We start from the raw sequence: 144,179 nt of genomic DNA, 5'->3' as shown, positions 1-144,179 counted from the left end.
CCCACTGTTACAGTGTTGAGACAAAGACTATTTGACTAGCATCTACTGACAGTGCTAATTGTATAGTGTGGCTTGGATGAATGAGTAAGGTCACCGTTGCCAATGCATTTTTTGAGTCTATTGCATCATTGTTTGTGCCCATGGTACCTTGTGTCTGTCAGTAGTAGTATTCCCTGATAGAACTGTATTGAGAGGGGGCCTAGGTCTGTGGTACTTTTGGCAAGTATCATTAATAAAAGCCCATTATGTCCATATGTCTTAACTCATGGTAATTTTGGATGGAGCATATTATGAATTGCTTGCAAACTGTTGTTGAGGGGTTTGATAACAGTGTATTTTTTCAGTTTCTCCCACACTTCCTTCACTAGTTTTAGAGTGCCAATCATCTCTAAGTAACGGTCTTCAATCAGCATTAGAATGATGCACAAGGCCCTCACATTTTTCTTCTTTTTCTCCACATCCAACTGACTGTAACATGTTCCAAATCTGGGTTCTGTGTTATCCCATGCCCCACAGTCTTGTATCAGTGAACAAACATGAAATTAACACACAGAATAGTTATTGTGGCACAGGTGATCAATTTTTACTGATGATTCCATCATACTGAATTGTTTCCTTTGTCATCAGCTGAGGTAGAACATCAGATACATCATCTTTGTCAGTTTTTGTAACTAATGCTATTTTTTCATCAAACTTTCATGCTCACCACACCCATGCACTGACCCCATAACCTGTTATAATTTTTATGTGTGCATGGACATTGGTGGGCGATTGAATTAAAACATGCACATCGTCATTCTTGATATATGTATTGCAGAAAATACATGGATAGAATACACAGAATGGCACCACCATCCCACTAAATTCTTTCCACAGAGATGTTTTTTGCACCCTACTCGAACTGCACCAAAGAAGCACACACAGAGAAGAGAAGCGTACACTAGAAGCCTTTGGCTTCCAAGTGCTTTGGGAATGGCACTGAATTCAAATGATTGTCACCACACTAAGTAAACATAATTGCAACAAAAATTTTCTAGGACATTACGTGTTATACACTGAATTAAATTCGCTGCATTTCAGCCAGAGGTTTTATAACTAAGTGAGTAACATTTTCTATTTTTTGTACTTTCTCCAAAATAATTTTAATTATATTAACACAATGTTTTTATATTAGTTTACTCAGTGTATATATGGTGCAATGCTCTGAAAATTTGAATGCTTTTCTCTAAGTAGTCCCTGAGATTTAGAGAAAAATGCAACTGAAAATGTGAATTTTCAGTATCAGCTTCTAAAGTTTGAAATGACTAGCTGTTTTCTATTTTTACCCACTCAGAAGCACACTACACTATGTATAATTTTCTTGATTATTTTATTCTCTCTACTGGATTCCCTAGTTATCATTTCTGCTGGATATTGCCCTTTATCAATTCAGACCTTGTCCATCTGTTGAAATTCTCCGATATATCGGTACATTACTCAAGGAATAATTCCCATATACTGTAACACTTTCATTCTACTAGTCTTTCCATCATTAAAAGCAATAATAGTATAACAGCCCCCCATCTCCAGTCAGTTTTAGTGTCTCCCTCCCCCCCCCACCCCCGCCACCCCCCACCCCATCCCCACCCCACCCTCACCCCCAAAAAAAAGGTATGCCAGTCTATATGAGATTGTTGACTCAGTTGCATTCTCAGTCTGCCCAAGTAGACATTTCAACACATCAAGATGTGATGGGTCTCTATAAATGATTTTTATGACTTCTATGACTACTACCGGAATGGAAAGTTTCTGAAAGGTCACTTGGCAGCCAAAAAGCATTTCAGCAAGTGTTTGGCCTTGGATATCATTCACAGATCAGACAATCCCTGGTTGTCACTGCTTCGTTTGGTGAGTAAAAAAGACAGTACTTACTGGACATGTGGTGTTTCTAGGATGTCAGTGCTAGGACTTTCCCAGATTGTTATGTCTTTCCTAACATCCAAGAAATTCACAAGTGCATTACGTGGTAGAAATAAAAACAAATAAAATAGTTTCTGGATCATTCTATGCTTTATAGACCTAGAAAAGGCATATGACCGGGTTCCTAGGAGGAAGTTATTGTCTGTTCTATGAGATTATGGAATAGGAGGCAAACTTTTGCAAGCAATTAAAGGTCTTTACATGGATAGTCAGGCAGCAGTTAGAGTTGACGGTAAATTGAGTTCATGGTTCAGAGTAGTTTCAGGGGTAAGACAAGGCTGCAACCTGTCTCCACTGTTGTTCATATTATTTATGGATCATATGTTGAAAACAATAGACTGGCTGGGTGAGATTAAGATATGTGAACACAAAATAAGCAGTCTTGCATATGCGGATGACTTAGTTGTGACGGCAGATTTGTTTGAAAGTTTGCAAAGTAATATTTCAGAGCTAGATCAGAAATGTAAGGACTATGGTATGAAGATTAGCATCTCCAAAACGAAAGTAATGTCAGTGGGAAAGAGATATAAACGGACTGAGTGCCAAATAGGAGGAACAAAGTTAGAACAGGTGGACGGTTTCAAGTACTTAGGATGCATATTCTCACAGGATGGCAACATAATGAAAGAAATGGAAGCGAGGTGTAGCAAAGCTAATGCAGTGAGCGCTCAGCTATGATATACTCTCTTCTGCAAGAAGGAAGTCAGTACCAAGACTAAGTTATCTGTGCACTGTTCAATCTTTCGACCAACTTTGTTGTATGGGAGCGAAAGCTGGGTGGATTCAGGTTACCTTAGCAACAAGGTTGAGGTTACGGATATGAAAGTAGCTAGGATGATTGCAGGTACTAGTAGATGGGAACAATGGCAGGAGGGTGTCCACGATGAGGAAATCAAAGAAAAACTGGGAATGAACTCTATAGATGTAGCAGTCAGGGCGAACAGGCTTAGATGGTGGGGTCATGTTACACGTGTGGGAGAAGCAAGGTTACCCAAGAGACTCATGGGTTCAGCAGTAGAGGGTAGGAGGAGTCAGGGCAGACCAAGGAGAAGGTACCTGGATTCAGTTAGGAATAATTTTGAAGCAATAGGCTTAACATCAGAAGAGGCACCAATATTAGCACTGAATAGGGGATCATGGAGGAATTTTATAAGGGGGACTATGCTCCAGACTGAACGCTGAAAGGCATAATCAGTCTTAAATGATGATGATGATGATGATGATGATGGATCATTCACTTGTTTATTTTACCACTATGCATTTTTATAGTTAACGTCATCATTATCGTGTGGAAAATTGTTTATTTATACAGCTGATGGTGGTGAAGAGTACAAACATCTTTTCACAGTCATAGACCAGGGATAGTGTAGGTTATATTGCATCTTTTGTGAATCATAAAAATTGTTTGTTTACAAAGGCACTTTAGAGGTTCAAAACATGAATTTCTGACAGTGAATTCTTTTTACAGGGACAGTATGTTTGTAAAAGGTCTGCATACTGTTTCCCGATGTATGTCCTCTCCATTGCAAATTTCATTTACACTGTCACTTCAAAGATATTGTAAATGTTACAGATATGTTCATTTACACTGGATACAGAAATAAAAGATTAAATGGTTTCTATGTAAATATGATTTTTAAGTAGATATGAGCAGGCTGCATAAGAATATTGACACGTGCACAACTCAGTTATTATATTAGCTAGCTATACATACATTAATTTTTTTAAAAAAATGCAGCATTGGATACTAAAATATTGATTAAATGGTTATGTACATAAACATAATTTTCCTTCCATTTTTTAAAAAACGTGTGCATGGGCTGCACTTTCTGGCAGTTTCCAGCGACTATAGGAAGCCGTGTGGTGCTGGTGTGCAAGACTCACACGTCCCCTTCATCATTGGACTTACTTTGAGGTACTTTACTGATCTTCTTTTTAGGATAGCTGGCTGTGTCGATCTCCCGACGCAAACAAGTTAAGAGTTATTTAAAGGTAGACCCGGGTGAAGCGATCAACCACTAACTGCCGATAGAACTACATTGCGTGACAAAATTAAGCATTTGAAAGAAGGAGAAAGAGAGCATATGGAAGAATTATTGTGGGAATTTAAGAATTTGTTTTTTTCCACAAGGGCCATTACCAGCAACTCCATTAGTTCAACATAGAATACCAACAGGGAATGTAGCACCTGTTTACCATAAGGCATACAGAATACCGAGGTACTTGCTGCTGATTGTGGAGGATTTCATTGATCAGCAGCTTGCGGACGGTATTATAGAGCATAGTAATAGTTGCTGGGAAGTGGGCACTGTTGTTATGCCTAAAAAAATCTACGGATGGAACTAAGATATACAGGTTCCGTTGTGACTACCGATACCTCAATAATAAGACAGTAACGGACGCATACCCCATTCCAAACATATCGGAGACTTTGGATCACTTAGGACAGTTCCAGTACTTTTCTACGATGGGTTTGACAAGTTGTTATCATCAGTTACTGGTGGCTCCAGAGGATCGTCCAAAAACTGCTTTCTCTACACCTGGAGGCCATTACCAGTACATAAGAATGCCATTCGGTTTGAAAAACGCTCTGGCAACGTTTCAGAGGTTGCTAGTCAGTGTCTTGAGGGGTTTGAAACTACAGCAGTGTCTTGTCTATTTGGATGAAATTATAGTGTTTTCAAGTAGTATGGAGAAACATAGACAGCGGTTAAGGGAAGTCTTTATGAGGTTAAGAGTAGCTCGTTTGACGTCGAGCCTGCAGAAGTGTCATTTTGCATTAGAGGCAGTAAAATATTTGCGTCATATTATCAGTAAGGACAGAGTGCAAACAGATCCGAGGTTTGTATAGGCTGTAAGGGATTTTCGGAAACCGAAAACAGTTAGGGAAGTGCAATCATTAATCGGAATTTGCAATTTATATCGAAAGTTCGTGAAGGGTTTTGCAGAATTAGCACAGTCGTTGACGTGATTGTTACGGAAGGGTGAGAAATTTGAGTGGACAGAAGTGTCAAAAACGGCAAACTGAAAGAAGTGTTAACATCAAGTCTGGTTCTTGTGTTTCCAGATTTTGAAAAGAAGTTTATGCTAGCATGCGATGCATCGAATCAAGCATTAGGGAGTGTTCTTAGTCAGGAAACTGATGGGAAAGAACATCCTGTAGCCTATGTGTCGAGGCAGTGTAATGCAGCAGAGAGGAATTACTCAACAACAGAGCGGGAGATGGTTGGCGTAATCTATGGAATCACATATTTTAAATGTTATTTACATGGGAGAAGAAGCGGTAGTGACAGATCATGCCGCGTTGAAGTGGTTGTTGGGGTTGAAGGATCCGTCACTAGACTCGCTCGATGGGCTGTGAGGCTTAGTAAATTCGACTACGAGGTGGTGCACAAGCCTGGGAAGAAGCACTGTAATGCGGATGCACTGAGTAGGAAGGTGGCAAAAATAGAAGTCATAGATTATGACCTAGCAGTGTGGCAAAAATTACAGGACTCTGACAACGATTGTAAATTGTTTCAGACACAGCTACAATACAATTCAATATGTATGTCGGTGCAGGGAAACGAAGTTAGGGTCAAGGGTAGTAGTGCCAGCGAAGTTGAGAGATAAGGTTTTAAAGGAAGCACATGATCATATGTTGTCTGGTCATGGAGGGTGTAGAGCGACGAATAGGAGAGTGGCGGAGAGGTATTGGCGGAGAGGTAGGAAAGGAGATGTGGATCAGTATGTCAAGAATTGTATACCCTATGTACAGAGAGCACATCTGAGTCGGGAACAGATACAGCTACAACGAATATCGGAAGGGACATGTCCATTTTCTTTGCTGGGGATTGATGTCTTAGGACCTTTTAGACAAGCACCATCGGGGAACAGATTCGTCCTGGCAATAATAGATCATTTTTCAAAGTATGTGGAGATGATGGCTATGCCAAATCAACAGGCAGCAATGGTCTCGCAAGCGTTGGTAAACAATTGGATTGTGAAGTTTAGTGTACCGGAGACAATAATTAGGCCTACTGACCAAGGAACCAACTTCATGTCGGATTCATTGAAGGAACTGTGTAAATTGTTGAACGTATAAAAGTTGAGGAGAAGTGCATTGAATCTACAGGCGAACGGAAGGACAGAGCGGGTACACAGAATAATCAAAAGATGCTGAGTTTTTATGTGGATTCTCATCATCATCAGTGGGACGAGTATTTGAGGCATATTGTATGCGCATACAATGCAGAAGTCCATACAAATATCGGCTTGTCTCCACATGAGGTAGCGTACAGACGAGAAATGCCGTCACTGTTTGATTTAGTGAAGCTACAGAAAGGAAGGACTGGTGAATCTGTACGTCAATTCGCAAGGACAATTCGGGGTGTTTGGAAACAGGTACAAAAGGCGAATACAAAGGCTCTGGAAAGGGAGGAAGACGCAGTAAAATGGAAAGGAAGTTTACCGCAGTATAGAGTTGGGCAAACGGTAATTTTGTCCAGCCCCTATATGCAAAAATGGAAAAGGAAGAAGTTCGTCACGGGGTATCAAGGGCCATACCAAGTTGTTGAAACTACATCCCCCGTTAATGTTAGGTTTCAGCTGCCAACTAGAGCAACAATAGTACACATTGGGCAGTTACGGGCATTTAAGGGTTGCCCGGTTGTGATTCCATGTGTGTCACAGGAAGGAAAGAGGAAGAAAGAGAGAGTGAAAAGAGGTGCTAAGTGCAGAGAAAACTAGGAAGATAGAGTACAGTATGAAGTACCGTATGCTTTGCAAACCAGAAAGTAGTAGAGTATGTGTACTTTTTTTGTTTTGTTTTCTTGTTATGTATCATTGGGTTTGCATAGATTAATCAGGCGGACAGCAGTCCTTTTGAAGAGTGAGGAAGAGTGATGGTGATCCCTGTCCTCGGGTTACTGAAAAGGGAAATGCAGCCTCTGACGTATGTGGAGTGTTGTTGGAGGGGAAGTAAATGCGTCGGAGTAAATTTTTGCGTACGATGTCAGAGTTGTACGATTTCCTGTTTAAATTTTTGGTTATCGACAGTGCTGGGTCAGGAAAGTCGTGTTTATTGCACCAGTTCGTATAATGTAAATTAAGGATGAAAGTAGTGACACAATCGGTGTTGAGTTTCGATCAAAAGTAGTAAATGTTGGAGGAAAATCTTTGAAGCTACAAATATGGGACACGTGCACGGTGCAGCCAAGAATAGACTGTCCAAGGTACATCGTAGAGCCTATATTGAGCTTGCAACAGGTCGGGATGCATTGGATCTTCTCCATCTATGAGAATTTGGTAGTAGTAGCAAGTTGTTTTGAGCGGGGAGTATTTGCAGAAGCGAAACGTATAGAGCTCAAGGGAAGCGGAATTTTAATCAGTGGAACTAAGTGTAACATAATAGGACCAACCTTCCATGTGCCTGCGTTAATTTCAGGAGTCACGCAATTGAATGTTATGCAGCCACAGCTGTACCGGCCAGAAGCCGCTTTAGAGTTTTTGCCAAGGCAGAATCTGACCTGTTAAATCAAACTCTGGAGCCAGGTCTGTTGAGATCCGTAGGCGCATATCAGCCGAACAGCTTGTTCAACATGTCGCTCAGTAGAGGGAAAGGCAAAGGCAAGTAACGATCATTATGAGTACCTCTGTGCCAAACGTCATCGCAGCCTTAACTTTGGTATGTGTTGTTTTCTTTCTGATCAAGCAGAGAGCTAATTCCAAGAGGGCACCAAGGGTAGTCCAAGTCCCAGTGGATACCGAGGGCGTGAGACGAGTAGGTAAGGAGTTGATCGAGCAATGGTCGTCCAGTAAGGAATTTTTACGTTTTGTTTCATGTCATGGTTTTAAGAGGCACTAGACCACATTTAAGTTTTCTAATAGTAAGGAAATATGCCATAGGTGCCGACGCAAACAAGTTAAGAGTTATTTAAAGGTGGATCCGGGTCAATCAGGTATTTGCAAATGGGGGAATAATGTAGCGACACCACTGTTTAGGATAGGGAAATTTAGTTTTGTGCAATGTTCTGAGCACAAGTTACAGCCAGGCGTGGGCTTGTTGACAGTAAGTTACGATGACCAGCTGTTCCGTAGAACAATGGAGGCCACAGGTCCGTCAAACCACTTAAAAGCGTAAATGCAGCGGTTTGTATGTCGCAAGTTACAGGCAGAAGGGGCCCACTGGCGCAACCCGGGTCTTGTGTGTACATGACTCGGAGCAACGTTTTAGCAAAACAGAGGGGAACAGCTGAGTGTAAATAGATGCTGTTTCCTAACGAGAGTCATTCAAGTGTGGCAGCTCTCCTGGACGGCGGGGCGTGTCACACCACCAGCTGCACGCAGTAGTAAATGGGGCGCCAGCATTCCAGTCCACAGTGGGTCGCTGGTTTGACCCTCTGAGGCCAACGTGGGGTCCGTAGCCAGCCAGCCAGTCAGTGGTGGGCCACTCCACGGCTCACCACCTGGCTTCCAACACACGCCAGAGGCATCCTGAAGGCGAGGCTGCAGATTCGGATGCCAGATTGCAGGCACTTGTGAGCGCCATGATCTCAGCTATGTCAGCGAGGAAGGAAGCAGCGAGCCACTTGGTGGATCCCAGCAGAGCAGCGCTGAGTCAACGGGGAGGAAGACCAATGAGCCAGCTGCAGGCACAGCCCTGACGATGTGGTCCTACAAGACCGACACACAGGAGCGCGTTGTACTGTGTCGCTGTGGCAGCGGTCTCAGCATTGTGGGACTCTGTGATGTGGACTGATGTGAATGGGCACTGTAGTGGAAACAAATAAATCATTTGGAAAGCTTGAACAAGTCTTATTAAGGCACCTTGTTGCACCAGCCTCTGCAATATAATGCTGTTTGGAGGAATTTCCTCTACTCTCAAAATGATTCCACACACTCAAGATACTTAAATCAATCCCACTGTATTTTCATTTCCACAAACAGAATACCAAATAACAGTTTTCACATAAATAAACAATATTTCATAAGCACAATGACTCGTGGATCGTCAGAACTATTAAGACTTTTCCAATAAATTCAGTTCCAAAAATTTCTCAAAGTTGCGCAAGCCCACCATCAGAATCTCAAGAGAGTAAGTAAGTAAGTAAGTGCCTTTTTCTTTTCTTGTAACATAATTCAACTGTCCACAATAATGACTGACGTAGCACTGTCACGGAGTAAGGCGCACTTGTTCCTTGTGCTGGGCACGTAGCTTTTGTGGCAAGTGTGGCAACCACTTGATCGCATCGGTCAACCATCCACATTGTAGCATTCTCTTGATACATGTCCACCCTGTGCCTACAGAAAACCAGTGCAAGGTAGACATTCTCCCATCTCTCACTCTCATACGTCAAATATCAGGTGGTCGAGACGGTGGAAAGCCGAGGGTCTCTAGAACTGGTGTCGAAATCCTTGAGGCACTACTACTTGAATACAGATACATGCATACTTCAATTATTACACTAATATCTTATATACAAAAAGATTACGACATATCATGCATATGTATTGTATGTTGAATGTACTGAGTGATAAATGTGGGTGGTTACATTAATTGCTGTGCACTGTAACTGTAAATTATTAGAATCCTTTAAGTACTTTGCCAATGGTTTTGAAAAAAAGTTGGTAGAGCCTTTTTCCAATTGCTGCTGAGTAGAAGTTCCTCAAATGTGTGTGTTTTAATTCAACTGACCACCTACACTCATGTGCCAATACTTGCTGCACACATAAAAATTATAACATGTTATGGGCCTGGTTCATGGGTGTGGTGAGCATGAAAGTTTGATGAAAAAATAACACGAGCTACAAAAACTGACAGAGATGATGTATCTGATGTTCGACATTTGCTGATGATGAAGGAAACAATGCAATATGATAGAATCACCTGGAAAGATTGACTGCTTGCTCAGCAATAACTATTTAGCGTGTTCATTTCATGTTTGTCACTGATACAACACTGTGGGACATGGGATGCCATAGAACCCAGATTTGGAACATGTTATGTTCAGTTGAATAAGAAGAATAATGAAAGGGCCTTGCTCATCATTCTGATGCTGACTGAAGACCGCTACCTAGAGGCGATTGGCACCCTAAAACTAGTGAAGGAAGTGTGGGAGAAACTGAAAAAAATATACTTGACACTACATCCAAGATCAGGGACTTAGTAAATATGAAGAAAGAAGACAATATGACTATGGATGACTATGCAGTGGAGCTACTGGTTGCCAAAAGATTAGTGAAGCAAGGGGGCTCTATCTTTTATGACAAAACTGTTGCAGGCTTTAAACTTCTAGGACTGCCTCTGGAGAAGTATGAAGACCTGATTACAAGTTTAGAAAGAGACCAAGACAGATTGACCACAGACCTTGTCATCATCAGACTGGAATTAGAAGAGAAATTCCTGGAACCAGATTCAAAGTCCACTAAGAGCTGAGAAAAAGCCAACAGATATGTAGCACAAGGTGTTAGTCATAAACAACACAAGTTTGGCTGGAGTCACTTCAAATATCATAAACAATACCGAGAAGGTGAGAAGAATGCACCCAGAAGTAACAGACTATGTTTCTCCTGTGGTGAAGCAGATCACAGTGCAGATGAGTGTCCACATTTCCATGGAAAACAGTGGATGCACCAAGCAAGCAGAATGTTCTCAAGAAATCAGCATACAGTGCAAGTGGGTGCAAGCTCAACAGTGCTAAGAAGTACCTAAACAGTGAAGACTCAAGTGCAAGTTCAAAGGAGGATGATGAAATAGTGGCCATGACAGTGACCAAAAGTGGAGGAGGTGCTGATGGAAAGGTGTGGGTTCTGGGTTCAGGTGCATCACATCACATGAGTAGTCACCAAGAGATACTGCAGGACTTTTGGAGAAGTGAAACTAGATGATTGGAAAGTTACTAAAGTGACTGGTAAGGGAAGTGCTACCATGTAAGATGAAAAGTCTTGCAAAGGTAAATTATTCCAATTAATAGAAATGCTTCTGGTGAAAGAACTGAATGGGAACTTGTTGTCTGTTAAGCAAGTTGACAAGATAGGAATGGATGTTAATTTCAAAAATTGTGATGTTCATGTGCCTGTTGGTGAGAAGGAAGTGTTGAGAGGGAGATCATCAGGTAGTGATGTCTATTTAGTGCACTGTGAATATTACAAAGTGAATAACAAGATAGTGATGCTCCAAAACAACAAAACACATTAACCAATGGAAAATGAAGCAACAGCCAGATGGACAGAAGTTTTGTGGCACCAGAGACTTGGACACAGACAAGCTTTACTCCAAGTATGTGGAGCCACTAAGTACGAAGAAAAATGTGAAGTGTGCGTGGAAGGAAAAATGAAAAGACAGCCTTGCAAATGAAGCAAAACTACTACTGAAAATGTTCTTGGACTGGCACATAGTGATGTGGGCTATATTAGACAGACCTCCTTAGGTGGAGCAGATTACTATGATACTTACCTGGATGATCACTCAAGATATTCAGCAGTAAAAGCACTAAAGCAGAAAAGTGATGCGTTTGACTCTTTTGTGGTGTTTAAGGGATGTGTAGAGTGTGAGACAGGTAGTAAATTGCAGAGTTTCCAATCGTACAATTGGAATGAGTACATCAACAGCAAATTTGAACAGTTGTTCAAGAAAGAGAGCATATTACGCCAGAAAAGAACAGTTTACTGTTCCCTATCCAATAGAAAAGCTGAGCATCTGGAGCAAACATTTATATCCATTGTGAGGTGTCTACTATTCCAGGGTGGTCTGCCAAACACTTTTTGGGAAGAAGTTCTAACGTTGGCCTGCTACATCTGAAATAGATGCCCAACAAGATTCCTTGGTGGAAAAATCCCTTATGAAGTCAGGAAGCAGAAAGAACTTACTAAAGAAGATTTGAAGATGCTCAAAGTGTTTGGCTGCAGAGCCTGGACAAGCACATTGACATCTGACAAACTTGGGGAATAAGCAGAAGAATATGTTTATCTTGGAGTAGAAGTAGGATCAAGAGGATATTATACGTGGAGCTTTAGACAAAGAAAAATACTTTTGAGAAGAGATGTCATCTTTGATGAGAGAGTTTTCCCTCTGAAGGTTACAGTAGACAAATAACTGTATCTTCAAGTGGAAGTAATCATGAAGCAGATGGTAACAGCTGATCCACACAGCAATGAGGTGACAGGAGACAACACCAAAATGGTGCATTTGTGGTTTCATGACCTATCGACAGATGTTGACAACACATCATTGAGGAGTGCAGAACCAGCAGCAAATGATGCGACTGAGTCAACAGCTATTCGAGGAGATGGGAGCCAATCCGAGGTTGGAGAAGAAGATGGATACAATATTGAAGGCAGTGTAGTGACCAGCAGTGGAGATAATAATGTGTGTGAGAAGTGTGATACCATGTTGGGAAGTGAAATTTCTAGTACAAATAGTGAAGTAGAGTTATGACAGTTTTCACTTCTGGCAAAACCAAAAAAGTGTGGTTCATGTCTCTTTATATGTTTTTTTGCCACCATGTGTCAAGTGAATTCATCTGATCCAACATCACTAAAAGAGGCTTTAGCTTCAGTTCACAGGGACAAGTGGTGTACAGCCATGGAGTCAGAGATGAGTAGCCTGAAACAGTACAATACATGACAACTTGTCGACAGATCAAAAGCTGAACATGTTATAGAAAGTAAGAGGTTATTTACAACTAAGGGAAACAGAGAAGTTGAGATTACTAAATTTAAAGCAAGGTTAGTAGCTCTGGGTTATAGCCAGATATGTGGAGTAGACCATTTGGAAAGCTACAGCACAGTAATGAGACAAAGTAACTTGATGATTATGGTAGCAACTGTTGTACTTAGGGGATGTAAAATCAAACTCAATGATATAGAAACTGCTTATCTCAATATCCCCATATGTGGCACTGTTTTCATGGAGCAACACAAATTGTTTAATGGGGGGAATAAATTGTGTTTATTGAATAAGAGTTTGTATGGGCTTCACCAAGCAGGTAGGGACTTTAATGATTTTTTTCTGCTTTGTGATGAAAAAGTTAGGTTTCAAACAATGTTAAAAGGATCCTTGTGTATTCTTCTCTAATCATTTGATCATTGGGGCTCATGTTGATATTGTTGTAATAATTGAGGAAGAGAGGATTGAAAAATTCAGGGATTATTTGAAATGTCATGTTAGCATTCAAGAAATGGATGACATGCTGTTTATTTTAGGACTTGAGATTGAGCTGTCTCAAGGGCAAGTAAAATTAAACCAAACTAGTTACATTCAGCAGACACTGAGAGAGTTTGAAATTCATGATTGCAGGGGCATAACTACACCATGTAATGGCAACCATTTTGGTCATGAGAAGAATGACAAGTCATCTGACCGAAAACTGTACCTAAAGGTGGTGGGTTGTTTATTGTATATATCCAAATGTACTCAACATGACATTGCCTTTATTGCAGAAAGGTTGAGTCAGTTCAACTCTAAACCAAGTGTTTCTCATTAGACCAGAGTAAAAAGTGTGTTTCATTACCTGCAGCAGAGTAAAGATTTGAGCTTATGTTTCAATGCCAGTTGTTCTGACCCTAGTGCATTCAGTGATGTTGACTTGGCAAATGACCCAGCTGATAGTAAATCTGTAACAGGGTATACAATTTTGTTAGGTGGATCAACAATCAGCTGGAAGAGTTAAAGGGCAGTCCATCATAGCCACCTCTACAGTGGAAGCTGAATACATTGCAATGTTCAATACACGCAAGGAAGGGGACAGGTTAGTAGATTTTTTAAATAAGATCTGGTGTTCTCCATTTCTTAGAGTAATCCTGCAGGTCAATACTATCAATGTAGGTGCCATTGAGATTACGAAGAAAAAGGGTGTGTCAGAAAGAACCAAATGTTTCAGTGTGTGCTATCATAAATTCAGGCAGACTGTTTTGGATGGTTTTCTTAAGTTTATGGTATGTGTCAACAGATGGTAAATTATTCTTGTATGGTGCCCACTGAGGAGAAGCATTATAATTATGTTTAGTTAATGTGGTGACAATCATTCGAATCCAGCAGCATTCCCAGAGCACTTGGGAGCCAAGCATTTCTAGTGTGTGCTTCTCTTCTCTGTATGTCCTTCTTCGGTGCAGTTCAAGTAGGGCACGAAAAACATCACTATGAAAAGAATGTTGTGTGATGGTAGTGCCATTCTCTGTATTCTATATATATATTTTCTGTAATACATTTATCAAGAATGACAATGTATGTGTTTTAGTTCAACCACCCACCAACATAAGAATCACAATTTTCATGTCCATTACTACAATGGTTTTGAAATACAGGGAAGCCAATTAACAAAATTTAACATTGTTGGTATATGGCATTCCAACTGTGTGCTGTGAACCAATTTTAATTCTGTCCATAATGCTGATGGTTGTGTCTGCTATGTATGTATTTTGGTCCTGTATCAGCATATTTGTGCCACAAGCAAACATCTCAGTTCACCAGTGTCCCTGTAAGTCATAGATGTAAGACAAATACAGGAGTGAACCAAGGGCTGAAGTCATTAGTATGAAATTTTCCATATTTAATCATGGAAACTAGCTATATGAAAGTCACTGTGTCTGTAGTAGATTAAGAAAGTAAAGTGACACTAGATAGAAACTAGGTGTAATGTACTAATAACACCAAAATAATTACAATGTAGTGTGGCCCACTGCCAGATGCAAGTCATTTCCACTGCTTGTGTTTCAACATAGTTGCTTATGCATTCAAATAATTTCACAGTTGCTTGCATGAGGATGAGTACATCTCTGTCAGACATTTCAGTGTTGAGAAAAACTGTTAAGTTTGCTGGGAAAAAACATAGGAACCTCAGTGTCAGAAGTTATCAGTATTAACTGTTAGGTCACCAAAGTGATCTGCATTTCACACTGAAACAGGGATGGTGTATGTGGATAGTTGGGGGACAATAAGTCATGTTCTGTACACCTGCATATATCCACGCTGTCCTTTACAGGTTACTTTGATAGGATGTAGTTGACATCTTGTCTATTGTTAGCTGTGATAATTCTCCTAGTGAAAAAATAAAACTGTCTATGTATGTGTTGATGTCAAGCTCAGTATTGTATATGGTAAACCTCAGGAGGCATAACATTTACACAGTGTTGGATTTCACCTTCGCCCCTCATTTCAATCTACAGCTATACTCTACAGGTTGCTATAATGTGAGTGGGAGAAATGAAATATTCATTTATCAGAATGGATACAAAAAATATCAGAACCTGACTTTCATGTTTGCATTTAGTGTGTAATATTCCATGTAAACATTCCAAATATGTGTCATAGTGTGAGTGAACTTTAAACTCCGTAAGAAGTGATTAAAGTGATGGACCTGTATGTAGAAGGAGTAGAGTTCAAATCCTCTTTGAGCCATGCTGATTTAGGCTGTTGTTAATTTCCTTAAATGTCTTAAAGTGAATGCTAGAACTGTTCCTTTGAAATGGTGCTGACTGTTTGCAGATTCATCCTTGTCAGTTTCAACTTGTCTTCTGTCTTAATGACTTCATTGTCAATGTATTAAATCCTAATCCTCCTTGAAATCTTTAAATTTCCACAACCCTACTTTTTCCCATCATTTCCAAACAGGGTAGAGACCATTCTGCAGAATTTACACTCCTGTGGAAGGCTACAGTGGAATCAATAACTGAATTACATCCTCAAGACTTATTAGAAAGAAGTGTTTTTGTTACAGTGGAATATGTGTCATTAATTAGATATAGGTATGAACCTAGGAGTTACGTACATAAGAAAACTGAGTTTCTAAGTAATGAATATCTAGAGGACTCCACTGGCTAGCTTCTGCTTGTCAGCATGAAGGACTCTGACATGAGCCAAACTGCAAGGTACAGACAAGTGTCAGCATTAGATGTTTCCTCTTCAGTGAGCGATAGGGAACAGTGGTTAAGGCACTGACCTCACATACAAGAAGGGTATGGTTCAAGTGTGCATCTGACCATTGAGATTTTTCTCCATATCGAATGATGTTGCTGTCAGTGGGTTGTTGAACAATAACCTTCCTTTTCATCCCTTCTTAGTCCTGCAAAGAGAAATAAAATAATACAGCTGCTGTTCATGATTTTAACTCTGGAAGTTAATTTTATTTCTTGGCATTACCTTCAGAATCTTTCAGATTCAACTTCAGAAACAAGTGTTCCCATACAATAGTTAGTAGAGTAGGGAGGGGGCATAGACTTGAGGGTGCAAAGTATTTCAAAAATTTTGGAAGACAAATGGCAGCCTGTCAGTAGCCATAAAAAGTTCCAGTTCTGACCCTGTTAGAAATACCAACGTTCCATCTTGTTTTTGGAAAAAACCTGTCCACTCTACGGTTTTTCCTTCCCCTGAGAGCTAGGGGATGGGGATTGGGATGTGCAGTGGCTAGAGAAGAGCAAAACTGAGAACTCTGAAGAATTGAGCTCTCTTCTCAAGAACCAAAAGCAATCAAATACACCATCCTTGTGCAACTCACACCCTTCGGGCATGGATGTGTGTGATATCCTTAGGTTAGTTAGGTTTAAGTAGTTCTAAGTCTAGGGGACTGATGACCTCAGATGTTAAGTCCCACTGAGCTTAGAGCCATTTGAACCATTTGAACAACTCGTGATCAAGAACTTTTAATAAGCAAGAAATCTCACCAGTTGAAACTTTGTGCAGTCAGTGCGAAACTAAGCCTCTAAGAAAAGGAGGACATTGAGTATGCGCAGATAAAAACGATATTAACAAATTTTCAAGCATTTTCTGTTGTTTAAAATGAAGGGTTCCATGAGTTAGTTTACAGCCGGAACTCAAAATACAAACTGCGTTCGCGAAAACAGCCCTGAAGTATCGCTGCCACACTTTTATCAATAATCCAAGAACAACATATTATCAAAGCCGAATGAAACCAATTTTCTGACTGTAACGATAGTCCCATGGTCTTCTGACAGCTCTGAATTGTATGTGGCAATAACACCCCATTTCATACGCCAATATGTTGTGTGCTCGAATTACATTTCAACCAAAAAGCTTGTGTCTTCTCATTCTGGAGTAAACTCGTACGCAGGCTGTTGAACATAACATTCAGTGAGTGGAGTATTTAGAACAAAATCGTAACTGTCATTACTGACAATGCAGCAAATAATAAAAATGTTGTTAATGCTCGTGTGAGGGAACACCACCATCCTTGTGTAACTCACACCCTTAATTTAACTGTGAATGAGGCAATGGAAACAAGTGACACTTTTCCAACATACGGAAAAATTGCTGGACCATTGTGATTTATTTTAAGCAGAGTATTCTGGCTTCAGGAAAACTCAAGACAACTGAAGAGACGATGGGCCACCAAATTCTTAAAGTAAAGAGAGGCTGTCCAGAAAAATGGAACTCAGTAATTACTATGATAGTGAGACCCTTTTCGTTGTGAGGAACTGTTTAATGACAGCGACAGATTTCCTAGACGCAGAAGAGTAGAAAATACTAGAAGACAGTGTTTCTTACTGAAGTCATTTAAGTCAGTGACACCGTACACGTCAGGTGAAACTTAGATCACTATGTCATTAATCCCGCCACTGATTCGTGGCTTACAACCTGCGGTGAAAACCCTTACAGCCCAGCAGCGAATGCGTTCAGCAACTCCAAACCAAACTTCTAGAAGTTATTGATAGAAGATTGGGAGACCTTGAAATCAACAAAGTTGTAGCGAAAGCAATATTCTTATACCGAATGTTTAAAAAAGTGGATTTTGGCACCGAAGAAAGTGCTATTAATGCGCGGCGATGGGTCACAGGAAAACGTACAACGATAGTAACCTCGGAGAGAAGCCATCTTGGAAACACTAGGAGGGACTGAAGTTACAAAACCAGCACCAGAAGATGCGGAAAGACCAGCAGCGGATATATCGGCATTTTTTGAAAAAAATGTAGCTCAGATAGTCACATGTTACACATATAGCCGAAGGCCTTGTGTCAGTCAAATAATATTTGGACATACCTTATTTGGTATGAGAGGAAATCCCAAATCATAAACTGTTTTTTTTTTTTCAGAACTGTATGCCTTCCAGCAACTACTGTTCCCTCTGACAGTGATTTTTCTAATGCTATTAATGCTCGACAACTCACTAACATGAGACGAAATTGTTTGTCACAAAAAACTTGAACATGATATCAACATTTAATTCGTTGTTAAATCGTTTTTGTGACGTGGTGGACTACATTACTTATAGCTGGGAGCGTTTTGAGGAAATTATCTGCAGAAAACAGACCCAAAAGACTTGCCATCTGATAGCTGTATTAATATTTACGCATCCAAACAATACTGGGATTACGCAAACTAGTTTCTTATTGTTTTAAGAAGTATTGTCTAGAGAAAGACATGGAGAGGTACCACAGTTTGAAGGTGGATAGTAGCGACTATATCAATGCAGCTAATTTTTTCGTGGTAACTCAGGAAAGGCCATTCCGTGAACCTACAACATGCAGGGTGGCCCATTGATCGTGACCGGGCAAAATATCTCACGAATTTTTATTATATATTCGTGTAGTACGTAAAGAAATACTAATGTTTTAGTTGGACCACTTTTTTCGCTTTGTGATAGATGGCGCTGTAATAGTCAAAAACATATGGCTCGCAATTTTAGACGAACAGTTGGTAACAGGTAGATTTTTTAAATTAAAATACAGAACGTAGGTACGTTTGAACATTTTATTTCGGTTGTTCCAATGTGATACATGTACCTTTGCGAACTTATCATTTCTGAGAATGCATGCTGTTACAGCGTGATTACCTGTAAATACCACATTAATGCAATAAATGCTCAAAATGATGTCCGTCAACCTCAATGCATTTGGCAATACGTGTAACGACATTCCTCTCAAAAGCGAGTAGTTCGCCTTCCGTAATGTTCGCACATGCATTGACAATGTGCTGACGCATGGTTGTCAGGCGTTGTCGGTGGATCACGATAGCAATTATCCTGCAACTTTCCCCACAGAAAGAAATCCGGGGACGTCAGATCCGGTGAATGTGCGGGCCATGGTATGGTGCTTCGACGACCAATCCACTTGTCATGAAATATTTTATTCAATACCGCTTCAACCTCACGCGAGCTATGTGCCGGACATCCATCATGTTAGAAGTACATAGCTATTCTGTCACGCAGTGAAACATCTTGTAGTAACATCGGTAGAACATTAATTAGGAAATCAGTATACACTGCACCATTTAGATTGCCATTGGTAAAATTGGGGCCAATTATCCTTCCTCCCATAATGCCGCACCATACATTAACCCGCCAAGGTCGCTTGTCGCAGACATCGTGGATTTTCCGTTGCCCAATAGTGTCATATTATGCCGGTTTACGTTACCGCTGTCGGTGAATGACGCTTCGTAGCTAAGTAGAATGTGTGCAAAAAATCTGTCAAAGTCCAGTAATTTCTCTTGTGCCCAGTGGCAGAACTGTACATGGCGTTCAAAGTCGTCGCCATGCAATTCCTGGGGCATAGAAATATGGTACGGGTGCAATCGATGTTGATGTAGCGTTCTCAACACCGACGTTTCTGAGATTCCCGATTCTCGCGCAATTTGTCTGCTACTGATGTGCGGATTAGCCGCGACAGCAGCTAAAACACCTACTTGGGCATCATCATTTGTTGCAGGTCGTGGTTGACGTTTCACATGTGGCTGAACACTTCCTGTTTCCTTAAATAACGCAACTATCCGGCGAACGGTTCGGACACTTGGATGATGTCATCCAGGATACCGAGCAGCACACATAGCACATGCCCGTTGGGCATTTTGATCACAATAACCATACATCAACACGATATCGACCTTTTCTGCAATTGGTAAACGGTCCATTTTAACACGGGTAATGTATCACGAAGCCTATACCGTCCGCACTGGCGGAATGTTTCGTGATACTACGTACTTACACGTTTGTGATTATTACAGCGCCGCCATCTATCACAAAGCGAATAAAGCGGTCCAACTAAAACATTCGTATTTCTTTTGCGTGCTACACGAATATGTAATAAAAATGGGGGTTGCTATTTAAAAAAACGCAGTTGATATCCGTTTGACCTATGGCAGCGCCATCTAGCGGGTCAACCATAGCGCCATCTGGTTTCCCCCTTCAAGTTAGACGAGTTTCGTTCTATATAGTTTTTTCGTTTGATGGTTATTTCGTGAGATATTTGGCCCGGTCACTATCAATAACCACCCTGTATATTGTAATGGTATATGTCATAACAGTACATCATTTAGAAAATGTACAAAGTGTAAAAACTGAAGTATTAGACAAGGTCCCTCAAAAGATACAAAATAAATTTGAAACCATTCACAAATGAAACCACACTACTTCTAAGAGAGGGATTTTTAAGTGCTCTGTTTGTATTTTTCTTTTTAAATTTGTCCTATCGAGTTCTACCGACCAAACTTTGAGATAAATACAATATTAGACATGTTATTAATCTGCAAAGTGATTATAAACACTATTTGTTTTCAGTTAATGTAGGTCCCCCACCAGCACCCTTTCTACAGGGTAACCCCGTAATGTTAAAAACTTCCAGCGATAATGGAGAAGGGAAAAATCTATCAATCTACGGTAAGAGACACTGGTTCGGATGCAAATGAATCATAGGATATAAGCGAAATCGTTCTGATACCTCTGACAGTGGACTACTTTGCTTTCCACATTTAGAGAGGAGGTAGTAGGAACCAAAAGAAGAAAAAAAATATGTAGTACACATGGCTGTAAAATGCATACCTTCTGAGCTGGGAGCTTTTGTTCAGTAGAAGAGACAGTTTCACAGTAATAGAGATGAGCAAGTGCTCATACCTTTTAAGGTATGCACTTTAGAGCACATGTCTACTAGACAAATTTGCTGGATAGTTTTTTCTTGTTTTGGTCCATATTACATCCTCCCAAAATATGGAAAGCAGAGAGCTTTCAGAAAAGAGGACAAGAGCTCCAGTGTTAGAGGTATTAGAACGATTTTCGCTTATAATTTTCAACTCAGTTGTTTCCGGACCATGGTCCGTTACCTGAATTGATACATTTACCCTTCTCCATCACCCGTGAAATCTTTTAACATCATCAGGAAATCACCCTCTGTAAGTGAGTCAAGACGGTCGCATACACGCACAGTAATTTGTCCACACAGTAAGTACTGGTAACATGTGACTCAAATCGCGTGAAATTACTGCAGCGCTACAAGAGACACGTCCGAAATATACGTGCATGCTATCGTTCAGATCTCATCATAATTGCTATTATTCCCTACATATTACGTATTACTAACATAAAATTTTGTTTTCACATGTGTACAAAACAACTAGTCTGATGTAGATTGACACTATTATTCCGAGCCATACCGAGGATGCACCCGGCAATAGCACATATAAATGTCCATGTCCGTCCGTCCCCCCCAAGACTACAAATGCCTACCTGGCTAACGACTTTCGACTCCTGCAACTCCTGCACAGATGTTTCTCGTGGCTGTTACTCGTGTCTGCGGTGCGCACTTAGAAACCGTTGCCGGTTCCCGTATCGTTAGTTGTTAAACATCTTCATTATTTCATCGCAACTTGTTTGCACAACATTTTCTCCACTTTCATTTTCACAATCATTTTTGAGAGCTAATGAAACACTTCATTAGACAATTCTGTGTATTTGGTGTTGCAAATACAATGTATTTTCATGCATTTTTAATTCGACATTCTAATTTGTTTAAAAAATGAAGATATCAATGACTTTGCCTGAATTCCGGTAAGGCAGCAGCCACAAAATGGAAACAAATACAAATCTGACAACTGGAAACTATCGACTCATTCTGGTCAACAGAAAAGAATATATGACGGAGAACTGAGAAGTGAGAACTATGAAGCGAGAACTTAGAAACGAGAACTGAGAAGTGAGACCAGAAAAGCGGGAACTTAGAAGCGAGAGCTCAGAGACGAGAACCGAAAAGCAACACCCGAAAACAAAGAAGAATTCAGAAACGAGAACTGAGAGGCGAGACCCGAAAACTGAGAACATAGAAATGAAAACTTAGAAACGGGAACTGAAAATCGACACCCGAAAACAGAGAATTTAGAAATGAGGCCCCAAAACCTGGATCTTTTGCATGGTAACTGTCATAAAAACATTTTAAACACAAATTCTTGTTGCATTATGGACAAAATGACGCAGATGAAAATTTAAACGAAAGGAAAGATTGTAAAACAATATTCGAGTGAAAAGAGAAATGTAAATAATGATTTCAATAATAAATATAAATGACAGAACTGAAGAAATTAAATCAAAGTTAATACATAAAAATTATTTCCAATGGAAAATAAAGTGCTAAGAAAAATAAGGAGGGCAAATCAAGTTAACACGATGATTAACATGATGCCGCAATGGATTAGAAATAAAAAGAAATATTTAAACCAAATAACTGAATAATAATAATTATCGAAGTTATTTCGACAAAGATTTAAAAGTCCTTTCAGTAAATATTTGAAAATATAAATTTCAAAGAACCAAAAACCAATAACCTTCAGCATGACACAAGCATTGATTAATCCCCAACGCTATGTGGTCTTTACCACATTACTATTAAATTTGATACATCGATCAAAATTCTAGCAAAACGCTACATTACCTGTAATTGTGCCAGCGGTAGTAGTACAAACGTTTGCATCAACAACTGAAGGCTCAAGTGCCAAAATCATAAATTTAAGTATACTAGGTAACAGTTGGCCATAATTGCACTATTAAAGAGTTTTACGTGAAAGTTAAGCATAGTATGGATTTAGTTAACAAATTACAAACGTTGTATTGTAATAGTATGTAAAACTTAATGAAAGTGGAAATGCAATGGAAACCTGTAAGTGCCATAGTTCAGTGGTCAGCAAAAATATAGTAAGAGTTTATACTGCTTTTGTAAAACTATGTGTGGCCATCATTTCTCAGATTCTGCGTTATTTCAATCAAATATTTCTTCTCATCTTCACATTCAGGGCAGATAGCTGCATTTTCTTGATGTACTAAACTTGTACATCTTTTCTCAAAATATGGATACTTTCCCAGGCATCAGTTTCATTTAAGCGTCTTCTGGCCTTAACTACATAAGGCTCACGTTTGTCCAACCATAGCCTCTGTACTTTGGATATATTTACATTCGCTGTATTTATATTACAGTCTGCAGCTTTCTTGAAATCTAAGAAGTCAGATGCATCGATGTTGCTGATGATAAACAACTTTGTCTTAATTGCTATATCAAATCCATTACATCTTCTTGAACAATACATTTGGTAACTCAGGAATAAACATTTTGTCCAGTTATGGTGCATGTTAGCGATCAGTAAGAGACTTGCTTCCTGTGCTGGAGAGCTTTTGCAGGAATACATTTATTACTTTAACTTCCGTACTCATTTTTCTCCTGTTTCCTCATTGATGCCAAACTACCTTGTCTTTGTCGTTTGCTTACACTCAAAATGCTACAAACATCTGCTGCATCCACCCTTTTATCTAACAATAAGGATTAAGCGAGCGGAAGATAGAGTCTTTCAAATGCTAACAGCAATGGCTGTAAGAACCGCATACTGGTACCATTGCATTTGGTGCTTGCTGCATTTTCATTCGTGGCGGTTTGAGCCTTTTATACGTTGTTGAGCTTGACATGTAGATCCCATTTCACACGAAACCTCAGAATTCCTTACTTGGCACTTACAGCCTTTTTTATTTCAACTCTTCAATTTTCTTGCACTACGCAGCGAGAACTGAAAACTGAGAACAGATGTAGGTTCTCGAGAACGACGAAAACTTTTTGAAATCGGAAAGTTTGTAGTTCTCGGTTCTCAGTTTGGTCATCTGTGTCATAGCTCCCACTTGCCTCCGGGTATATGCATTCTTGTTCAGAAACAGTCGTTACATAAGAATTACCAAGCGAATGAGGAAAGTTTAGTGCCTTAAGTTCTGTCAATGCGGATATCATTACCGAGGGAGCAGTAGCTCGGATTGAAGAGTATCTGGAAGGAAATACGCCATAGCACTTTCGAGGAAGTCATCCTTTCATTCGAGTGAATCGTTTGGATAAAACGTGGAAAACTTAAATCTGGATGGCCACATGTGGATGTGAAATTATGCTCTTTTACAAGTACCAATATAATTGAAATGCCTTAACCACAGTTTAACTCCAATTAGTGCTAGTTAATTTGTCAGATTGAGATCAAGTGCAGTTAGACATCCTGAAGATAGAGTGAAACACAATTTACATTACAGTTGGTGTCGAAGTGTCTTGTAGGAGAAGTAAAAATAATATCTCACTTTTAATTTTTATTAATAAATGGTACACGAATACTGCCAAAATTAAGTACTTATGTAATTGATAAAAGAGCTATTGGTTGTCACATTTTATGCCAAATATTCAGTTATTCAACAAAGTTAATTTTAGCAAATGGATTTTCTCCTGCGCGCCATCAGATGTGTCTGTAGATGTTGAAGGCACTGTGTTCCAAAGCTCTGAGGCGTGACTGTTCCAAAGAGAGTAACGCCGGGTTGCGCGCAGAAAACGTGATGTCTGCCACCTACGGGTCGTGCACCGTCTTGTAGGTGACCTTTCCGTTGTCGTTCACGCCGACGGTGGCCGTCTTGAAGCTGGTCTTCTTGCCGTTGACGTCGCTGCTGCCGCTGGAGCTGGACGTGAACACGCCGAACGAGTTGCCGGCTGGCGGAGAGATGTCGCCGCCGAACCGGGACGACAGCCCCGTGTCAGGGAACAGGCTCGCCATCTGCAACACGACGCAACGTTGTGTAGATTGTTATTGACTGACGATTTCACAATTAGGATTCACATATACACTGGAAACGTGCGTAGGCCTACTGCCACCATCGCTTTCAGACGCCAGCGAGTGTTTCCACGACAATGTCGGGATTCTTACAAGCACGGTGTCCAACAACTTGTCAACAGAAGTGCTTCGTGCAGGTGTCCAAGCGCTACCGCTGGTTTCAGCTAAGGAGCGAGGCGTCGACAGTGAGGAAGCGGAAATATTTCAGTATGAAAGTGAAACGTTTCATAGTTGCCAATCCAGAGACAGGAACATACGCGTAGGGACTTTTGGTTCGTTTCCCCAAAATGTAGTGGCGGATTTCCATCCCTCCGTAAAACGTAATTAAAAAAGAAAAAGTTGCCAAACTGCATACATTTTAAACATTGAATAGGTCTCTCACCATTGTGTACGGAAAGTTGGCCTATATGGACCTATTTCAGAGGCGAAATGAAGTGCAGAAGGAAAGTATTTTAGTCACTGTCTGGAGAGAGTACGTGACGGGGGAAATACTGACGTGTTTGCTGCTTAGGGCTCCTCGTGCCGACTAGTTCCTTCCTTCTAAGGTACAAATTTCGCACGAAAGTAACACAGATTCGGGAATGCGCATTACGAAACAATAATTTTCGATTGCGGTACTTACTTGTAGTAAAGAATGTAAATTAAACTGACGTTATTGCAGTGCAACGCGATGATTAGAACAAAAGTGGCCACTGTTGAGGAGACGCCGAAGCTAGCAATAACCGTAAATCGAAGAAAAGCAACGTAGAGTGCTCCCCATGGGGCTGACATGCGACGACCAAAACCAGAAGCCCTTCACAAGGGCGCCCATACTACAGTTTATAGGGGGGGACAAGACCTGGGAGTATGGTATATCTTTTGGAAGAGGAAAGGTGACTTATAAGTGTCAATAAAATGTTTTCAGATCTTGTCATGTTAAAAATATTGTGTAATACTAATTTTTCTTGAAAGAAAAAAAACTGAATGTACTATATTTTTTCCTCTCTCCTGGGTGGGGGGGGGGGGGAATCGGCTCCCCCTTGCCCAGATAAAAGGTATGGGGGCCCTTGACCTATCAGTCAACTCTTAGCGCTGCTACTGTAATCTTTGCACCATTGTTACTTTCATAGTTACGTTCTTAACTTCCGCGGCGGCGACTGTATTTCTGTCTTTGTTGTGTGTTCATATGTTGAAAATAAAGAATAACAGCTCGCGTGGATCATTAAATACTTTTAACCTTAACATAAAAGATATTTAAAATTAAAAATAAAAACCAAAAATGAGTCTTTTCTTTTCAGTCACCTCCAATGAAGAAGAACTGGAAATTGTGGGTCATTTCCAGAAGAAAGACTCATTTTCGCTGCGTCTGTTGGCACCTTTAGTAAGAACCACAAAGTGACGTACTGCCTCATATGGCGTAGAGACTAACGGCAGGAAGTTTCCCAAATAACACTGTGAATATTTTGTTTGAAAACAGTGACCGTTCCGTGCACGAAATTGTTAATAAAGGGGAAATGTTACTACTCAATATGTGATTTTTTCCATCAGTCTAGAGATTTTTACGGTTGTAGCGACTTTCAGGATGAACGTAGGACTTTTCACATGTCGTATAGGGACATATTCGAAAGTGAAATGGCAACACTGAAACGTTTACTGACGTCGAATACCCTTATGAACGAATTGTGCACCGACGATTGCCAATCATTTTTAATGTACTAGCTCTTCAGAGCAGGGCATCAACACGTGTAGTAAGTGCAGTCCATTGGCAGGCGTTAATAACTGAAGGGATTATGCGAAAAGAACATAGCTCCAGTTTTCGGTACACTGAAAGAAATCATTTTAAGAATCATAGTTCTAAGTTACGTGAAAACTTTCTTTCTGAGTACGTTCTGTGGTGGTTATCAGGGCAACACATGAGTATGACAATATTTTCACTCAAATAATACTATATATTTTCCTGATATCTTTCCACATGTTTCATTGCTGGAGCTACCTTTTGTCGCAAGTCAGATTTTATTCCTACTTTTATTAAACAGATGGTATAGGAAAATACTATCTAGAATAATAATAACTGTGCCGTGAAGGGATGGGAACGCCTTTTTAGAATTTTTTTTTTTTTTTTTTTTTTCTTTTTGCGAACAGATTACAAACGGCTCAAATGGCTCTAAGCACTATGCGACTTAACTTCTGAGGTCATCAGTCGCCCAGAACTTAGAACTAATTAAACCTAACTAACCTAAGGACATTACACACAGCCATGCCCGAGGCAGGATTCGAACCTGCGACCGTAGCGGTCACGCGGTTCCAGACTGAAGCGCCTTTAACCGCACGGCCACACCGGCCGGCAACAGATTACAGAGTATTGAGAAATCCTTAGACTAACATTCTCTCTCCTCCTAAAGAAAGGCCTTGTGCTCACTTTTCACCCCCACCTGATTAAAAGTATCTACTAGACACACTGTTTCATGATCGGTAAGTTTACCGGTACATTTCTACCTACACACAACAATTCGGCGTAATTTATGTATTTACACTTACGGTTTCTTTTTCGTCTTGTCTTCAGTAATTCACCGTCTCCTTAGTTTTGTATCGTTGTACCAAGTTTTAAAACTTATGGATTCTTTCCGAATGGGAATGCGATGGCTGTTTCACCATCTTCAGTAGAAGTGATTTCTTCCCCGTCAGTTAGTTCGAATAAATCTCTTGATCCAACGCTAAATCGTCTTTTACCTTCCGAATCAGTCATTCTTTCAACAATACCCTATTATGTTTGTTTGAACCAAAAATACAAGATGCGACTGAGAAAGATTCCGCTCTTTGTGAGATTGCTGCGTAGCAACCTTGTAAATAAACCAGTTCAGTGTCCTGATGCGATAAGGAGGTAACTCATGACCCGCCAATTTCTTGAAACGAGCCAACGTTTCGGACAGTTCCCAACTCTTCAGTAAGAAGTGAACCACCGAGTGGAGCAAGACCTTTCTAGGACAGACCGAAAGAGCTTTCGTTCCATCACAAGACGGGTACTTCAAACACTCTAAGAATAGAGCTACCTCCTTTTTGCAGCAAACCCTTTAATTTCTACCCGTTGAATCACCGTAAGCCGCCTCGGAAAACGTGTATTAATAACTTGGACAGTAGAAAGGAAGCTAGTTTTGCAGCATAACTATCGGAAAATGTAATATGCCTTGGAAGGAAAGTGTCTGTTAGCGATATGAGATGATATGTTAAATACCAACTCGTGGTATGTACCTCCAAAAGCTAGGTTCGTAGTATTACTGACGCAGGAACTCTGTGGTTTGTTCTTGATACCAGCTGATGTAACAGCAGACGGGAAGTAATTAGTGACATTGATCGCATTAGCAGCACAAAAATGATAGAATCGCTTCCTGGGCTCTGTGGTAGGACATCTGGTATGAATAGCATGCGACACGAAAAGGACGCCAGGGATGACCTTAGAATTTTGTACAGCGCTTTATTCAGCCTCTGGCACTGTTTAAAGCGCAGTATGTAAAAGAAGACACAGTAGTCTCACCGCAAAACTTCCGCGATTCGAATGCTCTATATGTTTACAAACAAAAACTGCAGTTCAGTGCATTAGCCACATGCTGCCTTTCGGTTTTGACGATCTATTTGTAACTATACCTCGGACTTCTTGGGTCGAGTGTATAAAAATGAAATGATCGTATGGCATTCATTGGCTGGGATATCCCCTAATGGGTTCCGCCGCCGTATTGCAAGTCTTTTTAGTTGACGCTCTTTCGGCGACTTGCGTGTCGATGATGATGGATACACAACACCCACTGCCTTCCGGACCCCTTTTCGTGGTAGGCGGTAACATTACCGCTGCGCTACGGAGGTGGACAGATCGACTGTATAAACATCGATGACTGGAGATGAAATATGACAGTAGATCAAAAGTGAACTGTGTTCAGGATTCAGCTCTATTACACAACACGAAACTTGGATCCTCCGAAGCAAATTCAGATTTGATCTTAGGTAGCACTTGACATGCTTGGAAAACACGGCTAAAATCGGCCATTGTCGCAATTATTGCGCCTCGACCGCAGACATTTATCGTACATCATAGATACGCAGTATGTATTATCGAAGGTCTGATGCTGTAACCATGGGAGCAAGTAAACAGAAAAGGGGGCCTTCATCTAACTTTTTTCAATACGAGAAAGATTTGCTGCTGGAAATTGTGTTGGGCCAGTAGGAAGATATAATTTAGTGAAAAAAAAAACACAGATAAAGTCAGTGTGGCCAACACGGTAAAGGCATGGCGAGACTTTGCTGTTGACTTTTATTCTCTGCTAAGGCTGATACCTTACAGACAGTTCTGCTTTGAACAGATCATAAACCATTATTTGAAAGGTCCCTGTGGCGTAAAATCTTAAGGTTAACAGCAACTTGCACATTGCTGTCAGTGGTTGGTTTTCTTTGATTGGTTTTATCGGATGGTCTCTGAGCCTTAGTCCCAACTGCTCTACAGTACTTTTCTCCAAACGAAATCTCAGTTTAAATGAGGGGTTATTTAACTCCAAGAGTGGGTTCAACTTTTCTCGGAACGTGTGAGGAACTCGTTGGATCTCGTCATAGTTGCCCTCTGTCCACACATCTGAATGCTCAGATGTTAGTAAATTAAACGAGAGGAAACAATGTAATTCACATCGGGTAGGGTTATTGCGCACAGAATGTTGCCCAACAGTGGTACAGGACCCCTCAGAAAAGGAAGAGTATCGTATGATTTCAGTGGTACAAATGACATGGTAATGTTATTATAATTATTTTTACGATCAATAATGCAGTGCTAAGAAACGGAAAAAATTTCTAGAACTGACATGGGTTCGAACATGCGATCGTTTGCGTTGTAGTGCACAACACAACCTACGAGCCAGAGAAACGAATGAAACAGATCAACATACTTGCTTATGTTCTCTTTATCGACGCACGTAAATTCTCATAGCAGTTCAAGGATGTGTTCGGTGGTTAACACTTTAATACGAATTACATAGTTACTGCTACTCGAACCGAAAGGGAACATACATAAGTGGTGTTGAATTGTTACTGGCTGCCTTCAGAATTACCACACTTAACTATTCACTGCAAATAATTCGAATTTTCCTTCCTCACTCAGCTGCTAAGTGTCTATAAAATGTCTTTGAACTAATCACATGAATTACGATTCGTCTCCCGGCAGCGATTATGAAATTGATCATTAAGTACACTCGGTAGCCGGTAATTTCCTTAACCTAATCTTCCAGATAGAAAAAAAGTACGTTGAACATCAGCGGCGTGGAAATGCCGTGTAGTCACATATTTACTTGCCATTTTTGTGTTAATCACAACTTTTTTAATTATTATTTCAATTGGTATCTGCTAAAAACAAAAGCGATGAATCGTAGTGCCACTACACTATAAACTGACGATTAGAGCTGAACCTGACTTTGAACCGCGAATTTTCGCCGGTCAAATACGACCTGACTTCACGGCGATGTGATCTAGGATTAACGTTTATATAATGCGTAGTTGCAGGTTAAGTTTGATCTAAGGTCATTTTTTCTCTTAACCTAAGTTTAAATGCTTTATACAATCGGCCCTTTAATGTTCACCACGACGTGACTTGAAAGCTTCTTAACTTTTATTATAACAACACCCTAAACTCTTGGAAAGCTGTTTTTATCTGTAATGTATGAATTAATTTTTCGTTTTGTGAATAAAGATCGCCTTTTCTTGCGGCAATGTATTTTATTTCTTCTAGACGCGTTTCGCCTTTTACTTTAAAGCATCATCAGTGGAATCTAGAATAATACAGTTTTGTTTTACTACGCGAGATTTGTAGATTAAAACAGTTCAAGTCTAGTTTTTTACGTAAGACTAATAGCGCTCCACAGTAATTATGGCAAGCAATATGAAAATTGTGAAGAAAAAAGTTCAGAACATGAAAACGTGCTTATGTTTCGTAAGTGAAGTTATAGTGCGACGTTCAGCATGTGACCAGATGAGAGGAAACGCAGATGCCAACAAAAAACGCGAAAAACTTAAGTAATCACTTATTTACGTAAAAAACAAGATGTGAACTGTTTTGTTATCTATAAATATCGTACATTAAAACAAAACTATATCATTCTAGATTTCACTGAGTAAAAGACGAAACATGTCTGGAAGAAATAAAATACCTTGCAGCAAGTAAAGGTAGTTTTTACTTACAAGACGAATATTTCTGTGTTTACTGGGAATGATGGTCACATAAACAAACTTGTTGTTCAGTACTTTTCTTTGTTACTGTGAAACAATACCTCTCCGGTACAAAGTATTTTTCCTTGCCAACACTGCTTTGAGCAAGCTCTAAGGTTTCAGGTAACATAGTCTGGAAAAGTCTGACAGATGCCGTTTCATGGCTTCGCGTCCGTTCCTTGATACCTGTAATATCCACGTGTCTCTTTAAACCAGTGCTGTACTCCAAATGTTCAGTCTACTTCGATCATCTCTTATCATATACACTATTTGATCAAAAGTATCCGGACACCTACTACTGGACATTAATATGAGGTGCGTCCACTCTTCGCCTCTATCACGACTTGATCTCTGTTCGGGACACTTTCAGTGACGTCTCTGAATGTCTGTTGAGAAATGGCTGCCCATTGTTTCTCAACGGTCTAAAACAGAGTACGTAGTGAACTAGAACGCTGGGGTCGAAGCGAAGTCGACGATCGAAGTTCTAACACATCCCAAAGCTATTCCATCGAGTTCAGGTCGGGACTCTGGACAGAACAGTCCATTTCAGGAATGTTATTGTCCACAAACCATTACCTCACTTATGTTGCTTTATGACAGGATGCTTTGTCATACTGATACAATCAGTCATCGTCTCCGAACCGTTCCTTTACTGTAAGCAGTACACAGCGCTGTAACATGTTTTCATATTCTTCCATATTTAGCATTTTCTTAAGCCAAGAAGGAGACCACAACACAACCACGAAAAACACCCGCATACCCTAACACCACCTCCTCCGTACTTCACTGTCGGCACTACACATGATGGCAGGTAATGTTCCGCAGGCATTCTCTAAACCCAAACCCTTCCGTCGGATTGCCGCGGGGTATGCGATCAGTCCAAATCACTCACTTCCAGTCATCCACTGTCCAGTGAAGTCACTCTTTCAGCACTACAGAAATGTGTGGCTTATGAGGAGCTGTGCGGTCGTTGTACCACTTTCTTCATAACAGCGTACACACAGTCACTGTATTCGTTGGGCTGCTGTAGCACTTTGGAACTCGTAACTGATTTTCTTCAGCTGATTTCTTGCGATTTTTTCCATGCAACCTCCGCAAAACAACCTCAGTATATGAACACATCACAAACATTCGACTCGGCCAGCTTTAGAAGGGTTGAAATGTCCCTGATTTATGCGTTACCCAGATGACAGCCAGAGACAAGCCTCTTTCGAAGTCACTGAGCTGTCCTGACTGACCCATTCTGCCGTCACTCCTTGTCTACTGACAATGCATGCAGACGCAGCAGCTGGACCATCTTTCTAAGCTCGGCCTGGAGCAGGCTACAAACAGTGCGCTGTTCCTAAAGTACCTGAGAGGATTGGCCTGACGGACTGAGGGTCCTAACAGTTGATTTGGGTTTGTCCTGAGTCTCCTGCAAAGCGGATCACTCCTACAGCTGGTCCGGCCAACGTTCTTGTTGGCTGGTAGTGTGGTTAGTGGCCCGTGTCCATGATGAGCCCGTTGCGGGAGTCACCCTCTTTCTCGTAGAACTTGCGTGCTCAGCAGCAAGACGTCTGTGTCTTCATGCAGTTGTTGCGTGGGGTAAGTCATGGGTAGGCGCAGGGCGATTTTAAGCTCCCTGTTTTGGACCCTATGCAGTGTGTCAGCGTCATTGCCTCATAACATGTCACTTCCTCCAGTACTGGACATATCAGTGTGAGGCAAAGCTTGATGTCATTGTGGGGAGGCAGGGTCGACGCCGGGTTGAGCGGAGATTATAAGATGCGGAGGCGCCCTATAGCTCTCTTCCTAATCCAAAGAATCTGAGGGACCACGAACTGATCTAGCTTGATGCCGAGATAAACTGCAGTCTTGTTCCACGGGATGTGGCTTCCTGCGATGGTGAGTGGCGCAAGGTCTGGCAGTATCCTTCTCTTAGCGCAGGCTACCGCCTGTTTCTTGGTGGGGTTGAAGTTGAGGCATCACTTTGTGGACCAAGCCCCCAGTGCATCACAGCTGAGTTGCAGAGGGCGTCCTGTGGTGTGAGCGTTCACGGTACATGTGAACAGGGCAGTGTCGTCAGCACAGAGAGCTAACTCCACCCTGTCCACCTGCAGTGCATCAGACATATAAAGGGACCCCTGAGGCACCCCAGCTCGGACGGTCGCTCCACACATATAATGTGTGGCCAGATAGGTATGACTTCAGGAGGACCACATGCGATGTTGGGACCCTGTGTACAAAGAGCTTGTATACGGGGCCGCCATGCTACACAAAGGCCTGGGAGATATCACTCGTCTCCAGGGCCCTCATGTTGGGCTCCACCAGACGTAATAGCTGGCGAGTGGTGGCATGGCCACCCAAAACTGTTCACCCCGGAGGAGACGTTCCTGATCGACATGTTGAAGAAGGCACTTCATGTAGATCCTCTCGAACACTTTCGAGAGGGCCGGTATCAGAATAAAGGGTCGGTAACTTGATGGTAATCGTGGGTCCTTGTTGAGTTTCAGGGTGGCCACCACTTCCACCTGCTTCCACATGGAAGGGAAGATCTCGTGTTTGGAGGCAACCCGGTCAGGTTGAACGCCTTAGACACACTGTCCAGCGAGTGCAGCAAGGTGGAGCTTCCCTGCAGTTTTGGGTTGGCTTTATATGGGGCCGACGTACACCACTGGTGTTCATGGAAGGCGCCATAACGGCTGTACGATACGTGCGACCATATCGGCAGCACATCTTGTGAATGACTTCCTTCAGGACAACGACATCGCTCGACTTGAGTGGCCAGCATGTTCTCCAGACATGAACACTATCGAACATGCCTGGGATGGATTGAAAACGGCTGTTTATGGACGACGTGACCCACCAACCACTCTGACAGATCTACGCCGAATCGCCGTTGAAGTGTAGGACAATCTTAACCAACAGTGCCTTGATGAACTTGTGGATAGTATGCCACGACGAATACAGGCATGCAGCAATGCAAGAGGACGTGCTACTGGGTATTAGATGTACTGGTGTGTACAGCAATCTAGAACACCACCTCTGAAGATCTCGCTGTATGGTAGTACAACATACAATGCGTGGTTTTCATGAGCAATAAAAGGGGCGGAAATGATATTTATGTTGATCTCTATTCCAATTTACCGTACAGGTTCCGGAACTCTTGGAACCGAGTTGATGCAGAACTTTTTTTATGTGTGTGAATGTGAAATCAGTGGACAAATTGAGTATCGCCTTTTTTAGTCGGTAGCATCCACTGGCCGGCTATATTATTACTTAAATAATTATTGAGGTCACCGTGAAATGTTATGACGTGATGGTAAAATTGGAGTAGCAGTACAGCAAACGCAAAATACAGTGTAAAAATGAAACTAAATTTATCTGCTAATGTGAGCATGGTTGAGTCTGGCCATTGTTAGGAAGTGTACTATTTAAGAAATAAAAAAACGAAGTAAATGGTATGAACTGCTAAATTTCAAAGCAATTTTTTCACTTAAATGTGAAGAAATTTAACATTCCTAAGGAAAAGAGTGCGATTTCGTTTTAGGTAAGGGAGGGAGGTACAACCGGTTACATGATGTAAGCAGTAAACCGTAGTCATGTACGTATCTGATGATCTGAAACACTTCTTCCTTGGATTTTTACCTTTGTTGCCTCCGATATCCACAGCCGTTGTCCTCAAATTTTCAGCACCTTATTCCTCTTTACATGGAAAATCTTTTCTCGGTTGAAACTTATCATGAAGACCTCTATGTTTCTTCAGTTACTATGTATAAACTGTCAGGTTTAAGTTCTTTTGATTACACTTCCCTAAATTACTTAAGATGAATGCCATAATGATACCTTGAAAGGCATGCTTCTCGGTTCGAATCCCGAAGCTGTACACAATTTTAACCTACGTACAAGTTTCAACCCTATTCCATACACCGTACACTGAATGGGCGACGTATCAGACGAACGTGCAGGCCGGGTAAGCAGAGGTACTTGTCGTTGCTATGCATCTGATGCCTCTGAAAAGGGTTGTAATCAGTGTGTGGAACAATTCTGAATATGGTGGTTAATACGAAAACTACCCAAAAAAAGAGAGTTGCTTAGCGAGCAATGAAGAGATGCTTGTTGGGAAAACAAGTAAATCGGTGGAAAAAATAGAGTAGTAAACCTAATATTGACTGGAATGAAAATGAAATTGAAGTGGATGGGTCATAAACGAGGGATACGAATATACTTTTAATTATCACATAGATAACTTCATGCACTGTCATTTGAACATCAAGGACCGATCCATATTGATTCCAAGATGTACTGAATTACTCGTATAAAAGGGGCAGTCAGATGAATATGAGACAGATGGTAAAATGTAAACTGTTAGTAATTTCAGAAGATATCGCCGTAGCAGTTAATATATTTATCCCACTGCGAAACAAGACCGTCAATTACTTTTTTTTTTAAAAAAAAAAAGAAAGAAAAGAAACTTTTGCGGTTGGCTATGGAACTGTAATTGTACCCAGGCGTGCCCATCTTCGACCGAAGGAAATCGACGGCTACGAATGACTTTCTTCATGGCTCCAATAATATGGAAATCACATGAGGATCTGTGAGGGCTACCCAGCAAAACGTCTGCAACGAAGCTGAAAAAACCTTAGGAACAAGCAGGCGGGCAACATGTGTGCGTCCCGCTGTCAATGCAGCGGTGGATGGTGCCGTCAGAAATGACCGACGGTGGAAGGTGGAAGTCATTCTTCTTTTCCATGAAGGCAATGACTGTCTTGTCTCACAGTGGGATAAATGTATTAACAGTTATGGCGATTACTTTTGAAATAATAAATAGGTTACTTACTTTCTTCCATCTGTCTCTTTACATCTAACTGCCCCTTACTTCGATTCCGTCGAAGTTACATGTAGCTTATTTTGCGTCTCTTTGTTATTTCGATAGAATGAAGTAAGCTCGGTTTAATTTTCCTTTTCGAAGTCTCCATTTATGGAAGTAATCACTCAATATCGTCAGCTCACTTGTCAGCGCATTCTTAGAGTGCGAAAAATCTTTACTCTGAGGGACTAAATCTATCCCACCGGATTTTCATGGAGTATGTGTTTGGCATGTGATGGACATACAGGTTAAACAGAATTGGGGCCAGAACCGGTCACTTATGTAGGCCATTATTTAGAGTCCTACATCTGCTGGCAGTTCTTCAGGAACACCTTAAAGCTCCTTTCAGAGGGCATATTATTCACTAGAACCGCCAGGTTCTGACGGGGCATGATTTCAGTAAGCTTCGTCATCAATCTCTCCCTCCACACAGTGTCATATGTTGTCGTGAGAACCACAAAAACTAAATCTGATTTGAGACCTCTTTGCAGATCAGCTTCTACTAGAGTTGTCAGTGTTAAGACCTACACGCAGATGCTCCGTCGCTGCTGAAAGCCTCTTTGTTCGATGGTGATGAAGTGATGTCGGCTTCTTGAATACTTTTTAGAATAAGCCTTTCTGGTAGCTTTTGTGTATTCTGCCAGTGAGTATTGCGCTTCTATGCGGGAAAACAGCGGCCACATAACAAAGATTGATGACAGCTTAATGAAGAGCAGGACCGATTCGAGAACGTTTTTCCACGTAGGACCTCGTATACTTTCACCAGCTTTCACAACTAATTGTGATATGTTCTGTATACAACTCTTGCAGCTGTGGTGCCCCTGGTGCCCTCTCAGCTTGGCATCCCAAGGGGCCGATGCTCATTGTGACACGTCCTGTATAAATATCTTACAGTTCTAGCACATCTGGCGCTCCTGTCAGCTTGACACCCCAAGCGCCGACTTCGGTCACTTGAGCCTTAAACCGGCTATGCACGAGAGTCATCACTTGTACGTTGCTATTAGACCTGGACTCATTCAGTCACTAGCAGTCCTAGCTAACATTGTTCCGCGAGATCTGAGGTAATCCTGCTCCAGAAGATCACTTCTCATTGGAACTCAACCTTGTAAGATTCCCTACAAGATCCGCCAGCAACACGTCCGAAATCACGCAAACTTCCCTGGGTTTATTCAGAAAGCATCAATTCTTCTGAAGTGACCTCCAAGTCGCGACAACGACGGAATATCCACCCAACAGTGCTCACCTGGTTCACAACCCTACAAATAAGGAATTACAACCACCGTGCCAAACCTGATTTAGGGCAGATCGAGGGAGGTCTGGTTACGTCTTGATGAGAATGGGGTTTCGACTCATCTACATCTACACCTACATTTATACTCCGCAAGCCACCCAACGGTGTGTAGTGGAGGGCACTTCACGTGCCACTGTCATTACCTCCATTTCCTGTTCCAGTCGCGTATGGTTCGCGGGAAGAACGACTGCCGGAAAGCCTCCGTGCTCGCTCGTATCTCTCTAATTTTACATTTGTGATCTCCTCGGGAGGTATAAGTAGGCGGAAGCAATATATTCGATACTTCTTTCAGAAACGCACCCTCTCGAAACCTGGACAGCAAGCTACACCGCGATGCAGAGCGCCTCTCTTGCAGAGTCTGCCACTTGAGTTTGCTAAACATCTCCCTAACGCTATCACGCTTACCAAATAACCCTGTGACGAAACGCGCAGCTCTTCTTTGGATCTTCTCTATCTCCTCTGTCAACCCGACCTGGTACGGATCCCACACTGATGAGCAATTCTCAAGTATAGGTCGAACGAGTGTTTTGTAAGCCACCTGCTTTGTTGATGGACTACATTTTCTAAAGACTCTCCGAATGAATCTCAACCTGGCACCCGCCTTACCAACAATTAATTTTATATGATCATTCCACTTCAGATCGTTCCGCACGCATACTCCCAGATATTTTACAGAAGTAACTGCTACCAGTGTTTGTTCCGCTATCATATAATCATACAATAAAGGATCCTTCTTTCTATGTATTCGAAATACATTACATTTATCTATGCTACGGATCAGTTGCCACTCTCTGCACCAATTGCCTTTCCGCTGCAGATCTTCCTGCATTTCGCTGCAATTTTCTAATGCTGCAACTTATCTGTATACTACAGCATCATCCGCGAAAAGCCGCATGGAACTTCCGACACTATCTACTAGGTCATTTATATATATTGTGAAAAGCAATGGTCCCATACCACTCCCCTGTGGCACGCCAGAGGTTAATTTAACGTCTGTAGACGTCTCTCCATTGAGAACAACGTGCTGTGTTCTGTTTGCTAAAAACTCTTCAATCCAGCCACACAGCTGGTCTGATATTCCGTAGGCTCTTACCTTGTTTAGCAGGTGACAGTGCGGAAATGTATCGAACGCCTTCCGGAGGTCAAGGAAAATGGCATCTACCTGGGAGCCTGTATCTAATATTTTATGAGTCTCATGAACAAATAAAGCGAGTTGGGTCTGACACGATCGCTGTTTCCGGAGTGTGACTGCGAAACGGAGGAGCCAACAATAGAACACATTAGTAAGGATTGCCCACTTCCAGCATTTGACGGTGGTCTGAGGACTCTACACCAAGTGCCTCCGAATGGTCTGGACTGGTTGTAGAACTTGGACATCTGCGTTTGGTTGTAGCTACTTCATGTACTTGTTATATGTATACCACTTGGAAAAAATAATGATGCATAATTAGTTTTTCGTTTATCGAAATTGAACTTACTTTTCACAAGTGATTGTTATTTATACAAAACAGATTTAATTTCTGCGTGATTGCCTGTCATTTTGGAATAAAAACAGCAATCAATAGCGAAAATAAAACTACTCTGCAATTTTTTGGTTTGTTTGCAATGGTACATGGACAGCAGGCATGTAACTGCAATAATAATAATAATAATAATAATAATTACGTAACCTTATTTTTTCGAGGTGCTAATAAAAATTTTATGACTACTCAATAGCAGGAAGAAGTGCAACTGTTAGTTTGTTTACCTGGAATCCTCCCTGAGGCCCTATCGCAGCAGAAGCGGCAGCTCCCACAGCTCCATCACCACCTCCGGCTCCGCCACCGAAGCCCGGGTAGCCGCCTCCGAAGCCAGGCTGGGCCCCGAAGCCCTGACCACCAAACCCTGCAGGCCCACTGCTGCCGAACACGAAAGGCTGCCCACCGGCACCACCTCCTCCAAATCCTGCCAAAGTTACACAAACGCCACATTAAAACCCGAATTTCTGCCTCATTTCAATATAAAGGCCTCTAGTGTATAACGTACTGGACCACAAACTAATAATCCTCAACAGACATCACACTGATAGCACGTAACACTGTGTCTACAAGTTTTTCAAGTACTAATGATCAGACCCCATCGGTGTACCAATCTATACATAACACTTGCCTCGTTTCACCTGTTATTCCAAATACCCCTTCCTTCTAAGTGAGATAGTGTGTCTGAATGTTCGTCAGTCAAAGGAAGTAAGGGTGCATGCAGCCCATGAGCTTGGAAGATGGGAGTGGTGCACAGCAAACTCATAATGAAGATGTAGAAGAAAGAGCAATTCTTGGTTACTGAGAGTGTTCGAATCACCAACCTAGTTCGTGCTCATGGCAATGTAAATGAATGGGCTCCCCAAGTTATGACGTGAAAGGCACAACCAAAACATCCCCAACCTGTCTCTAGCCTGAACTGCACATTACACACACATTGAATCACCAGTGCACCAGACTTCTTCCATCATCCACACAATCACAACAATCACAATTAGTCGGACCACGCTACATGGCTCCATTCAGTGTTCGGCCAGTTTAGCCCATTCAAGGCATACAGCCTGATAAGCCTTTGGTCTTTTGCGACGAACTAGATTTCAAACGCCCAGCGTATGGAGTTCCCGTCGCAGCGTTCGTTCGGAAATTAGTTGAGATGGAGCTGTTTTCACTGACAGCAGCAACTTTTATCGTGCTTGAAACCTATGTTAACTAACAAGGCACGATACTCATTTCCACTTGGTCAAAATCTTTTTCGACCACTATCTTTACACCATGTTACACGGCTGCGAGTAGTATACCGTTTCTTCTCTACATGTTGAACAGTAGGTGTTGATATAAAAAAAGTTGGACAGTTATTTATCGTGTGATCGATAGCTGATTTTTACTATTCTTTCAGATCCCTACCTCGATGCATCTTACTATGCTGACTCCATGTAAAAACCTGGCGTATGCACCCCATTTCACTGCCCTGAGTTTCGTCAACAGTACATAGAGGGTCACATGGCCCCATGACCACCTGTACAGTGCCCGAAAGAGACCAATGTGGTATTTTGAGGGGGTAACTAGTATGTTGTCTGGTGAGGATCCTGTTGTGAGTGAACCGACCATTTAGGATGACGATAAAATTTTATTCCGTTTTGTTTTCTTTTGTCTGGAGTTTTCTCTGCTTCTTGTATTCCGTCTTGCATTCGCTGTTTCCTTTTTTCTCTCGTCTAAGTTTCTCAACTCCTTTCAGCTTTTGCTTCACTTTGAATTCCTCCCAAATTTAGCACTTCGTTCTTAAATGTGCTGTTTCTAACATTTGGGCCTTTGTGATGCATCCTTAACCAAATTGTCGTGTCCTGTAACTTCCAGGGACAGCTGAATATCTGTTTCTTTAATATATTTTCGTTCATTCTTTATAGATGTCCAAAAAATATCAGCCTCCCCTTATTTACTCCCTGAAATTATTTCCAATTTCTAATAGACTTCTCTGTTCCTTCACACTTTCTACTCATTTTCAGTCTGAATTGTGTCCATGGTATTGCTTACAATTCTGTCCGCCATGACCTTCCGCTTCTCAATGCTACAGTTTATCATCAGGTATTCTTTAATGTAGAGATATTCTCTTTTAACGTCAGTGCTGTAATGCTTTATTTTGACATTGCAGGAGATGCACTTGTTACTATACTTAATTTAATTTAATTTTCTTCAATCTATTTGCTCTTTCTGTCTTTAGCTGAGATCTTGAACAACTATTTTTTCTAATCTATTTTTTTCAAGAGGTTGATTGTGTCGTTTGACACTTATAGGAATAGGGACATACTTCGACAGTGGAATGTAGAAAATATGGTTGCCACAGTAGAATATAGAATGAAGGCTTTCACGACCAGATGACATAGCTGCTGGACAACGACCTCACATTCCGAAAGGTTTACCAGCAACATTAGAATATATTGACGAAAATAGGAAGCTTCTTGCTACAGCTTCAAAATTATTCATTACACCAATCAACATTTCGCATTCAAGGCTGCTCACATGGATTTCGAAAATCCAACCTGGTAAAGGCACAATTCTGGACAAATGCCTGGAAAAGCAGTTAGTTCGTCATCTTTTTGGATTACATTCGAGAGGCTTTCCTTTAACAGCCATGGAGGAAAAGAGACGAGTTAAGTTTGCTGCCATGAAAAGCCTCAGGAAGAAGGTTAACAGTAAAAATTGGACAGCAGGATATGACTAGCTGCATATTTTAAAAAAAGAAATCTGTAACTGTTGTTCAAAGCACAATGGCTTGTGGTAAACGTTGGGTGAAAAAATAGTTGCATGTGAAGGGAAGAATGACACTATCTCATTTGGTCACTACAAAAGAGTCCAAGTTAAACAAACACTCAGGCTTCAAACGGTATAGAGATCACCTTCATTCATGAAGAAATGGACATTTAGACGCGTATTATAACTAAATAAAATACCCATATGCAATAATACTACCGTATTTGTCTGACAAATAATTTAATTACCATGTCTAAAATTACCGGCGCTATAAGATTTAAAAAAATGTTATAAATTACGTATGTTTTTCTTAATCTGTTCAGATGTCCTTAAACTATTGTACTTCTTTTCGGTGTTAACTAAATCACAGAAATACACCTTTTAGATGATCTGTGTTAGTAGTGTTCATGGGTTCCCGTTCAGACGGAGGAACCATTGAGTGGAACATGTGTATGCCTCACCTCCTGAACCGAAGCCTCCAGAGCCGGAACCAGAGAAGCTTCCGCTGTAGGCGCCGCCGGCAGCGCCGCCACCGGACGCCGCTCCAAACCGCTCAGCCAGGGCGTTGCTGTCTAGGTCACTGTAGCCACCAAAACTGCAAGTGTTGCAACTCTGCGTTAACTCCAGAAATGTTACACCACACAAGCACTAACATATCTTTGTTTCCCTTTTGAACTGAATAAACATTTATTTTACTTTAGAAGAACATAAGCTTCAGTAATAATTACATCAAAGATGAACTGGTAAAACATATTCCAACAACAGTCGTGAGGCTCATTCTGTCATTACTGCATTGATGCATATCTGTCTCCAGAAGGTCTGACGTTACACAGAGAACCTGAGTCCATTCTCAGTTTTGACGAGCCATTGATTAAAAAGGATTGGAAGGGGGCGCACTCAGCCTTATGGAGACAACTCATGAGTTGGAAGAAGAAAAATAAATAATGGTTACCATTTCGAGAATTACTGTAACGTTAACGGCTTTTCTCAAGAACCCTTGTCCAAAGACACCGAACGGAAGCTGTAGCCATGGAATATATATATATAAAAAAATGCCTTGCGCTACAATAGAACTACTGTTTGATTTATACATTGTCGTTAGTAGTTGAACATTAGTATCTTTAGCCGTGAATTTATACAACAGATTCGCACACTATTCTGACACTTCCTTGACAGAAACATGTCGATTTGCGTTAGAGTCTAACCAAGTTATCTGTGACCTATGATAGTCACAACTCATGTATGACGTTCAATTCATTCGAAACAGCAATTTTGGATTCTTACAGATTTGCATTTAATCGATTAACCCCTTTATCGGTGGCATCTATAGCAACAACTGACAAAAAACTGAATTGAAACCTTTCTTTAGGGGTAACATCTAGTCTTTGTCTTCAATAACGATTTGTTGCTATGCTGTTGATGAATCATTAAGTAAATCACACACTTCTGGCAGGCTCTTATACAGAGCAGCATATGAGTGACTTCAGGCTTTAAGAGAGCAATGAAGCTGAATAATGCAATTCCTAAGATCTTACAGCTTTTCTTTGGCCATGATCGACTGAGTGTTGTGTCAACATCACTTGTTTGTCAGAGAAAATATTTTCTTCAGATATTATCTTCATCTCTCCTTCATTTATCAGATCTTGCTATTGTTATGCTCATGCTCAATCTTATACTGGATAACAAGGGCTGATGTATGTCAATGCTTTATGTGTTGTCAGATGAATAAAAACAATTAGAATTTACTTTAAAATGATCGAATATTGATTCTTATTAATTTTAAATGATGGTAAAGGTTGATGTTTTAAACTCAGACCAAGACCCAGTTGTTGAATGATGTTGAGAAAAACGGCGATGGTGCCGGACAAAATATTGTTTGAAGTAAGGCGAGGTGAGTGTATTGAGAGAGGAAAGAGTGATTAGTTGTATGGAGTTTTTAAGCTTGACGATATGACAAAGGAAGAGAAATGATTTGGGGAAACGTGTATTATGTGAGGATCTGTAGCCGAAAAGTCGCAGATGATGAAACAGTGTAATGTAAATCGAATCACGTTTGGAAGAGGCTGAGGAAACAGAGACCTGCTCATATAGCTCAGTGTGCAGTGTGCTACGTTGTGATACAGAAAGGTGTGTCGGATCCAGATCAAAACCACATAATGTACTAACCATCTTTGGTCCGGCACACTGGCCAGCCTGACTGGTTTTTAGGCATCTCCACATTAGAAAGTATGATACACAAATATAATAATAAACAGAACAAAGTTTATATACTTCAGACACAGATGCCACACATGACTTCTCTATCTTATCTTTGCTAGCGAGGTATAGCATACTGCCACGAAGTCAAAATAAAATAAATTTGCAAATACACTAGGAAAAACCACGATTTCATGGCCTGAAATTGGAAGACATGTGGTGTAATGGTCGCACTACGGTGGGAAAGAGATCATGTGGCAAGAGTGACCTGTCATGGCGTGTATGCTTTTTGGAAGGAATTGATTTGGATGGGTTTTTGTTGGAAAGTGGTTACATATTATATGAAGTCTTCAGCCGATTGGCAATGGACCAAAGCTAATGGTAGTATATGGAGAGATATCAAAATGTTGGCTAGAGGGATTGGTGGATAGAAATTTAGATTTGTTTTTGAAGGATTATTTGGGATTGGATCAGGTGAGAGACTAAGTGAAGTAGGTACATGGCAGAGAAACAAGAATCTTTACAGTCAGAATCCTACCCCACGCTAAACGGATCTGCTTTTTTTGCTTCATTTCATTAACACATTAAGGTGACACTACTCTTTCCACAGAGGCGCATCATCTGGTAACTAGAATCTCTGACAAGTCTCGCGCAGTGCTGTTTGCATACTTTTAGCTAATCAGACACTTTTCCACAAAGAGTTCGATTGACAATAGTGAAATTTCGGAGTCTGTCATCGTCTGTTGGTCGATGGTTATGCGGTCTGAGGTAGTGGTTCGTTGGTTGTCCCGCAATCGATCAATCTGCCACCGCCTATTGATGGTGAGATAGCTACACACTTTTGGCTTGGAAATGCTTTGGTGCTGCTGTATGCTGCGCTCCCTCATGAAGAGCATATACACTCAAATAGATCTCACAGTTTCGCGTCAGCCGCGCGGAGTGGCCGCGCGGTTTGGGGCGTCACGTCACGGACTGCGCGGCCCTTCCCGCCGGAGGGTCGAGTCCGCCCTAGGGCATGAATGTGTGTGTTGTTCTTAGCATAAGTTAGTTTAAGTAGTGTATAAGTCTAGGGACCGATGGCCTAAGCAGTTTGGTCCCTTAGGAATTCACATACACGCACATCACAGTTACACTCAGTAAATTCTTTCATTTTTCTTTTCATTTTTAATTGAAACTGGAACTTGATTTTAGAAATGGGCTTGAGTCATGTGGTTACGTGGGCGGGATACCCACTCATTCCATCGGCATACGCACATACCCTTTTCCGACTGCTAGCAAGTGAGGTCGATTCGAGGTAATAGTTATTTAAAAGTCTTTCCTTCAATATAACCTATTTTGTATTTGTTTTATATATCACTTCATGGGTTCACGTACTATCGATTAAAAACACTAAAATGCACTTGTTTGTCTCGTCAAAGATATTTTCGCAAAGAATTTCTAACAAATCTTGCGTCCATATAACTGGTTTCTTTCTAGATTGCCCTTGTATTTCTTACGCCATGTGTTTAACTATCTTCACAACCTGCACCTGTCTCTACAAATATTCCGCACACTTCCCAGCACTGCACCTTTCTCCATTTTTTTATATTATATGGTTTCCAGCAGTGAAAGGAGAGTCGTCGAACAAGAAAACCGATGTCAATAAGCAGCAGCACACTCAACACTCATTACAGGCCGTGATTTACCGAACATTCTGTTAATAGCTCCCATTTGTACTCAGGGACATTATGCGATTTGGGTGCTTAAGCGATGTTCATAGATGTTGCAGTTTATACAAACAAGGTCTATATTTGTGGGGCACAGACGATTCGTATAAGGAAGGCACGCCGAAAGTTGTAATTCATTTTCTGTGCTAGACGTTCATTTTTGCAATTAATTATGTCAAGTGAAACCTGACAGTTTGTGTCTGTTGGACTTTATACTACGAAGGTTTACTGTTGTCGCCACATTATATTGTCAGACGTGTAATTAAATGGGCCTGACGTGGTAACTACTTCAATCAAATAACAAATATTGCTACCGGAAGTTGAAGTAGTAGCCAACAATTGACTTTCAACAGGACGTCTTTTTATGGTCAAACAGGCTCAGCAAGTAACTCATTTCTGGCAGCTACAATACTGCTGATATTTTAGAAGATTCTAGACGTCAGAGCTTTGGCGCAAAGGGTCGTAATTCCCTGGTAGACTGCACGCGCTTTGTGTCGGTCGAGAGAGAATCCGTGGCAAGTAGTCAAGCGTGACGGTCGGGCTTCGGCCCAAATGCGCGAATGAAAAGTTGATCTTGAGAAAGGAACGGTTTAATAGTAATAATAAGAAATGTTTCGAGCCGTGGAGGTAACAAAGTATTCACGGGAATTATTTTTTGGGAAAATAACTGTGCATAATCTTGAGTTGTTTTCAGCTGAAGCCCACAAAATGATGTGTCACTTATAGCAAACGGAAAATTAATATCTTTATAGGAGACCGTATTTAAAGTGTTTCATACGGGAAGAAGTTTTAAACAAATTAGTGTGGGCAACGAAATAATCATTATTTTCCTAAAGTGTATTTAATGAAAGTGATCTATGTGGCTAACCAACTAGTGTGTTGCTGAACTGTGTAAAACTAATTAGGGGTAATTTATTTGATGTACCGGTGAGTGAAGAAATAAACAGTGTTTAAATTGAATAACTTGCTATTAATGAACAGTTTTTGTATATAATTCCCTATAATTATAGGGTGCAGAGCACAGGATGATTGTATGCACATAGTACTGTAGTACAGCCACCAGTGTATCTGATGTAAAGAATGTCTTTGGTTCGATTCCCGGCCGGGACGGGGATCCGTCCGGGGACTGGGAGTTTGTGTTGTCCTCATCATTTCATGATCATTCTGAAAGTGGCGAGACTGGAAATGGAAACATTATGAATTTGTACTGACGCTGATGACCACGATGTTGAACGCCCCACAAACCAACATCATTATCATCATCATCATCCTCGCTTGTCTGAAAGCCATAAGCTTAAGTGAACATTTATGAACTTAGTACTTACAAATAAGCTGCCTAACAAAGAAAAAAGTAAAACACTCAGAATGGGAGGAGAAAACGAAATGAAACTTACCACGTTTGGAGGAAACAATACGTTATTTCAGATTACAAAGTGGAATAATTTTACAAAGAACTTCACAGTATGAATCTACTTATTATTATGACGTTGGATCCCCTCTCGCCTGGATGTCTCCACTGATTCGGCTGAGAAGGACGTCATGAAAATGTTGAATCGTCTCCTGAGGCAGGTTGGCATACGACTCTCGTAATTTGTCCTTGATACCCTGGGTACTGGCACTGAGTTGATGTTTGACCTGATGTCACACACATTCTATTGGAAACATATATGTGGAGGCTGCTGGCTATGGGACTACTTCACCATCACACAGACAGTTCGTACAGACACATGCTGTGAGTGGACAGGCATTGTCCTGTTGAAAAGTAGCACCTCAATACTGCAGCAAGAGACATAAAACAGGTGTCTGTGACGTATCGCGCTGTCAGAGCGCCTCAGTCACTCCCAACCATGGCCTGATGTCAAGCCCAGAGGCTCCCCACAGCATGACATGAGGAGTAACACTGCTGTGAGTCTTCCAAAGACTGGAAGAGAGGGGTGTTCCCCAGGGTGCCACCATACTCTCTGATGACAATCATCTGATGCAGAACTGCGATTCATTGCTGACACGAAGCGCTGTCATTCGTCAACAGTCTATGTGTCATGACCGCAGCACCACTCGAAATGCAGTTCGTGTTATGATGTTAATGGCAGCTTACACATGGGATGGTAATTCCCTAGCCTCGGTGCTGCTAGTCACTTTATGATGTTGTGGAATTACACTGAATATTGCTGGGAGTCTGTTACTTGTTCTTGGAAGTCAGGCACAGATGTGAAGGGGTTACGATGTGCTTGGTGCATAGTACAGTGACCCTCCCTTGCGTTGATCAGGTGCGGTCGACTGGAGCCCTGACGATGACTGTGCCTGCTCTCGTGTTCCCATGCAGTCCAACTGTCAAATCTCAATGTACCAGAAATCTCGATATTGCACAATTCGACTAGATGGCTGAATTGAGACCCTGAATGAGCCCTCTTTTAATTTCTGTCAGGTGCTGACAACACAGTCTCACAGGAGTATGCGCCATATCCATGCCTTTCATACTGACTACTCAACATCTGATGCTGTTCATGTCCATTGTGTACTACAACATGCCTGGTAACAATGCTAACACAAACAACATTGATGCACTCTGGTAGTTGCTCTGCATGCCACAGAGAAGTGCAGTCCTAATTATTTACATACCTGTCGATGTGTGTGTGAACACCAAATTACACTGACATCCAACCATGTCTTCTGGGGTGATTCACTTTTCCTGTCAGGCAGTGTACTATGTAAGAGGAGTTTATAGCATCACAGTAGAACCTTCAACACATCACATTATATTGTACACTTCTCAAATGAAAGTACATGCTGTAAGGTTATGATACAAATTAATTTAGTGCACAAAAGTTTGTTCATGCTGTAACAACGTTATTGTTTTGAAAGCCCAGCAACAGGAAGCATTAATATCAAAGCATGGCGTTAGAAGCCAGTCTGCAGCTTTTGCCGCAGTGCAGAGTACACGATGCGAACTTCTATTCCAGTCTGTCTGTTAGTCTACTGGTCATCAACTCACACTGTCAGACTAGATACAAGATGCGTGGTTTGTGGCTGGGGGAATGTGCGGGCTTGGTCAGTGGGTAGACAAGCGGGCCAGTGGGCGTGGGTCATGCTCGGCTGGTTACCCTTTGTTGAAGAACATAGCGTTAGAGTGGGCAAAGGAGGGCGTCCTCCGCCAGGGGTCGCCGGCGATAGCGGTGTGCCAGGAGTGGACTCCGTGCGGCCGTGGCGCCTCCCTGCGAGCAGAAAGCCCTCAGCTCAGCTACTCAGCAGGGCTTCTAGTCACCGGCGTCTCGGGCAGCTCCTGTTCTTCAAGCTATACCTCAGTGTATATTTGTGTGTATGTGTTTTGTGCAATCAGGTATTCAGAGTCTGTTTATTCAGTCACTTTTGTAGCAACTTTGTTCACAATATGTGTACGGTACGTATCATAATAGTGAAAAGTAAACCTGGTGAAAGTGTACTACAATAGAAGCAGATACCTACCAGTAAACATGCTTCCACAAATCAGCCGTTTGCGATATAACTACAGATGTGTGGTTCCAAGGCGACACTGACTACAGTATGATTAAGTGATGATCTAACTATCGTCATATTTCTCCCATGGCTCATGATTAGGGTGTATAGGAGACTCGTTTTTGTGGCATCATGCTGATGGAAGTTGAAATCTAATGCCCCAGCATGATCCAAGATCGGTAAATCGAACAGGATATGAACCTTAGCATTCAAGATCGCCTGACCTCAATAAAAAAAAGGTTTAAATGGCTCTAAGCACTATGGGACTTAACATCTGAGATCATCACTCCCTTAGACTTAGAACTACGTAAACCTAACTAACTTAAGGACATCGCACACATGCATGCCCGAGGTAGGATTCGAACCTGCGACCGTAGCAGCAGTGCGGTTCTGGACTGAAGCGCCTAGAACCGCCCGGCCGTAGCGGCCGGCTTGACCTCAATCCTCAATATTTTTCTGTCTCGGGTAACCTCGGAAGTGAAATGTACAGGACTCATGTTGATACGGCTGAAGAACTGGAGCAACGAGTTATGCGGTCTTGCCAAGATTTACAAGATAATTTGGGGATGTTTGAGAGAATACATAACTCACCACCGCGCCTACAGAAGTGTTGCATCCAACTGGGAGGACATTTGTGGAACACCTTCTTTCACCGGTACTACAGTAGTGGAAATCAGTATAAAGGCATGGACGTTGGTTCGACAGTTAAAATGTCGGCTGGAATAGTTGTGCACAGCGTATATGCAATAGTATGAGATCCACTACACTCACAAATTCAGTCAAATAATATCAAGTTTGATATATATAACAAGACATCAACGATTCTGGTGGTAGAGAGTGGAATTCTGTGGTGTTAGCGTGTGTGTGCGAGTGTGTGTGTGTGTGTGTGTGTGTGTGTGTGTGTGTGTGTGTGTGTGTGCCTTTATTGCAGATAGTAAACTGTGCGTGTTGTGTATATAAAACATGATTGTGACAATGCCACGCAGAGAACAGTTATAGTGAGATGGAAAAGCAAAAAACTATGCTTATTAGGAAATGGTACTCTCTAATCGTCAAATCGCTAACAAGATCAACCGTTCAACTACAATGATTGATAATTTCGTTAGATTGGCGCACGATATGGGCAGGACGGAAAATATGGGCAAAGTAGAAAATTACTGGAAGCACCGAAACGGTTTCTTTTGCGCGATGCAAAGGGCACAAGCTATCATTCTTCTTTTACTGATTTACAGTACCCAGTAACTGCCAGACGTATACGACAAATTTTGTCAACATTTCACATTCAAGAAATGACTGCAGAAGCCTTCTCTAGCAGCTAAACACAACCAGGCTAGATGGGAGTTTGCTGAAAAACATGTCATGGACTTCAGAATGGGATTTCAATATTATTGGCATGATCTGAGAACAGAGTAGCAGGTATGGATGAGCAGAAATTTTGGTGGTGAAAGTGTTATGATTTGGGCAGCCTATTACGCTGAAGGTAAATCACGCGTTGCTTGGCTGATCACCACAATGAACTCTAACACGTACACTGAGATGCTATAGACAGAACTGATTAGAATGTATGAAGATTTAGGGAGTGAAAGTCTAATGTTTCAATAAGTTAACGCACATGTGCATGTTTGTGCTACAACCAAAAATGGTTCTAAGATAAAGATGTCGGTGTCTTGCCATGGCCTGCACATAGCCCGTATATGAAACCCACGGAAAATGTTTGGGGAATAGTTCAGGGCGTGTTTATCTCAATGGAATGCAATTTGAGGTCGTATGTGAGCCGGAAAGTGCGATGCAAGAAAACCGGGCGACAATTCACTCCAAGAACTACAAACCCTAACAAAATAAATGCTGAAGAGAATTTTTGAGGTAATTAGAGAAAACAGTGATTGGACAAATTACTGATAATGCAATAACACTATAGGACAGTGAGTGTCTTTATACCAATTTCCACCCAGGAAATGCAAACGCCTTGTTACTCGTGCCGCGAAATAGGCTATGTCTTCCGTCGTGACTGTTTATGTCTTATATGTATCTACTAATTTCATAATAAATTCGATACAGTATGTTACGAACATTGTACTACCACATTCGTAGGAACCCTGCCTTCATTTTGATTTCCACTGCTGTAGTGTACTGTAAACTGTAAAACTGAACTTCATAAAGTAGTGTTGTATTTATTGTTGAGATCTCCTTTGATGTAATTTGAGCCGAATGAGTTGGGAACTGAAGCAAAATGTCTACATTTGAGATACATTTGTACTGACGAGGTCAACACTTCATACTGAAGTCACTGGCGACTCGTAAGTACACATCCGAAATTGTTTCACAGACAGCTCTTTTACGGACCCTTGCTTAGTGAAATGCTTTTGCGTCTTTTACAGTTTACTTATTAACCTTGTCAGTCTTCGCAATTAACTGTGATATGTCGTGTATAAATAACCTAGCGGGTAAGTGGGGAGCTCCATGAAGTTGTATACAAAGGATGTCCTTCCTTATAGAGGAGTTACAACGCTAGAAAATTGTAGTGAAATGCGGGTATTGGCAGAAACTGTCTGAAAATCTTGTAAGAAAATTGGAGAGTAGGTTGTGCTGAGAAATAATTGGTACAAAAAAAATTAGATACCTTGCGCCGTTTCCGAGTTACTTAGCATTACAGTTAATCACTGAGGTCAAAGGGTGTGCAAATTCAAGCTGTCCGCCAGAGACGGTGTCGCCAAACGTGTTCTTCGTTTAGCTTCCTAACCCTGAATAAGAGAGTGATACAAAACATGGACGCGGGACAGCCTGATTGTCTAACTTCAATTCTAATTAACTCGAAAACGGCGCAAAGTACCGAGTTTTTTCCTTAACAGGTATTTCTCAGCACAGCTACCCTCCAACATCCCTACAAGCTTTTCACTCTGTTTCTGTCTAACTGGTACATGCCATTAAAATTACATCGCCACGAAGGTGGCATGCAACGAACTTCAGATTGGTATGAAGTTAACTATATGCTTGGATAAGCATACGGTTGGTATTTCAACGCAACTGTACTGTAAGCCACAGGTTTCTCCTTTATAAACAGCATTTGAATGTTGTTTGTTTATGAGAAGATTGCGTTGTACGTCGGATAACAAGAAGAAACGACCAGCAGCAGACATCGGAATTTTATTTACTGGTTTAGCTACCCAGGCTTTCAATGTGACCATAATCCTCTCCTCTATGTACCGAAATCTACAGCTGTCGCATGCATATTTTGCTGGACAAAAATTCTAGGGAAAAACAATATGGCGGGAAAGAGTGTAAACTCAACCCAAGCACTGCCCTACAATATTTTACTCCGCGGGACGGTGTACTCTCAAATAAACTTGTGTGTTGAACAGATTTGAACCTGCACCTTTGCCGTTCATGCGCACTGCCCTAATCGAGTGGGCAATATATTCATCACTCACAACTCGCCGCAACAATGCTTTCAGTTGAGCCGTAAGGTGTGCTTCAATAACTTCATTGGTAACGACAGTGTGCGCAAAAGGCAAGGTTCCACACTGGAGTCTCTTTTGCAAACAGTTTTAATCTCCCAGAAAACTCCAGACTGGTGGTTATCAACATGCAGACTGCCATGACTTTGGTAGACATCGCATCTTGCAAGCGCATTCGAACTCAAAAAGCAGCTACGTGGGAGACCTATTCCATTTACTAAAGAGTGCACTTAAGCGCTAGAACGCAGCCACATAGAAGACGCTATTCAATTCATAGTGCGCAAAAGGCAAGGTTCCACACTGGAGTCTCTTTTGCAAACAGTTTTAATCTCCCAGAAAACTCCTTACTGGTGGTTATCAACATGCAGACTGCCATGACTTTGGTAGACACCGCATCTTGCAAGCGCATTCGAACTCAAAAAGCAGCTACGTGGGAGACCTATTCCATTTACTAAAGAGTGCACTTAAGCGCTAGAACGCAGCCACATAGGAGACGCTATTCAATTCATAGTGCGCAAAAGGCAAGGTTCCACACTGGAGTCTCTTTTGCAAACAGTTTTAATCTCCCAGAAAACTCCTTACTGGTGGTTATCAACATGCAGACTGCCATGACTTTGGTAGACATCGCATCTTGCAAGCGCATTCGAACTCAAAAAGCAGCTACGTGGGAGACCTATTCCATTTACTAAAGAGTGCACTTAAGCGCTAGAACGCAGCCACATAGGAGACGCTATTCAATTCATAGTGCGCAAAAGGCAAGGTTCCACACTGGAGTCTCTTTTGCAAACAGTTTTAATCTCCCAGAAAACTCCTTACTGGTGGTTATCAACATGCAGACTGCCATGACTTTGGTAGACATCGCGTCTTGCAAGCGCATTCGAACTCAAAAAGCAGCTACGTGGGAGACCTATTCCATTTACTAAAGAGTGCACTTAAGTGGGAGAACGCAGCCACATAGGAGACGCTATTCAGTTCATAGTGCTTCGCTCTATCCTATTCGGTCGAAGCAGTCCACGAACAATGGTCCCCGCGCTCTTTGTCATAGCTACGAGCTGCGCTGACGTGGTGGAACTCCCGCCTCTACAGCTGGCGGCTCCGCGACCTATGCTATCCCAGCGTCAGGATCGAGGACACGCCAGCCGGTGACGTGCCGACCGAGGCGTGGTCGCCTCTAGCTTGTGAGTGCGCTGTGTGGCTAGCGCGGCTATCCACAGTGGCATCTCTACACTTTCCCGCTTCCACTATAAAGTGTGTAGACTAAGGTGACGAAAGTCATGGAATAGCGATATGCGCATATACAGATGGTGGAAGTATCGTGTACACAAGGTATAAAAGGGCAGTGCACTGTCGGAGCAGTCATTCGTACTCAGATGATTCATGTGAAAAGGTGTGCGACGTAATTATGACCGCACGACGAGAATTAACAGACTTTGAATGCGGAATGGTAGTTGGAACTTGATGCATGGAACATTCCATTTCGGAAATAGTTACGAAATTTAGTACTCCGAGATCCACAGTGTCAAGAATATGTCGAGAATGCCACAGTTCAGGCGTTACCTCTCACTACGGACAATGCAGTGGCCAACGGCTTTCACTTAACGACCGAGAGCAGCGGCAATTGCGTAGAGCTGCCAGTGCTGACAGACAAGCAGCACTGCGTGACATAATCGCAGAAATGGTTCAAATGTTCAAATGGCTCTGAGCCCTATGGGACTCAACTTCTGAGGTCATCAGTCCCCTAGAACTTAGAACTACTTAAACCTAACTAACCTAAGGACATCACACACATCCATGCCCGAGGCAGGATTCGAACCTGCGACCGTAGCGGAGGCGCGGTACCAGACTGCAGCGCCTAGAACCGCTCGGCCACCTCGGCCGGCATCACAGAAATGAATGTGGGACGTATGAAGAACGTATCCGTTAGGACAGTGCTTCGAATTCCGGCGATAATGGGCTTTGGCAGCAGACGACCGACACGAGTGCCTTTGCTAATAGCGCAACATCGCCTGCAGCGCCCATCCTGGGTTCTTGGCCATAACGGTTGGATCCTAGATGACTGGAAAACCGTGGCCTGCTCAGATGAGCCCCGATTTCAGTTTTGTAAGAGCTGATGGTAGGTTTAGAGTGTGACGGAGACCCCACGAAGCCATGGAGCCAATTTGTCAACAAGGGACTGTCCATGCTGGTAGTGGCTCCATAAAGGTGTGGGCTGTGTTTATATGGAATGGACTTGTCCGCGTGAACCGATTACTGACTGGAAATGGTTATCAGAATGAAATTTTTCACTCTGCAGCGTAGAGTGCGCTGATATTAAACTTCCTGGCAGATTAAAACTGTGTCCCGGACCGAGACTCGAACTCTGAATCACTCGGTCCAGCACACAGTTTTAATCTGCCAGGAAATTGGAAATTATTATGTTCGGCTACTTGGTGACCATTTACAGCCATTCATGGACTTCATGTTACCAAAACAACAATGAAATTTTTATGGATGACAATGCACCGTGCCACCGGGCGACAACTGTTCGTGATTACTTCGAAGAACATTCTAGAGAGTTTGAGCGAATGATTTGCCCACCCAAATCGCCTGACATGAATATCACAGAACTGGGACATAATCGAGAGGTCAGCTCATGCACGGAGTCCCGCACTGGTAACATTTTCGCAGTTAATGGACGGCTATAGAGGCAGCATGGCTCAGTATTTCTGCAGGGGTCTTCTAAGGCGTTGTTGAGTGCATGAAACGTCCAGCAGCTGAACACGCCCTGCGAAAGGAGGTTCAACACGACATGAGGACTTATCGCATGACTTTTGTCACTTCTGCGTAGATTAGTGCCTTGTGGGCGAGAAGGTATGCGGGTTGCTGAGTAACAGCTTATATTCAATCGAGTGGAACAAAGTTGCTACAAACATAAAGTAAGTACACCTGGCAAAAATTAATCACCACTAAGAGAGATGATGATAATACCGTGTTGCACCATCTCTAGCCGTAATAATGGCTTGAACTCGGATACAGTCTACAAGTTTCTTCACGTATGCCATATACAGGTCAGCGCCTCTTTTTTAATTAGATCCCTTAAAGCTAACATATTGTGGGGAAGCTGAATGCTAACTGGCTGCTCCAAATACTTCCAAACCTTTTCTATTGGGTGATTTAGCGAACGGTTCGAAGTACGATATCGAGCCAGACTGTTCGTCAAACCAGAAAAGAATGTGTCCAGTCTTGAGAACAAGGCTATTGTGATCTTAAAAGAAAGGGTCACAGTGTTGTAATGGCTGATAGGTAGCACACCGCGCCTACTACCCGTCCACCGCGGCGCTCGGTGTCCACAGCACAGTTGCGACACCTGAGGATGGGCTTGTGAGAGCCCAAACCGGTCGTTATGATAAAAGAAATTTACAACTGAAGCGGTATTTTCAACTTCTGGTAATCATGAAGGTATAAAAGAATCAGTGACACTTGGTCGTTGAAAATATTTAAATAAACATCCCAGTTCATGTTCGCGGTACCCTAAATGAGAGGGACCAAGCCCCGGGTCGAAAAACACCCATAGTTTAACACAGAACAACCTCTGAGATAAATTAGATCCTCCACAGTGGACAATCAATGCACTCGACATTTTGCACCAGTAAGGAAGAAGCAAAATCATGACTGATTAGACCATATTACTTGACTCCAGCCAGTTACTGTCCAGTTTCCGAGTGTTTGGGTCACTGAAGACGTAGAGCTTTGTGTGTTGCTGTGAGCTATGACTTTTGCGAGATATCTGTTTCCAAATGTCCTTTACATGCAATTCCCTTCGCAGCTATGGATTGGTAACGGACTAAGATGAACCTGCGTTCACCGACAACACCATTTCTGTGGAGGCCCGAACGGGTTGTCATGACGTGACACTCGTCTCTGCGCCCTGTCGTGTAGGATCGTTTTTCGTCCGCCCTCCAAACGCCATGTTACAAGGGTGCGAGTGGTGCAGCATCCATTGCAGAAACGTAAATACACCAACCAATAGGACCACTTCATTTACAACATGACTATGTGCGTGTCCAAACACGACGGCTCGTTTCTGCCATTCTGTCACGCTCCAGGTCGACCCGCCGCGTGGGATTAGCCGAGCGGTCTAGGGCGCTGCAGTCATGGACTGTGCGGCTGGTCCCGGCGGAGGTTCGAGTCCTCCCTCGGGTGTGTGTGTTTGCCCTTAGTATAATTTAGGTTAAGTAGTGTGTAAACTTAGGGACTGATGACCTTAGCAGTCTGGAGATGTCTGATATGGTCACAGGACTGAGCTGAAGAGAAGCTGAATACTCGCCAGTGCATGGCAAGAAGTGCAAACCCTGTTCTCATACTCCTCATGACCAGGATACCATATGGCATATGCCAGCGGGTTAACTCCAAAGCACTCACCACAGTTCACGCCACAAATGCTTGAGGAATGTACGGATCATCCACTATCTTGCTCGGCCTCCTGATCTGTCACCCATGGAGAATGTCTTCTATGAAATGGGAAGACTTAATCTTTCATATGAACCTCTAGCCAGCAATCTTCGTGAACTGACACACCATGTGTTTCAGGCATGGCAAGATATGCCTCAAGATGACATTCAGACTCTTCGCGCCTATGTAATATAAAGGGTACAAGAGTGTTTTGCTGCCTGGGGGAGTCGCACCTGATAATGCTGCTGATGGTTGACATCTGTTCCATACTGAATCAAAATTTAATAATTTGATGCTCGTTGTGTGACGAACGTGCCCACCAAGTTCGATAAATATTGGGCTGATGTATCACGGTGCAACATTTTGCAGTTCCGTAAGTGTAGTTAAGTGACGACGCAGTGTGTTTCGGCGTAGCGTGTGAGTGTGTTGCGGAGGCCGGCAGAGCTGAAGCAAGTCGCGCGTCCTCACCCAGGCGCGTAGCCGCTGAAAGCGAGCTGATGCTGTCGCTGCTGCTGCTGGACGATGGCCTGCAGCTGCTGCAAGTACCGGAACAGCGACGCGAAGTCGAACGGCTGCGCCACGGGCGCCGTGTGCACCGTCGGGTAGTACGGGTACTGTCCGCCTCCTTGATAGCCGCCGCCGCCTCCTTGGTAACCAGTGCCTGTTCCTTGGTAACCGCCGACGCTTCCTTGGTAACCACTGGTGCCTCCTTGGTAACCTGCGCTGCCTCCCTGGTAACCTGAGCTGCCTCCCTGGTAACCTGCGCCGCCTCCGTGGTAGCCTGCGCCGCCTCCCTGGTAACCAGCGCCTGTTGATTGGTAACCGACGCCTGTTCCTTGGTAACCGCCGGCCGCTTTGTAGCTCTTTGTCGCCGGCACGTGATGGCCAGTTCCTACCGCACCAACTCCTACAACACAAAAAAACAAAGCGTCAGTATGTTGAGCTCACTTACAATTTTGTAATCACCAATAATTTGACGCGTCTGATGCAGTCATCCCTACTATGAAACGATATCTGAAATCTCCAGAAATACAGAGGGGTCCAAAAAAATGTATCCACTGTTTACATCTACATCTACATCCATACTCCGCAAGCCACCTGACGGTGGGTGGCGGAGGGTACCTTGAGTACCTCTATCGGTTGTCCCCTCTATTCCAGTCTCGTATTGTTCGTGGAAAGAAGGATTGTCGGTATGCGTCTGTGTGGGTTCTGATCTCTCTGATTTTATCCTCATGGTCTCTTCGCGAGATATATGTAGGAAGGAGCAATATACTGTTTGACTCCTCGGTGAAGGTATGTTCTCGAAACTATGTATTCGCAGCACATTACGCTTGTCTACATTGAGATTCAATTGACATTGCCTGCACCATGCGTCAATTCGCTGCAGATCCTCCTGCATTTCAGTACAATTTTCCATTGTTACAACCTCTCGATATACCACAGAATCATCCGCAAAAAGCCTCAGTGAACTTCCGATGTCATCCACAAGGTTATTTATGTATATTGTGAATAGCAACGGTCCTACGACACTCCCCTGCGGTACAACTGAAATCACTCTTACTTCGGAAGACTTCTCTCCATTGAGAATGACATGCTGCGTTCTGTTATCTAGGAACTCTTCAATCCAATCACACAATTGGTCTGATAGTCCATATGCTCTTACTTTGTTCATTAAACAACTATGGGGAACTGTATCGAACGCCTTGCGGAAGTCAAGAGACACGGCATCTACCTGGGAACCCGTGTCTATGGCCCTCTGAGTCTCGTGGACGAATAGCGCGAGCTGGGTTCCACACGATCGTCTTTTTCGAAACCCATAACTGGCAGACTAATTGACGGAGTTGTCTCATCTTTGGTAGTGTAATAGTTTGTAGTTCCGGCAATCGCCACACAAGCGTTATATTGCGTTGTTTTGTTTTGTCAGATGACAGTCGCCAGATAGTCAGTGTTTTGTTCTTAGTTGCACCTAGTTACCTGAGTAATCATGGCTGGCGCAAGGCTTACATTCGATGAAAGGAAGTCAGTTTTGAAGTGGTATTTTAAGTACGAAAACATTAATGAGGTTCAACGGCAATGGCGAATTGAGTATCAGACAGAGTCACCGACACGTTTAACGATTCGTCGCATTCGAGACAAATTTGAAGCCGAAGGCTGTGTTAAAGATGTACACAAACAACGATCTGGACGACCTGTAACAGTAACAAGTCCAGCTAACTCCCGTCGTGTGTTACAACAATTCAATCGCTCACCACAGAAGTCTGTGAGACAGTGCGCCCGTGAAACTGGAGTGTTCGGCGAATTTTGAAGGCAGCAAAGTGGAAGTGCTACATCCCCCGATTGCTAGACGCAATGAACGAGGACGACCCAGATCGTAGAATGGAGTACTGCGAGTGGTTTACTAAAATGGTGCGCAACGATGAAGAGTTTGCAGAGATGATTGTGTGGTCTGAGGCACAGTTCAAACTCAATGGTAAAGTAAATCGCCACAGTTTCATCTACTGGGCCGCCGAAAATCCGAACGTCCATGTAGACAAAGCCGTGAATCTACCAGGATTAAATGTAAGGTGAGGGTTGTCTTATCGGGGCTTGATTGTGCCGTTCTTCTTTGACGGCACAGTTAACGGTGAGGTGTATCTTCAGAAACTTCAAACATCCATTTTACCTGCCATCAGAGACTTGTATGGAGACGGAAGAGTTTACTTTTAACAAGATGGTGTCCCAGTCCACTACCAAAATCGTGTTAGGGCGTATCTCGGCGAAAATCTACCAGGAAGATGGATAGGCCATAGAGGTGCTGTGGAGTTTCCATCACGTTCCCCAGACCTAACTCCTCTGGACTTTTACCTGTGGGGAACACTAAAGGACATCGTTTATCGACAAAATGCACGCACATTGGATGAACTTCGAGAACCCATTGTACATTCATGTGCAAATATCCAACTGAACACGTTGCAGTCAGTAGTACTGCAGTTCGGCGGCATCATTTGTGTGTGGATGTTAATGGTGACCATTTCGAACACGGTGATATCTTTAAGTTGAACTTTAAGCTACACTTTCACAAAAAATGAGACAACTCCGTCAGTTAGTTTGCAAGTTATGGACTTTAAACAGTGGATACATTTTTTTGGACCACTCTGTATATTAATTTCAATTATTACGTATTAATTGCTCTTTTTCTCCAGGTTTGGCAGCTAATATACAGACCAGAAAGTTTCTACCACATTTGGAATGCATACTAAATTCGCAATTATTAGGGAGTTCAGTTTCTTCAGCGTATCTGCTTCTATATCTTCCACTGTATTAAAGCTTCTCCCCTTTACTGGATTTTCATCTTAGGGAAGACATAGAAGTCACATGCATCTAAGTGTGGTGAGTACGGTGGGTGGGGAACAACTACCTATTTGTTTTCAGTCAAATTTCCTGAATAGTGTACGCCACACGGCTGTGCATTTACATAGTAGAATATCCAGTCGTTTGTACTCCATCCTCGTGGACGTTTTTTCTTCAAGTTTTCACTTAAACGACTTAAAACCTCGCGATAGAACTCTTTATTGACTGTCTGATCAGGAGAAAACAACTCGTTTTAACAGTCATGTTGTTCACTACAGGAACAATGTCAGCATCGATCACAGTACCATGTCTTTTTCTATTGCACTGCAGTTCTAGGTTTCGATTGACGATGCAGCTGTCAGTTGAAACCTAGATCTGCAGTGCAATAAAAAAGCTACGACAGATGCTGACCTTATTTTTGACCTAGATTACATCAAGGTCGTGGGGCACAACCACTCCCATGGATTCGGACATGATGAATAATTCTGTTGTTGTTTAACGTTCCTACATACTTCCAAGCGAAATTGCTTTTGATCTTCGTAAAGCAGTCAAACAATCGTGGCACAAACGCCACGGCATTCTCATGTTCAATTTTTCCGACAGAATACGTTCATAGATACCATAACTTATACCCAAGGTGACACGGAGGTCTTGAACGGTTTGTCTACGATCTCGCATAATCACATCGCTCACTTTCTGGACGTGCTAGTTGACGGCCGACAGGAACGGTCATCATCAGTTAACATGCTCCCGTTTTTGAAACGCTTGTATCAGTCATAAGTACCTGTATGACATGAGGCTTTGCCCCCAAAAGTTGCTTCAAAATTTGGTCGTTCCTGCAGCGGTTCTGCCAAGTTTAAAACAAAACTTTGTACGCCGCTCTTTCATGTGGGCCATCGGAAACTCACGAAAACATGACTATGGGAGTATTTTTGCCAACAACTAATCAAGCCAATCAACTCGCAGCCACTTGCCATACAGATTCAAGAAGGATTTACGGGGTAACGTGTGGCGGTTTTTCAGTATGTTCTTAACCATTTGTGCGGGAAATTCAAATTTCGGGAACCTTTTGGAACCATCTCGTACCTTGATTTTTACATGCATGTGAATCCATTTCAAAACTAATTTAAATATAAATGGCATCTCACGAAATGGAAACACACCTAATATTCTTAAAAATATCGAAACAATGCTTGTTGTAAGTGATAATACGGAAAGAGGTAACTATTTTTCCATGTTTTTGTCTATTGAAATGTTTAAGATACTATTGCTTTTTTAAAAAATTTAATCTTAACAAAACTGGATACCAAGGCATGGAAAACAATGGTATAAAACGCACGACGGAGTTTCGAAAGAAATGATTCGGAAAAATAACTGGGAAACCTGAAAATACTGATGTGTAAGCAGATTTTCAGGCTTGTTGTGCGATGATAACGTGGTAATGGTAGTGAAACTATGCTGTGCTAGCGTCCTTCGTAGCAAACATTTACTTTTGGAATGTTCCGTCATAACAATGACATCTACTACGCGAGGGAACGCTTCTTCCTAAGAGCTATCGAATGCTGTTAGAAATACATAGTTGTACGCTGAGGTAACAAAAGTCATGGGATAGCGATATGCACATATACAGGTGGTTGTGTCGCACACACCATGTATGAACGGGCAATTCAGCGGCGGGACTGTCATTTGTAATCAGGCAATTCATGTAAAAAAGTTTCCGACGTGATAATGACCGATCGACGGGAATTAACTGACTTTCAACGCGGAGTGGTAGTTGCAGGTAGAGGCATTAGACGTACCGTTTCTGAAATCGTTAGGGAATTCAATATTCCTAGATGTAAAGTGTCAAGAGTATGCCGAGAATACCAGTTCTCACAACGGACTACGCAGTGGCCGGCGGCATTCACTTAACGACCGAAAGGTTCGGCGTTTGCGTAGAGTTGTTAGTGCTAACAGACAAGCAACCCTGCGATAAATAAAGCCACTGTAAAAGGTACGACGAACGTATCCGTTAAGACAGTGCAGCGAAATTCGGCATTAATGGCTATGGCAGCAGACGGCCGACGCGAGTACCTTTGCTAACAGCACGACATCGCCTGCAGCGCCTCTCCTGGGCTCATGACATTGGTTGGACGCTAGACGAGTGGAAAGCAGTGGCCTGGTCAGATGAGTCCTGATTTCAGTTAGTAAGAGCTAAAAAAAATGTTCAAATGTGTGTGAATTCGTAAGGGACCAAACTTCTGAGGTCATCGATCCGTAGACTTACACACTACTTAGACTAACTTAAACTAACTTACGCTAAAAACAACACACAAACCCATGCCCGAGGGAGGACTCGAACCTCCGGCGGGAGGGGCCGCGCAGTCCGTGACATGGCGCCTCAAACCTCGCGGCCACTCCGCGCAGCTGGCAAGAGCTGGTGATGGGATTTGAATGTGGCGCACACTCCTCGAAGCCATGGACCAAATTGTCAACAAGGCACTGTGCAAGCCGGTGGTGGCTCCATAATGGTGTGGGCTCCGTTTACATGAAATGAACGTGCTTCTCTGACCAAACCGAACCGATCAGTGACTGGAAATCGTTATGTTCGGCTACTTGGAGACCATTTGCTGCCATTCATGGACTTCTTGTTCCCAAACAATAACGGTGCCACAATTGTTCGCGAGTGTTTTGAAGAAAATCCTGAACAATACGAGCGAATGATTTAGTTGCCCAGATTGGCCAACGTGAATCCCATCGAACACTATGGGACATAATCGAGAGGTCAGTTCATGTACAATATCCTGCACAGGCAACACTTCAAGCTATAGAGACAGCATGGCTCAATATTTCTGCAAGGGACTACCAACGACTTATTGAGTCCATAACACGTTGAGTTGCTGCTCTACGCAGGTCAGAAGGAGGTCCGACACGACACTGAGAGGTATCCAACGATTTTTGTCATCTGAGTGTATATCACGCATGTAATCCAACACTGGAATGGAAACTAACTTCACTGTGCGAGGTGGTTCACGCACTAGCCGCACATTCGAGAGGGCTTGGTTCAATTCCTTGTCCGGCTCTGCAAATTTAATTTGTCACGGTTTCTCCGCCTAAGGCAGATGTCAGGATGATTTCCTCCCCAATCCGAGATTTGGCTTCGACGTTAATTACGCGACGTATTATGAACAGAAACGTTAAACATGTGATACAATAAGAAGCACTCGGTGTCACACACAAATAAAGTTATTTTTAGAGTGTAGATGCAGATGTAGATACGGTAAAGAAAGTACAACGACAGTGTACATGAAAGAACTGTAATACTGATGTATGTCATAGCACTGGTCGTGATATTAAATCACGAGAGAAAATTTACTTATTGGAATCAGCCGTAACTATGTTACACTTGCTGAGTCATATCGAAGAGAGTAACTGTTGGGAAGAGGGACAGGGAGGAAGATGCACTTGAAACGTCCCCTTTGAACAATTATACACGACTGTCCTTAACCTGACACACAATATTTTTTAGCGCAACGCAATTTTGAAAGTCAGATTGCGTTGCGCTAACAAAATATTGTGTGTCAGTTTAAGCACAGTCCTGTAGAATTGTTCAAAGGGGACGTTTCACACTGAAAGAGCGGTAAAAGTGGAAATTTCAGATACCTATGGTTAGCGTGACATCAGATGTCCTAACTCTCCTGCAGGGCATGCACGTGTCGTGATTGTCGACAACTTGCACTATCACACGAATGCTGCCGCTGAGGTAGGCGGCTTCCGAAGGCCAGACGCGTCATCAGTGTACATTACGCGTGTTTGTCCTGGTGTTTACCGATTTGCTCGTCCACTGTCACGGGGCTTTTTCCGTGACGGGCTTATTAAGCAGTGACGAAGACTGCACCCACCTGTGCAGCTTCCCTTACAAATGCGATACAGCCACTCTGCGCAGGGAAGTCTGTGCGTGACGATATCGTGAGTGAAAGAATATTGTGCTTTATTTGTACGTCTCTGATGCGCAAGAAATCTTATGAAAGTTCGTCATATGTATACACACATATACTTCAGTAACGAAACACTTGATAGTCTGTAACTTTCGGTGTCTTTCCCGTCGTCAGATACAAATGAGCGTTGCAACCATGTATAAAAAGACTTGTGAGCTATAGAGATGTTTAAGATACAGAAGCCGAATATTGAAAAATCCACTTCTTTATATTATAAATGAAATCGTTACGTTTAAAAGTGATTATTAACGACGTTGACTACATATAAAATTTGCATATTTGAAACTCAGTTTCACATTGTGAATAAAGAAAAAGTGTTTGGACGTTTAAGAATGAACTAGCACGCAGTCAAATACGTCAGCTGATTTCAGGTACCTGCAGTAAATTTATTTTGAAATTATTAAGCATATGAGACCGAATGCAGGCTTAGTTTCAAATTACAAGCCACAGTTTGCCTCTTCTCTTTTTGTGAAATCAAGTTTCAGTTATGCAAATTTTAAATTATAATAATACAATCAATTTTGTTGATAATCTTATTTAAATGTAAAGATCTCTTTATTATAACATAAAAATGTAATACTTTCGTTTGCAAACATCCTTTATCAGGATCACCAATACCTGTGCAAACCGCACGACTCTTTATCTGTGATTGTGACATTCAGTTGCCATCTGACACTGGCTTAAGAAGACGAAACCAATTTGTGATTACATAAATAACAGTTGCAGAACATAAGGAAACCCTTTTCCTCCTTGACGTTGTTTGAAGTTTTGTTTCGCATCAACTGTGAATTAATTAAATTAATTATATAAGTTGTTTATTTATTATCAATCTTTAAGCATTTAAATGCAGTCGGTGTCGTCGCTTTTTGTACATACACAAATTTATACAGGTACATACGTACATAGTGAAAGGGTGTGGTAAGATAATTATATTAATAGCCTACCAGGGGAACTGTGCGAGACTTTCGAACTTATGTAGTTTTAAATAATAACAGTAGTTGAAATAAATATAGTCGCTGGGATAAGGATAATTGTGAGAATGAAGAGAAAAACATGTTTAAAAATAAAGCGAACGACGTGAAATAATAATCACGAATTTATGATATATCCTCATATTTAAATTTCCATATGTCCAAAACTGTGTTTTGCGATCCGAATGTTCTTCTCGCCTTGTACAGTAGGTAGAGATCAGTAACTGTCAGTAGGGGCATATAATCTATAACTTCAATTAGACAAACATTTTCAATTACAGTAAACACTTTAAGCTGTACTAGCAGTAGAAAAATCAGAACTGACGGCGACAATGACTAATATGTTGGTCGTTTTGGAAAGGATATTAGTTTAGTAAAGTCAGCTTGTTCGTTGGGCAGGGATAATGGACTACTGCAGTGGTCACAGCTGTTATCTATGACAATGCCGTATATAAATTATCCAGTTAATAAGTACTTTAAAACAAGTAAAATGGTATTCATAATGAGATAATATGGAAAGGCAATCTCTTATTTGTGATTAATAAGTTAGCTTCTTAAAATATATATATAAAACTGGACATCCATGACGCTGTTTTACCTATGTTAGTTAAAAGTGTCTTTTATGCTAAAAGTCTTCATGAACAGGGTGTTTTAGCGAAAAATCGCCTTGCAATGTCAGAAGCTGATTAAAAAACCTTTTTAACGATACCTGAATCATCCCTGTACGAATAGCATCTGTTAACAAAAGCAGGTGCTAACTTGAGAAACAATATGAATGATTACTAATACAGGTCAAGATACTTTTCGTATCACACGCATGTAGACAAATATGTGCGGGCCTACATCATAAATGAAAAAGCCTTAATAATTAAGATCCTCTTTAGGACAATTTTTAAATCTTCCCCTCGAATTAATTTTTTTCCTCTAAGGTATGTTTCTGAACGCACTCAGTGGCATACCATATACCTGTGCTGGCAACATGTTACATAATTGTAGATCCATACATGAAAATTTCTTAAGTCTGGCAGAGTTCTAAGACAGAGACCCTTCCATCCATCCTGTCACCCCTCTGTGGCCTGAAGATAACCTATAGCGTGCGTCGTAAGCGTTCATGTTGTTTCGAATTAGAACTTTCATTCATAGGCTTAGATCATGTATTTAAATAATATTGTAATTAATGAAAAATAACGTTTATAAGGAAAAAAATTTGAGTCAAAGTTGTAATGAATGTGCGTAATTCTCAAAATAAGTTGTGATATATCAAATGATTGATGTGCGTTGTGGATTAAATTTGAAGTAGACTGTGATTCCCCGAATTTCTAACTGAGACGTATGCAGCCTATTTGCACGGAAGATTTCACCTCGATATAACACCTCGACATAACAAAGTTACATGATTATTTTTGTTGCTTGCAGTCCTATGTCTATATAACTTCATTTATGGTACACCCTGAAATCCTTGCGTCGCAGTACCATAGCACGCTGGTCGACTATCCAAAACAAAACTGCACAGCCCATGAATAAACTTGAGATTGGCTCTGTCATTTTGTATTTGTTAGTCTTGCGGCGAGCTACGGTATCACGCCGCGGGGATTTCAGTGTGTACCAGAAATGCATACCTATGTCTATAATTACTTACGTAACATCTTTCCGAAGTGAAAATTAAACCTATAAGACTACTCCTAATAATGGGCTCATTTTTCAGTTGATTATTCCATGTATGGAACAGATATTTTACACTTTGTTGCTGTATTGAGTGTGAGCAGTATTATGAAAGGTCCCGTGAAGAATCAAGCCAGCATTATTCCTTCAGAGAATGACTGGAATGAAGACTTCATGCTCTGTGAGTCAGTATCGTACAATGAATGCTACAATACACTGCCAGAAAGAAAATAGTAGACCCTTTTAGAGGTTCCCAATTCACTCAATATTCATTGTTGCAAGTGTGTATATGGGACACATGAAATGATTACGCTCACAGTAGCACAAGCTGTTCTGAGGTACCAGGTATCGACCCATGCTGAAAGACCCATATTAGTATGTGGTTTAGCCTCCTTTGTCAGCAATTCAGTCGATCGTACAAATGGCCACTACTGTCCGAGGGTACGTTATTCTACCCCTACTCTACCTCTTCACGTAGTTCTTTAAGAGTTGTCGGTCGACGAGTCGCACGAGTCACTTCTCGTCGCATCATATTCCACACGCGCTCGATTGGACACAAGTCCGGAGATCGTGCTGCCCAGGAAAGTTGCCCATGTCATGGAGAACACGTTGAGTTTCACGATCATTGTTCGGGCGAGCATTATGCTCTTGGAACAACACATCATCTTTCTGTTGCAGGAATGGCTAAAATATGTGTCAAACTAAATTCTATGCATACTGAGCTTTGTTTAGCCTTCCCTCTAGCAACACCAAACGTGAAAGAGAGCTGTAGCTTATCGTTCGCTAGACCATAAGGCCTGGGATGGGCCAGTGTATCTTGGACGAATGCACTCTACGAGACAGCGCTCAATAGCTCTATGTCGTATGCGCAAACGACCATCACTTCCATGCGGGCGGAACCTGTTTTCACCGCTGAAGACCACAGCATTCCATTCCATCTTCCAAGTGAACCTCTGACTGCACCAGTCGATGCTGTGGCGTACGTGGAAGCCGGGCTAGAGATGTGCGCACCTCTAGACCCACTGCTATTCGTGTTGACAGCCCTCTTATCTGTGCTGTTGAAGCTGTACAATCTGTCACTGCCGCCCTTACAATTCGACGATCCTGGCTGGTTTCTGTGCTGCATGGACAGCGAGAACGTCGTCTACTGGTGTCACAATGTTCACGTGACCACTGACACCAGTATCGTTGCGCAACTGACGCAGCACGTCCATCTTTTGAGGCAGTTTTCAGAAGGGACCATCCTGCCACTCGGAAAACCACAATTTGACCAATTTCAAACTCGCTCAGTTGACTATAGGAGCACTAGTGCGTCTCCGTGGCGTGATTGCTTGCGTCTGCACCACACTGAGCCTTCTGGCTATGAGCATTCCTCCGTATTAAAGGGTAGACACAGATGGCGCTCTGGTATTTATGCCTCTACGCTATCTTTTGGAGGACGACGCTGAAACTATTATCAGTACATCTATTATCTCCCAGGTGGCATATGTCTTTATCGGAGTAAAATCGACGTCTTCTTTCCAGGTGTACTAATTTTTTTCCGTCGGTGTGTGTCTCTTGGCTTCACAAGCTGTGTAATCGATGTTGAATTACGTCCATAGGTGTGATCTGTTTAGGCATTTCACTTGAAAGCTGCATGAAAAATTAAACAGGTATTTTGAAATGAAACACTGTTCATTAAAAAATAAAAAATGATTTTGTAACTTTTTAATTCTATTTACTTATTTATTTTAAACTGGAGGAGAACGTGATGACTTCCCGTATGGTCAAAGGAAGCGTGAATAATAATAATATAAAGATCTTTGATATACAGCTACCTCTAAAAGTACATTTCGTCACAATTTCGAGCAACAGCTACTAACGATTTTCTTGTAATGATATCGACATGTAGTGACTGCCATATTCGAGTAGTTTCTTGCTATTGAAGCCGAAAAAAAGTGATCGCGACAACGGAAACTATGCGATGGTCACCTACACGTTTAGAGTTGTGGTAGTTCTCATTTGCTACACATACACGCACTTACAAATTCGCTTCACCACGAGATTTTATTCCTGGATAGTTTTTTAAGGAATTTTTATGCATTCAGTAGTTTGATTTTTTTAAGGAAACTCTTATGATATGCAAGGATCCGTGAAATGGATGATATTGCCACATGCTGCATATTGCAGTATTGTACGCGGCTACAAGAGACGTCGATACATCAATTTCTCTTGGTTACGCATTTCTTTGACTTGACATGTGTAAAAAATGTAATCTTATTTTCTAGAATTTAAAGTCCATTGAAAAGCGATGCCGTTTCCGGAGGACGAGTAGCTAGTCAAGGACAAAAGATATAGGACGTAATGGAAGGAAAGTTAGGAATTAACATTTCATCGACATGGAGATCGTTAGAAACTATAATGCAATGCTATATTTCATATGAACAAATCGGAATTTCTCTAAAGCAATTTACGGGTAATTTGGGAAGCCTAATCTGCAGTGACAGAACAGGTTGGTAATTGATGTTAAGAAACATGCACTATAACGGCGTACAATCTGCAGTTACTTAGCTATTGCTACATATGAAAGTGTTATCGGCATTAATGTTTTTATTATGCGACTCATGTGTCGGAACACGATGTAACACTGTAATTCAGGGAAAAATAATTAAATAAAATAAGTTCTGTCCATCGGCGAGCTCTTACAGTTTGATAGTGACTGGTATTCGACTTACCCTGTACAAGAAGTATTATCTCTAGAGGGACTAATGTCACATAAATGTCTGTAATTTGTAACCGTCACACGTAAGCCGACTGACGTATACAAATAATGTTTCACCAGTTAAATGTTGGGAATTATGGATGTTCGCCTGAAGACGAGTCGGGTAGTATGCAACACACAGGAAAAACGCAGTAATCTCAGCTGCGTAAAGGATGAGGTTATGCTTGCCGTGCAGACAGGTTGCAACACGAGATACTTTCTCTCACACTTTTGACGTTTTATCATCTAGGAAACTAACCGATTTTTGTAAACTGCGCGTATTATAATATGATGTCACAAAAGCACACTAGTACACACAGTGCGCTAAAGAATCTTAGCGACTGAACTCTGCAAATGTAGGGTTCCGAAAAAAGTAGTTACATAATATCACTATTAGGTCAGTAATCCACAGCACAGACCCTTACACATCTTATATACTGAGACTGAAGCCATTAAGTGTGTAGTTGAAGTTTAAGAGAATTTAAAAGTTTCGATATTGTATAAGTAAAGCTTAGTATACTAATCTAATTGCTGAAGATACATTAATGCGAGCAACAGAACATCTCATTAGGGAAGTGGAATACAATAAGAAATGCTTAAGTTTTCGGAAAGTGAGAAATGGCTCAAAACACAATGTTATGACACAGCTTGCGAACACCAGTACCTCTTCAGCACAGGAGATGACTGTCGGAACAGGCAGTGGCTAGCGAGAGCTTGGTCGTGGTGATGTGTGTCGCCTCCTGGAAGTCTCCGTCTGCTATCCGAGCCGGACACTCACTGGCCTGAGAGCATCCAAGGTCCTGTTTGTAAGCCAGCGCTAATGGCCTACGTACCTGCTGACTCATCGCCTTCCCAGGACACCGCCCACGCAAGCTTCTCACCTGCCGCCGTACAATGCCTGGCTGGCCGTTGCTGACGCTTCTCAGAAAAGAGACGTAGAAAACGAAAACTATGGACTCCTCAACGATAAGCGTCATATTTACTACAGCCCTAATAACTCAATAACATTACACGTGCCGCGCTTAGCCGCAACATTATGACCACTCCCTCTGCGAGACTGAACGGCACCTGATGGCGCTCCGGCTAAGGAAAGTATATAAGCGCAGCAGAGACGAAGGGGGAATCATTCTCTCGGCGACACGGACCGAAAATGGGGATGTCCAGCGACATAAACGACTTTGACAAAGGGCGGATTTCTACGTCCCGGCCGCGCTGGATAGCAGCGTAGTCTCAGGCGTCTTGCCACGGTTCGCGCGACTCCCCCCATCGGAGGTTCGAGTTCTCCCTCGGGCAAGGGTGTGTCTGTTGTCGTTAGCGTAAGTTAGTTTAAGTTCGATTAAGTAGTGTGTAAGCCTAGGGACCGATGACCTCAGCAGTTTGGTCCCATAGGAACTTATCACAAATTTCCAAATTTTTCTACGTCCCGGCGTCTGGGAACGAGCATCTCGGAAACGGCGAAGCTGGTCGGCTGTCCGTGTATTGCTGTCGTGAGCATCTATGGAAAACGGTTGAAGGACCGTGAAACCACAAGGAGAGGAGAAGGTGTTGAAAGTCCACGCCGCAACAGAACGTGGAGGTCCGAAGCTTGCCCCCTCTGTAAAGCACAACAGACGGTGGTATGTGCCAGGTCTGACGACAGAGTACAACGATGGGGCAGCCACAGGCGTTTCGGAGCACATCGTTCAGGGCATATTATTGATGGTAGGACATAGCAGACATGTTGATCCAACGGAATCGCCAATTGCGGCAACAGTGATCAGGGAATCATCGAGTCTAGACAAAGGAGCAATGAAACCGAATCATCTGGTCAAATTAATCACGTTTCTTGTTACACCAGGTCGACAGTCGAATCCAAATACACCTTCAACCAGGAGAACGGCCGCTCGAAAGCTGCACCGTGCAAGAGACACACATTGCTGGAGTCTGTACGTTGCTAATGGGGACATCCACTTGAGTTCCATAGGACCTGTAGTAGTAATCGGAGGCACCACGACGGCCATGGAATAGGTGAACACTGTTGCGGACCACCTACATCCTTTCATGCTTGAAGACTTCCCCATTGGTGATGACATCTTCCACCAGGATAACAGTCCTTGTCTCAAGCTCACAATCGTGCTACAGTGCTTTGATGAGAGCGAAATCACATTGATGTCTTGGCCATCAAAATCGCCTGAAATAAACTCTGCGGAACACATCTGGAACGCGACAGCTCCGCACACTCAAGCCACCAGTCTGTACGGGAACTGCGTGACCAGTGTGTAGAAATCTGGTGCCACATATCTCTGGAAGCCTACCAAGGACTTTTTGTTTCCATGCCACGCCGAATCGCTGCTGTATTGCGTACCAAATGCGGACCAACACGCTATTAAGCAGCTGGTCATAAAGCTTTGGATCATCAAAATGGTTCAAATGGCTATGACCACTATGGGACTTAACAGCCGGCCGGGGTGGCCGAACGGTTCTAGGCGCTATAGTCTGGAACCGCACGACCGCTACGGTCGCAGATTCGAATCCTGCCTCGGGCATGGATGTGTGTGATGTCCTTAGGTTAGTTAGGTTTAAGTAGTTCTAAGTTCTAGGGGAATAATGACCTCAGAAGTTAAGTCCCATAGTGCTCAGAGCCATTTGAACCATTTGAACTTAACACCTGAGGTCATCAACCCCCTAGACTTACAACTACTTAAACACAACTAACCTAAGGACAGCACACACATCCATGCCCAAGGCAGGATTCGAACCTGCAGCCGTAGCAGCAGCGCGGTTCCGGACTGAAGCGTCAGAACCGCTCGGCTACAACGGCCGGCTTGGATCATTAGTATACAGGCAGATCAGGCTTATGTAACCGAGGTCACTCATCCATACTTGTGGAGTGGCGCCTAGCCTGGACGTAGCCGACTCCAGTATGATGCTAGTAGAAATTTTCAGCACTTTCATCTCCATTATTTATCTGGCAGGGAAAGACTGTGGCGGAAAGATACTGATCACCTAACTTTCCGTGACTGTCTTACTTTAAAGTCCAAACATCCCCACAGTGTCTCGCAAAGTAAGGCCCTGTGATGTTGCTCGTGTTGGCCTGCCCGTCGGATCAGGACGTTCGGCATCTCCCTTGCCGGTGTTCGAGAAGAATAGGCTATACGTCGTCGGCACCGGATTTTACCCCCTCCGTTCGCTCATCGTCGCAACACTGAACTGTATACGTATTAAATACCTGTGCAAGACAGCTACAATAACGACGCTGGATATGCAAGCCATTCGAATCTCTGTTCGGTACAGAAGGTGACTGAGCACGCTAGGGGATAGCTAAAGCTTGTTGCACCAGGCCGACGGCTACACTAGTTCACCCTTTTTCAGTGGTGTACCGTGAATATCGCAAATCGTCTGGATAAAAACCCGATAGCGATAACATGTTGATAACAGGGGTCACCGTCGACTACCAAGGATTATACAGCGAATAGACGGCCAGTAGCAACGCAACACGTGAACGATCAGCGAAATCTTCCAAAACCACCTTCTCGTTTTGTGATACAGACACCAGCGTCTTACACGTGTTTCTGGTCGACGAACAAAACAGCCCATCGAATTTAGCATGGGCAGGAAAACTGCCAGCGAACTTTCCGAACAAGAAAAAGTATTTCTTGAAATGATGAGTCACGATACAGGATGGTTCACGCCGGAAGCAGGCTACGAGCGTATCGAAATACATAAGTCTGGATGATCAGTCTCGGTGAGTTGGTACCTTAGACGTATGCTGCATACATGGAATTGGAATTCACAAAGATATCTTTATTAGTGTGTCCGCAATCCGCTGAATTACTCCTCGGGCGTGTCTGCAAGGAGTAATAGGTTAACGTTTTGGCTTTGTTTCATTAGTTATCGCAAAAAAGTTACCTAACACATACGACAAAACACATCTTTGTTTGAAACGTCCACCATTTTATTATTTTGTCAAATTAAAAAAAAAGACTGTAGTATTTCTCGATGTGCAGTATTCTATAGATTAAGAAAATTGTTTGTTTTTTGATTTCAGATAAGATTTGCAGGCTTCAGTCAAGGACACACCTCATTTTGGACAATGCAACTTTAACTCCTCAGCTGGCGGGCTTCATGATCAGTGAATTTATTTAGAAAAATCAGAAAATGTTGTCCCAGATTCAATAAATAATGTGTAAAAAGATTTACGTTGATTGTTTCATTAGTTTTCCAAAAAATCGAAAAATAACTTATATTACGGATGGCTAACGAGAATGGGGCCTTAATCCCTGCAGACATACACTAATGAGCAAAAACTTTACGACTACCTGATTGATAGCTTGTTGGTCGCCCTAAGAAAAGTTTTACAGCAGTAATTCTGCGTGTCATGGGTCTGACATGTCCTTGATGGCTTCTCGGAGGTATGTGGTACTAGATGTCTAAGCACATGTCGCACAATTCCAGTAAATGATTTGTGATGTTCGACTGTTTAATCAGATTTCACCATCATATGCACATGTGTGCAGACAGAGCGGAAATTTCCGTAGCCTCTGTCTTCTGCACTGTCTTACCGCTGAACACTGTCCCTACTGTCCCTCCTCGACCTTAACGCTCTTGCCTACTCAACATGGTGGAAACACCTGCTCCAATCAGCGCAAAATCTTTTCTGTCCAACTCTATCGGTCAGCCACTTTGTCGAAGCCCCTCTCAGTGGCAGGAACCCAACTCTGAAATAACCTATCGCATTATGTCAAGGGACTGAGTAACATCTCCTGCTTCAGAAGACAGTTAACGGCACGTCTATTAAAGCAACAATAATGATTACCACTGTTCCTATACAAACTCGTTACCCTTGTACAACACATCCAACCAAATCTTTCTCTTTTCCCAGTATTCCTAGCCTATCCTGTTACTTAAATTTCCTTTTCCCCAGAACTCGCTATATCAGCTAGGCAACACGGCCCACTGCAGTCGTAATTTCAAATTAATACAACACGCTGGCCAACTTCTAACCGCACTGTTGCAAATACTGGGTTGGTGTATAACTTCGTAGCGTAAGTTTAATAAACACAACAGATACACATAACAGGGACAGTAGTCACCAATAACAGATTAACAGATTCTCCTTCTCTATTTACAACAGTCTGTCAACGCTGGAGGTACCTTTTCCATTCCGCGACTGTAGAAATCACTTGGTTTTGAGGCGATAAACTCGTCGAGCCATGTTCGGAGCGCATTTTCATCCGGAAAGGGAGTTCCTTGAAGGTTGATCGATAGAGAGCGGAAAAGGTAAAAATCCGAAAGCGTAAAATCAGGTGAATAAGGCGGGCGCGGAATGACTTCCCAACCAAACTCCTCTCTAGTGTATTTTGTCAATCTAGCAGAATACAGGCGAGCATTATCGTGGAGTAGCATCACTTCACGCAGTCTTCCTGGTCGATGGCCGGCCGTTGTGGCCGAACGGTTCTAGGCGCTTCAGTGTGGAACCGCACTAGCTCTACGGTCGCAGGTTCGAATTCTGCCTCGGGCATGGACGTGGGTGATTTTTTAGGTTAGTTAGGTTTAAGTAGCTCGAAGTTCTAGGGGACTGATGACCTCAGATGTTAAGTCCCGTAGTGCTCAGAGCCATTTGAACCTGGTCAATGTTTGTGGACTTCGTCTGCAAGATGTCTCAGCTGCCGGCCGCGGTGGTCTCGCGGTTCTAGGCGCGCAGTCCGGAACCGTGCGACTGCTACGGTCGCAGGTTCGAATCCTGCCTCGGGCATGGATGTGTGTGATGTCCTTAGGTTAGTTAGGTTTAAGTAGTTCTAAGTTCTAGGGGACTGATAACCACAGCAGTTGAGTCCCATAGTGCTCAGAGCCATGTCTCAGCTGTTGACAATAAATATCAAGAGATGCATATGTTATGTAGTGTGGATGCGCGCAGGTTTCTGTACGGGGAGTTTCTGCTTTGTTTGGGCTCAACGATTCCTTTCTTTTCTTTACCTTAATATAAATACACCATCTATCGTCGCCAGTAACGATGCAGAATACGGATGGTCGGTGTTGTTCACGAGGTAGTTGATGACGAGCAGACAGGGCTGTACATATGGCCACCCGCAGATTTGTGTGATTTTGGCTTAGAGCATGTGGTACCACTTACACCCGATTTTTGAACCTTCCACATTGCATGCAAATGTGGCACGATGGTGGAACGATCACAGTTCATCGCATTTGGCACTTGTAGAATACATTGACGTAGATCTTTGTGCGTCTGAACGATCTTCATCAAACACCGAAGGTCTTCCTGAACTTGGAGGGTCACTAATATCAGAAGGATCCTCCTTAAAACGAGAAAACAATTTTCTTGCCGTGCTCTGTCCAATGGCATTATCTCCATACATGAAGCTAATGTTTCTGGCTGTCTTTCCTGTTGTCATCGTTCTACTGAACCCAAACAGAAGAATATGTCGGAAACTTTGCGCTTTCTCCACTTGGCACTCCATTTTCTAGAGTCCACAGCTCCACTCACTATCTCCAAATGACAAAATGGCAACATGCAAACTCAAATAGAAATAGTGATCTACAAATAAGGAACGAAAATCGATAGATAAATAAATCCTTAGCAACCGGGATACCAACATGCAAAACAAAGATGCTAAGGACTTACGCTCTAACGTAATAAAGCAAATGCAGCGATTCGTGGCAGAAAAAGAAAAAAACACAGGTTGCTAGCTATATCGACTAAAATATTGTCACAGCTTCACACGGGGGTGGGGGTGGGGATGTATATATACGAATCAGAACAGAAGATGTTTCAGTGCAAGAAATCAAAGTAATTGTTTGATGCAATCTGTAGAATAGAATGAAAAATAAATAAAACTACTTGTTATGAATTTCAAGCGACTGAAGCGACTGACGACTCGTCCACTGAAGAGTCGATTTGAGAGCCGAATCGCTTTAAGCTATCTGCGGGTTCATGAAAATAAGACAGTAAAGCAATGAACGAGAGAGGAAAAAGGAATGAGTTTCTTCGGGCCTGAAACAGTCGACCGGAGCTTCCGTTTTTTGTAGATGAGCGCAGCATGACCCAGCGGGAAAGGCCGTCGGGATCGAATTAGACGCCGCGCAGCCATAATTTACGGCGCCCTCTGGCGGTAAACATCAGGTACCGTCGTGCACGTTAGTTCTGTGAATCTGTCTGCGATTCGTCCTAGGGTAATAGTCGGTCTGATTCCAGAGATAATGATGCGTACCAGCTCCATTCTTGTGCCTTTGTTTTTGTTGTGAACGCGGACGTTCGTCGTAGTCATGCTGGCTTATATGTAAATGAAAATGCTGCATCCCTAGACCGGTTTTTCTGGTTCCGCTGTGAGCTGCGTCTGTCATCTGACGTACATCCTGCTTAATATGATGTTTTCCTTTTCCATGATTTAATTTCCTTATTTATTTAAGAATTTTATCTAGCAACTAACCAAAAATTTGCTTCGTTTCATGGTGCACAATGATTGGTTTCAGATACAGAAAACCGCTTTCAGATGCAGAGATTTCGAACTGCGGTGTGTCACCCTTAGATGTGTACGACTGAATACGTAAGAAATGAAGGAAATACATCAGTTTTCCACAGTTCAGTGTGTCTCTCCACAAAGATGTTTTCTTTGGCCCTACCGCTGTGGTAACTATGGCAAAATGACTGTCCATAGTCGCTGTGCGAGCCCCAATTTTCCTGCACTTATTCGTGTGGTCACTGTGCGAAATAAGCAGTCCCAAGGTGAAAACTGCTTGGCACAGAGAAGGCGATGATGTACATAAAAATTTGTTTTCTTCACCTTGATACCCGCCGAGCTGGCCGTTGTAGCCGAGCGGTTCTAGGCGCTTCAGTCTGGAACCGCACTGCTGCTACGGTCGCAGGTTCGAATCCTGCCTCGGGCATGGATGTGTGTGCTGTCCTTAGGTTAGTTAGTTTTAAGTAGTTCTAAGTCTAGGGGACTAATGACCTCAGATGTTAAGTCCCATAGTACTTAGAGCCATTTGAACCATTTGATACCCGCCGAGCAAAAACTAGAGTCGGGTGTCAACTTGAAGTGCGTGAATAAGATTTTAAAAGATAAAGATAATACGACAATGAATACAAAGAAGAGCGAAATTATCATATACAACGGCAGTAAACATTATATTTAATCATATATCCTCAGACAGGTAACTACCTTTAACTAATTAGGAAATAATCTCAGTCCAGGTAGTAAACGTTCAGCCAACATAAAGGGCAGGACTGCACAGGCTAAGGCATCCTATTACAACAAAACAGTGCTGCTTACAGCAAGGAACCTAAATGTAGAGACCAAAAAGACATTCCTTTAGGTATTCATGTGAAGAGTGGTCTTGTATGGCTGGAAAAGGGGACTACCGGTGCGCGGGGCAAGAGACGGCTGGAGTCATTTGAAAGATGGTGCTGGATGAGAACAGAAAAGATTTCACTGAGAATTTTTTTGTAGGAGAGGTAGTGGAAAGGTGTCTGCCACTGCAGGCACCGAAAAGAACAGCTCACTTAATTTTCCACCTCCATCGACATAATAATTTTCTTGTTTATGTAATGGGAGCAGGGGTAAAATACTTGACGCGGGCAAGCTATTTACAATTTGTACAGAAGGCAGATCGCAGTTATAAGAGTCGAGGGGCATGAAAATAAAGCAGTGGTTGAGAAGGGAGTGATTAAGGGTTGCATCCTGTCCCCGATATTATTCAAGCTGTACATTGAGCAAGTAGTAAAGGAAACCAAAGAAAAATTTGGGGGTAGGAATTAAAGTTCACGGAGAAAATTTTTTTTTGAGGTTTGCCGATGACATTGTAATTCTGTCAGAGACAGCAAAGGACTTGGAAGAGCAGTTGAACGGAATGGACAGTATCTTGAAAGGAGGATATAAAATGAACGTCAACAAAAGCAAAAGGATGTTAATGGAATGTAGTCGAATTAAATAGGGTGAAGAAAGGGAATTAGATTAGGAAACGAGACACTCAAAGTAGTAGATGAGTTTTGCTACTCGGGAAGAAAGTTAATTGATGATGGGTGCAATAGAGAGGGTACAAAATGCACTCTGACAACGGCAAGATAAGCGTTTCTGAAGAAGAGAGATTCGTTAACAAAGAATATAGATTCAAGTGTCAGTCTTTTTCCAAAAATATTTGTATGGAGTGCAGCCATGTATGGAAATGAAACATGGATGATAAACAGTTTAGACAAGAAGATAATAGAAGCTTTTGAAATGTGGTGCTGCAGAAGAATGCTGAAGATTAGATGGGTAGATGACGTAAGGTACTGAACAGAATTGGGGAGAAAAGAAATCTGTGGCGCAACCTGACTAGAAGACGGGATCGGTTGATACAACACATTCTGAGACATAGCGGGGGCACCACTGGAAGGAAGTGTGGTGGATAAAAATCGTAGAGGGAGATCAAGAAAAGAATATAGTAAGCAGCTCCAGAACGATGTGATTTGCAGTAGTTATTCGGAGATGTAGAGGCCTTCACAGGATAGCATGGACATACGCATTAAAACCAGTCTTCGGAATGAAGACCACAACAAGAACATGTAATGGAAGGAACGATTGAAGGCAAGACTGGAAGAGGAAGACCTGTACTGAAGTTAGAGATGATGTAGAGGCAGAATCATACTAGCAAATGAAGAGACTAACAAGGGACAGAGAGGAATGGAGAAGAAGACTCGCTGCCAACCAACTTTCACATTAAGTCCTAAGAAATATGACCGCGTATGGAGTTCCAAACTTGATTATGTAATGCAATACGTCAGGGCCACATACATGCAAAGTGACAAATAATCACGAATTACATTTTATAGATGTAGATTTGCGGTATTTATCATGAAAATATTTGAATTTTACTTGATAATGATTTCAATGCTTAAACTACTCGTAGTTGCAGGATAATAAAAATAAAATTCTTTACCAGCTTGTTAGTTACTTCCAACTAAATATCTTATGAAAGCTGTACAGCACGAATTTAAGAAGATTTTACGAACACTATTCAGTTTTCATAGCAATGCACTACGTAATTAAATTTACATTTTTAATCTGAAAATCTGTAGGAGTCTTCATTTCCCCATTTTTCTATAGCTTCCAGGCAATGTAAAGTTGGCCATTCAGATCTTACAGATAAGCCTAAAACGTATTTCACCCAAGAAAATGCGACGTAACGTTTTACAGAAATTACGGCCGATACCGTAAATCTGGTACTCAGGATATGAACGGTGCCAACACGCTTCTTTGCGGGCCAACGGACATTACGTTTTCCATTATAAATACTCGCTATGCATAATAACTCCCTGCTTTGTATTCTTCGAGCACCTTACGTAATAAATTTACGAAGCATTTTCGAATCTTTGTCGTCACCGTAAAATACAGGCTTACGGATCAAACTCTTTGTCTGTGTCTATGCAGAACGGGAATAATGTCTAATAAATAGTCTAATAAATATTTAATAAGAAATACCCCTGTCTTGTTTCCTGCTGTGCATTAAGCATATTAGAAGCTCAATCATGATGAAGAGTCTAACTATTCGACGAAATTTACATTCAATGAATCAACATTGCAAGTGGAGAATCTGTTATTACGAAATAGCGACATGGCTTCTGAGGAACCTAGTGCTTACCCACTACATTACTAGCATGACTGACTCGAGATACGGCGTGAAGATGGGCAGACTGCGCTTCAAGGGAGGGTGACGTCAGGCAGTTAGGTGAATTAATTGGCGGAAACGTACTAGCGTGTATCACACCAGCTGCGCATCAGGATGTGGCGGGCACAACACAGCTGTCCAAGGCCGCGGACCCGTTTGGAGCTTTCTGCCGAAGATAACCACAGGAACGCTTTCCAAACAAGTAATAGCGAGTGATAGGTGTCTCACAACACACAGGTTTTCGTTCATTGATTTTTCACTTAAATTTTGACAATCATTTGGCAGTGCACGCAATGTGAAATTCGAAGCCAGATATAGGAGTCCTGTGGGTTAAATCTCACAATGAATAAGTCGATACTCTTGCTGAAGAAACCACAAAATCCCGAGCTTTAATCGATCTCATACTTTCGTGGTCACAACTGTACCGTCGGTAATGTTTCATTCCTTTGCTCAGTCTGGTATTCGTCACAAACCGTCGTTTCAAGAGTTTTTCCTGCCGAGATGGCTGATATTCACTGTCTGCCGTGTGAGATGTTTACTGTTACTGCACTAACACTACAGAAGGTGACATCAGTCGCATACTTTCTGCAACAGCTACGTCGCCTGACGGCAGAGTTTCCCACGAGTATCGCCATTCAACCTTTGTTGAGTAGTCCCCCATATAATAAATAACTTTTTAAATTTTTACAAACTGCCTAAATATCTTTTTAATAAGAACGAAGCACTGGGTACATGTTAACTGTTGTTTAATGTTACTTTTTATTTTGTTTATAAGTCTACCTGAACTTAGGTACTAAACATTTGCACCTCTGTTGTTCCTATATTATTTTCCTTTTATGTCTTAAATTTATGTTGCCTGAACGATAAACTCTGTTAACCTGCTCTGTGAAATAATACACGGTGTATCAAAGGCCATTGTTAAACATGTACTTCTACGATTATTTATATTTGTGCCATGATACCAATGTTAATTGTTAATGTTGTTCTTCCATCTTTACAAAACCTGTTGTTCAATATTTTACATGTATGCCAATCAACAGCAGGCTTCTAAAGCCCTCTGTTTAACTTATGTCCTTGTGCTTTCGTATAACTTTGTCGCATACTGTATGTCTATCACTCTAAATGACCGTTAGATCCCGCGGCCAAATAAATAAATAAAATAAAAAAGTAACATAGCCGAAAAAAAGGTCGCAAACGCACGCCTGTGAGGTCCACCTCTACTTGGAGGTACCAGTTCGAATCCTGATGGTGGAATAAATTTCGCCTACCTTATTTGAAGAGTAGAAATGGCAAACATATTAAGAGCTTTTTTTTTTTTTTTTTTTTTTTTTTACCAAACGCGTGTTCAGTGCTATTGTGATCCCACCACTTTGTTACCTGCCCCTGGACTAGATTCAGATGCCAAACAGCGGAAAAAGTCTTTCAAACATGCATTTGAGGACTTTTTTTGTGCCTAGCCGTGCTTACTTCTGGAATTACAAAATTTAAAAGATATGAGAAATGGGTTTTGTTGACTATAGCTCTACAACTTAAAAAACTAATGCTGTATTTATTTTCTTGCCTCATCGCAAATAAAACGTAGTATCTCAGTGTTAATCGCATCTGAACAATATTTATTCCTGCTGTTTTGTCAAAAACCGACATTTTTGAGACCGTATCTCTATATAAAATACAAGCCCTGATTCCTGCAACGAAGAAAATAGTAACCAGCCGCTGTTAATATTGCTATTTGTTCGCACAAATAGCGCCATTACCTGTTTCAAAACAAAAAGGTTCATCCTCATCTACTGTTCACATCTGTGTTCCATTTTGACGGCCGGAATGGCCGTGCGGTTCTAGGCGCTACAGTCTGGAGCCGAGCGACCGCTACGGTCGCAGGTTCGAATCCTGCCTCGGGCGGGGATGTGTGTGCTGTCCTTAGGTTAGTTAGGTTTAATTAGTTCTCAGTTCTAGACGACTGATGACCTCAGAAATTAAGCCGCATAGTGCTCAGAGCCATTTGAACCATTTGTGTTCCATTTGTTGTTGTTTGCGTAAGATGTTGAACAAAAACAGTCAACGACTTACACAAGCAAACAATGTAAAACTAAACAGTCGTCTGAAAATGAAGCTGTCGGCTCGAACCGGTAACGGCGCAGTTTGTGACAATAAGCAGCTGTATTGATAGTGTCTGATTGTTTTCTTTTTGCATCCAAGCAGTCCGTTTCCCGGTGTGACACTCAGAACGTCCTTAAGAAAGAAATTATTTTCTAATTTGCGTCATTTTTTGAGGTGATGCGGTGAGCAGCATATTCTAGGGTACCAGAATACCTTTTCAGTTGTTTGAATGCAAATCAATTACGTACAAACAGAGATGCATTGTTTTTTGATTCTCCCAACAAATTCAGATTTGGGACCTAGAACATTTTCCCTTTTCCACTAGTTATTTGGCCGGTAAGGTGATGGCATAACATCCTTGAACATCATACTTCGCGCCAATCGCCTGGATTAACTTTTAAACATCTCCGCGATGTCTTGTGGATGGTGGACATGTGACACTGTTGATGGTGATCCGTTTGTTGTTGTACAGGGACATTTAGCCTGTCGGCCCCTTGGTGCTCTTTAAGCGGAGCTGGCTATGTACCTGCACCGGGTTTCGCCATCTCTCTTCTCTCGTCGTCGTGTAACACAAGAATGACGTCATACTAGACACACACACACATCCATTAGGCCCCTACACCCATTTACTCTCAAGAGATACGCTAACGACTCAGGCCTCACACATCGCAGGAAAAGAGGTGGGCGAAGAAAGTTTCCGAACAGGCGGCGGTGCACACAAACTGGCTGCCAAATGACTCTTATTTTTTCCTCGGGTTTCGTTGTACTGTCTGTAATCTTTTCTACCTAACAGATCATTGTTTTCCGTTGTAGAAACTGATGACGAAATGAAAGTGTGCTAAGTAACACACAAAAAAGGCAGCTAAGGTAAAATCACAAGAAACAAAAAAAAAAAAAAAAAAAATTGGATTCAGGAATCAAAACTCACGTGAAAGTAGAGGGGGATGTCATTGGAAACATGGTAAAGACAGGCAAATATATTTTTATGAGAGCTGGGAAAGTAAAGAGTAATTTGTGTAATATATAAATAAGAAAGAGATTGCCGCGCTTATAAGCTGGGTTATTAAATTTAACAAATAACTGTAAGAAATAAAGTGTTTTGTTAAGAACAAAGAAGTGGCAGAGATTAAGATCTTATCAGTAGCGGTACGTTGATGTGCATTGTCGGCAGTTAAGAACGCTATTAGCGATGAAATTTATAGTTGTAAAAATTTTTTTGTGGAATGATCCAAAAGATTTCGGTAGTAGGTAAGATAACAAAAATAATTTCCTTACAACATAAACCATAAATGTGTTTTTTGAGCTCAGTATATTGCGGATGCAGTTAAAAAAAATTTTTTATTATGTTGTAAGAGTGGAGGACACAATTGAAAGCCGTAACCGAGGGTCAAAGATGAAGAGCAAAGTCAAGAGATGATACCTAGAAGACGTCGTAGAGAGCATTGCACATCCCGGAGGAAGGGGAGCAGCATTTTGTGTAACAAGGCATGAAATCATACAAAGTGCCATCCGGAGTTGTAAACTATCTGATGCCGCATAAAAAAACTGTCCACATTAAGTCTGTCTCAATACCTTAGCTACATTTTCAAGATTTAGTATCTCTAACAGTTTCAGTTTCCTAAACTTTTGTATTTGTGGGGATCCACAGCCTCCACATGCTTGATAAATGTAAATATAGTCCGTAGCAGGCTGTAAAGCGATGTTTATTTAATAGTGCGATTAGCTAATTTCGACTAAGCGGCCATGAAAGATGTCACAGTAGTGCGAATCCTTTCGTAAAATGACGAAAAATGGCTACTTTTTACTTGTAATTAAGAGTGGCTTCAGAAAGACATGAGATACAGATGTTACAAATGTGCTTCACAATGACGCTTAGTCGAAATTAGCTGATCGCACGGTTAAATAAACATCGCATTACAGCCTACTATGGGCCACGTTTACGTTTATTAAGTTTCAGTTTCATTTTAAAGATCAATTACATATTGTTTGCGGAAATACATTCAAATTCAAATTCAATTTCAAAATGGATGCTAATTCTTAATTTTTGAAAGTTAGTACAAAAAATCAAATTAAGCTGCAATTTTTTTAAATAACCGTATGGTCAGTAATTGCAGAGTATCCATATGCTTTCTTTGGAGTTTTTTTTGGGATGAACATCAGCTTTGTTCTGACTTACTACTAGTGATAGTGGTACTCTACATTCCGACCTGCTTCTCTAAACACATATTAAATAACGTTAGTCCAGAATAGCATATTTCCTTATTCATTATCATTGTAAATATTATTAATGTGACGAAAAAGGGATAGCTACCCCAGCGCAAAGGTTGGTCTGAATATCGCAGTTCGTAACTAGTGGTGTCTCTATCGAAATAGTATGCTGTTGTCTTCCTCCGAGCTTTGAACTGACGCACTCAAGCATTTATAAATTAGTTTTTCCATTTCTGAGAACCACAGAATATGAAAACACAAATTTTTCTTTTGCGTTTGAGAACCATTATATCTATTCCTAGGTTATTATGTTCTAGTACTGAAACAGAACTTAAGCTCGTTCAGTGTTAGACTGAGGACAAAAATGGAATTATCGACCAAGAGACGCCGCCTGGGGTAGTAGTAAGAACAGAGAGATTTCAACATCCCGAGTCTGCTACAACTACTTCCCACTCCCGCACTCGTACACATTTCTAGTGAAAGAGTAAGGAAACAAACCACAGTTCTCCTTCCGAGGTTCAGGTAAACAACGAAAATTGATGCAACAGAGATATATATTTTCCTTATGACTCTGAATACTATAACGTTGCTTCCCTTATACTGTTAATAAGAGTTTTACATTCATTTTTTGACATTGTTAATTCTCAAAACCTACAAACTGTGAGAGTAATCTTCATCCGTATCCACAATCTTCACAGGTGTATCATACTGTTTACCATAATGGTTACAGACTTCGTAGGAATGATGTTCAAGGTGTGCGCTGCAGGGATTTGCTTTGTTAGTAGTGTTAGTGTCATGACATACCTTTGGGCGCCGCTACTGGTAACGTGACGCAGAGTTGAAACACAAGCATCAGTGTGCATTACATTTGCAAACAGTCAACATGGGTCTGGACAAGGTGAGCAGGGCTTTACTCGTAAAGCTGTTTTGCCAATACAAAAAAATAGTGTTGCTGCTCTTCGACATATTAAAGACGCGGCCACTTTCCGCACCAGGACTGAGAAACATGATTCGGAAGTTTGAATTAACTGGTAGTTTGGGAACTGCTCCAGGGGGAGTCCCATGGAAAGGTGTGCCACAAATTATTGAAGAAGTCACTGTTGCCATGGCTGAGAATGCTGGACGCAATGAACGATTTTCCAGCATCACGCGAGCTATGTCACAACAGCTGAACATTCTTTGGCCCATCGTTCGAAAAGTGCTGCGAACAACTGTGAAACGCTATGTCTAGTGTGGTTCCAGGCCGTCGTGGATGAGCATGGTCGTCACATTCAGCATCGTTTGTAAACTGGTACGCAAAAACTGTACGCAATTAACAAATGTTACCCTCTCACGTGGAAATTAAAATGTGCTCCTTTCAAAGGTTTATTCGTTATTTCTCTTCCGCGTGGCCTTATAAATGTTTCCACAAAGTTTCATTATCCTACGATCGTTCGTTTTTCGTGAGCGCCCTCTCAAGCAGCGAAAGTTTAATTATAACCACCCTGTATAAACGTAGGCACGAAAAATAAAGTTTCACTATTTCCTGCCATTTTCAAATGGAGCTATATTCGCCTGCAAGTGTTACTGTTCATTTGCTTACATGTATACCGCAAATGCGTTTCCGTGTACACACAGTGTTTGTCAGTTCCTATTACAAGCTCATAGTGGTTGCAGAGGAGAGACTAAGTAGAAAAAATTTCGTAACTAATGCACGTCCGGAAATGAACGTTTCGGTATAAAAGAAGTTTGGAGATCGGATCACTTTCAAATCTGCCACTTCACGGTACGGTAAGCTATGGTAAAGCATCGCAACGCATATATCGAGGACATCTTCCAGATCGCTTTAATCAATCACACACCATTTTCGTCCGACTACACCATCGGCTGCGAGAAACTTGTACGTTCGCTACTAGAAGGGCTGACTGTCGTACTCCACGGAGGCGTACCAAAGTACACTCATGCTCAGAAAAAGCAGAACGCCTTGAACGAGATAAGACGTTCATATTCACAGGATTTGTATATTAGTATGTTCTGCAGAAATGTTGAACCATGTCGACCCGCCGCTTCAGGGTCAACATCGATATCGCGACGCAACACCACCTACTGGTGATATCTGCCTACGGTTCTCGCTGTCGCAAGAAATCGCAGGTAATGGATCAGTGTGACTTGAGCAGACGTGCAGGATGCCTCGCAGACGTATGCGTGAATCGTACCGACAAATCAGTGAGTTTGAAAGAGGGCGCATTATTGGCATGAGAGAATGTGATGCATCCATCCAGGTATTTGCTGCTCGTGTGGGACGAAGTGTTTCGGCAGTGCAACAGGTGTCTGCAGAATCGGTTCACGGAAGGCCGTGAAACACGAGGAGGTATGTCAGGTTGCACCACCCACACCAACCTCTGAAAAGATCGATACCTCATCCGAATGGCGTTGTAGGACAGATCTGCGTCCTCCTCGGCTCTGGCGCAACAGTGATACAGTGTAAAACCATCGTACTCTATCAGGGGTGGCAGTCTGTCACCGTTTATTACGGCATGGGATACGTGCGCGTCGTCCACTTCTCCGCCTGCCTTTGACGAATGTGTAGTAAAATGATAGACATCAATGGTTCATAGAACGACGTCACTGGGGACAGGAAAGGCATCTGATAGTGTTTTCGGACGAATACAGGTTCTGTCTGTTTGAAAATGAAAGTCGCGTTTTGATTCGCCGCAGGGATCACAATGACTGCATTCTCACAAGATATACAGCGCCATCTCGAGGCCTTTTAGTGTGGGGTGCTATTGGGTTCAACCACAAATCACGGTTCGTGCGTGTCCAGGGCACTGTGACCAATGGACGGCATCCTGCGACCCGTAGCCATACCCTTTCTACACAACACCCCAGACGCCACTTTTCAGCAAGACAACACACGACCACATGTTACTGCAACGAACACTTGACTTCTTGGTGTGACAGGCTGTCAGCCTTTTGCGCTGGCCCGCCAGATCACCAGACTTATCGCCAGTCGAAAAGGTGTGGAATGGCAGGTGCAGGCCTGTGACCCAATGCCAACCACCAGAGATGAACTTGGAACCATGTGCATGCAGCATAAATGGCTATACCACAGGACGCCAATCGCACCTTATACGCGTCGATGCCACCATGCTCAAGTTGTCAGGGCCCATGGTGAAACGAGTGTCTACCAGGCAACACGGCACATGCTGGTCCGAGGTGACTAAAGTGCTAATTCTGCAGAATATACTAACATACAAGTCCTCTGAATACGAACGTCCTATCTCTAGTCGTTCAAGGTATTCTGTTTTTTTCTGAAAATGAGCATATGTGGATTGTGTCGCAAACACACCTCGTGAAACGGGAAGCCGGTTCCCCACGTGCAGCAGAGCATGTAGAGCAAAAGGCTGACAACCTGTGACACTAAGAAGACAAGTGTTCATTGCAGCAACATGTTGTCGTGTGTTGTCTTGCTGAAAAGTGGCGTCTGGGGTGTTGTGCAGAAAGGATGAGTGCTGTGAAGCGAGGGATTTGAAAGTGATCTGATGTTCAAACTCATTTTACATGCAAACGGTAGATTTCTGGACATTGCTCCCTATCAAAACTTTATGTACTAGGTCCCCGTCTACAACCCCTAGAAGCTGGTAATAGGTAGTGTGAAACAATCTCTGAAAGCTGATGAAATCTTTTCGGGCTTCCATCCGGGTAGCTGCGTCGAAAATCCGCGACGTTTTGATGAGTGTCATTCTCATCATCTTCGCCATAAGACGATCAGAATGACACTCATCGAAACGTCGCGGCTTTTCGACGCAGCTACCCGGATGGAAGACCGAGAAGATTTCATCAGCAGTATACACCGGGAAAGCCTACATTCACATATAATCTCTGAAAGGTACCGAATATAGTGTGTTCACTTTTAACTTTTCACTGGCTATAAACAAGGATAACAAGTGAAAGGTCGGATATTTTACCGTATGAGAAATTTCAAATTTTTTCCTCCAGAGAGATCACGAAACGATTACTTTTTTTAATTGCCCAGGAAAAGAAAAATGCGCGAAGTGTGAACGCCTAAATTGTTATAAAAGCAGAATTCCACCTCTAGTACCACATAAACGTTGGATCACCTAGCAATGGCAATATGTTAAAAGCGTTGACTCATTTTCCAATCCGTGCCAGAGCGTAGTCGAAATGAACACGTTAACAGGCGTTGTGGGATGTACGCTGAGGTGACAAAAGTCAAGGGATATGCACATATACAGATGGCTGTAGTATCGTGTACACAAGGTATAAAAGGGTTGTGCATTGACGGTGCTGTCATTTGTACTCATGTGATTCATGCGTAAGGTGTCCGACATGATTATGGCCGTCCGACGGGAATCAACAGACTATGAGCGCAGAATGATAGTTGGAGCTAGAATCATGGGGCATTCCATTCCGAAAATCGTTAGGGAATTCAGAACTCCGAGATCCACGGTGTCAAGAGTGTGCCGAGAATACCAAATTTCAGGCATTATCACGACCAACGCAACGGCCGACAGCCTTCCCTTAACGATAGAGAGTTGCGGCGTTTGCGTATAGTTGTCAGTGCTAACAGACAAGCAACACAGTCTGGAAAACCGTGGCCTGGTCAGATGAGTCCCGATTTCAGTTAATAATAGCCGGTGGTAGGGTTCGAGTGTGGTGCAGTCCCCACGAAGCCGAGGAGCCAAGTTATCAACAAGGCTTTGTGCAAACTGGTGGTGGGTCCATAATGGTGTGCGTGTGTTTGCATGGCATGGACTGGGTCCTCTGGTCCATCTGAACCGATAACTAACTGGAAATGGTTTTGTTCAGCTGCTTGAAGATCGTTTACAGCCATCCATGCACTTTATGTTCCCAATCAACGATTGAAATTTTATGGTTGGCAATACGTAATGTCACCAGGCCACAATGGTTGGCGATTGGTTTGAAGAACATTCTGGACGATTCGAGCGAATGATTTGGCCACCCAGGTTGCACGACACGTATCCTATTTAACATTTTTGGGACATAATCGAGAGGGAAGTTCGTGTGCAAAACTATGCGCCAACAACATTTTTGCAACTATGGACGGCTATAGAGGCATCACGGCTCAATATTTCTGCAGAGGACTTTCAGAGACTTTTTGAGTCTATACCACGTCGAGTCGCTGTGCCACGCCGGGCAAAAGTAAGTCCGACACGGTATTAGGAGGTATCCCATGACTTTTGTCACCTCATGTGTTCTCTTTCCAAGACCGCTCGACTGTCTATGAAAACAGGTACAACATTGCATCAAACAAAATGCTTAGTTGTTTAGTACTCTTGTCGATAGAAAATTTGCAGGTATAACCAGTTCAGTTTAATAATCTCTCGTATGAGAACTGTAACAAGTCGAAAACCTTATACTGACAGCCTGAACCGTTACATGTATAAGCACGTACGTCGTCTACCTGAACAAGTGATATAGCCGTGGTGAAATAAACCTTTCGACCACTACTGCAATCAAAATTGGTGGCGCTTTTCATATTCCTCGTGTATGTTATACAATGAAATGTTTGAGGTCTAGTGACTTTGGAAAAAACCACGCTGTCTCTGCTTTAGGTCGGCGACGATTTAAAGAAATTTTTGCCATCTCATCATGGCCAGTGAATCACTGGAAGTTATCAAAGTAGTGGTGGAATAACTTTCTCTCTTTCTCTCTTTTCTGTCATTATACCCGTTTCAGGATCGACACATAACAGATGTTCTTCTTCCTGGATTTAGCATCTGTTACATGTGTAGCGGAACCCATTTGTCACCACATCACCATTCACACACAGGTGGAAAAGGATGGTTTGTCCAGTTTGTTTCGATCAATCGTGTGAACTCTATTCTGTCAGTTTTAGTGTTCCAAATTGGTTGTGTTGAAGATGGAAAACCAGCCCTGCATTTTCGTAGATAAGTGTTGGAATGCGACCTGAGAATCACACTATGACTGTCCAGAGTACATTGCTGTATCAGACTAACAGCCGTCAATCCGGCGGGCGGACTTGATCTGGAGCTGTATCACCTTTCCTCTTGTAAACTAGTGCACAATCAGTTACGCTCATGAGTGCATTATCAGAAATGGAATTAAGGCACAAAGCAATGACTGACATTAGCTACTAGAGGGCGCTGATCAATGGACAACTTGAAAATTTGTGCTGGACCGGGACTCGAAGGCACGTCTTCTGCTTACTAGGCGGATGCGCTGACCACTGCACTATGCGGACGCAGTGGTCATAGTAACTGCATCGACTGCTCCACCAAGTCACCTGTCACATAAAAATTCTCAACTTATCCTCACACTACTGATGTAGTGCCCCTTGTCCATTATTCTCATTTCTCGCGGCATTTCGGGTATACCAGGATAGTCAGTGTAGCTACAATGACCTCTGTGTCCGGATGTCAGCACAGTGGTCAGCACATCTGCCTTGTGAGCAGGACACCTGGGTTCGAGTCCCAATCTGGCACAAATTTCCGCTTTCGCCATTGATTTAAATCAGTGCACATTAGCAACTAACGCCAGTCATTTCTTTGTGTCTAGATTCATAATAGCTTTGGGATTAAAAATACGTCCGTTCTTTCGGACAAGACCAGAAGGACAGACACTGTATGCAAAATTGGAATTGATTCCTCAGCAATAAAGTATGGAATATCTTTGAAAATACAGACCCGTCACCAATGCAAAATCCTAGCAAATCTCTTAGACTGGCTTCAGCCGAAACAACCGACATCTGTGTCCTCAGCATGAAGTGATATTCAACACTACCGTGCATATGGTTAGGTGTCGCCTCAAGCTGTTGATAAATAAGCAAAACCCGCATCCTGGAGACGTGAGTTGGCATTTGGAGAACCTGGTGGGCGGGGACGAAGTGCATCGGTACACAGCAGCCTATACAGGTACCTGCGTGCTTCTCTGTCCTCTGGGACTTTTCTGACGCACTCAGTTGAGTCACCGCCAAGTTTAGAGGCTGAGGTGAAAGCTTCGACGTGCCAGTGCGAGAGATACATCTTGTTAACAATCCTTTGTGCGCTGGAAGCACGATGTACTGCTCAAATGTCCTGATGTTTTTACGATGTAACCTTGCGTCATGCCGACAACTGAACAGATGTCTTCTCAGTCAGAAGAGTTTTACCTGATACATTTATGCACATTGTGCTTCTGAACTACAGTTTCGTCACTTTGCTCCAGTGCCAGTCATAATGATGACCGATGCACAAAAAATAATAAAATAAAATAATAAAGTAATAAAAAAATAGAAGAACATGGGGGAAAGTAGTCACAGCGGGAAAATTGCCACTGCATTATTTTTTGCCTTGAACAGTGCTGCTGTATGCTGACAAGTGGCCAGACTCGCTCTAACGTACCTCATCATTGATGCCAGTGAGTTTGACAGATGAAGCTTGTTCCGTTATCTTTCAGTAAAATTTTTTCTGTTTTTCAGTCGTCTGATGTAAAGTATATCATTTATATTATTCTTGTTATCTCATTCGTACAGCAATACTCTTTTACAATGTCAGCGTTTACACACTGTCTTTTGGGCTACAAATGTAGTTTCCTACTTCTTTCCGTTTGATAGTTTCATCCGTGAACCTCTAATGCCGAGACGGAGTTCGATCGGTAAAAGTAGATGAACCAATTGTCGGGAAAAGTGGCCTGGATTTTTACTTCCATGTATCGCTCGTAAAACATCTAGGTTCGAGTTCTGGCCCAGCACAAATCTTCAAGTTTTCCCGTTGATTTAAATCAGTGCCCACTAGCAGCTAATGTCAGTCATTTCTTTGTGTCTTAATTCCAATTCTGATAATGCACCCATGAGCGTAACGGACTCTGCACTAGGGGAGCTGGTACAGATACAGATCAAATCAGCCCGCCGGATTGGCGGCTGTTACTCTGATACAGCAATGTACACCGGACAGTCTTAATGCGGGTTTCAGGTCGCAGATCAGGTTAATTTCTGAAACTGTCATCCGTCTCTGTTCTGTTATATTTTTGGCCTAATATAGAAAATCGACTGCAAACTATCTGCGTCAACCGCTTAGTACGGTTTGAAATACTAGAACATCAACATGCCTATACAGTACCTGTCGGGATATCAGAACAACAGATATATGATCCCGTTGCGATGGCAATGGGTACATAATCTGTAAGCAGGGGAAAATGGTCACGATATGCCTTGAGAAAAATGAATATAGTTCCAGCACTCATTTCTCACTTAAAAATATTTGGTGTGGTACCTTATAGATTCAAACTGTGAAAGCAGCAAACTTCTACCAGCAACCATCAGTCGGGAAAATTTAATTACCTACAGAGCAAAAATTTTAACCCACCATTCCTTGTGATACAATGTGTATAGAATTTAAACATATAGAATTTAAACAACGGCACTACACTCGCTGTCTTGATTTTGTGGTATATCTCTCCAAAACGATTTTGAGCCGATCTACCCAATCCTCAGACATTTCATTGTGCAGATGTGCACGTGGTGTCTGCCGTAGTTGAGCCATACTGACCAAGAGGAAGGAAGATTACGATTTAACATCCTGTCGATGACGTCAGACGGACCACAAGTTTGGATTGCGGAGGTCAGAGAAGAAAATTAGGGGTAGCCATACAGAGGAACCATTCTAGCATTCATCTCAAGAGATTTACGGAAAGCACGGTAAACCCAAATCTGTATGACAAGGCGGGAATTTAAATCGTCGGCCTCCTGACTGTGAATGCAGTGTTCTAACACTGTACCACCTCGTTGGGTATCACTGGGTCGAAACTTTTAGTACAATACAAATTGACGGGTTTTCTCTCCTTAGAGTTGTTGCCGTTTTTTAAAATTGGATTCAGTGCACCGAGGGATTTCGTCTGTCCTTGGTTTGGAATTATTATACACTCCTCTGCAAAATTCATGGACAAGATAGATAAAGTAACGAAACGTATTGAATACTCGCTGGAACTGAATAAAAGTGCGGGAGCATGTTGACAGAGGTCTCCCAGTACTGCACAGAAAGCTGCATGTCACATGTAGTGTGGTCAGCGAGACTATAGCGTCGTATGGGGCCGGCCCCACAACACTAGGCAACTGAAGGAACGAGAAAAGACAGTGTCTATCAATCAGCGATCAGTTACGATGTACTGTGATGGTGGTCTTGATTACAACATTGACTTCATACGGGGAAGAATCATAGGGAAACTGGAAGATGTACGAAGTGTGACGACTCTTGCCCAGTGCTTTGGTGTTACTCACAACATTGTTTCAAGTGCAACGAGTGTGTTACAAACCGCAGGCACTGTTGCCTAAAGGAGAGGAGGGGGCTGATCACGGTCAACTAGAGAAGCAGACGGGAGCTACCTTGTGCAACAGGCGGGAAGCGACTCATGTCAAACAGCGGGTGGAACTGCAACCACACTTAACAGGACTGAAATGCACACAGTCTCACTCCCCACAATGCCACGGCGACAGCATAGGGGTGATCTCTTAGTGTGACGACCAGTACGTTGTGTTTCACTGAGACCTGTTCATCGGCGGTACCGTTTGCGATGGTGCCAAGAGCAGAGGGACTGGACCTACGTAGAGTCGTTATTCTGAACGTGCCCTCATGTGGTGAGAGATGGGAACAAGTAATGGACCCAGGAACGTTGTCGAACATGATGGTTTTGGTCGTCCAAGTTTTATGGTGTGGGGAGGCTTAATGCTGCATGGGTGTACTGACCTGCAGGTCTTTGAACGCGGTATGTTCGCAAATAAAAATGGCATATGTGTGTGAAATATTATTGGACTTAACTGCTAAGGTCATCAGTCCCTAAGCTTACACACTACTTAACTTAAATTATCCTAAGGACAAACACACACACCCATGCCCGAGGGAGGACTCCAACCCCCGCCGGGACCAGCTACACAGTCCATGACTGCAGCGCCTTAGACCGCCCGGCGCGGTAAGTTCGCCAATGAACGCTATTGTGGCACTGTGGTCCTTTCCCATGTGCGTCTTTTCACGGATGCATTCGGCTCTGACTTAATTTTTATCGATAACAATAAAGGAGCACATCGAAAATCGCAGGCGGAGGAGCTCTTGGGAAAGAGGATATTCGATGAATGGACTGGTTTCTCGTTCCCCGACTTGGAGAGGTGTATTATGGCATGTCTACAGGCATCTACATCTACATCTACATCCATACTCCGCAAGCCACCTGACGGTGTGTGGCGGGGGGTACCTTGAGTACCTCTATCGGTTCTCCCTTCTATTACAGTCTCGTATTGTTCGTGGAAAGAAGGATTGTTGGTATGCTTCTGTGTGGGCTCTAATCTCTCTGACTTTATCATCATGGTCTCTTCGCGAGATATACGTAGGAGGGAGCAATATACTGCTTGACTCCTCGGTGAAGGTATGTTCTTGAAACTTCAACAAAATCCCGTACCGAGCTACTGAGCGTCTCTCCTGCAGACTCTTCCACCTCAGTTTATCTATCATCTCCGTAACGCTTTCGCGATTACTAAATGATCCTGCAACGAAGCGCGCTGCTCTCCGTTGGATCTTCTCTATTTCTATCAACCCTATCTGCTACGGATCCCACAATGCTGTGCAGTATTCAAGCAGTGGGCGAACAAGCGTACTGTAACCTACTGTAATCATATAGGAGTTGTCGACTGTAGTGGTCGAGGAATGAAACGCCGTAGCACAAGAACTCCTTAGAAAACTTGTGGTCAGAATCGGAGCGCGTTGCATATCATCCACTGGCGTCCGCGGTGATAGCACGCCCTGTTAAGAACCGTGTCCCACCTTTTGTAACGTACAGGGGACCATCACACTCGTAAATCGCGGTGATTTTAGTGTAATTACTGTCTACGAATAAAAATGTCATTTCTGTGCGTCTCATAAGGTCTTCGTTTCAGTTATCTTCTTTCTATGCGTGGTCGAGATTTTATCGTACTACTTTACATTGGCAGTGACATGTCATGGAAATGTCAGTTTTGCCTCTAAGGTTTGCACACCAACGTGCATTTATTGCCAAACGCCATGCCATTACAATGACCCGAGAAAGGAGAGAATCGGGGACGGGAGTAGAGTCGACAACAGAAGCAGAATTGTTCCATCAATCATGTTCCCGCAAACGGGCCGTTTGTGAGGTAACTGTGATTGTGTGGTTACTTCAGCATGAAGCATTTTCTTAGTACAAATGTATCTGAAATATAAATATTTCAGTTTCATCCCTATCTATGGTAACTGAAAAAAACTTCAAAAGCCAAGGTTGCTAGAAAAAAATATTATTGGATGAATGGTTTCGACGGAGCTATGCTGTTATCATCGGATCTTCCACTTTGATGACATTATAGCTCTGTCGAAACCGGTAATCCAATAAAATTGCTTTTTTAGCGATCTTGGCTTGTGAAATTTTCTTCGGCTACCACACACTACAGATCGCCTCCAGCTTGAGCATGTCAGGAATATACAATGACGAAAAAAAAAATCGCAACACGAAGGAGTTGTACGACATAAACGAAAGTTGGTAGGAGTGTTTCTACACATGAAAGTTGACGTCGAAACTTAGGCCCGATCGCATAAGAGTGGCGTTCTATGAGGTTGCAAACTACGTGTCCTGTAAGTAGCCGCTGTAACGGTCGTGAGAGTAAGTTACCTTTTAGACTGGTCGCCATGAGTTGACGTCAGTCAAGAATGCCTTCAGGGTGACAAAGACGCCATTATCGACACCTCACTGAATTTGAACGAGGTAGCAGGCATCCTAGAGAAAGCGTGAAGTGGCAATGGATCGGACACGTAGCTCAATAAGATAACAGGAGGTGGACCCTTAGAATTGTTCACTGGAGACCACGGGACCACAAGAGAGGCACTAGAAAATTCCAGAAGAGATGGCTTGATGAGGTGAAGCCGGTAGCTGGAACACGATGGTACCAGGCGGTTCAAGATCGAAGACAATGAAAAGGTATGGAAGAGGCTTCTACCAAGCAGTCGACAGAGATAGGCGGAGGGATGAAAAGATGAAGAAGAAGTCAATGTAAGACCAAGTGCCCATCATAAATTAAGTTAGAAGCTAAACAAAGGGAGTGTATGTGGCTTTTCGTGACAATGACGAACTAATGACTTCACCAATTGTTGTAACTGGGAAATGGATGCTTCACATCAGAAACCGATCATTAAATAAATCTGAGACTGTATACTGTGCTATATTACTGTAATAGTATTCAGTTGGACCACATACTCAGTCAAAAAATAAATAGTTATATACGGGATGCTGAGTGCGTCACACAGTAGCTAAGAAAAATAAGCACTTTACGTTGTCTCTTTCCTTGTTTTCACGCTCGACGTTCAAAGAAGCCAGAACTTTTTCGAAATGTCAGTAGCTTGTTTTAGAGTGAACTCTGGCTACATCGTCCTGATTTTTCTCTTAACTCAGTAATATATCTCCTTGTTAACTCTATCACATTTAGTTGGTGTTAACTCAGTGGATGTCATAACAGCTTTAAAGTGCCAATAATCCTTCTGATAAAGTCAGAGTTCATTGTTAATAATTGGCTGTCAAGTGTGATTACTTCTGTGTGCAGTCCAGAATTGTCACCACTTGTTCTTTTCACTGCGCGCAGTTCGCGCCGAGGTTGACATTCACGTTGCTGTGTTACATGGAGAACGATGGTGAGTGACACGGTTTAAGGAGACAGCCGACTGATCGCGACCGGCGCAGAGGTGTGTCAGCGGTCAAAGCGAGGCCCGGAGGTCGGCGGCGGCTTGGCAGCTGCTCCGGCCAACGTGCGCGCAGTTCATCGTCACACATCTGGACTCTCCGTCTCGGCTGTTTATTTTATATCTGGGGATGCGTTTTAACGCTCAGTAGCTCGGTAAACAGAAATCTGAGAAATTCTCCAAATATTAGTACGAAAAGCTTGTAACTTGTTCCTCGGTTGCGTTAGTGCTACGTGTACAATTTCTGGAAGAACCCTCCCGAACTCTGCTTTAGACGAGCGCGCCGTCGTCTTGTGGATTCCTTTCACTGTACTTTTCCCTTCACCTGCCTTCTTTTCATCTCTTAGAGCCCAGCGTTACACTAATGGTACACTTGACAGTACTGGACTTTTATCGATTTTTGGACAGCAACGAACTTCTATAACCTTGTTACTCTTATTTAAGGATTGTTGAACATTTGTTCTTTCAGTTTTGTGTTAGTAGTTGTGAGAAGCAGTCCACTATTGGCAACAATTGGCAATTGAATTTAAACAATTTTTGTACACCCAGAATCTCACCCCGCCATCGATTCAAGTAAGTAGAACGATTAAAACATTTTATCATTCAGGTTCAAAACCGCAGATACTTTCTTAATAAACTAACAGTCGCTTGGTATTTATTGAAATTTGTGCAATATTATTTGTATCGCAGGGTCATGTTCTACAGTTTCAGCATTACGTAAAAGTAGTATTGAGATACTCGTAGAACTTGAGATATTTGTGCAACTTGTTTGGAAGTTTGACTTTGTTAACCTTTTGTAAAGAACAAAGTTTTGGGGGTTCAGAAACTGTGACAGAAAATCGTATTGTCCAATGCTGTCTCCTTCCACAGAGGAAAGAAATAGAATACGATGGTGGAGGTACTATTCATTCTGAAAAAAAAAAAAGAAAAAGAAATACCCCACTGGACAAGTCCGATAGGTCTCGTGCTCTAAGGGTTCAATTCAAACCTAACTATGTATATAGACAGTTCATCTATACGTTTTGATGGGTGAATTTACGAATATCAAAATATGTGACATTAATGGCTGTATCTTTTGATTTTATTAACTTCGAAGCTTCACTTTTTATACCCCCAACAGACCGCACTCCCTAGTAGTCGACGTAAATTTCAACATGATACAGAAACAGTGGTGTTGATCGACGGCCAGGCCGACAACAGGGTGATACTGTAATAGTATGACAGTTCGATTGTTTCTGCAGCATCAAATACAACTGGTGTGAACGTAGTAACGATTGTTGAAAGCTACTCTCAGCGGTCAAGGAAACACATCCTTGACAAAATACAACATGAGTGGAATTGATCTAATGCATCAAAATGTGAATCAGTGCAGGACAGAATCCGTAAGGGGAAATTGTACAAGACTCTTTTTCACTTGGTTACTGGTATCACCTCACAAAAGTCTGGATTTTCTCTTCAAAAATGGAAATACAATTTCACATGCGAATTTTCGAAGGGAAACAAGGCTGGTGTACTTGAGGAGGTATGCGGCGCCTCTGGAAGGACCTGGGCTTATACCGCACTCCACTAGTGTAACAGATGAGTTCCAGATTAACAGCTACTGAACAGAAGACGATGGGCTGGAATAAATTGTATAACATCAGCACATACCCAGCGGAGAAATGTAATGTGGAACTGTGTGGTGACTGCTTTGCTGCTTATCATGCCAAGTAATTTGTAACTTCTGTTTCTGATTTTTAATGTGTACTTGTGTTCAATTTATTTCACTCGGTATTAAAATGTCTAACTTTTCAGATAAATCTATGTTTTGGTCTCTCTAGTGCCTAGTAGTGCTCACAGGCTGATTCAGCTGCCCCTACCTATCCGTTTTAAGTAACCTGCAATGCCTTCAAAATCTGCATATGACATATTCCTATTCTTTCGCTCGTTACACAGAGTCAGTTAGTCATACAGAAAAAAAATGAACTAAAATTTTTTGTAGGAAATTTAATGTAGTTAAATTTTGTACTGCGATATGTTGTCGCTAGAGGCCGTAGTTTTCGAATTATTCAAGAGAAATGTATCTGGAAAAGTTACCTTCAAACGCATTTTTCTTGAATAATACGAAAACAATGGCCTCCAGCGAAAACGTATAGCAGTACAAAATGTAACTACATTAAATTTCCTACGAAAACGTTTAATTCATTTTTTTTGTAGGATTAATAGTTTGTGAATGACGAGGGAGGGAATATGAAAATCTTGCTCGTAGTATTTGAAGGTGTTGCGAATTGATTAAAACCCATAGTTAGGGGCAACTGAATCACCCTCTATATGATATGTATATTATACGAGTATTAAATCTAGAAAGGTAAAATTGTTTTTTCACTGTAAATGCTCGTTTTTCAGTGAAACAAACGGAGCATAAACAATATACGTCCAATGTGTTAATTACACACACAAAAATAACATAAACTGACGGAAACAGAAAGTATTATACTTTGATCGAACGCTACCAAGCTGATACTCCAGTATTTCCAAGCCTTCAGGGTTCGTTGCTTAAAATTTCAACCCTATGTGAGCTTTTTTCTGTACAGAAAACAGCCATTTCCCCAGATATGGATAGTTCCAGACTACACCGCTAGAAGATCGTAGGCCTGCTCGGTTGGCTCTGACGAACAGAGGAATGACGAACAGCTGAAATCTGGACGGGGCTTAGAGGTAGAGAGTCACAGCGAATCGTCGGGAGCAGATTAATGAAAGCTGCGTTGCCATGCATCGTTTTCTGTGCGACAGACAATAGTCAACTGGAAGAGTGAATGGCGTTCTGGAGTGTTCAGCGATGAGGGTCACTTTTGTTTCTGGCGGTCAGGCCGAAGCCAGGGTTTCCATGGACGGCCTTGTGAAGTGTTACAAGAAGCAGCGATCTTCAAGAGCCCTAGCTCTCCATTTCCTGGATTCATGGTGTAGCCAGTTATTGCTCAGGACAACAGGAGTGATTTGGTATTTGTTGAAGGGAGACTGGCACACTGGACTGTGGCAAGACATGGTTGGTGAAGGGATAACGAGGATGCCAGTAACTTATTCCAGCATGACAGCGCTAGACTAACTCTGCATTTCACATCACAAACACTTTTTTCGATAAAGAGAAGTTCACCGCAAAGTCGGGCCTCTTACCTGCGCCGGAATGCGAGCTGGAGCTGGAACTGGAAATGGAACCGGAGCCAGAGTAGGCGCCGCTGGGAGATCTCCGGACCCTGATGTAGCTTCCTGCAACAAACGTGAGAAAAGCATCTGTCAGACCACGCGCCAGACCCCATGTGCCAGTATAACAGCGTACGCCTCGATGTATTTTGGCCCTCAAAGGAGACGGGACAGACGCCTCAGCTGTTGGAAATTGCTGTATCTTCCCTTTCTATGCAGAAGTAACAAATGGGATACCTTTCGCCTATTTTCAGAAATTTTTTTTAGGAGTGCCGTTTATTTATAACGAACGTTCCTCAGAAATAATACTACTAATATCATTTGAGTGATATTTCCGCAATTTGAGTGTACAGAGCCAGAGCCACACAACATGTACAGCAAACATGGTGTGAAAATATACCGTATCTTTTCAGGCCAAGTTCATTGTGTGATCATATTATTTTATGGCTGGAAAACATGTTTGTTACCTGTCTGCCACAAATTGCGGTGATTTTGTACATACGTATATGCTGGGACACCCAGTTAATAGATCTTGACGATGATTTCTCTCAATAAACTCTAATTACATTCAACACTGTTGTATTGATAAAGACTTAAGGCCGAAATCGCGATGGTGATAGAATAGAAAGAAGTTTGTACAGTCAAAAGACTATGGGCTAAAAATATGAAAAGGTTATCTATTACTAATATCGTTTCTAGATTACTGGCTGACTAAAATAAAATACGCTGCCTGACAAAAGAAAGAGAACCACTCAGGAGGGGAGGAGGAAACGAAATGAAACTTCGCGAATTGAGAGGGTACGTGATGTTGTTTCACTAATCACAAATTCGAGCCAAATTTACAAAGAAATTAGTGGTATGAACCCACTTATCAGTATATCGTTGCATCCCATCCGGGCTGACCGCATGCACTGATTCAGTCGGGAAGGGTATCAGAACTGCTGTAACTGGTCCTTGATATCCAGGATGGGGATGATGTTCAAGTTGGTCCCATACTTCTACCGGGGACAGATTTGCTGATCATGCTGCCCACGGAGGTAGGCCCCTCTACCTTAGCATCATGCAGACAATTCTTAGGGACACGTGCGATGTGTGAACCTGCCTTGTCCTGTTGAAAAACGGCACTGCGGACCGTCACCTGAGAGGCAACACAAGACGACTCAGGATGTCTGTGATGTACTGTTCCTTCCTCAGTCATTACCACCCGTGAGCTGAAGTCATACCGGACGACTCCCCACACGATGACGCCAGGAGTAACCCCGCTGTGCCTCTCCCAAACACTGGCAGAATAGGGCCTCTGTCCAGGTCACCAACATACTCGTCGTGTGGAACCTCGAATCATCTCCGAACGCAATGCGAAGCAATTCATCAGCAGTCATTGCTTCCCGGTCACGGCACCTCTTCCAGCTCAGCCGCTTGCCTTGTGGAGTAAACAGCAGCCTAGGCGTGGGATAATAATTTCCTAGTCGTTCTGCTGGTAGTCTCCGAACAATGGAGAGGAATGACACGGAACGTAGCAGGCAGGCCATCACTTGTTCACGGATGGCAGGCGTAGCTGTGAATGGAGTGCGATGTGCTTGTTGCACAGTATGGCGATCGACCGGAACCTTGACGACCAGTATGTCTGCCATCACGCTCACATGTAGTCCAACATCGACCAGCGTTACATTAGAATACCCCATAAATCTGTATATTGCACGATTAGAGCAGCTGGCCAAATGGAAATCCACAATCAGGCCTCTTTGAAACTTAGTCACGTGCACTGATAACGTTCTATCGTACGATTACCACGATTTTTGGTTTCTGGGGGGCTCAACTGCGCGGTCATCAGCGCCCGTACAAAGTCCCATTTTGTTCACTGTCCAAATTTTTACACAGTCCAATCTAGCCACTGTCACGAATGATGATGATGACGATAATGAAGTGATGAGGACAACACCCAGTCCCCGGGCAGAGAAAATCCCCATCCCGGCCGAGAGTCGAACCCCGGGCCCCATGATTCAGAGGCAGCAACTCTAGCCACTAGACCACGAACTGCGGACGTATCGTACGAGTACGCGGTGTACAAGTGTCCTTCACAGTAATCGCTCAATACCTAACGCTGTTCACCTTTCTCATAACTCTTATATACCCTACCAGGCCTGGCTACAATAAACATGAACAATACTAATGCCTTCTGGCGGTTGTTTTACCTGTCACAGAGGACTGTAATCCCAATCATTTACGTACACCCCGATGGTGTGAACGTTACAAAGTAACCCTGACCTCTGACCGTGTTTTCTGGGTGTTTCACTTTCCTTGTTAAGCAGTGTATTTCTCGTAGTTTTACGTTCACTTTAACTTATTCAGCCCATTTACACGCATCTGACTTGCAGAATTCTTTCACAGGAATTCAGCTTTCTAGCCATCTAAACAAGAATACATGATGGAATGTCACCGAGTATCACCACTGCCTTGACGCTACCAACTTAAAAATATCCGATGCACAGAGCCACACGTGCTTTCATTCTTAAAAGATTCGCCTGGTCCGAGGCATTTTCAGCGCTGCCTTTTCGTTTCCTAAAGAATGTTAAATAGCTGAGGGTTTAAAAAAATTCAGTGAACTTTGAAATGCATTCGCAGTTGCGAATACGGACAACCAGCAGCTGTATAATGGCATCACGACAATGAAATCTTTTCCGCTCCGGGACGCGAAGCCTATTTACAGTTGTACGTGAGCGGTCGGCTTAAGCGCTTTGGCTGTCCGTGCAAGGTTCACGGCCAGACCCAAACTTCCATATGTCGTCTTTCACTTGTCAGTACATGCACTCGTTACACGCTACGTAATTCCCGTACACGCGAAGGACACTTTAAGTTGAAAGTAGCTACCCGATATCGGCGAATAATTGCGATACTGTAGTGCCTGTGTTGTTAAGAATTACAATGCAATGTTCCTGCGGTCATGCACGCATGTCCAAAAGAACAGGCACCATGGCGACTACAGCCATCATGAAATACATAAAATGTATTAGCAGCTGCGAATACGGACAACGATCAGCTTTGTAGTGGAATGACGTAAATGAAAATTTGCATCGGACTGGGACTCGATCCCAGATTTCCCGTTTTACGAGGTTAGTTGCCCTAACTGCTTTGGCTATCCGTGCAAGACTCACGGCAGACTAATAATTTCATATGTTGTCGTTCATGCGTCACAACCTGCGCTCGTACACATTATGTAACTCCTGTGCAGGGAGAGGACATTTTTTGATTGAAAGTCGTTACCTGGTGTCGACGGATGAATACAAAGTATTCATTGTTGTGCAGCTGAACTGTTCTTCTCAAATATTTCCAATAGCTTTAAAGATATCGTTATTATTTTTGCTCTCAGAGCAACTGTGAGGGAGTTACCGGTAAACAGTTTATATTCTCTTGTCATAGCTGTGCTACTTTCTCAGTTCTACACAGCAGGCCTAGTTTCGCTTTTTGAAACTGGACTGTAGTAATTTCTGATGCATCTAAAAAGAGACAATTTCGATTGCATTTCACTTTCCGTTATCTGACAAGTGCTTGGATTTATCTGCCTTGAACATCAAATCGATTGCCGTCTTATTTACAGTACGTTATCGTACAGAGCTGTCGTGTCCGCTTCATGGAGCACTCCGGCTTGACGCGGTTAGGGAACTGTACTTACAAACCGAGAGCAGCTAAGCAAAGTTTAATTTAAAACTGAAACTAATCACATCTGACTAAATGTTTCCCTGAAATACTAATCGGATTTCGGAGGAAGATGTTCGATGTCGGCTGCAGAAATTATCACAGTACCATATGAAGACGTGGATTCGATACTGACGCCTCTATAATCAATGTAGCTATGACAATATACTATACATCGTTTAATGAAGACTTCCTTGCAATTAATCTGGATGAAAAAAGAGTTGCTATACCTTAAAGATTAAACGGTTTTGGAATGATGTAACATTTACAGCTTAGTTGTATAAAGGGCGATCGAAAATTAATACACCGACTAGAAACGGCTAGAGCTATTTAATATGTACTGATACATGGATAAGAATTACAAAAAATTTAAAAGGAAGTTCAGAATTTCGCTCGTTGTGTAAATAATCGAATAAATGAAAGGTTCCGTGTCATGAGTGAAAATGGTGAATCCTGTACAAAAGGTATTCTATGTTTAAGGATTTACAGTTGAAGTTCTGTCATCAAAGTGCAGAGCAGATTTCAGGAAAGTTGGGCACCCTCACATTTTGGCATGGGAGATGGGCACATGTTTAAATCAGCAACTTCCAATACCGTTGTATCAATCGGTCGTGATGGACATGAGGACCCTGCTCTTGGCCACCTATAACTTCTTATCCAACAATCGTGATCTTTCTTTTTTGAGAAATATGAAAAACCTTGTGTATGTGCCTCTTTTGCCACAACAATGCCAGAACTCAAAATCTGTACTTCTAATGTGCTGGAGTCGATGACTTCACATACGCTAGAGAACGTGTAGCGTGAAATGGATTATTAGTTATATGTTGTCCGTGTGGCTTTGTGGAGCCATAAGGAACTTTGTTTTACATTCACTGTAATTACCATCAATGTATCACTATGCATTAAATAGTTACAGCCGTTAAATCAATGTATTACCGCCTTTTAGTTGGCTCGTATGGACATTTTATGCACCTGAAAATGGGATAGTTGCGCTGAAACCTGGTTATGCTCTACTTTTATCGGAAAATAAAATTTATTACAACAGCATGTGGATAATGCAGATGAGTAATCTATGTAACAGAGTTGTGGATGTTCTGCCAGGAAAATCAGTGTACAGCTCTGCACTCTTTTTGTTGACGGAGAGAAAAGCAGTAGTCGAGCGACCGGTGGCGACGTTCAGGCCGAAAGGCCTTCGCCCTCCTCGGCGATCATGTTCAGAAAATCGTGTACCCAGTGGGTGCCGATCAGAGAACTTACGGTAGAGGCTGGAATCTCAATTGGTTCACTCCGAAGCGGTTCCGTGAGAAAATACGCAAAACGAGTCCACGGTTGGAGCACGACAATTCGTGGTACTTTCACGATGATAACGTGCCCGCCAACTCTGCTTTGTCAATTCGCTCGTTTTGTCCAAAATGTATAAGCCGTTCCTCTCTTGCTGTTCTAATACTCAAACCTTCTTACGTGTGACTCTTCCTTGTTGATCACGTTTTGACGCGATTGATGACGTGAAGAGAATTCGGCACAGACAGTGAAGGACATTCCCACTAAAGCTTTGCAGCGGTTTCTTGATGAACTGTAAACGCCAGTGAGACAAACGTGCAGATACAGCATGGAAATACTTTCAAGGATATTAGAAGTACACGAGCATTGCCCGAGAAAGGAAATGTTCCACGTTTGAGTCCCGATCCGGTACACTGTTTTAATCAGCCTGGAAGTTTAAATACTTCTTTAAGTTGAATAAAAATATTACTTGAAAGAGTTCAGTAATTTTTAACTGATTGCCTATTTATGCAGGTTATAGTCCGTACGGCGTCTGGGAACAAAATATAGAACTGAGTTGTAATTTAATAAGATATTTTCACTATAAAGTTACACGAGTCTGTACAAGGATGACCGGTAGTTAGCATTGCATTAACGGCTGTTCGACTTCAAGAGCTGTTGTTGTTATGGTCTTCAGTCCGAAGACTGGTTCGATGCAGATCTCCACGATATTTTCTCCTGTGCAGGCCCCTTCATCTCTGCATAACCACTGCTGCCCACGTCAATTTGAACCTGCTTGCTGCAGTCAGGAATGTATGCCCCTCTACAGTTTTTTACGTCCCTCACTTCCCTTATTATTCATTGATGTTGCAGGATGCGTCCTCTGAAGCGGGTCCCTTCTTTTAGTCAACTTGTGCCATAAATTTCTTTTTTCTCCTACTCCCCCTGAAGTGACCAAGCAAAATCTCATCGCGAAAAGTACTCTCGCCCCGCCGGATTGGTACGTGAGTTCTGAGCCAGAAATCAAAAGAATGAGAGAACACACTCACCGAGACAAATATTGTATTATATTCAACTTTGGCACGGATCGTCCTTGTCGAAATCCATGTACAAGTCCTTGGCAAAGCCGGAATAAGCGGAAGTGTTTAACTGTTCACAATACAGGAATAACGTAAGTCTTGAGACCATTTCAGATGAATTATCCAGTGCAGAGAAAATTGCGACTGCAATATGAGGATCCTCGGCTGCTAACTGGAGTTACTCGGCAAAAACTGTCTAGAGCTGTAGCCGGGCGATCTCTTATCCACGTGGTCCGTGACGCCTCAGCGCAGGGGGCGTGGCACTCGTGCGTCCCACTATTGGGCGGCGCCGGTCGCTGCCGCTGTCAGATAACAGCGGAACCTCTAGTGCCAACCTCCGTACACTTAATGGTTACTCCTGTGTGGTGCCGACTGGCAACTATAGCACTCATTAGTTATTCGATATATCCACCTAATTTTCAACATTCTTCTGTAGCATCACCTTTCTAAAGCTTCTGTTCTCTTCTTGTTTGAAGAATTTATCATCCACGTTTCACCTCCGTGTAAGGTTACATTCAAGACAGATACCTTTAGAAAAAAATTAATAATTGAACTTCCTGGCAGATTAAAACTGTGTGCCGGACCGAGACTCGAACTCGGGACCTTTGCCTTTCGCGGGCAAGTGCTCTACCACCTGGTGACCCTAGCACGACTCACGCCCCGTCCTCACAGCTTTACTTCTGCCAGTACCTCGTCTCATACCTTCTAAACTTTACAGAAGATCTCCTGCGAACCTTGCAGAACTAGCACTCCTGAAAGTAAGGATATAGCGGAGACATGGCCTAGCCACAGCCTGGGGGATGTTTCCAGAATGATATTTTCACTCTGCAGCGGAGCGCGCTGATATGAAACTTCCTGGCAGATTAAAACTGTGTGTCGGACCGAGACTCGAACTCGGGACCTTTTCCTTTCACAGGCAAGTGCTCTACCAACTGAGCGACCCAAGCACGACTCACGCCCCGTCCTCACAGCTTTACTTCTGCCATTACCTCGTCTCCTACCTCCCAGGCTGTGGCTAAGCCATGTCTCCGTTATATCCTTCCTTTCAGGAGTGCTAGTTCTGGAAGGTTCGCAGGAGAGCTTCTGTAAAGTTTGGAAGGCAGGAGACGAGGTACTGGCAGAAGTGAAGCTGTGAGGACGGGGCGTGAGTCGTGCTTGGGTAGCTCAATTGGTAGAGCACTTGCCCGCGAAAGGAAAAGGTCCCGAGTTCGAGTCTCGGTCCAGCACACAGTTTTAATCTGCCAGGAAGTTTCATATCAGCGCACACTCAGCTGCAGAGTGAAAATCTCATTCTGAAATTCATAAGTGCTTAAATTTATATTCGATATCAGATTTCTCTTTTTCAGAACGCTTTTCTTGTACTGCCAGTCTGCATTCAAAATTCTCCCTACTTCGACTATCGTCAGATGTATTACTGCCCAAATAGCAGAACTCGCGATGACTAATAGTATGTCATTTGCTTACCTAATCCTATCAGCAGCATCTGATTTAATTCGATTACATTCCATTACCCTTGGTTTACTTTTGTTGATATTCATCTTATAAACTCTTTGCAAGATAATATCCATCCCCTCCATCCCCTTCAACTATTCTTGTCAAACCTTTACTAACTCTGACAAAATTATAATGTCATCGCAAACCTGGAAGTTTTTATTTGATGCTCTAGAACTTTAATTCCAAATTTCTCCTTGATTTCCTTCACTGTTTGCTCAATTTTCAGAGTGAATAACACCGCAGAGAGGTTATCCTCCTGTCTGATTACTCCTGATTTAAGATCTGCGCGGTTATCAGCGCCCGTACAAATTCCCAATCTTTACTCTGTCCAACCTCGCCACTTTCATGAATGATGATGAAGTGATGAGGACAACACAAACACTCAGTCCCCGGGTGAAGAAAATCCCCAAACCGGCACGGAATCGAACCCGGGACCCTGTGATCCAGAGGCAGCAACGCTAGCCATTAGACCACCAGCTGTGGACCCCCGATTTAAGAAAGCGAAGTGTCAACGGCGACGTCAGCACAGTATTAGAATCATTTAGATATGTTTCGGAAAAAAATGTCTAATGTGGCCCGTCTAAAAGTATCTAACAAATTAAAGCCGTTTCTATTTAGGAAAGGAACTGGCCTCAAAATGGACCGAGATTCTGGAGTTGGTGGCCATGTATGCATGAGGTTTGCTTGCTTGTGTGTATGAATGGTGTCTGTTTCTCTTTTGCTGATTAAGGCTGTGGCAGAAAGCTTTTTGTAGGTGTCTCTTAATTGTGTCTGTCTGCAACTTGGCGGGTCTCCTTTACGGTAAGGAGCAATCTGTCTCTTCCTCCATTATTGTTGATAATAAACCGAGACTCATAACTAGAAAGCTCCAAAACTGTGAGTGGCAGTCACTGCTCTCTCTCTGTTAACGTGGAACATTTGGGTTAAAGAAACCAGCAGGAAACGTATACGGTGTTTTGTCTCGCAGTTCCTGTAATTCCACCTCGCCTCAAACACAAAATCACGCTGCCGCTACACCAGGAAATGGCTTAATTACACGCCCGGAGGCACGCCGTGGTAGACTTGGTACGGGATCGTATCGCGCTGGGGTGCTGGAAAATCCGAAGTGGAATCTCATTTCCTGTAAACACTCGAGCGCGAGATATTTCCACCGCAAAGCAGCCACGGGCGCGGGAACGTTGTGGTCGCCGTTGCTGCGTCCCCTTCCTGGTGACACGGATTCCGTATCGCGGAATCAAGGAGTGTAGCCTGCAGCTGGTGAATAATCAGCCCCAGAGTCACATGTGGTAGCTGCTCAAAATCTTCTTGCACATGGTGACACTTTTCCGAAAGTATTTCATTATAAGTTGCCAACATGTATTTTCGCGAGGCATCCTATCTCAATTAAACAATACTTGTTCTCATTTTTGCGCAAACCGCTCCCGTAATCGCTTTGTAATTTGAAGGTAAAGGTTCTAAATGGAATGAAACTTTCTGGTAAATTGAAACTATGTGCCAGACGGTTGTCTACTGACTTTGCTATCCAAGCACGCCTGGCAACCCAGCTTAATAGCTTCACTTCGCCCTGTACCTCACTTTTATAAGGAACAGTCAAATGAAAACCGCACCGCAGCGGGACTATGAAATGTGTCCATTGAAAAGTAATCACTAAACGCCTTAAGACACTTATACTTCTGGGACACGAGACAATCAATTTCTGTTTCGCAAAACGCGGCCCGGCCGCTGACGGATCCGCTATTGCACTTGCTAATTCGATTGAAGCCGACGACCACGCATATCTTTCTTCGAGCGCCAAAGCTGTGAGAACTACATCGTGAAAGATCCGAGCTGTCGAAGGATGTCGCAGGGTTTTCCAACAAAATCGTTGAAGAGTAACCTTCGTCCGATAGGCAGTGTTGAGTCCGGCATTATCGTACAGCAGCATGATTCCGCCCGACAGTATTCTCGAGTGTTTTGACTTTATGACGCGTCGCACTTTCTGCAAAGAGTCTTCATAACGCTGCGCATTGACTGTGGTTCCACGCTCGAGGAACTCGACGGGCAACTACGGTCGCAGGTTCGAATCCTGCCTCGGGCATGGATGTGTGTGACGTCCTTAGGTTAGTTAGGTTTAAGTAGTCCTAAGTTCTAGGGGACTGATGACCACGGATGTTAAGTCCCATAGTGCTCAGAGCCATTTGAACCATTTTCGACGGGCAAAGATCATCATGGACATGTGTGAACAGCTTTGGATTTCTTTGAGGGCGGGGGAGGGGGGGATGTCTCCACTGTTGAGGCGGCCGCTGTGGCCGAGTGGTTCTAGGCGCTTCAGTCTGAAACGGCGCCACCGCTGCAGTCGCAGATTCGAATCCTGCCTCGGGCATGGATGTGTGTGATGTCCTTAGGTTAGTTAGGTTTAAGTAGTTCTAAGTTCTAGGGGACTTATGACCTCAGAAGTTAAGTCCCATAGCGCTCAGAGCCATTTGAACCAATCCACTGTTGACTTTGATGCTTGCCCACGGGCTCGGAATGGTGGCGACACGTAAGGTGAAGATGATTTTTTTGTCCGACTGCAGGAGCCCCATTGTGGCAGGTGTTTGGTTTTCATTTGAATGCCCCTCATACCTTCCAAAGAGTGCTAGACTCTCAAAATATGCAGGGAATCTTAGGTGAAGTTCAGAAGGCAGCTGAAATGGTTCTGGTGGAAGTGAAGCTGTCAGTGAAGGTCGTGGGTCGTGTTGAGGTTGCTCAGCCGGTAGAGCGTTTGCCTGCGTAAGACAAACGTCCCAGATTTGGATCCCAGTCGAGCAAGCACAATTGTGGCATGAAGTTTAAAATCAGTGCACACTCCGCTGCAGATTGAAAATTCATTCTGGTACTGAATGACGCTGAATGATGTTTGTGCACAAATAAATTGACGCAGATACACAGTTGCTATTCCCTCACCATAAGCAATATCAGTGCTCCAATTATTGCTTCATATGCCGGACTCTTGTTAAGAAACCAAATGAGGTGGCGCATTGGTGGTCTCAATCTCTATTCCATTACAGTACTATGTAGACATACTGCCCGATTTTCTGCATTGGAAACTAACACGTTCTGCTTCGCCGGAACTGGAACAAATCCAATCCTTTTAGGTAGTCATGAGACCGAAGACTCGTTTTATGCAGATTTCTAGGCTAGACTATCTTGTGGAAGTCTTTTCATATAGCTATTGTACCTTACATTTCAATCTGATTATTGTATTCAAGCGTTTGTCTCTTTCGACAATTTTCCCTCACGATTTACTCCATTAACAAATTAACTACTCCTCGACTCTGCAGAGTGTGTCTTATAACTCAATCCCTTTATCTAGTCACATAGTACCAATAATATATTTTTTCTCTGGTTCTGAAAAACTTACTCCAGTAACTTTTGACTTTGCGGGTGATTAATCTGGAAACCCCACTCTCAAAGCTCGGTAGGGACTCCCATTCGAACACCTGCATCGAAAGGGATCCTCCGTTCCATTCATAGAAAAAGTCAAAAGTCGTCATTATTTGCAGCGCCTCCTGCTCGTTCCAGAAAGTGTAGCACTCTCGGAACCGAACATCAAAATATTTTCTGGGTCTAAGATTTCCTTGTTACAGAACATTTCCTGGTGGTTAAGTGCATGCACCGGAGCCTGTGGAAATAACTGGTGACCTATTAGCATAGTTTCTCAGATCTGCAAAAAATATCCATCCTTGCTTCCTTGTATCGATTTTAAGGCCACCCAAGTGGCTCATTAGTAAACCAACGAGTCACCCACACTGGAAAATCTCCAGCATCTGGACTGGTTACCATATTGTCACGATCAAAAATTTCACACACTGTATTTGTGTACACTTTCACTCAGTAATTTAAGTCTGCAGATAAATCATAATAACCCTTGCCGGAACGGAAAAGACAAGCGGATGACATGTATAAGAAAAAACAATGAAGGAAAATGACGTTAAAAGGACTGTGGAGAAACGAGGTAGGTATTTGGCGTTTTCTGAAAGTCGTTCAAACAAGCTATCTCTTGCCGCTGCTACATTGCCTTTGAAATTCGTGCTGTCTTCTTCACTTCACGATCATTTTGATATTTTTGATTACAGCCTATTCACTACATAATTACAGCTGATAGATTGGTCGTTGGATAAATTTTTAGTTTGTTACAAGCTTTTCCAATTGTTAAAAACTATTATATTTATTTTCCGTCGACTTTCCAGCGATAAGTGTGTGGATGTAGACAAGCTCTTATACAACGCTAGCGTCTCCGAATTCTTCACTCTGTATGAAGCGGTCAATCAGTGAATTGAAAGTGAAAATCAAGAAGCAGCCTTTTTAATGCTCCCCTGTCTTATTGTTTCTCCTAGAACTGTAAAGTTCGTATGGACGAAAAAATAAAGAGAATGAACGTAGGGTCAATTGCCAATTGTCTTAAATGTCTGACAAGCTATGGCACTGACTCTGTACGTATTTCTCATACCTGAGTCGACGATAAGGGACGTCATGTAGAGTGACTTCAGTAACGTAAGTGCGCATAATTTGAATATAGTTTAAATGTTCGATGAAAAAAATGTTATTGTAAATTTCTTCCTCTCTTTTAAAATTACTTTCAAAAGACTTTTCACTGTATATCACAAAATACCGCTTCCAGGAACAAGAAGTTTTCCCTCGTCCCTCATTCCTCTATGTCAATAACAGATCTTTCCTCACACGTTTGAGGCCATCGTTGTCACAAGCGTCATAAACTAGTCGAGGATGGCCATTTCCTGCTTCTCCACTGCCGCTTGAAGGCTGTTCAAGGATGTTGTGAGGAGCAGGCGTCGTATCTTCGCATGACACATGACTCCACTTGCAGGCAGGTTCTCTAGAGGCCTTTCGAATACAAGAGGAATCCCTTAGTATCGTAATACAAAGCCATCAGATCCGGTTCCTCAAACTTGCAAACATTTGGATATCAAACTGAAGGATCATTAAAAAAAATTGCGATCTGAAGAGTTCTGTTGTTAAGGAGACGCTTGGCGCTTGCGGAACCACTGATAAAATTTTGCGAAGCAGCATGGTGGACGTTAGGTAAAGCACGCTAGCCTACCGCTTCAGGAAACGATGGTGCTTTCCTAGAATGTTACCTACCTAACTGTAATAGTTACTGTGTGGGCTGGATATTCAGCAGTGCATGGAGGCCCGAACAATAAACGCGCTCTGTCCATAAACACTATCTAGTCTAAAGCGATAGAATATTAGCTCTCTCATAATACATTTAACATATATTGTGTCATTCAGCCACATACGTCGTTGAATTTCGTTAGACCCAGTCCTGTAGTTCTGTTTCCTGATTACGCAAAGAAAATAGGTCCGGTGGTAAGACGTTGAAGTGTACTCGTACATACCATGTAACAACCGTCTGCAGCAGCATGTAAACTATATCTGTGTGCAAGCCATATTCTCAGTCTGAGCCTAAGCCAACGTAGAGGTGGAGAAGAAAATACACTTGATACAGTTCTAAGAAGCAGGCATAAACGGGAGGCAATAACTGAAGAAGGACGTGAAGTAAGTTGTAGCCTATTCCTCGTTGAGCTAGGGAATGAAGTAGAAATCTGAAAGGCAGTGAATGTTCAGGGAAAAGAAATAAAAACTTAAAGGTATGCAGATGACATAGCAATTCTCACAGGGGCAGGCTCTGAAAAATCAGTTGATCGGAATGAACAGTGTATTGAATACAGGTTATAAGATAAACATAAAAAGGGTAAAACAAGGGTATTGGAGCGCAATCGAATTCAGATGCTGAGAGAAATAAATTAATAAAAAGGAGGCTGAGAGTAGTTGCTGCGTTTTGCTATTTGGGCAGCAAAATAACTGAGTACGGAAAAGAAAAGAAGTAGTAAACTCTAGTTTTGTACAACGAAAATAAATTTGATTGTTAGGAAGTCTTTGCTGGAAGTATTTGCGTGGAATTTAGAGTTTGTGTGGACAATAAACAGTACAGGCAAAAAGAAAATATAATGAATTCATATGCAGTTACCGACGCTGATCATCAGATCGAGAAACTAATGAAGAGGTAATTAATCCAATTGGAGAGAAAAATATCTGTGCCAACTCGAATGGACAGGAGCTACAAACCCCAGACTAAAGAAGTGATAGGTTGACTGGATATTCCTTGAGGCATCAAGATATAATTGATTTGGTAAACAATGGATGTACGGGTGGTGGAGGAGCAAAAATTGTAGACTGAGACCAAGGCGTGAGTACGGTCAGCAAATTCAGATGGGTGCAGCAACTACGCAGATGAATGTAAGAGACTTGAACAAGGTGGACTGGTGCGGGGAGTTCCAGACTAGACTGCAAACTGATTGTTCCAACAAGAACTACATTTCGAGCTGTAATAGATTAAGATCCTAGGTATCACGCCCTGCAGCCATTCACCCTGGTGGGCCCTCGTTTGCGAGTAATTGACGATGCTGTGAGGGATAGGATAATAGCTTCTGCAAGAGGTTCTGGGTTCGAATCTCCGCAGATGCAACAATTTTTCTTGTTTTTAAATCTTTTCCGAAATGACTCTGATTATTATTTTTCTTCAATTGATTGGTTACGTGTAATTTTTGTTATTTCTATTACTTTGTCACATTATGTTAATCACCCTGTGAAATTCTTTCATTTGTTTCATTTTTACTTTATATAATTCTTTTTCCGATTGGGATTTTTGTGCATATGAATTAAATTATATTTATCTGTGAAATATTCAATTATTCCGATCTATCAGTTAAAAAACAAAAGCTCAAATAATCTTTATTTTGACTGTGCAGTGGTGTGAAAAATGTATTTTTTTACCATATGTGCAATTTTTTGATGGTAATCGTCATACAAACGATGTAAAGCATAATCTAAATACCTATTGCACTATTAACAAAATAACGCAGATGAAGATTTAAATGAAAGAAGGGTTCACAAGTATATTCAAACAAAATGAGAAATAGATTTAATGAACGCAATAATTGGACGAAGAATCAGGATTGTAAAACAAAAGAAATTAAATCGAAATTAATACATAAAATTAATTAAAAACACTTATACAAAGATTTCAAGTGGAAAGAGAATGATAGGAAGAAAAATGAGAGCAAATGAAGACGTTGATTTTATGATTAAAAGAATGTGACAAACGAGTGAGAATAAATTACATTTAAATCAATTAATTGAAAGAAAGTGATGATCCAAGTCATTTCGATAAAGATTTAAAAATAAAAATAAATTTGCTGCAACTGGCTAGATTCGAAATGTCATTCTCCTGCATCTGAAGCTACTCTCCTATCCATTACTCCACGTAAGCAAACTGTTTGATATAAGTATTTTAACGCTTTTGTGCTCAGTAATTTTTCGTAAATTACTCGCAAATGAGGGCTCGCCAGGGTGGCTGGCTGCAGTGTGTAATACCTAGGATCTTAATTTAAAAAACCGTATAGATGGTTTGAAGAAGTCGATCCCACGCATATGGACCTCTACTTGTGACTAATTTCCACTGTTGAAGCTTGTTAATATGTTCTTCAAAACTACGTCTCATAGGAAGAAAGTACTGTACTGCATTATGTGCTACATTGTTAAATTATCTGTAAAATGAATACCTACTGAAAACCAGAAATCAGTTGTGCGTAGCAAGTTGAAGACTCAAATATTCTCAAGCGAACGCTAATGAACCAGTGCCGAGCGAACACTCCAAGGAAACACTCGAGAAAAATCCATAACCCATACGACAATTCGCCACATTTCTGGATTCTTTCATGGTCGTTACTCGCAAAGTATTGTAGACACATTCTCTAATTATGTTCCTGGAGAACGATTCCAAAGGAGACAAAACACAGGTACGATGTAACTAACTTTTTATCTCCATACTCCTTCACCGTCTTTTTTGATAATATTCTGTTTGAATTCTCAAGACCACGGCTGTATCAAGAACTGATTTTTTCTAAACTCCAACTACTCCGGGTTGCAATGCGTAAACAGCCAAACTTGTTGCAAAACATATATACAGATGAAAAGACAATAGTTCTCATATTACATTCTGATAAAGCATGGAAAGAGACTAAGCGATACGTCACCTCTTCTATGAATTAGTGCCTAACACCAAGAGGAACAGGCACGATGACACATGCAGTTCCTTAAATAGCGTTTTTCCCACTTCGCTTCCAGCTATTAAAACAGTTCGCCCGAGCAGTATTCGACCCTAAGTCCACTTTTCGTGATTACGTAAAATTGATGCATCGAGGCTTGCGTGAAGACTGGTATCAAAGTTCCAATGTGCTAAAAACTTTATCTCCCGCATATGGATATTTTTCAATCATGGCAGTTAACCCCGTTAGGCAGATAATCTGCTGGAAGCTAGAGTGCACTTTTTACCTACTGCGACTTGCACTTGGAATGAATTAGTTGATGAACGTTGTAATTACCAGCAAACTTTTCCTTTTCTGTCGTTGCGGCTTCTCAGTCGTGAGTGCTTGGAGCAGTTTTTCACGTGACATAGTGATCGCCAATCGTGGTTCCATATTGCCCAGTTTTTCATATTACTCAAACGAAAGCAGCTTAGCCGCCTGCTTTTCGTTGTCGATGACGACAGAACCGTTAATCGACCAGCGTTTCCCTCACATTGTATGACGGGCCTATCGCTTATGAGTCACTGGTTGCCCGTATCGGCCATTGCTGCCCGCGCGTTCATGTAGCAATGACTGAATCACTCTTGGGCTGCTCAAAAGAGGCGATTGTAGGTATACCAGTGACATATAAGGATTTACCCACTTGTTTCATAGCATAGTCGTAGGGGAAGGTCACCGGACTGTTCCGTTAGAGGTTCTACTTCTGATCTGCAGGATATCGCTTGACTCTACAGGGTGTTCAGAAATATCCGTTACAAACTAATAGAAATTGTAAAGGGAGTGAGTACATAATATTTGGAATTGGAACCCAAGTCCGGAAAACATACCTTTTCTGTTCTACGACGGTTTCAATTCAGATGTTTAACTCACCCACTTCTGTTTGAGGAATTAAATTAGGCGTGACGCAGTACAGTTAGTAGGTAACAATTAGGAAAGAAACATAATGAAACATCCATTTATCACTTAAGCGCATTTATTTGTGTTAACACTTAAACTTTCATGTATACATTATTAAAAAAAACAAGAAAGAACCTAGCGTACTATACGTACAGAACATAATGTTGAACTATTAATACAAAAAGATTTACTTAAGTGATAAATGGATGTTTCGTTATAGTGCCTTTCGAATTGTTACCTAATAATTGTATTGCGTCAAGGCTAATTCAGTTTCTGAAGCAGAAGTGGGTGAGTTAAACATCTGAATTAAAAACGTCTTAGAACTGAAACGGTACGTCCCTGACATGAATTCCTAATCAAAATATTAAATACTCACTCCGTTCTACAACTCCTAGAAGTCTGTAACGGGAATTTCCGAATACTCTGTAGAAGAGAAACGTAATGGGTAAGTCGACGAACACCGGCAAATCGTAAAGATAGCAACAAGAGGGCATATCACATGTCGCTCACGTTTTTCTCTATAAATCGCAACTATACACCAATACAAATGTCTGTCTGTGTCTACATTTGAATATTATCGACAACTGAAATATCAGAAATGCGGAGCAGAGATAGAAAAGCGTGAATGTTAATCGGATATTGGCTTCCAGGAGGCGTTCGTTACACTTCCACATCGCCGCATTATGAACGAAATACGAGTGTACGGAATAAATGACCAGCTGTGTGATTGGACTGAAGAGTTTTTTGTAAGCAGCATGTCATTCTTAATGGAAAGAAATATTCAGACGTATAAGCAGCTTCGGGCGTTCACAAAAGCAATGTTGTAGGACCATTGCTTTTCACAATATACTGGGTGTTTCGCAATTCCTGTTACGGGCTCCTAGGGATTGTAGAGGTAATGTTGTAGACAAAGCTTTAACAACGAAGCCATAATCGGAAATGTGCCGTTTGGATGTAAAATAAGTTTGAATATTGGGTCACTTTCAAATCTCCGGCTTCACGGTACGCACACAGCGGAGACAATGAGCTCCGAGTGCTCTGTTCTATAGGAACCCATGGCTTGGGCACTGTTTCAAGCACTCGTATTCTCCCCTACGTCAAGAAGGACGGCCTCTTCTAAGTCCAGAGCGTGGAGCGTCCTTGGAGTACCACAGTCAATGCGCGCAACTAACTGGAACGCACCAGTTTCTCGCTGCCATTGTTGCAGTTGGGCGAAAATGGCCTGTGACGTCATAATTACAACACTGTCAGAAGACTGCTCTTCTCATTTTGCGTGAGTACCATGAAGCGCGAGATTCGAAAGTGATCAGATCTTGAAACTTATTTTATATTCAAGCGGCACATATGGGGACAGGAACTCCTTATCGAAGCCTTATCTACTAAGTTCCCTCTAAAAAGCACTAGAATCCAGTAGCAGGAATTTTGAGACACCCTGTACGTAAATGAGCTAGTCGGTACCGTGGGAAGTTCGATGAGGGTTTCGTGGATGATGCTACTGTGTACAGAAAAATCGCAACGCTACAAAAATATAGCAAAATGCATGAAGATCTGAAAAAGATCAACGTTTCGTACTGAGATTGATAGTTGACCCTCAACATAAACAAATGGAACGCACTGCACTGAAGCAGGCTGGAAGACCCATTACCGAACGATTACACAATTGCATAAAAATCACTGGAGTAGTCACATTCGTAAAATATCTAAGAGTATGCGTACATAGCCATTTAAAACGGACCGAACGACCACATAAAACTGAGATTCATTAGAAGAATCCTATAGAAGTGTAGTTCACCTACACACAAGGTAATTGAGAAAAACTTCGTTCAATAGTTAATTTGTATTCTGCTCGTCAGTCTGGGAAACGTACCAGACAGAGTTCCTGGTAGAGGAAACAGAGAAGATTGAAAGAACGGGCACAGCGTTTCGTTGCAGATTCGTTTAATATCGGCGAAAGACACACGGAGATGCTCAGCCAACTATATGGCAGACGCTGCGGGAGAGGCGTTCTGAACCACGATTTGCTTTATTGTTAAAGTTCCGAGATCGTACGTTCCTAGAAGAGTCATCCAATATGTTGCTGCCTCCTATGTATATCTCGGGGAAAGACCGTGAAGGTAAAATTAGAGACATTCGAGCTCGCTCGTAGGATTATCAGCAATTACTCTTGCCGGGGACCATTCGCGACTGGAACAGGAAAAGGAAGAAGTGACAATGGCACTCGAAGTATCCTCCACCGCGCATAATAATGTGGTTTACGGGGCACAGATATAGATACACATGAAGATGTAAAGTGTTTTCTCAAAGTTGTCGCCGAATGCAGCAATGCGCAATTATTTTTCAAATATTTTGTCTGCAAGTATCATGAGATGCAATGGTGTTCGCAGCTGCAGTAATTCAGAACAACTGAACAGCTCCTCTAAAGCACAAGTTTGCTGAAAGCAATTTTATTGGTATTTGGTGTATATACAGTTCAACCAACATCTTATAACATTATTTGTATATCACATGGTTACAACAAACTTATGTGACTACGGCAGTGTCACATTGTAACTCACAATTAAACATGTGCTTTAAAATTGCTTAGCAAGCCAACGATTAATTAATATTTTTGTTTTTCCTTCTATTGCTGGTGTAGTTGTGGTACTGGAAGGAAAATCTGTGTTTCAGTTTGCCTAGCTCTCGCACGAAGGTACTTGCTGATCGCCGTGAACTATAACGAAAAGAACTTCTGATTTAAATCTCTTTTGGGCGTCGGGTCTCACGAACAAGCTGAAGAGTCTAACCGCTATCCTGTAGTGGAAACGGGGGATGTTTTTCTGATGAAAACACACCCTATCACTGACGATCGTCTGACGCATGTCGAATTCGTAAACCGCGATCTCCTGAGGATTCAGGTTTCACATTATAGTACTGGTGATCTCTCTGTCATCTTGTTTCCTCGCAGTTTTCTATCTATAGTTACCTGCAGTAACTGTAAATTCAAAGCAGAGCCGGTTTAAAGCACAAGCGACACGAGCTTTAGGGACGCGAAAGGAGCTGCAACTGTAAGGTTTGCATACAGTGTGGTGTCACCGCCAGACACCACACTTGCTAGGAGGTAGCCTTTAAATCGGCCGCAGCCCGTTAGTATACGTCGGACCCGCGTGTCACCACTATCAGTGATTGCAGACCGAGCGCCGCTACACGGCAGGTCTAGTCTAGAGAGACTCCCTGGCACCCGCCCCAGTTGTACAGCCGACTTTGCTAGCGATGGTTTGCTGTCTACATACGCCCTCATTTGCCGAGACGACAGTTTAGCATAGCCTTCAGCTACGTCATTTGCTACGACCTAGTAAGGCGCCATATTCAGTAATTAGAATGAATTCTGAACAGACAATGTTGTGAATCATGTACCGTCAAGAGCGACGTTCATCATTAATGGATTAAAGTTAAGTATGAAACTAATTACGTAAGCTTTCTGAATTCTCATTCCTTGTCATGTTCCAGACCTCACGTCAGTATAGTTCTTCCCTCCTCACGCCAGCCTGCGTGAGCTAAACGCGTGCATTTCGGCCTCCTCTAATAACACGGTGTTGGCTCTCCTGTCAACACATCATACAGGACGTATCACAGTTAGTAGCTCCCGCAAGATTTGCATACAGTATCACAATTAGTAACGAAAACTGATACAGGGGAATGTGTACAAGGGAAAAGGTCGGTGATGGGGAAGGGGGGAGGGGGGAGGGGAGAGTGAAGGCGCCAGGCGATAAGCTACTTGTGTGGAAAAGTTTTCTCGAAACGACCCTGGTTCAGATATACGGTCGGAGGCATTGAACTTGAGGATAAGCAAGTGACTGTTGTACGTTACGTCCTTTGCTATCCACGTATTGGAAGTACACTGCACAATCAGCCAGTCGCTAGTCAGTGTTATTTGGCCCATAAAATGTCTTTCTTTTAATAAGTGTCGCTTTCAGGTTCTGCATCTTTTTCGAAGCTGACACATACTTCACAAACAATTGTGGCGATGTACTAATTTCTCAGACACTTGCTAAATGTAGAACTGTTCATGAAACATGGAACATGGGTAATGAAAAGCCACTAGTGGAAATCAATAATGGGAACAAAACGTCGTGGAGCTGCTGGTAACTTATAACAATTTTTCCGTTGCTCTGATATTTAGTTTTTATGTCTGTCGTTAAGCCTATAGCGAATGTGGATACACCTAAAGAAAGCAATCAAAGTTCGTGCAATGGAACGCGCAATAGACGTAACATGGAAGTACAAAGAGATGTCGATATACAACATCTATGTCAGAAGGACGCCTTTGCGGTTGGATCGGAGCACAGACGATATTTCAGTGCTTGTCACCGACAAATCTGAATGTTTAAAACATAATGGCTGCAGGAAGCGAGCAGACAGGTGCAAACAGCGGCCGAGGGCCTGAAGTATGACGCCCAGGAGGCGCAACGTAACGGCCTGGACTCGTCCAACCGGTCTGTCCGGCTGTGCTCGTGCCGTGGGTAATCCCGGATGGCGTACGCCGGGGCCAAGGCGATTGCCTGGCTGGATCCATTGCGACACAGCGCCTCTTCTCTGTACCGCGGATCCTGAACGTTGACCTCGGCAAAGTGGAGGAGAGGACCCTACAAGAGAGCTCCAGCATGGCAGTTGGGAGATGCAGACGCGTGGATGGAAGTTCCAAAGACAAAGCCACAAGCCAGTATTTCCAGTTTGTGTAGGAAGACCTTCGGTACAGCAACACTGTCAATGTAATACACTGCGGGACAGTTGACTTACATTAGTCCTATCCAGGTGCAGTAAATTACCTGTGGCACTGCAATATCCATGGTCTCTACTTCTCAAGTAAAGTGTTTCTTACGCGAGGCTCAGCATACACTTAGAATGATAGCCCTGCCTTTCTTTCATGGTCACTTTCACTCGTAGATCTTTTTTTACTTGTTCATTCCGTACGTCCGATCACAGAATCTATAGAGCAAAGCTTCATTTGTTGTAGTTTCAGTCCACCCAATTCTCAACAGCCTTCTGTAGCACTACATCTCAAGCGCTCCGATTCTTTTCTTTTCTTGTTTTCCCAAAGTCCATGACCCATTTCCAGATATTGACAAGAATGGCGAAAAGGACGATAAGAGACAATTGTGGTAACATATCAGAGAATAACTTCGATGGTACTTCAGGGAGCTATAGAGGACGAAAACTGTATGGGAAGACAGAGTTATGGGTAAAGTATAGTTACGGTTCAGTGATTCTCCCACTGCTTGCTGCTGCAGGCAATTCGTTTCTACAAATACACAAAATCCTTCAGTCTTGGCCATACTTCATTATTTCTGATTTGATAACGCATTTCAGCTAACTGCTGTTATCAGATCAAGTAGTTTAACAATTTAGTGTATCTTTAAATAGTACACACTCATACAAAGTGTAGTTTCCCCTAGACTTTGTACGAATTTGACGATACATGTTGTACTGATGTTTTTAAGTATTTGACCCGATGATGGCAGTTATCCAAAACGCGGTATCAAATAAGAAATAATAAAATGTGGTCAAAGCTGAAGCAAAGCTTCATTTGTTGTAGTTTCAGTCCACCCAATTGTCAACAGCCTTCTATAGCACTACATCTCAAGCGCTCCGATTCTTTTCTTTTCTTGTTTTCCCAAAGTCCATGACCCATTTCCAGATATTGACAAGAATGGCGAAAAGGACGATAAGAGACAATTGTGGTAACATATCAGAGAATAACTTCGATGTTACTTCAGGGAGCTATAGAGGACGAAAACTGTATGGGAAGACAGAGTTATGGGTAAAGTATAGTTACGGTTCAGTGATTCTCCCACTGCTTGCTGCTGCAGGCAATTCGTTTCAACAAATACACAAAATCCTTCAGTCTTGGCCATACTTCATTATTTCTGATTTGATAACGCATTTCAGCTAACTGCTGTTATCAGATCAAGTAGTTTAACAATTTAGTGTATCTTTAAATAGTACACACTCATACAAAGTGTAGTTTCCCCTAGACTTTGTACGAATTTGACGATACATGTTGTACTGATGTTTTTAAGTATTTGACCCGATGATGGCAGTTATCCAAAACGCGGTATCAAATAAGAAATAATAAAATGTGGTCAAAGCTGAAGCAAAGCTTCATTTGTTGTAGTTTCAGTCCACCCAATTGTCAACAGCCTTCTATAGCACTACATCTCAAGCGCTCCGATTCTTTTCTTTTCTTGTTTTCCCAAAGTCCATGACCCATTTCCAGATATTGACAAGAATGGCGAAAAGGACGATAAGAGACAATTGTGGTAACATATCAGAGAATAACTTCGATGTTACTTCAGGGAGCTATAGAGGACGAAAACTGTATGGGAAGACAGAGTTATGGGTAAAGTATAGTTACGGTTCAGTGATTCTCCCACTGCTTGCTGCTGCAGGCAATTCGTTTCAACTAATACACAAAATCCTTCAGTCTTGGCCATACTTCATTATTTCTGATTTGATAACGCATTTCAGCTAACTGCTGTTATCAGATCAAGTAGTTTAACAATTTAGTGTATCTTTAAATAGTACACACTCATACAAAGTGTAGTTTCCCCTAGACTTTGTACGAATTTGACGATACATGTTGTACTGATGTTTTTAAGTATTTGACCCGATGATGGCAGTTATCCAAAACGCGGTATCAAATAAGAAATAATAAAATGTGGTCAAAGCTGAAAAAGTTTTACGTGTTTCTGCATGATTTTGGCCATTGACCTATGCAGTGTGGTCAGAATCAACCCGAAAAGTTTGTTCAGCATAACGTGTTCTGAGAAGTAACTGTTAAGAAAAAAATCGATACGTTGCGCTGTTTCCCAGTTAATTGGGTTTGAAGTTAGCCAGTCAGGCCGTAGTGCGCACAATGTATAAACACCTTCTCTCTACTATTTTCACTTTGCTTTCGTTGGTCATGGCCAATCGGGCGATGGTACCTAGTACTCAATGAGAAGCGCTGAATCTAATGATTTAATTCAGCGGAAGATACTTTTGTTTTCGACATGGGTAACGCGAGATTAACGGTTACTGATATAGCTGTTATGGTTTATAAAGTTGTTTACTGATTTTCGAACGTTTTTCTTGTATGTTTCTCGGAACATGACAGTATTTCTTGGTATACTGTTTCTTATTCCAACTCTGTAGTTTGGTTGTGAGTTGGCGAAGGCAACGAAGGTGACAGGCAGAAAAGTGGCTGTGGTGACGGACGGCTCTGTAGCGTAGCCCAATGGTCGTTTCCACAACTTTGTGAGGTCTTTTCGAAATGTCTCGATTTCCGAGGTTGTCCTTACCCAGGATCCTATCAGAGCACTTTACTTTTTACGAAATATTCTATTTTGTGTGATAACATTCTTCACGATATACAGGGTGTTAGGCGCGTAAGTGCAGATATTCTGATCATTGGTACCTTAATGTGTACCTACTTCAGTTGGTTAGTTGTTTTTTTTCTGCATCCAACACGTCACATAAGTTACTATCTAATGTTTTCTGCATGATCATAACTGCACCAATAAGTGGACTACGACTGTCAGTTTCGCGTCCACACACCCACACTTCAACGCCTGACGTGCTGCCCAGGGGAAAATAAGTAATAATGGCTTGCTCCTGCCACGTGTACTTGGAGGTACTAACCAACCTAAAAACATTATAGTCATAATAGTTATAATTATTGGTCTGCAAATGAGGTAAATACTGATGTACTGTTGTTCAGTACACTGTCTTCGGTCACAAAAAAAAAAAAAATATCGGCACTTATACCCTAACATCCTGTTTTCCATTATGCCGCCACGTTCCACACCATGACGACGTTTATCGAACACTAATTTCTACTGGTTGTGGCATCTTGTCTAATCGTCCAGATGGTCATTCGCCATGTGCACTTCCCATCATTCTCCGCGGATACATCTTCATCTGCGTGATTACTGTTTTATTCACAATAAAGTGCCTGGCAGAGGGTTCAATGAACCACCTTCAAGCTGTCTTTCTGCCGTTCCACTCTAGAAAAGCGCGCGGGAACAACGATCACTTTAATTTTTCTGTGCGAGCCCTGATTTCTCTTATTTTATCGTGATGATCATTTCTCCCTATGTAGTTGGGTGCCAACAGAATGTTTTCGCAATCGGGAGGAGAAAACTGGTGATTGGAATTTCATGAGAAGATCCCGTCGCAACGAAAAACGCCTTTGTTTTAATGTCTGCCACTCCAGTTCACGTATCATGTCTGTGACACTGTCTCCCCTATTTCGCAATAATGCAAAACGAGCTGCCTTTCTTTGAACTTTTTCGATGTCATCCGTGAGTCCCAACTGATGCGGATCCCACATAGCACAGCAATACTCCAGGATAGGGAGTACAAATGTGGTGAAAGCAGTGTCTTCAGTAGACTTGTTGCACCTTCTAAGTGTTCTGCCAATGAATAGCAGTCTTTGGTTTGCTCTACCCACAACACTATCTATGTGATCGTTCCAATTTAGGTTATTTGTAATTGTAATCCCTAAGTATTTAGTTTAATTTACAGTCTTCAGGTCTGAGTGACTTATTGCGTAATCGAAATTTAGCGGATTTCTTTTAGTACTCATGTGAATAACTTCACGCTTTTCTTTATTCACGGTGAATTGCCTTTTTTCGCGCCACACAGATGTCTTATATAAATCATTTTGCAATTCGTTTTGGTCATCTGATCACTTTACAAGACGGTAAATGACAGCATCATCCGCAAACAATCTAAGAGGGCTCCTCAGATTGTCTCCTATGTCATTAATATATATCAGGAACAACAGAGGGCCTATAACACTTTGTTGGAGAACGCCGGATATTACTTCTGTTTTACTCGATGACTTTCCGTCTATTACTTTGAAGTGCGACTTTTCTGACAGGAAATCACGAATGCAGTCGCACAACTGAGACGATATTACATAGGCAGCTTGTGAGGAACGGTGTCGAAAGCCTTCTGGAAATCTAAAACTATGGAATCAAGTTACCAAACTGAAGGAGGTGGAGCAGTGATTAGCACACTGGACTCGCTTTGGGGAGGACGACGGTTCAAACCGCATCCGGTCATCCTGATTTAGGTTTTCGGTGATTTCCCTAAATCGCTTCAGGCAAATTCCGTGATGGTTGCTTTGAAAGGGCAGAACCGATTTCCTTCCACATCTATCCCTAAGCCGATGGGGTCGATGACCTGGCAGTTTGGTCTCGTCCCCCAAACCAACAACAGTTAACAACTACAGCACGCAACACAAAAGCCGCCGACATCGTTCTGCACTATACCGAGATTGGAGTACATCTAGCTAATAATTGAGGACGTTTGGTGCAAGAGCTATTTTGAACTGAAGAAAGTCGCATAGCAGGGGGATTTTTGGCGGGCTTCATCATACCAGTCAGAGGATTGATGCACCTCGCTCCCAAAAAAGGTCTCGATGTTACGTGTTTACCTCATCATTTGACTTACATCTTTCGAGCGAAAGTAACAACAATTTCGCCTTCACTGAACGCCGCACATCTGACTAGCCCTTTCGCCCCTTCCCGTCTGAAATATTTTCTGATCAGAGCGCTATTAGCTTTTCTATCCTGGCCTCCGTTGAAATACGTGCATTTGCTTATCTAGGCTGCGGGCGCCCTCGGAACGACGTCAATGCCCGGTGCAGCTGACACGGCGTTTGTTTGCTATGTGTGGGAGGGAGTGACGACCGTGCTGCGTATGCAGACTGCCTGGCTGCACTCCAGAGAAGCGCATCTGCCCAGGGCCCTCCAGGCGCTGCGATATTCCGGGAGCCGTCCTTGCATCGCCGCGGAGTGGTACCCCACACATGCCGACCAGCAGGCGGAACTCGGCGGCCAAGGTCAGTGGGGAAGGGGGGGAGGGAGTGGGGGCGGGGGGCGGCACAGTCTCGCGTATCACATACGTCACAGCGTCAGGGGCCTTCCTCAACCAGGAACTCGGAAACGACCGTCTGCGCGAGTGGTTACATGCTGCGCCACAACGCACAGCACGAGGCGCCAGTAATGCTCATTCAGTACAAACACGAGGGACTAGTACATTCTCAGATGTGGCGGTAGTGAAGAATACTGAAGATTAGGTGGCTACATCGAGGTAATTGATGAAGAGGCACGGAATCGAACTGGGAAGAAAACAGGCGTACGGCACAACCTGATTGAAAGAAGGCGTGGGCCGCGCTTAGTAGCCGCACAGTTTGAGGCGCCATGTCACGGACTGTGCGGTGCCTCCCGCCGGAGGTTCGAGTCATCCCTCAGACATGGGTGTGTGTGTCGTTCACAGCATAAGTTAGTTTAAGTAGTGTAGGGACCGATAACCTCAGCAGTTTGGTCCCTTAGAAATTCAGACACATCAGAACGTGTGAAAGAGGGCGTGGGTTGATAGGACAGATGCTGAGACACAGAGGAATAATTGGAAGCGTGTGTACGAGACTGGATTGATAAGTCTGGTGAATTTCGATGACAGAATTGAACATTTTTGTTGCGCCTTTATGGCTGGTAAGCTTGATTACTCCAAGTATCGTACAGAATTTCAGCAATGTAAGGCGCGCAGTTAACCGTCGACAACCGTCTGAATTGATCAGCGTGCCGACTGCCATTGAAAATCGAGAAAACCAAGTTTTGTGCTATTACTAAACATTTTAATTTGAAGGGTTCGATTGCCACACAAGTCAAAACAGAACTGGATGAAATTCACGCAAACTCAAACACCACCACTGAAGACCATTTACTTTCGGATTAACGAATTTAAATGTGGTCAGACGAGAACCTAAGACTTTCCCGCTGTCCAACTGAGATCACCACAAAGGAAACCATCGGCAAAATCCATGATATGGGAATGCAAGACCGCCGAATAAAAATTCGTGAGATTGCTGAAACTGTAGGCATCTCAACTGAGCGAGTGCATAATATCCTACACCGAGAATTGGCTACGAAGTAGCTGTGTGTTTGGTATGTGCCACAGCTGCTCATAGTCGACCAAAAGCGCATCCAGCACAACATTTCAACACAATGTCTGGCAATGTTAACCCAGTCCGCAAGACTTCTGGTGTCGATTTGGTGACTGTTGATACAACCTGGATCCATCATTACACAAGAGAGTCAAAACGGCAGTCAAAACACTGGACAAACGCTGGTGAAAATACACCGAAGAAGGCGAAGATCACTTTGTCAGCCGATAGTACAGGTGTACATACCGACGTCGCAAGCTGACTATGAAGAGATACAGAAAGTATATGACGATATTGAAAGGGTAATACAGTATGTAAAGGGACATTAAAATCTAATAGTCATGGGAGACTGGAATGCAATTCTAGGGGAAGGAGTAGAAGATAAAGCTACAGGAGAATATGGGACAAGGATTGAGAGACGAGAAAGATTAATTTATAATAGGTTTGTTTATAAATAAATAAATCTTCTGCTACCAGTCACGATTTTTCTTTATTTTACTATTCGCACGACGCGTTTCGAGAAATAATTCCCATTTTCAAGTGCGTTTTTTTATGTGTGTTAAGCCATTTCTTTTGATGTTCTCAATGTGTGTGAGTCTGCTTCATTTTGTTGACTTTTAAGTTTCTAATAGTCCATTTGTGTAGAGTCTCACACACACTTAACATCACACACAACTTTTACACTTTACACATCGAAAATATCTTATATATATCTTATATATCTTTATATAAGATATTTTCGATGTGTAAAGTGTACAAGTTGTGTGTGATATTAAGTGTGTGTGAGACTCTACACAAATGGACTATTAGAAAACTTAAAAGTCAACAAAATGAAGCAGGCTCACACACACTGACAACATCAAAAGAAACGGCTTAACACACATCAAAAAAACGCACTTGAAAATGGGAATTATTTCTCGAAACGCGTCGTGTGAATAGTAAAATAAAGAAAAATCGTGACTGGTAGCAGAAGATTTATTTATTTATAAACAAACCTATTATATCTACAGTCGCAGGCTTTCAAAAAACCATTTATAATGGATCAAATAAGATTAATTTAGTTGAGTTTAAGCTAGTAATACTATAATTTTTGCCTAGAGTGAACTAAGTAGGCGCAAATTTCTATCACAGTGATAATTATCACTTTAGAACCGTCTAATTGCAGCTGTGTAAAACGAATTTGTCGTGTCACACGCGTTTCGCCTTTATTATTTGGGAGGCATCTTCAGTGGGCTGAAATATAGACATATGTTTGTTTATACAGGATTATTTTGTTTTATGTATCGGACGTTGTATACCAACGTTACAAGGATTTCTGCCACTTTCATGTTTTCGGTGACATTTAGATTTCTACTTACAAATTTCGTTGATGCTGTCCTACACGTGTAGAGCCTTAGAGCTATTCTTCTGCTTACTACCATTCGAAATTTCATTTGCATAGGACTGGGAAATGAACTCTCATGTATTTCATATTGCGTTTTGGATGCATTTGCTAACTAGCGAATGTGTGTGTATGTGTGGGATTTTGTATTTGCTTAAATATGGTTAGATGTATATAGGCTGTAAGGAGTACAAGTGCAGATATTTTTAAGTGTTGTACCTTAATATACACACACACCAGTGTGCTGGTTGTTTTTTCTCTGCGTCGAACCGACTCCTCACAAATACTTCACGTAATTTACTACCTGATGTCTTCTCCATAGTCATAACAGCACCATTAAGTGGACTACCCCAGTAGTATAGACTAACCGCTTTATGCCCATACATCAATACTTCAACACCTGACGTGCTGCCTAGGGGAAAATAAGATTGACGGCTTGCTCTTGCCACATGTACTCGGAGATGCTAATTAATCTACAGGGTTATTACAAATGATTGAAGCGATTTCACAGCTCTACAATAACTTTATTATTTGAGATATTTATGTGCCCCTTTAGTGATTCGGCAGACATCAAGCCGATAATCAAGTTCCTCCCACACTCGGCGCAGCATGTCCCCATCAATGAGTTCGAAAGCATCGTTGATGCGAGCTCGCAGTTCTTGCACGTTTCTTGCTAGAGGAGGTTTAAACACTGAATCTTTCACACAACCCCACAGAAAGAAATCGCATGGGGTTAAGTCGGGAGAGCGTGGAGGCCATGACATGAATTGCTGATCATGATCTCCACCACGACCGATCCATCGGTTTTCCAATCTCCTGTTTAAGAAATGCCGAACATCATGATGGAAGTGCGGTGGAGCACCATCTGTTGAAAGATGAAGTCGGCGCTGTCGGTCTCCACATGTGGCATGAGCCAATTTTCCAGCATGTCCAGATACACGTGTCCTGTAATGTTTTTTTTCGCAGAAGAAAAAGGGGCCATAAACTTTAAACCGTGAGATTGCACAAAACACGTTAACTTTTGGCGAATTTGCTGCACGAATGCGTGAGGATTCTCTACCGCCCAGATTCGCACATTGTGTCTGTTCACTTCACCATTAAGAAAAAATGTTGCTTCATCACTGAAAACAAGTTTCGCACTGAACGCATCCTCTTCCATGAGCTGTTGCAATCGCGCCGAAAATTCAAAGCGTTTGACTTTGTCATCGGGTGTCAGGGCTTGTAGCAATTGTAAACGGTAAGGCTTCTGCTTTAGCCATTTCCGTAAGATTTTCCAAACCGTCAGCTGTGGTACGTTTAGCTTCCTGCTTGCTTTATTCGTCGACTTCCGCGGGCTACGCGTGAAACTTGCTCTCACGCGTTCAACCGTTTCTTCGCTCACTGCAGGCCGACCCGTTGATTTCCCCTTACAGAGGCATCCAGAAGCTTTAAACTGCGCATACCATCGCCGAATGGAGTTAGCAGTTGGTGGATCTTTGTTGAACTTCGTCCTGAAGTGTCGTTGCACTGTTATGACTGACTGATGTGTGTGCATTCCAAGCACGACATACGCTTTCTCGGCTCCTGTCGCCATTTTGTCTCACTGCGCTCTCGAGCGCTCTGGCGGCAGAAACCTGAAGTGCGGCTTCAGCCGAACAAAACTTTATGAGTTTTTCTACGTATCTGTAGTGTGTCGTGACCATATGTCAATGAATGGAGCTACAGTGAATTTATGAAATCGCTTCAATCATTTGTAATAGCCCTGTAAAAACATGTACTCCTAATAGCTGTAATTATTAGTCTGCAAATGAAGTAAGTACTGACGTAATTTGTTCTGTATACTACCCTCAGTCCCCAATAAAAATATCTGCACTTACATCAAGTACACCCTGTGTATGGATACGGTTTTTTTTTACCTTATCATTCCTGTTATTAGGTTTAGCAGCGAGTTTGTGTTGATATGGTCTGGACATTTATCATCTGCTCATTCTCTGCAGTGGATTTCTGGATGTATTACTTGGCCTACATTACGATAAGGTATTAATTGTGGTTATTTTTTGTTGTTATTTATCATGATGATTTACATGTCTTTTTCTAAGTTGATAGGATCATCTTTCGTTGGTAGGATGAAGACATCTGAAAGGTTAGTTCACAAATACTTGTGCCTTTACCGATATTGTAGTCTGTCGTCAAACCTCCAACAAGTAACCGCCTGTTCTGATTTACAGAGCGGGAAAGCTTCCTAACTCCACGTTCCGTGATGAGCCGTGAAAATCCGACACCTTGTCGCCTACTCGTGATTTCACCGTCCTTCCGTAGATGTTCACAACATTATCACGTGAAGAGACGAAAATTTCACGGTTACAAAATTTTCGCTTCCAGGCACTGGGCGATACTTATCTGGTCTTTGTCATCGTCGCTTAAATCATTGGATTTCCACGTTTGGGCCTGCGTCGTCGCCATAATGATTCCCCATTAGTGTCTGCTTCCCTTATATACTTTCCTGACCGCTTCACTTGCAACGCCAGCAGCTGGAATTCACTTTCGCGATAGGCGGCGATCATAATGTTTGGACTCATCAATTTACACTGTCCAGTCACATTAGTGTGGACACCTGTCAAAAGCCTGAATAACCATCTTTTGCAGAGCTGATCGCTGCGAGACGTGCAGAAAGAGGGTTAATGCGGTTCTTGGAGGTACCTACATCTACATATATACTCCGCTAGCCACCAAGCGGTTTGTGGCGCAGGGCAGAATTCGCGTCAAAGTCTTATTTCCCCTCCTCTGTTCCACGCGCGAGGGTAAAACGACTGTCTGAACGCCTCAGTACGGCTCTAATTTCTCTTATCTTTGAATCGTGATGATTAGGCGATTTGAAAGTTGGTGGTAATGATATATGCTCTACATCCTCAGTGAAGATCGGATTTCGGAATTTAGTGAGCAGTCCCTTCGGTTTAGCGCGCCGCCTATCTGCAAGTGTGTCACACTTCAAACTTTCTATGAGATTTGTAACGCTCTCGCGGTGGCTAAATGTATCAGTCACGAATCTTGCCGCTGTTCTTTGGATCTCCTCAATCACTTGAATCAGACCCAACTGGTAAGGGTCCCATACAGACGAACGATACTCTAAGACTCTACGAACTAACTTATTGTAAGCTATTTCCTTTGTTGACGGACTGCATCGCTTCAGGATTCTACCAATAAACCGCAATCTAGAGTTCGCCTTACCCGTTACTTGTGTAATCTGATCATTCCATTTGAGATCATTTCGAATAGCCACACCCAGATACTGGACGGATGTTACCGCTTCCCAAGACTGGGCATTTATTTTGTACTCGTGCATTAATGGGGATTTTCGCCTTATTATACGCAGTAGGCTACACTTACTAATATTGAGAGATAACTGCCAATCATTACACCACCCATTAATTTTCTGCAAATCCTCATTGATTTGTTCACAACTTACGTGTGATACTACTTTCCTGTAGACTACAGCATCATCGGCAAACAGTCTAATGCCGCTGTCAATACCATCAACCAGACCTTATGTGTAAATCGTAAAAAGCAGCGGACCTATTACGCTGCCTTGGTGCACACCTGAAGTTACGCTTGTATCTGTTGAAGTCACCCCGTTCAAGACGACACACTGCTCCCTGTCTGTTAGAAAACTTTCTATCCAACCACATATGTCATCGGATAGACCGTAAGCGCGCACTTTTTGTCGCAAGCGTCAGTGCGGAAGTGAGTCGAACGCCTTTCGAAAGTCGAGAAATATGGTATCAACCAGGGAGCCGATATCTAGAGTCTGTTGGATGTCATGCACAAAGAGGGCCAGTTGTGCGTCGCATGACCGCTGTTTCCTAAAACCATGCTGGTTTCTGCAGATGAGCTTCTCGGTGTCTAGAGAGGTCATTATCTCTGTACACAAAATATGTTCCATGATGCTACAACAAATCGATGTCAATGAAATTGGCCGTTAATTATGTGCATCCGATTTTCTACCCTTCTTATAGATTGCTATGACGTGGGCCTTCTTCCAGTCCCGTGGAACTTTCCGCTGTTCCAATGATCTCTGATAGACGATGGATAAGAATGGTGCTATATTTGTAGCATAGTCAACATATAATCTCACGGGGATAACGTCTGGACCAGATGGAATGTGGAGCCATGCCGACTGTAGTGCCGTGGTGAGCTGTGCTAGGTTTCTCGGTGAGGATCCATGGCGATCGAGGTGGCCGCGCACGTCCTCGATTGGGTTTTAACCCGGGGAGTATGGTAAACTCGCCCCGGTGAACAACGCATCGTCTCGACGAGTTGTGCTACACGTTGCATTGTCCTGCTGGTAGATGTCATCATGCCGAGGAAAAACAATCTGTATGTACGGGCAGACATGGTCCCCAAGGATGGATGCATACTTGAGTTGATCCATTGTGCCTTGGAATGACGAGATCACCCAGGAAATGCCGAGAAAATATTTCCCAGGCCTTAAAGTTCTCTCCTCCGTGCTGGACATTTCCGACGAGTGTTGCAGGATATTTGCTTTCAGTCCGATGGAGCATAAAACGTGCTTCTTCTGAAAAGGTCACATGTCGCCAGTCAGTGGACGTCTAGTTGCGGAAGGGCGTGCAACTTCCTTCATCGCTGATGAAGTCAGCACAGGTGGATGAAACCGGCGCCTGCTGCGGAGACCCACACACAGCAACGCTCGCTGAACGGCCATTGAGGAGAAACTGTTGGTAGCCCCTCGGTTCATCCAGGCAGTCAGTTGCGCAACAGTCGCACGCCTATTCGCCCGTACACATGTGCGCAGCCCTCATTCGACTCCTACCATCCATGGCCCCGTAGTGCGCCACAGCTGCCTCGGAACCGTTTTGGATAGCGCCATTTTTCCGTACGGGTATACTTTAACCATGGCGGCATGCGAACAGCGTACAAACTTAGCCGTCTCAGAAATGCTTCCGCCCTTGACACGAAAGTCAATGGTCATGGGCGGCCGCTGTGGTCGAGCGATTCTAGGCGCTTCAGTACGGAACCACGCCGCTGCTACTGTCACAAGTTCGAATCCTGCCTCGGGCATGGATGTGTGTGATGTCCTTAGGTTAGTTAGGTTTAAGTAGTTCTAAGTCTAGGGGACAGATGACCTCAGATGTTAAGTCCCATAGTGCTTAGAGCCATTTGAACCATTTTGAACCAATGGTCATGCCCTAATGGACATACAATAAATCGCTCCGTTTCCGCAATAGATCAAAGACTGCACTGTTTCCGCATCCTGCAGCCACGCTTTGTATACCTTCCACCGCTAGTGCTGCTACCTGCCGTCTGTGAGTGTTTTCTGAACATTTACGTCGAACATAGGTGGTGGTCACATTAACGTTACTGAACCGTGTATGTAGTTGTAGGCGGCCATAAGCGATCACCTCCGACCACACACTGGAGATGAATCGCATTACATTGGACTGCACAGACGTGCAATCGTGGAGAAAAGACCGCTCGCAAAAACGACCGCTTCTCTTTATTTAGCACCTATCACTTTAACGGCCAGTTGTCAGATTCTTTTGTAAGGTAACGATCGGGAGAAGTTATGTTTGAAGCGGTAAGAATGTAGTGGGTTGCCAGAGAATGGGCGTCTGGGCGCTCCGGAGAGCTGAGTGGGCAGCCACTGAATGCCAGCAGAGCGAATCCGAAAGGTCGACGGCGCCTTCTGCAGCTGTCGGCCGCCAGCCACGAGCACCCGGGCTCACCCTGACACGGAGCCTCCGCGCTGCGCTGAGGCGTCTTCTGCCGTGCAGGCTGCCACAAAACGCGCCGAGCGGGCAGCTCGCCAGCCCGTGTTAAGCGCTCGTCGAGGTCACGCCTCACGCCTCTGCCGGGAGCTTGTCGGACAACAGCAGTGGGCACGTGCAACAGTGATCACTGTCTCTGCGTCTCCGTTTACAGGATGACTGGACAGTAGGAGCACTGCATCTCTAAACTAGCTTACACCAGACAACGGAGATATTACTGAACACGGTCAAGTATTTCGTTTCGGTCATGCGCATCGACAAATTGTTATTGCTGTTGCACCATCCTCGCAAGGAAAACACCAATCTTTTGGCGCTGAGCACTACGGTACTTAACTTCTGAGGTCATCAGTCCCCTAGAACTTAGAACTACTTAAACCTAACTAACCTAACGACATCACACACATCCATGTCCGAGGCAGGATTCGAACCTGCGACCGTAGCAGTCGCGCGGTTCCGGACTGTAGTGCCTAGAACCGCTCGGTCACTCCGGCCGACACCACTCTATTCCTGTGGACTACGGTGGAGTGCGTGGTACCACACGCTAGCGTTTCTTCCGGTTCCAGTGTAAAATAAACTGGTCGCAGAATCTATGTCTACATCTCCATGCTTCGCAAGCCACAATACGGTTTATGGCGGAGGTTACTTCTACCAGTCATTCCCCTTCCTATTCCACTCGCAAACAGAGCAAAGGAAGAACACTGATGTGACAAAAGTCATGGCATATCTCTTAATACCGTGTCGGGCCGCCCTTTGCCCGGCATAGTGCAGTAGCTCGACGTGGGATGGACTCAACGAGTCCGTGGAAGTCCCCTGCATAAATTTTGACCCATGCTGCCTCTATAGCAGTCCATAATCGCGAAAGTGTTGCCAGTGCAGGATTTTGTGTACGAACCGATCTCTCGAGTATGTCCCATAAATGTTCGATGACATTCATGTCGAGCCGTCTGGGTGGCCAGTTCGCTCGCTCAGACTTGCATGAATTGAGAACAATTCTGACCCGGAGACACGGCGCATTGTCATCCATAAAATTTCCATCGTTGTTTGGGAACATGACTCCTTGAGTGGCTGCAAGTGGTCACCAGATAGCCGAACATAACCATTTCCAGTCAATGATCAGTTCAGTTGGACCAGAGGTCCCAGTCCATTTCGCGTAAAAGCAGGCGCTGCAGGCGATGTCGTGCTTTTGGCAAATGCACTCGCGTCGGTCGTCTACTGCCATAGTGTATCAACGCCAAGATTCGCCACACTGTCCTAACGGATACGTACGTCGTACATCCGTCATTGATTCCCGCGATTATTTCACACAGTATTGGTTGTCTGTTAGCACTAACAGCTCCACGCAAACGCCGCTGCTCTCGGTCGAAAGTATTATCCATGGTGAGAGGTAATGCCTGAAATCTGGTATTCACGGCGCGCTCCTGACACTGTGGACCTCGGAATATTGAATTCCCTAAGCCGCGCTGGATTAGCCGAGCGGTCTAGGGCGCTGCAGTCATGGACTGGGCGGCTGGTCCCTCCGGAGGTTCGAGTCCTCCCTCGGGCGGGTGTGTGTGTGTGTGTGTTTGTCCTTAGGATAATTTAGATTAAGTAGTGTGTAAGCTTAGGGACTGATGACCTTAGCAGTGAAGTTCCATAAGATTTCACACACATTTGAACATTTGAATTCCCTAATTTTCCCAAAGTGGAATGTCCCATGCGTCTAGCTGCAACTACCTTTCCGCATTCAAAGTCTGTTAATTCCCGTTGCGCGGATATAATCACATCGGAAACCTTGTAACATGACTCATCTGAGTACAAATGACAACTTCGCCAATGAATTGCCCTTTTATACATTGTGTTCGAGATACTACCACCATTTCTGTATGTCCGTATCACTGCCATTACTTTTATCTCCTCATTGTACATCTGCAACACTTTGCACACCGCAGTACAGCGAGAGAGTACCTTGTACCGCTACTGGCCATTCCCTTACCTGTTCCTGTCGCAAATGGACCGACGAAAAGAACGACTGTTTCTATGCTTCTGAACGAGCCCTGATTTACCTTATCTTGTCTTCGCGCTCCTTATACAAGGTGTACGTTTGTTGCAGTACGACCGTTCTGGAGTCTGTAAGAAATACGTAAAAAACATTTTCTTCTCCTTCATCTCACTTCAGAAGCGTTTCGTAATAATCGCATGTTGACCAAATCTGCCGGTAACAAATCTAACAGGACTCCTCTGAATACTTGTCTTTGAATGACTGCTTAAATGCTTCTGTGCGTGGTATGATTACTCTACTCATGTGTTCACGATCACTACGGGAGTGAAGAAAAATGCCTCTGTAATTGGCGTCTATTTTCAAGCGTCTGACGATTCAAGTTTTTCGGTATTTCCATGTCGTCCTCCCGTAAATCAAACAGACCTGTAACCACTTCCCCTCCCCCCCCCCTCACCCTTCTTTATTACCGTTCAAGATCTCCTGTTGGTTTTGATACGTATCTCATATTCTAAGATTTGAGGCACAAGTCATTCGTACGCAGTGGCGTATAGACACTGACTGCATTTTACCTTTATCTTTCAGTGAATCGAACTTTGCCACCTGCTTTACCTTTGACTGAGCCCGTGTGATTATTCCATTTCGTAACCCATCAAATTGCTACACGCAGGTATTTGTGACTCATTAATATTTTAGTCACAGGGCGATTAGCTTTTCGTGTCTTTATGTGTACAGGTTTACATTTATGAATATTTAAAGCAAGTTTCCAATCTCTCTACCATTTCGAAAATCTTATCAAGGTCTGATTGAATACCTGAGCAGCTTTTTTTTTTTTTTTTTTTTTTTTTTTTTTTTTTTTTTTTTTTTTTTTTTTGACAGTACTTTATTACAAATAACTGCATTATCTGCGAAAAGTCTGAGGTCGTTAATAGGAAATGTGAGCCATAGGGGCCCCAGTACACTTCCAGGCCCATGCCTGATGTTAATTTTCCACGGTAGTATACTGGCTACGATCCCCCTACCAAGAAATCCTCAGCCTAATCACAAATTTTGTTTTATACGCCATACGCCCGTACTTTTCACAATAGTTATTGGTGTAGTACCGGGTCAAATGCTTTTGACATGCCAAATTATATGGCATCCACCCGACTGGATTTTAGGATGTCACGAGAGAAAAGCGCCTGATTGATGTTTCCGGAATCCAAGCTGGTTGGCAGCGAGGAGGTGATTCTGTTCGAGATACCTCGTATCTCCCCTATAGTTCAATTCACGGAATCAATACCAGGAGAAAGAATAACCGTTATGAAGACTTCAGGTCACTCACTTTGGTCCACAGACCTTTCCATTATTTAGGAACACATATTTTCAGTAACTTGCCAGCAACCATAGCGTGTTTAGTTACCAATAAAGTACGGTTTAAGAAGGGGGTAAAGAACTTATTGGTGGCCAACTCTTTCCACTCGGTGACGAATTTCTTCATAGGACCAATTAATGTACTCATTATTAACTACATCTCATTCTGTGACTTCAGTGTAACTTCAGTGCAACAAAACGATCTATGTAAGTAAGGCTTGCCAGTTGCTTTTGTTTTTGATAATGCTCGGCTACGACGGCCTAGGAATTATCTTCCAACATTCAATACGTATATATTTAAATGTTCATGATAAGCTGCCTGATTGTCGAGTGCTGTGCCTGTATCGTTCTGAATGGTAAGACAATGAAAAGAAGGGACAAACTCCGGTCTTGATTCATAGCCTATTCCTCCGGTCACCGAGCGGGGCTGTACAGTGTTTAACACACTCTTTTGGGGAAGAATGAGGTTCCATTCCATTCCGGACATACATGTTTAGATTCCTCGTGATTTCCTAAAATCTACTGAAGTGATTGCCTAGTTGTTTCCTTTAAAAAGACTTTGCTGTTTTCCTTTTGCAGCCTTGCCCAGTCCGTGGTTATACAGCATTTAGTTTCTAAGAATGTTGTCGCCAGGATGTTAAACACTGCACTTCCTTACCGAACTTCCTCGCTGTTTCCTTCCTGCATACGAACGAAACCAATACGCGGATCACTATAACATTTTCATACGACATCACTGAAAACTGCTTAGCGGTCAGGAATGCAGGAAAGAAATCTGAAGAGTAGTCTGATGGTCAGAAGCAATTACCGCTCCTCCCACGGCTGGTCAACTTCTGTTGGTGGAAAGTTGTTTCAGCAACAGGAATCGAATCGGTGATCCTCCCCATGTTGGCGATCTTCATAACAGAGGCAAAACGGGTGTCTTGATGAAAATACATCTCGTAACTATGGAAGAAACAGAAAGTAAGGCAAGCCTGATTTACAGGCCATTGTATTCTGCAACGAAAATTGTCTTTGAGAACAGAGTATTATTTCTGCTTTAATAAGAACACGGAAAGGACTTGGTCGCCGTTTTACATTTTATTGCGTAGCAAGGATCCATCCAAAGAGCGTATCAGGAAATACAACATCATCGTAATGTTCAGGCAGAAATTTAATCCTAGATTCTCTTATTTCCTTGCCGGCCAGGGTGGCCGAGCGGTTCTAGGCGCTACAGTCTGGAACCGCGCGACCGCTACGGTCGCAGGTTCGAATCCTGCCTCGGGCATGGATGTGTGTGATGTCCTTAGGTTAGTTAGGTTTAAGTAATTTTAAGTTCTAGGGGACTGATGACCTTAGAAGTTAAGTCCCATAGTGCTCAGAGCCATTTGAACCATCTTATTTCCATTTCCAGTCTATTACTGTCATGCAGCTTTCATGAGACAAGCTTTCGGAAGAGCAAACACGATAATTTTTATTTGTACTGTATGTTAAGTTATTAAATGTATTTTTTCAACTGTGACGTCGTTTTAATACAACGAGGGAATCTGTTCAATAAACAGATTTTCAGAGGTAGCTGACGCTTATTCGTTGAGCGTTTCCTCACGGTTTCCGTTGGATTATTTATAGAAAACTGCGTTGCCTTATATTTTCTTGAGCTCAACTGCCTTGATGTGTGTTTACAGTAAATTTCTTTCATTTTTCGTTTTAAATAAGCGGTGCACCATACGGCTAAGCCCTGTACAAGTTGGTCGGAAGTAAATCTTTTGTTTTCCGTAGTTTATTGGATCCCTCTGTGTGACACATGGTGAATATTTCCGACGTGAAGACACTAGTTAACGAGACTCAAGTTGAAACACTCATGGATCTAGTTATCTGGATCGTCAAGGCAAATAGAGACGTCAGCCTCCTTGAACACTGAATCGTGTGTTTAACTGTGTGATGCTTACAGCTCCCCATGATGATGGATGGCAGCACTTTAGAGAAACAAATATACTGAACACGGGCATGCATTCCTCTCTGACACTTGTCTTCGGAATGTTTCAATATATTTACACTTAAGAAAAGGAGTATTGTTTATTTGCCGATAAAGTCGCACTCTAATCACACATAATAAACGGTTTTGGAATGAGGTTTTGATGTCGCGTGTCCTTTATAGTGCCAAGGCAATATCTCATGATATTTGCTGGAGTTAACCGTAAACCAAATCTGGTGGTTGTGTGACTATAGTATGATTGTTTCGGCGAATAGACAAACTTTTAAAGTGAAACGGTTTATGCTTTAATCCTGTGCAGCGTTAATAGATAGTGCGTTTTAAGATTTTGATGCTGAAGGATATGTCTTACGACATTTTTTTTCGCGTATAACATCTTTTTTGCCGCAACCTTTCGGGTGGTCTTAAATTTCTGTGAAACTGATTTATTCTTTGACGTCGCCGAGAGACAATCTCTAAGGTGGTGTGCAGCGTGTTTCGATCACAGGTTGGTTCCATTCCAAACAGTGAGCAACGAGATTTGCACCTGAAGAAGACAATTAGGGAAGCGCTCCAAATATTGTAAAAAGAAAATGACAAATCGACTGCAAACTCAAAAAGTTGTAGATCATCCCTTTAGACGATCACTAAAGATCACACGCAGCACGAATGCTCCGCGATGTATGGGACGCAGCCTGTGACGTTTCTAGTTACTCCAGAAGGTCGCCGTGCGTTGTATTCAGCGCGGCTGGTTCTCTTATGCAGCTGTTTGCGCCGTGACCTCCCAGCTAACGTATTCCTCCTACACGTGTAAATATTTCAAAGGAGTAGGAAAAGAGCCTGGCGGGTCGGCTTTCTTTCTGCTAGCATCCCTTCGCATCCGAACGAGAGAGGAGGAAACGTATTATGTAAATCTACAGCGCACAGCCTCGCAATCTAATTTGAGCACAGAACGTGACAGGAATCGCAAACCGAGAAGACTCTTGGCAACACCTTATTCTTTTCGCTAACACGTTAAAATGCCAGTTTTCGATTAGTTATATCTACACAATGTGCAACTGTAATTTATCGATCAGTAGTCCAATTCATGCCAGTTTTCTGTTACTTCTTTTTCTTTTTACTTCAACACAGCGACAAAAGGAATTATGGCGGACTCGTGGTTTTACCAGGCTGTTTGCTGTAATAAATTCCACTTCAGCTTCCACATGAAGGGCTACTAAATTTCAAATACCGAAATCCTGACAGTTCCTAAATGAAATATGATGGTCTCATGATTTTCGGAAACTGAGAACATAAAAGCCTTTAATATATGTTGTTCCTCTTTTTTAAAGCTAAAACTAATTTTCCCTAAGTGCTTAAGGATATATGAAGTTCATTATATACAATACGGAACATTTCCAAAAATTGCAACACCTAACAACATGCATAGTTCTCAAACTTGGTGGTGTGGCGTTGAAAAAGATTGCTTTAAGAAAAGTAATAAACAGCAGAATTGAAATTAAATGAAAAAGAAGACCTAAAATGGCAACTGAATCCTTGCAAAACTTCATACTCTAAAAGGATAAGACATTATCAACCGGAAAGACATTTAACAGCAAAGAGCATTAATTTTTAATTAATTTATTATTTTTCAAAGAATCCATCTGCACCGGAGTAACGGTTAAACATCTTGTAAGTGCCAGATTTGATTCATAAGGAAGTTAATTTATGTTTTGATCTATGTAATAAAAAATTTTTCTTTGTAAAACTTAAAACTCCTTAAAAGTTTCATATCATATATAGCCTAAACATGAGACAGGCAAGTAAGGCTGTACGTAGACCGAAAGTTCATACAGTGACCTACAATAAATCGCATTTATAGGGAAACGATACCAGGTGGCAAATTTTTCTATAAATGGTGTGTTTGCAAAATTCCCTTTGCGCACTTTAACTGCAACCAGGTAATGAAATTACTACTGGAGCCGAGAAGATGTCACGACATCTGTCTGGAAGCGTACTATTTTCTTGGAACAGGAACAAACGTATAGAAAGAATAATAGCCAAACATATATAATCCACTTCGATTCATCTGCTGGCTGAAACAGAGATAGTAATTTACTGTCCCAATTAACTGTAGCCAGATACTGCAATTACGATGTTCAGCGTTAAGGGACAAACGAAACGTTCAGTATTTACACGACACAGCGTTCATTCTACGTATGTTTTTCCATCGATAGCTTGCATCATATTGCGCTTCTACGACAATGGTTAGCATTGGGCAGTATTATAATGCGTGTCACTTGATTCTAACGGTAGCCACAGAGAACTAATATTGGTATTACACCAAACAGTTTCTCTAAAGCTGAATACATTTTTTTCTAAGCTTGCCCCTGTATGAGGGAAATCGCACACGTGCTCAAAATGCAGAAAATATTTATTCGGTCCTTGCTATAAGCCATCGTGTATGGGAATATAGAAGCACTCTATACGTAAACCATATTGAGCAAAGGTGAGATATTTCTGCACCGGATAAAGCTAAATTAAAAATCCGAACACGCATTGGTAACCATTTATTTTCAGTTTCGAAAATCTTTATTTCACCTTCCGTCTTCGTTGATATTACTTAATGGGAAATGTTTAAAATAGCTAGAGATTGATTTGATAGGTCAGTGTTTTTTGATTAGCAAAGTTTATTATTAATTAAGATACGCCGAACACGAGAAGGGCTTACGTCCAGACGAGTAGAACATAAAGCGTTACGGTGGCCGTACCTTCAGGTGGAGTGAATGCGATAGTCGAAGCTGCCGCGACGAGCAGCAGGAAGATGGTGCTCGTTGTCATGACGATGTCGTCGGTAGCTGCCTTGCGATGTACAGACGGCGACGCACAGACAGCCAGTGTGCCGAGGTCGCAGGCGCGACCCGTTTTAAAACCTGGCGCCTGCGCCGAGCGCTGACGACGCTCGCCGGAAATTCCCGAGCTGCATTGACCGCGGTCGTGATCGCACAGTCGTGCGGGATTCGTCAGGTACACGCAGACCTCCGACCTCCCATCTGTTTGCACGTGCCAGGCCGACTCGTCTTCTTTTTACTCACTGTGACCACCTGTGGACAGTTTTAGTCATAAAATATTGGCATACGAAGTAAATAACCGTAACGTAACAATCCACGCAACGTTTAGCGGTTTCAGTGGTATTGTATTACTTTTTAAAATTAAAGTCTACATTAATGAAAGGATCGATTTTGTTCTTTTTGATGTGTCTTTTTTACAGCACTAGTACTGCTATAGATCTACTTCATTTGAAATTAACGAAGCATGCTGTTGATGTATCCTTTCTTCAGTAAAGGTTACCTTGAGAAATCTAAACCTTAAAAAAGGCATTTATTTAGTGGCGTGACTGTTTCAGTCTTGCGTCTCTTCGTTGTTATTGATACAGTCTGTTTAGATATTTGTTATTATTATGAATGCTAATCACCACTGCAAAACATGTGATGTTAATATATAAAGGTTGGCGTGAAAGGGTTTGAAACGAATCAACTAAATTATAAAGCATTCTTAGGGTAGAATGTATATGTCGAAAAAGAGGTTACCTAAATAATACCATTTTTGCAACTTAAATAATATTAAGCAATATAGGTTACAGGTTCTCCATCTTTATTAATATACAGAACGGTTAGGGGTTTCTGCATGTAGTAACAGTTCATAAATATGAAAATAGATGAAAACAAAATTATTCCGAGAACCTTTCAACCCTTACCGAAACACACGAATTATCACTCACTTCCAACAGTCAAAGCTTTCTTTATCATAAGACCCAAAAAGCTTCAAAACCTAAGTATTGCTGTCAACTGAACCTGAACTCGCAATTTCTCTTCTTTTTGAGGTTTAAACCAAACACTACTCTTTACCTCCTAGAATGTAATCAATAAATTTTTGTTCACAGATGATTCCAAAATTCCTTGAGCTCTAAAAGAAAAGTTACATACAGCTATGAGCTGTGTATAATTACAAAATCGTACACATAAATTCACTCAAAACCTGTTCTGAAGTTGCCTATCCTAGGATGTAGTCTTGGTACGTCTGATATCA

The 144,179-nt window shown here is 42.5% G+C and overlaps 1 protein-coding gene across 1 annotated transcript; it reads right to left on the bottom strand.

The window, feature by feature from the left end:
* Positions 1-24,247: 24,247 nt before the first annotated feature.
* On the bottom strand, positions 24,248-143,001 carry LOC124800238 (glycine-rich cell wall structural protein 1.8-like). The gene is made up of 7 exons (XM_047262979.1): positions 142,862-143,001; positions 100,142-100,234; positions 57,142-57,580; positions 48,397-48,507; positions 41,855-41,988; positions 38,876-39,072; positions 24,248-24,715 (listed from the first exon to the last, which is right to left on the bottom strand). Exons 1-7 carry the CDS (start codon positions 142,929-142,931, stop codon positions 24,512-24,514), a joined length of 1,248 nt encoding a protein of 415 aa, XP_047118935.1. The 5' UTR covers positions 142,932-143,001; the 3' UTR covers positions 24,248-24,511.
* Between the last annotated feature and the right edge of the window lie 1,178 nt (positions 143,002-144,179).

The sequence above is a fragment of the Schistocerca piceifrons genome, chromosome 1 (genome assembly GCF_021461385.2).
Source record: "Schistocerca piceifrons isolate TAMUIC-IGC-003096 chromosome 1, iqSchPice1.1, whole genome shotgun sequence".
Lineage (NCBI taxonomy): Eukaryota > Metazoa > Arthropoda > Insecta > Orthoptera > Acrididae > Schistocerca > Schistocerca piceifrons.
This window is presented reverse-complemented; position numbering and strand designations above follow the sequence as displayed.

Bases quoted from the DNA above. Each gene is read 5' to 3' on its own strand.
- LOC124800238 (XM_047262979.1), bottom strand. From the start codon at position 142,931: ATGACAACGAGCACCATCTTCCTGCTGCTCGTCGCGGCAGCTTCGACT. The intron at 100,235-142,861 runs GTACGGCCACCG...CGTTTGTTGCAG, and splicing joins CGCATTCACTCCACCTGAAG to GAAGCTACATCAGGGTCCGG. The intron at 48,508-57,141 runs GTGAGGACGCGC...TTCTGCTCGCAG, and splicing joins TTCAGCGGCTACGCGCCTGG to GGAGGCGCCACGGCCGCACG.